Source organism: Coturnix japonica, chromosome 5 (assembly GCF_054131305.1).
Source record: "Coturnix japonica strain WE chromosome 5, WE-NBRP24, whole genome shotgun sequence".
Taxonomy (NCBI): Eukaryota; Metazoa; Chordata; class Aves; order Galliformes; family Phasianidae; genus Coturnix; species Coturnix japonica.
Genome location: NC_140667.1, coordinates 48421451 through 48565629, shown reverse-complemented (window position 1 = coordinate 48565629; position 144179 = coordinate 48421451). Strand labels below are relative to the sequence as shown.

At 40.9% G+C, this 144179-nt stretch overlaps 1 protein-coding gene across 3 annotated transcripts; it reads right to left on the bottom strand.

Moving 5' to 3' along the window:
* Positions 1-49097: 49097 nt before the first annotated feature.
* KIF26A (kinesin family member 26A) lies at positions 49098-143675 on the bottom strand. 3 transcript variants are annotated; one of them, XM_085547763.1, is made up of 15 exons: positions 143526-143675; positions 141542-141805; positions 112041-112541; positions 94957-95123; positions 76412-76595; positions 64624-64833; positions 62716-62809; positions 61971-62233; positions 61528-61711; positions 61104-61263; positions 59397-59559; positions 55459-58831; positions 52044-52234; positions 51028-51178; positions 49098-50572 (listed from the first exon to the last, which is right to left on the bottom strand). In XM_085547763.1, exons 1-15 carry the CDS (start codon positions 143658-143660, stop codon positions 50397-50399), a joined length of 6216 nt encoding a protein of 2071 aa, XP_085403889.1. In that variant the 5' UTR covers positions 143661-143675; the 3' UTR covers positions 49098-50396. The 3 variants fall into 3 exon arrangements, with proteins under 3 accessions (XP_085403889.1, XP_085403891.1, XP_085403892.1); XM_085547765.1 differs by lacking the exon at positions 143526-143675 and adding an exon at positions 142001-142238; XM_085547766.1 differs by lacking the exons at positions 141542-141805; positions 143526-143675 and adding an exon at positions 116784-117155.
* Positions 143676-144179: the final 504 nt, after the last annotated feature.

Genomic DNA, 144179 nt, shown 5'->3' with positions numbered 1-144179 from the left:
TTTATTTGTTAATGAAAAAACATAGCTGAATTTCCTGTAGAAACAGGTCCATTTTTCATTCTGTAGATCACATTTGCCCTCGAAAATGGACTTCAAAAACAAAAGCTCTTACTTGAGCTCAGAGGCCCACAGTTTACATTTACATACTTTTTATCACAAATACTCCCTCGAACTGACTTTTCCTGCTGTGTATAGCAAAAGTACACTTTTCAAATCCTCCTCATCCCCTGAAATAAGCCCCCCTAACCACAGTCACTAGAGACAGGATGTATATTGTCATGTTTTTACAGATGTAAGATACCTGTGGTTGAGCTGCAGATAACCCATTTAAAAAACATAAGCTGTCTTCATTCCTCAAACCGCAACACAATGCTGATTACAATTAACTATGCCTCCATTCCCAGAAAGTAGCAGCCAGCACTGCTGCAAACCAGGACTGAAGGTGATGATGAGCCAACTAACACTTTGGACCTCGACCTGAATACATTCCTAAATCAATTAATGAAACTCACTACAGTCATTGTGCAAACACTTCTTAAGATTAATTCCAGCTAGCATTTAATATTCACAATAACTTATAATAATTCAGCTTGATATAAAATAATGAATCTAAGGGGATCTGTTAGCCTTCCAGACAATCATAGCCAACATAAGACTGCGGTGTGTAAAAAGATCTGTGATTCCTTTGAACACCAACACAGTTCTGCTATCCCCACAGTTTTAACAAATTCGGGGCAGATGGAATTAGAAACAACACAGTTCTGCTTAAAGTCAGCTTCAGCAAGAATCTGTTCACAAGACATAAATTAAAGACAAGAATAACCTTCTTTCTCCAGACTTGCCAAGGCCAACAACACCACAAACATCTGGACAATAATGACTGAAAGACAGCAAAATCATTACTGACCTTGCCAGAGGCTCACCGCCAGTTTGGAACCATAACATCTATTCTTTGTAGCTTTCAGGTACCACACAAATATCACTCATCATCCTATAGTTACCATATTTATCTCTCAGTCACATTTTAATGACTTTAGAGACACCAGCATTTGACACTAAATATAAAACACTGCAGCAAAGGAGAGGACAGTTGAATAACTGCACTATCACTCCCCACTGAACAAATATCTGGGAGCGATTACTGTCTTCATGTAAGGTAAGGCAAAATTTCTGTACAGCTTACTGCCTTTGGCAATGACCATGTAGCCTAGAAAACAGAATTAGGAAACACTGCTAAAAAAAAAAATGACAAAAGAAGCATATGGCAAACCTTTAAACAAAACTCACAAATCCTGTCAGGAAAAGCAAAGAGTGAAGATTGAAATGGACATGGTTAGACAAAGTCAACATCTTGGGAAGCAGTTGGTAAAGCGAGAGACAGATTTCATCATAGTAAACAAGCTATAAAGTTCTCCCCAGGAAAACCAGGTTGCATTACTCAAATGTCTAGGACACTTCTCTTTTGTTATGACTTAATATATACATATATCTTGTTTTTCTGCCTATCTGTTTACAGGGAAACATGTATGTGGGCTGTCTGTGTGGAATGATACTTTCAAGTTGAATGCTGGAACTTGGCCTAGACACATTTTCTGTGATGAACAAACTTCCCACATGAGGAAGGAAAACAAGGGTTTCCTAACAAACAAAGTATTTGTTTTGCTCATTGTTTTTCTTTAAAAGACAATTTTCTGTTTTGAACGATGCATCTCATTCACTATTAAATGTGCAAAACTGTACATGAACTTGGTAGCAAATACCTGTTAGAACTGCAGGAATAGGATGGCTTCGTCAGCATATTTGCAGTAATTCTGAGGTATAATGGCAGGCACATGATCTCACAAAGCTGTTCTTTTATGCTTCACATTAACAGTGTTTCATTAAGCACTAGGTTTGTTGAATGAGGAATTTGGAGCTGAAGGTAGCAGTGTTGAGTTCTCCATCCCCACAGCTCTCATCTAAGTAGTATATCTGTGAAGACATTAAACTTGTATGCAATAAGCCAAACAAGTAAATTTGTATGGAAATTACAGGGAGGAAAACCATCTATCTGCCATCCTAGGCACTATAGGAGGTCTACAACAGCAGCGTCAGTGTTGGTTGATTGTACAAACAGCAAGATTGCCGTTCACAGGCTTGGACAAAAATGCTTCTTGATACCACTACCTTTGATCTAATACCTCACAGATCTTCTCTCCAGCCTTCTCACTGGCAGCAAATACATCAGCTGGCTACGCAACAGGCAGGCAACTATCCGAAAAAGACAGCAGGAAGAAACTACCATGGAATCCTAGAACAGCCCTAAGTTGGAAGGGACACATAAGGATCACTGAATCCAACTCCTGTGAAAACAACCTCAAGAGAAATATACCTTCTCAGAAATCTCCCTGGCAGAAAGAACCAATCCATGAACCCAGACCCTAATTCTTAGTTTTGGAGTCCTAGATGTAAGCCTTATGCCTACAATTCATCTTATTTCAGTTCTGAAATAGTCCTTGCAGACCCAAGGCAGTTGGTGTAGATAGCAACATCAACTTTCATATCTTGCTGACAGCCCTCTTTCATTTCAAAATCAACAGTTTTGGAATGGTTTTTGTACCTCACCTATGTCTGAACCTATTCAAACCTCATACAGAGAGCTTTTACTGTAGAGATAATTACTGTCGCTACATGGATGGAATTTTGCAAATTCAACATCCACAAAGTAACTGCAGGCTGTGTGGGTATGCCAAAACCCTCATTTATCTTCCAGAAATCAAAGCGTTTGCTTAACAAAAAATAATTTTATCCTCAGAAGTTTAGCCTTACAGAAGATACATCATCCACAGAGGCATTGCAGTAGTAGGGAAATCAGTGAGAGGGGGGGGAAATACCCCTTCTCCACCACAGGGTAGTTGTTCAAGGCCATGCTGAATGGGGCCCTGAGCCGTCTGACCTGGTGGGTGGCAACCAGCCCATAGCAGAGGGCTTGAAACTGGATGACCTTTAAAGGTCCCTTCCAACCCAAACCATTATCAACCACATAGAGAGACAAACCTACTTAGATGTACTGGCTCAGACAGAAAACTTCCAATTGACAAGGGGGGAAAAAAACAAAAAAAAACAGGTCTTTAAATGTGAAGCTCACTAAAAAGCTCTTACCGAGTAGTGTGAATGTTTGCTGATTGTAAATATTTACTGAATGGAGTAGGAGTAATAAATTTTATATGCCTACCAAGGGCAGTATATTTTCAGCTGATTTTATTCTTTCTGGAAGGCTTTATGATGCATTTATGAAGACATGCTTACAGGCAGGATTAAATCTCTCCTGTTTGCACAGCTATAACACGAAATATGCAAATGTTGTGTGTGGTAAATTAAAGCAGTTTTGGTGGCTTTTCTCTTACGAGGAAACTTGATTGCAAAAGAGTTTTCCCTTCTCCTATGTAGCATATTAAACTAAAAATAAAAATAAAAATCCTTATCCCATAATTCCAAGAACCTGAGCCTTTTTTTTCTTTTTTTTTTTTGCCTTATGCCCCTCCTTCCAAAGAAACTACTGTGTATTTTGTCCAGGAAAAGAGTGCAGGACTTGCTCGACTTTGGAGTGATGAGCAAGACAGGACTTGTACTTAGACAACAAGAAATAACTTAGACATTTCGCACAGATACTGATCACCAGAAAGGAACATTTACCGTATTAAATTGAAATCCATGAATAATTCACCAGCTTCAGCTGATGACAAACCCAGAAGTGGCAGAGTACTTGATGATCAATAATTATTTCTGAGATTTTTAGGAAGCCTGGCATCTTATAACTGAACAATTTAATTAACCATTGGATTTGATTGTTTAATTGCACACACTATATCAATCTCTCCTTTTGAATTTTGTGCAGGTGCTAAAAATAGTTCCTCGCTTCTTGAACAAATGCATTTCTCATGAATTATAAAATCTGTTCTCTAATAAGGTTTTCTAATAGTGCATTCTGCGTTACACTTCCGCACTCAGTGAACTGCTAATAGCCTTCACATAATAAGTTTACTGGAAATTGTAGCTCTAAGTTTACTGAAATTACATTTGAATCGCATCTGTTGCTGAGGTTTGTAATAAGTGACAGTACTAAGACTGAATCTGATTTTGTTCTGACCTTATGTCCAGCACCACAGTACTCCAGCAATAGATAACATTTCCAGCAGTAAGAGCCAGAACACATCTGGGGTGTTAATCCATTCTTCAGACTGGAAAGAAAGACTTATTTTCTTTCTTTGAAAATCTCAGAGATGCAGATTTATTCATCAGTTGGGTTTTTTTTCCTGGGTCTGCTGGCTTTGTGGCATCAGCTTGGGGATGCAGAAAGCCAGCTTGCTTTTTCCCATACCAGGTAAATTTCCACTGTGTATTCCAAAAACTTTGAGGGCTTAAATATCTTCTAGGAAAGGATTGCTGTTGTTTTTTTCTGAAACACAGGTCTTGCCATTACTCCTTTTCACAAGGAACTTCTGTGCTGAAGTAAAACATTCTTCTTCCTCCCAAAAACAACTCAGGTCTCTCTACATGGATATATTCTTCACCAGATTCTCCTCACATCTTTTTAAAACAACCTCCTGATCAGACACCAATGTATTAAATTGTTAAACCTTCTGTAACTCACTCTAACAGCTTTGCTTGTGCACTCTTATATCCTACTTTCATAGAACAGCCCAAGTTGGAATGCATCCATGAGGGTCATGAAGTCCAACCTTAGCTCCATGTAGGAAAACCCAAAACCCAAACCCTATATCTGAGAGCAGTGACTAAACACACCTCTAACTCCATCAGCTCGGGGCCGTGCCCACTGACCTGGGCAGGCTGTTCCATGCTAACAGCCCTCTGGTGCACACCCTTTCCCTGACCCCCAGCTGCCGCTCCCCCAATGCAGCTCCATGCCATTCACTCAAGCCCTGTTGCCATCACACAGAACAGAGCTCAGCGCTGCCCTGTGAGAAGCTGCAGGTCACTATGAGGCCTCCCCTCAGCCCCCTCTGCTTTGGGCTGAGCAAACCCAGAAGACCTCCAGAAATCATGGAAACCCATCAACACTGCACACAAATATTCCAGACTGGTTTCAGCTTCCCATGAGTACAGCAGCATCATTTTCTATACAGTTCATTTTCTATCTGCCATGAGACCTCAAATTACATCTCACACAATCCTGAAGCCAAGCTGATATACTGTAAGCCATTATTTCTATCCCAGAAAAAATAATTTCTTATAGTTTAAATGACAGATACTGTCCCCACTAGAAGAAAGGTGTGATGATTGAGAAAAAACCACCAGTTCACATCACTAGATGATTCACTAGATGTGAACTAGATGTGTAGTTCACTAGATGTGAACTTCAGCCTTATGCTGAAGCAGAGGACTGAGGATACAAAAAGAGAGCAGTCAGAATGGTTCTTATTATGTGCATTTTTTTTGCACTGCCTTTTAAACACCAAAAACTTCTAACAAGTTTTTTTTTTTTCCATTTAGTTTTCTTTGACCATTTTTCTGGCCATTCTTTATTCACTTCCTTCAAGCATTTTGCCTCTTTAACCTTTACTGTCAACAGCATTCACCAGAGCACAAGGTATGACAGAATAGTAATTAGGAAAGAATTATTAATGCACACAGTTGCCTCAAGAGCCTCCTGGGCTAAGAGTTCTTGCCCTGGTCTGGAGCCTGGAGCGCGTAGTCTATGCCAACTAGTAGTATAGGCACTTCATTCTCTTAGCTCCAGAGGAAAATCCAGCTTGCAGTCTGTATTATGTTCATATGGCAGACATTTGGTCTGTCTAATCAAAAGAATCAATTCTTGGCAACTCACTGAAGGGATAATGCAGTACACTCCAGAAAAGAAAAAAAAAACACAACTCAATAGTTCTATACAGTGTCAAATCATAATCATGATTTTGGCTCACATGGCACTTACTATTGAACAGAAAGTATGAATTCATTAAATTGACATGCCACTCCTCACATATAGAAATAAAAAGAAGCTGGCAATCCTGAAACATGAATATTTTTGTTAGATTCATTGTTCAATGCATATTTACAAATTATAACAACATAGTTAGGAATACCTTTTCATAAGTTTTAATGAGAACCTCTCATTTATATCTGATGGTTTCTGGATGCTGATCCATTTACTGCTACTCTGTAGGTGCAATCTCACAACTAGTTCTCCCATCAAACAGTCCACCAACCAAAGCCATATTTCCTCTTCTGAATGTCAAAGTCATTAACACTTTTCAAACAAAGATGGAACAGAAGTTTTTCCTGATGACAAGCCTTAGGAAAACTTAAATATGGTGATCATTATCTTTGATTTTAAGACCCTCCAACTTTTTGTCATTGATTTGCAGTTGCTTGTAGTTTGGCCTCTCTAGAAGAGTCACGTTGTAAGCATGTACTGGATGATCTGTGAAATCAACACAGTCGCGCCTCAGCTTAAGAAATGCTAACTCCTAAACATTTTATTTTTTTTTTTAATCCCATGAAACAGTATTATTTTTATCTGATCTAACCAACTTGGCTTTAGTTTCAGATATTCAGGTGGAAGGTAGATAATATACATTACTATATTTTAGAATTATAGACACTTAACTTTGCACCTCTGAATGAGCCAGCTCCTGCTATGCTGACTCCTGTAAAATTCTCCATAATTAACGCTACTGAAAACAGCATAGGTAGGCTTCCTTCCACAGCACAGCAAACAAACAAGAAGGACATGGCTCTAATAGAATTTACCCAGACCACTGAAAACAGCGTGTTCCTCTCAGCATCAATTCCTGCCATTCTGTTTCTACCCTGTTAATGTCTGGTCAGTCTGGCCCCAAAGGCTCTAAATCTGATACTACATCTGCTCTAGGATGTTAATGATTTGAACTATAAATATTATTACCATAAAAATCTACTGTATTACATTACATAGGGAAGTAAATTACTCACTAATTTACATTTTTTAATTTTATTTTTAATTTCAATGCCTTAAATTAACTTTTTTTGTTTTTTCTCCCCCCAACAGCTGCTGTAGAACAAGAAAAGCTTTTTCTTGGGGATTTTGGCTTTGCTTTTTGACTCTGTTTAAGTATCCCTTAAAAGTTAGCCACATAAGTATCAGCCTTTAAAAGACAGCAGTACTAAAGTCAGTGCATTCAATTCTGATGTAAAGCAATCATGGAAATGAACTTTGACACCAAGGGTGGATACAATGGGTGACAAAGGCATCCAGTTTAACTATAGAAGGCAACAATAAAGGCTCAGCATTGGATGTGGAACAGCAAACAACCTAAATTACCATCTAAGGTTCTCCAGCTCTAAACATTTTTGCTGATTTTGAGTATTTTGTGCCATGCAAGATAGAGACTCAGCAGTCTTCTTCCATTCTATACATAGTTAGATGCGTCACAAACATTTTAGAAGTCACACTGCACATTTTAACCAGAAGCTCCCATGCTGCTATTCATCAGATAAGTTACTAAAAACTCCACGTTTTGAAAACAATATTCTCTGCCTGCATTTTTACATGCTACTCACTGTGGGGCTTGATCAAAACCCTGACTGCATAACTTGGGCTATCAGCAGCAGCTCTGTGCACTGTGATGAAGCTTAGTGAACAGGAGGGCTCTGCCTTCCCACAGGGGAGCCAGGAGCCACTATGTCTCAGTAAAATAGCCAACTGGTGTGAAGGGAATAAATCTATTACTGCAGTCTGCTTCTTTCTTTGAAAAGAGTCTGGAGAAAAATATTTTAAAGAAAAAAAAAGACTGATAATAAACAAAGCTTCACATTCCAAAGCTTAGCCTATTAACCAGCAGAAGCTAGGTATGTCAGATTGTGACATTTTGCATGTATTTTTAATCCATCTGGTACTGTCCAATATTGAAAACAGGATATTGGCCTAAATGGGCAATTAATCTAATCTTCTACAGCAATTCCTATATGTTTCTTTTTCTCTAAACATATGCCAATACAGAATTATAAACAGTGTTGGAAACATCTGAATTTGATGTACTAGAGGTCACTGAAGAGCACACAACTCTCTCTTCCCTCCTTTCCATTCCACACAAAACTCAGTGTAGGCAGTTTTCCCAGAATTCCTATTTCACATAAGTAAATCAGTTTTTAGATAACTTTTATTTGCTTAGAAAATAATCAAATACTCACTTGAGCCTGTGAAATTTAATTGGCTTTTTCGTTGGTTAAAATCAGCATGGCAAATAATCTTGATATCACAAGCAAGATGCAACTGAGTTGAAATAGTAAAGCAATTCATCTTCAACAATGCAGCATATGGTAGCTCAGAAAACAGAGCTCTAAATTTTGACAATCATCCTAAAATATTTAACACCATTTCTTTGGAGATTTCTGTAGAAATCCAATAGAAAGGGGGAAAAAAAAAAAAAAAAAAAATCTATCTTCTGCTCACAAAATAAATGCTAATTCTTACAAGGCTGGATAAACCATATTATGCCTGCAGACATATCTTCGGTTCTTTCTTGCTATGCACTCCTGTGAGACCTCCATATTCCCTGATGCTCAGAGAAAGTAAATGGCTGCTTTCTCCAGGCTTCTGATACTTGTTTTTCAGGCATCATCTCTTTTTCCCTTTCACATCTAACAATTCCATTCATGGCTAATAAAAAAAAAATCCCCACAAACAGTTATTTTAGACTATTTATGTTTTGGAGCATTTAACAAATCAACTCACAGCTTACAACTTTCATGTTGCTCTGCAGTTTAAAAGCCCTAAAAAAGCTGAAAAAATAAGCTACCCCTGTGGATTGTCCAGTTAAACTCAGAACCTATTAACAGCCCATTCCTACAAAAGGATTAAGTTCACTTACTGTTGACACACTCCACATTTCTGTGTTCTCTTCACATCAAACACACACTCAAAGCAGCAGTACTCTTGACCCCCCAGGCATGCAATACACATTTGTGTGCCAAATTAACCTTTGGTTTGAAAATTGCCTTTAAAAGGCAACACAACACAAATGAGCAAATACAAATTTAGGTTTTCACTTGTTGATCTTCGTGGGTTCAAGTTACTTATTTAATATCATTGGGATCACCATGGAACAATCATTTCACTATGCAGATGCAATGATCAGCACAATCACTTTATTCCAGCTACTGACTTCCAACTAATAATATAAAATGTAGTTTCAGAACAAAAAAAAAAATAATAATAATAAAATGAAGAGATGAAGAAAAATGTGTTTTCTCATTCCAAATTCAAAACCAATTTTGAGCCCAAAATCATAATCAGATTACTTTGGTGAACCTTGCTAGTTGTTTTTTGTTTTGGCAGCTGAAACTAAGACATTAGTTTATATCTGCAGAGAAGTCACATTTTTGAGAACAGAAAAAAAGTACCTTGAATATGAAATAAATACTGCATTTAACTCTTATTTACATTACTTCACTACATAGCTTATCCCAACCAGACAGTCTAACAAAACACATCCCAGCATATTAAAGTTCATCTCAGTTTTGTCCTGAAATGAGAAAAAGAATCCTCAGGCTTCCATCATCATCCATGCTTTCTAGCTTTCTCACCTTTGTGTTGATCACCACCAACTCTTACTGCTTTTATCAAACCTTTTTCTACATCTCAACTTAATACAATGTGTGCTTCTTCAGTGGGTAACTTAGAAGCTATCTCTGCTGTGCCCAGTCAAAAAACAGGCACCAGCCTTCTTAGTTGCAGCTCCTGACAAGGAAGATGTGCAAATCATGTCTTTATTGTGAGTAAACTGACAATAAACTAACACTGATCAATAAGGCACTATCAGAGGAATTAAAGACTCATCAGGTTTTTACATCATTTGTATTTACATGAACATTTTTTTCTTAGCTTGTATATTCTTGTAGGAGTTTGAGAGCCAGACATCTTTACAGTAATAAAACAGCAGTTTCAGTCAATCACATACTACTGAAGCAAAAAACAAAAACTAATAGGAGAGCTGATAACAGGGAAAACACCAAAGAGCAAAGATCAGAACCTAACAGAAAAAGAAAAGAACTGAGAGCTTGACAAGCAATTCAGAAAGGAGTGTATGCAGTTATAAAACAGCTACTACTCTTCTCTGAGACTGCATCATAAGGTCACTTGCAAGGGCTCATTGGCCAATTGCTATCAAGAAGAGCAGTCCTGAAATTCAGAATAGCTGATTAATTTTAGCAGGCTAGAATCTTTGAAAACTCCAGACATGCAAATTTGATTATACACTATCTATCATGAGTTCAAGTTAATATTTCTCAGTCACTCTATTGTAAGAAAATTATCTGGTTCTTGTTAAAGCAATTCCCATTCAAGTGAATATCTGACAGTTAGGAAAACTCAGGCATAATTAGTTAATTACAAGAAGAGTAAAATATCCTAGATAGCAACAATGCTGGGTCAAGCTAAAAAACTATGTATTTGCTATTTCCCTTGCAGCTATTTAGGAAAACAATAAATGGTGCGAGGCACCTACAGATGGTGCTGGCTGGGGAATGTTGTTCTCAGGTGCTGGGAACAACTGCTTTAGAAGTTATTACTCATTAGACTTCTGCAAAAGAATTGCGTTGACAAAACTTTTTGAGAAGAGCTACACTGGAAGAGGCTCGAGTTGAAAATGTTATTATCAGATAATCTTTGGCAAAATAAGGATTGCTCGCTTCTTTTTTTTTTCCTTTCCATTATTTCCTAGCATCACTTCTGCAGATGACCTCTGGAATAAAACTCTGCCTCAAATGGTCTCCTTTCATTAATTGTCTCCAGACAAATCAATTTATGATGCGAGAGATGTTGACAGCATGTTTCAAGAGAAACTAATTGCATTTTCTAAGTTACAATGACAATTAGCCATGTTAAAATTAAGTGCTGTGAAAATATTTTAAAGTATTTCACTGTGAAGAATAGATGGTACTTCAAAATGCTAGTGGAGCAATAAGCTCTTGTTTGTCAACATAATATTTCCTTATGTAATTATGGAACAGTGTGCACACGATGGCCACTTTTCTTTGCTCCATTAGGGAAACTAACTGCCAGCATTAAGAACAGCATGACAAAAGATCCATTTTCAATTATGAAACAAACAAGAATTCCAGTCACAAAGCTACTTGCACTACTTTTATTTCTGACATATTTCATCCATGGCCTTTAACCAAACCCAAGTCTTTTCCCAAGACTTTCAAGAAAAAAAATGCATTAAGAACAAAGGGTCAATTATTCAATTATCCTTATGTACTTTCAGATGTTTTAAAAAAAAGAATTAGCTTAAATGCATCTAAAATATTCAATCTAAGGTTTAGGAAGAACTTTCAACTACTAAAGCTGGCGACAGATTAGAATACAGCTGCCCAGAGAGGTCATGCAATCTCCTACCCGGTCCATGAAGGTTTTTAACAGCTATATAGGAGATCCATCCTGTGTCAGCACAGAGCATTGGACTCTGCTTCCTCTTGAAGTCTTTTCCAGTTTGACATATCCATTATTCACTGTTTATGCACCCTGACTCAACGAGCACACTGCTGTACTGCTGCACTCTGATACAGCTGAAGCTGACAGGGCTTGTCATAAGCATAGGGCACTGCCAAAATACTAACAGCTGCAGAATGAGAGCTTTTCTTCAGCAGTCCATGGTTACACATTATAAAGGCCTCAACATGCTTCTGTTTCCTAGAAGATACTGCAGCACCTTTTGAGTTAACTCAATACAGCTTGTTTTGTCTTAAACACAAATAAAGACCCAAGTAATACCATATTCATTTCTCATCCATGGTGAATAAAGTTACCAGTAAGAATTAGTAATAGCTGTATGTGTTATGTATGTAACTTATATTACTATATATATATATATTACTATATATATATTACTATATTACTTATATTACTATTATTACTTATAACTTATATTACTATGCAACAAAAAATCAATAGGAACAAATCCTTGCTATAGTTAATAGAAATAAACCAGATTCTTAGCATAATCTAGCCTCAAAAGAGAGTCAAGACTAAGTACCACACTGATTATTTTTTCATTCCTTTAAAAAAAAAAAATCATTGTACTGTTCCAGAGCAAGAAGTGAGCCAATTTGAAGATAATACACAAAAACAGATACATTGTACTTGCTAGAGAAGTAATCACTTTCTTAGTGATTTTCAGGGTCTCCACAGATTGATTCCAGTATCCATTTGCCTGTTATTATATTTTTAACTACAGCCATAAACCCAACTGATGGCCTCAGGGAGGTTTCTATAGCTGCCCCACCAAATACTATTTCTGGTCAGTATTGCATGACTACTCCCTTCAATACATACTCCCTACTTTGCTCCATTACCCAAGAAACCACATTTTTCCACTAGCCTAAGATAAAAATCAGGTAGCAGTCATGAGATCTAATGGGAAAATATAGTTTATGTAACCAGTCTTTTATGTTCAACAATTAAATATACCATTTCTCTAGTGTGTACATTAAGTTTAAATGGTCATCGCAAGCAACTTAGGTCCCAAAGAACAATGAACTGGAAAAGCTCTTAAGAGTTTCAGAAGTTGCAGAGAAGATACGAAGTATTATCTTCCCATCTGAAACAAAAGCATTTTAAGCTTAGAAATTCCAAGTGCTCTCTTCTTTTTAAATCTCCTTTCTGTAGATATGTTTGTTGAGCATAGAAGCGTGTATATAATGGGTGCAGGAGAGATTAGTAACCCCATTCTGCTATCTCACATTACTACCAAAACACTGTTGTGCATTGAGCTCTTAAAACAACTGTTCTGAAGTTGTTTTGGTTTACCCCATTGACAGCTAACATAAGCAGGATTTCACCTGACTATCAGTCTTGCTTGTTTTAATTGTGTTGAAGGAATGAGGCGAGATTTTACAGACGGGTTAGCTTTCATAGACTAAGCCACAACATCCATGGAACCACCATGGTTTATTGAAATGCATTACTAGATGGTCCTCCTTCCTTCTTACTGCAGCTCATGGTATTTCTTACACTTACAGCATAATATATTAAACAAAGTGATCTGTAGTGTTGTACATTCACACAAAGGATCACAGAACCTGTTACACCAGCATCAGGCTGCTCAGGCTACACATCTGCACACAGAGGAATACACAGGATCACATGCTTTATTTTGCCCTGAATCGTGCAAGAGGAAAACAAAGTCTTGTCAAAGTTTTATCCCTACAGATAGAGGTCCACACAGACTCGTTAGCTTATATGGTGAACAGCTCAGGACCTCCCCTAGAGTGTCATTCCTTAGAAAAAGGAAAAGTATTTAATTCTTTCCTCTAAAGTGGAACAAAACACCCTGATTCTTATTCACTCAAGGGACAAAGTTCAATTTCTGCATGACATAAATGTAATATGTTGTTTCTCAAGCCCCAGATTAGACAAACTAACTTGCTCAGCTAAAGGGCTTCATCTGTTGCCTGGTCTTCCTTTACTGCTTAAAGTATTTATCTTCACCTCTCCCCAGCTCTGAAGAATATGCAATTTTTGTCCAGTATGTCCCCTGCTGGGTGAGTCACATGCTGTTCTTAATTTGCCCCTTCACATTTCAGCAAACAAATTCACCCCGTCCAAGACAGATCCACATTTCCTCCTCCTTCTCTCCAAAGGATAAAAACAAATAAACAATTTTCATTTGGCTTTTTCAAATAAAAACAAACATCAGCTGTTTTTTCATTCTCCATCCTCAGCTCCATCCCCAGCACCCCAGGGAGCCAGTCCTCCACATACCTACGCACCACTGTCAGTATATTTGGAAAACCCTTGACCCCAGGTTAGAATGTACTGTAAGTGACTGTTTGTGTTCAGTATTCATATTTACTCTTAATTGTCTCTAAAAGGGATTTATTTATACAGCCATTTGTACACTGCTCACTTATTACTCATATTCAGCATTGAGCTGTGCTGCCACAAGAGTATCTGATGCCCTTTTGCCCACCACTTACTCACTGCAGTTGGGATGAATGTCAGATCCAGTCCCTCCAATTGTCCCACCCCTTGCTATAAAACAAGGAGTTTTAATCAAAATACCTCAGGGCATTGTATATTCCCTCAAAGTCACTTGAGTTGCTTCATCTAGCACTCTCTCTTAACAAGTATTTGAAATTGGATGATAGCACTAGAAGGTTTTGCTCAAATATAAGCAGTGCCCATTTTCCAGCTTTATTAAATCATAAAGCACTTGATTCTCTTCCAAGGATTAGGTCCAAAATATCCTCTGGCTATACTGACCATTCAACAAATTGCATTATAAAAGTAGCACTACACTGAAGTACCTCTAAAAGCCTGCCTTCCTTGAATTTTGCATGGTTATTATTCCAGTCAATACTGGAATGATTCAAATCCCTTGTGAACAATCTCCAAGCCACCTCCTAGGTGCTCCTCTTATCTGTACAAACATTTCACAGAATTTCTGAACTGCTGTAGGGGTCTATAACAACAACTGGCCTTTTCATCATCAACTTCTTGCCACATCACCTCTTGTTTATGGGATAAAGTATACATTCCTGAGGAGATCTATTCCCATCCTTGAAAGTTCATGCTAAAGTCAGTTTTGTATTCCAGATCTCAAAATTCTAGACCTTTCCAAGTTGCTTGGCTACATACATACCACACTCCTTAAAAAAATTATTCATTATCAAATGATAATCTGTTGAAAACTAACAAGCCTCCTTAACACTCCCTGTCAGGTACAAAAGGGGTTATAACATGGAACAGAACTCCTTTTCAAAAACAAAAGGCAAGAAACTCACAAAACAGCACTACGTTTAATATTTCGGTTGGATCATTTTAGTTCTGGAAATAGGATGCTTTCTCTCCTCCACAAAAGGGATACTAAAAGTGTGTAGTCCAACTATTTTTAATTTTCCTTTATACTGGCAATTCAAACTTGTAATAGGATGAAAAACCTTCGGTGGTCACACTCCACAGTCAAAGAAAGAAAATGCCTGCTTTCTCCTTCACTTGTAGAAACACTTCTTTTAATGTGAGTTTCTAGAATACAATGCCATGAAATGCATATTGTCATTTCAATTTCTACACTGGATACATACTGTACCACCTCCACAGTATCACCTGAATGAAGTTTCATCATAACCCATCTACTGCAAGGGTTAAACCAGTTAAATTCCAATGGAATTTCTACTCCATGCTCTCAATAGTGTGACAAATTGAGAGAAAAGGCAGGGGCACATGAAGGGTGCGCTAATTTCAATCAACTCTGTTCCAAGCGTGTGAATGCTAGAGAATGATTGGATCTCAAATTTCATCCTGTGTGCAAGTATTGCTTTGTTGTGAGCATTTACATTAGCAGTTTAATCCCTTTAGGAAAAGAATACTAAAAATTGCTTTCAAAATGTTCCCTTCATTAGATCTGTTGCAATTTCTCTTGAAATAAAAGGCACAGTTTGAGTGAGTGAGAACCTTGCAGATGAACTGTTAGATACATTAGAAAAGGACCTCTCAACCCTTGAAAGGAAAGAAATTGTACTGTACATTTCCCTACTGAATTGTTGCAACATTTTAACATCATTTGGGGGAACAGAACTTTAAGTAAATGCTAGCAAATGTGTATCACATGTTTAGAGAAAATCGACCACAAAATAGAATTTAAAATGTGCAGGGAAGCCACATTCATATACAGCCACACATTTTTTCTAATCTTGCTTTTCTGCCCTTTATGGTAGCTTATTTACAGTATTTCGCTGTGTTGGAGATGGAATGATACAAGTACCACCATGGGAGATCTCAGTTTTGTGCTTCAGCAAGTTCCCATTTCAGAGAAGATTTCATAAGACTGTCTGAAGTCACAATTTCTAGCAGTTCATCAGTGCATCCTGCACTGGAAACAGAGATATACTGCATTTTTAACTGCTGCATAAATAAATAAAAAAAGACCCAGGCAAGCAGTACATGCACTGGTACTGGGTACAGAACCAGATATCACATGCATGGGTGCTTTGGAGGAATTTACTGTAGAAAGCAAAAGCTGGTCCAGTAGCATTTAGTATAGCTATATCAGTCCGTGCTTACTTCAGTCCTGAGATGTGTACAAGCAGTTTTTGTGGCCTGATACATGCTTTTGTCTATATTCTCAGTCTTCCCCAAATCACAAACAGATAACTGCTAGTTTCTAGAGACATATGATTTTAGCCTTTAAGACAGTCACCTCAAATCAGACCTGCACAAAGATATATATACAGAGACTGCTATAAATTAGTTGAGGCCCTTGTTGCCCTGTAGAAACTTGTGAGGATGGTCAGTTTCCAGCCCCTTCACTGAAATCACTGAATTCTTAACCTTGATTCTGCCCAGCACCAGAAATTTTTGGTTTTCTTCACACTCTCACCAGCTCTCACTAAAACTAAACCAAGAAAAGCATCACTGAGAAGTTAATATTTGATGAATTCACACTTTTCAGCGATAGAATACTTCATTTAAATATTCCAAAGTGCCTCTCTGCTACACAGAAGCTCGAATCCCGGGGGTTGGACTCGATCTCTAAGGTCCCTTCCAACCCGCACGAGACTATTACCTATTACCAAACACCCAAAGAGAAAAACATTTAAACTTCTTTTTAGAAAAGAGCTTTTTCCATAAGCAGAATTTACAGCTAAGCCTCTTAGAGAAATTCTTGGCTACTCTATGAAGGTTCCTAACATGTCAAATTAAAAACGATAATAGGAGATTAATGGCATTGGTAAAACAGATTTTGCTGATGATATTTGCTTGCATCACCTACATCACTCAAATTTCCAATAATCTGTTTTCCAACTATTTAGAAAATTAGATTTAAATATATACATATACACACAGACATTTATTAAAAAAAAATACTTTTCTGATCCCCACAGAAGAGTTACAGAAAATAACGAATAAGACTAAACTGGGTGACAGAAAATTAATCTACAGAAGCAACAATAAAAGCAACTGCAGACCACAGCACTTGCACTCCTCCAGGTTCACTGCTGCAATAATGCTTTGGAGATAGGCAAGTAGGAGTGTACTTACAAATGTAACTGCTGCCATAACAGTGGCTTGATTAACCCCACACAAGTTGGAATAAATAGCCTGCTGGAAACACTTAGCATTGTCTATCTCTGTTGTCTCGTCTGATAGCAAAAATGGCAACTTTATCTTTTCTCAGAACAGCCACCCATGACTTTAAATTTGAAAAGGTTAAAAACTTCTGCTGACCTGTTTTATTGTTTGACATGCATAATGATACTGGCAACAAAAGCAAGTAAGCAAACCACGGAGACTGAAAGTTTCCCCATAAGCTCACTCTTCATCTACTCTCTGACATCAATTGCTCAAACGGACAGCCAAGCAGAGAAGATCTGTTTGTTTGGGAAACTTACATGGAAAACAGACATGTGACATTACTTTCTCCTTGGCAGTTGATTTTTCATGTTTTACATTCAGTAAAATGAACTTTCTGCTTCCTGCAAAGATGCAATGGATGCAAGAATGACTAGAAAACATTCTTCAGGACCAAGCCCTTATTAAGAGAGGACTGCACAAAATAATACACATAAATCAAATTTGGCTTGGAAGAGCACGAAAGCTTCAAAAAGACCTAATTCTGGAAAGTACATAGCAAAGCATTTGAACATTTTCTTATGTCCTAGTGAAGCATGTGGTTAAAGTTAAGCATTTGGTTTTGTTCTTTCCTCAAGTACAAAGCAATGAACAAAACAGAAATAGTTATTTCCTTTAGCCTTCATATGCATTCTGTCTCAGTAAGGAACACCAAACCACACCCTCTGTACTACTGAAGCCATAGATATCCAAAGTAGCAGCACTTTAAAATGAAATCCTAGGCTCTGCAGAGTACCCTTTAGATGAAGAGCTACGTTAGTTCCAACGAGCAAGAAACCAACTTCCCCAAAAACTCTTACGCAAAACTTCACAACAAAGGAGGCACTATTGATAAACCACTTTGTATAAACTGATTGCATCGTATCTATCCTGCATTGCTTTTTAGTGCCAGAAGTTCAGCATTAGCTCAAAACTGCCTGGGTCTGTGCTTACACAGACACCCAGTCAAACAATTAGGAACCTAATCATTAAAGAGTTTAAGACGGAAAACAGATGTTCCAGCCAATTTTGTTATAGCTGGGAGCCTCTGAAGAAAGACGTCTGGATTGTTTAGCTTGCTGATTTCTGCAGCGCCAGAGATCACTTTCGTTACTGTGTTTTGAAGCGGTAATTTCTGAATGATGATGCTGGCAGAACTACAAACAAAGAATTACACTAATCCAATCTGGCTGTTACTAACACATCTAAGACTGCCTTCAAATTTTCACAGGTCAAGCAGGATTTAAACCTTAATCCACTAATAAAGCAGAAATACACCATCCTAGGACTTTTTAAAGTGTCTTTGCCTAAAAAGGTACAAGTCCACAGTGGGTTCTAGAATTTTGTCCTGCAACAGGAGCTCAATAAAGTTGTTTATGTAGATTGGACTGCCAACAATCAAATTGCTTTAAGCAGATAAAGCTCTTACTCTAAGCATTTGCCAAAGAAATATCCTGGCTAACACAGAACTGCCTCTCCAGTGCCTTTCCACATACATATACGTTCAGTGTGGCTGATAACCAACTGTTAAGAAACAAGAAGCATTCCATTAGCTATGAATTACAACTTCAGAAAAGAATCAACTTTCTTCTTCTGAGTTTTGGAGGAGAGACCAAGTGCTGATTCAAATCTTGGGATCCGAATCAGTCCCAGTTTTGTTATCATCAGTGGCATTTATAGGAACTACTCAAGGTTTTCCTTGGTTGTCTTCACAACCCACATAGAATATTAGTTCTCAAAACTATTTTTATTTTCTAACTGAACAGATGAATGACAGTGACTGAGATTCTACAGAGAAATGTGGCTGCCACCGTTCTGAGAGTCAGCCTAAATAGTGAGGAAAGGAGCATCAGTCTTTAAATAGACAAAACAAGGTTTGCAATTTTTTATTTGTGCCAAAGTTCCCCCAAACGTTGAGAAATGCCATAAGGGTAAAACTATTTTGTTCTCTTTAAACAAATAAAAGGATCAGAATTACATGAAAACCATCCTCTTGACAGAAGCAAGATGCTCATTTAGCTCTCTCAAATTTCCTTGTTTTTTTTAGTGAAGACAGGAAATAAGCATCTACATTTCTTGCCTGTGCTTTTGTTTATTAGATGAAAAACTAATCAACCACTGATAGTGCAGCTTTTTTTAGCTAAAACTAACCTACAAGTCACAAGGAAATGAGTGAGGTTTTTCCTTTCTATTGCTGCATATGCTTCTTGCTCATTAAAATGGTCACTGAGTACCAGCATGGTAAACTAATAGTGATATTAGCATGCAGACAAAGCACATTTCCAAGCACAGGTCTGAATTTTGAGTGAAATTTTATTTTCAGTTACCTAACACTGATTGCTCAAAGCAAGAACGAAGCTGGCTTTTGAGGCTGCATTTCTCAGTCTTTAAAATGTTCAGGATTCTGGATGTAGCATCACACTGTACAAGATGCAATTTAGAGTGAAAGCATTAAATGTTATCCAGTGAAATAATTAATAAAAAGGAAGCAATAGGAAGAGCAAGAAGGAAGTTGTCCCATTGACATTAACACCTTAATGCTTTTATCCAGTGAATAGCTATGGTTGAGAACTTCCAAGACAGAGACATCAAAAACTCCCACAGAAGGAAGGAAAACAAAAGAGCTCTTTTAAGAGCCCTTGATAAAGTCCTCAGATCTTACAATCCAGTGGAAAGAGCAATTACTGCTAAGATCACGTGTAAAACAAGAAAAATAATGGTTAAGATGGAAAGCCACGGGGAAGGCCCTCACAAAAATCACTCCCTGAACACAGTCATTCCTTGTTGCATTTTACATGTCCTTTGATGCAGTTAACTTGGTGTCTATCTGTAGGGCTACACCTAGGTAAACCTGCATGTCTTCTGCTCCCTTAGCCTCCAGCCTATGTCTAGCCAAAGTAAGTTGGTAGTGGTCAAGGTAAAAGGCTTAACAGCACTTCATCTTAGTAGAGACAGCCATACTCATTCACATCTGGCTCACATCTGCAAGAATTGTCATCTGTTCTTCTCCATAGGTATACAGACAGAACTTGCCAAAGGCAGTTCCATCTCTGCCTACTAATTAGGTTGTTAGCCATTTTAGACCTTGGGATGCAATGAATTACACAGGAAATCAGTGGCTTTAGCCATTTATGATTTTGCACCTATGTAGTGGCAAGGAAAACTATAAACCTTCAAAGGTACTTTAAAGAAACCTTTAAAAGTTCCTGATTTGCAGTCACTAGATTTCCCTGCACACACACTACAAGCCATGTAATTAGGAGTCTATTAAAGACCTGAAAAGAGACAGAGAAAGCAGGAAGCTAACTTCAGGATTCCCATTAGTCACAACCACCTCAAACAAACTGGAAAATAAGCAGTTCCATAACAGCAAAGCACTAAAATAGAATACAGTGGGCAACTAAGTAAAAACCACCAAAAAACCCTCTCCAGTAAAAGAGGCATAGTTCCCCCTTATCAGCAGGAAACTCTCCTTCAAGTTCAGCAGCAGCTGGATCAAATCCTATTCAGAGAAAGGAAATATACATGATGTGTCTAAGACGTGCAGTTACAATAAGCAGAAAGATTGATATTGCTTTTCACTAGACCAGAAAAGGTTGCTGTCAGATCCTGAAGAAGCATAGTGGTGCCTGACTTATGCCAAGTCTTCCAGAAAAAAGTTAATATGTGTAGCAAAACTCACAAAAGATCTCTACCAAGCACTCCATGCAGCCAGGCCCACAAGTTCTGAATTAACAGCCAAATAAAACCCATTAAATACAGTTAAGGCATATAGATGTTTCAACTAATACTACCATAGGATCCACAAGAAAAACAAAACAAAACACCACCAACCAAAATGCTTTAGAAGCTTCAAATGCTTATAACATCTTAACTAATACTAAGAAGGGGAAAAGGTGAAAGTTGTTCCCAGTTTGGTGAGGAACCCATATTGGGTGATGAAGAGCTGAGGCTTATAAAGAAATATTTAAGAAAGGCAAGGTAAAAAAACAAAACCCAAAAAAGCATTCAAGATACATTCCTGTAATAAGCATTAGAACATATGTACTGGCCAGAAAATACCCAATGTCCATACTGAAAACAAGCAGCTTCCATTATTTCCACCCTAGTCCTCCTTCATGGAAGTAAAAGCTCATATGTGCTGCAGACATACTGAAAGAGACTAGGAAAAATGTAAAGCAGAAACAAGACATCAAAGCCCTCCACTGCTCATGCCAGAGAATTGGTGGCCCATGGAACACATCAGATGTCTGTCTGAGGTACAGAGTGAGAATGGAATTCACATGCTCATGTTCAAAATGCTTTCAGCCAGACTACCCAGATGTTTGTGCACAGCTGCATATTAATAATGTTCTGTGGGCAGAATGCAATGGATGCAACAACCCTGTCTTGATGTGCCGAACAGCTGCAGGAAAATGGAAGGCACAATCATAATTCACAGAAGCTAAAATTAACTTCTTCTGCAAGCTGTTTAACTAAAGCTCAAATCATGTACACAAAAGCAAATAGAAAGGTAACCCAAATGAAGACGAGCAGAGAAAGAAGAAAAAATATCCTTGGAGTTTTACAAGTTTGGGTTGTGATTGCAGTTCTTTTTAGTATTCTTGTCAATAAATGTTCTGTATGTTACCAGCTGATGCTCCTCCATGGGGGAAGGAACTTAAGTATTTGGAAACCTTTAAACCACAAAAAAACTCTCTCTCTAAATAAAATAAAGGAATATGATGAAGTACACGGACTGCAATGAGAACAAGTTCTGGCCAAACAGTTTCTGTCAGAAAACATTATTCCATATAAAGTTATTGATATTAAATGGTAGATTTGACACAGCCCACAATAGCCTGCTCACTCCTTTTCAGTCTTAGTGTGAAAGTTGGGCTTTTTCAGGAAACTGAAGTTCTAATTCAGTTTGAGTTCACCCCCAAAAAATATTTTCAGACTTAAATATTTGTTAAAGGATACATTCAGATCTCCATTACGTAATCCAGGAATCTTCAGTACAAGTACTTACTCATGTAGATGCTCAAGTTGTAGACATTTAAATGTATTATAAGACCACCAGAAATCATGTATTTCACTATTTGAAGCAGTGAAATGAACAGAGTTAAATCCTTGCCTGATAATCCTTGCACACTGAATAACTGTGCAGTGCTGCACTCTGAAGATCTATTGAAAAGACCACATGTTCCTTTTTTTACCTTCCCTTCAGACCTTTCTTACAGTAAGAATCAGTAAGGATTCTTAGCACACACAACATATACTTGACCAGGCATTCTAGGCATATTTTGGGTAGAAATCAGCTCCATACACAGAAGTAACAAAGCAATTTGCTTCAGGAGAAAGAAAACTTACAGACTTACTCCAACATAATCAGAGCAAACATGAGCAAAGAATCCTCTGCTTTTTTTTTTTATTTTGATTCCTAATGTCTCCAAAAATTAACTGTCTAGATCGTATGAAGCAGAACTGGATAAGAATCAGTCCTCCTATACAATAAAGTTTCCTGATCTTTAATTGCTTTTTCTTATTTCTTCTCTTTCATGACCAGAAGCAAGGAATGCAGGGAAAGACCATAAACTGAGTATGTAGACAACTTATGAAGTTGGAATTATCCTAAAGGATGCTGCATTCTCACTGTTCCTGTCTCAACTCTAACCTGTTTCTTCTCCAAGAAATTTTGCAGTTCTCAGCTGGTTTAATTACCTTCCTAAGTGGATTAGTTTGACCGTATGCTGAGGACATATACAAAGCTTCATCACCCGTGACTAGTTTTATTTATCTTCTATTATACTGCTCCAGCTCCCTAACATCCCTCCTAGTTTTTAATTGACTATTACCATTAAGCGGTTCCCTTTAAGATGCAGCCAGCACAGTTTCTTTAGCAAAGTCTTTTGCCCTCAGAATAAGTACTACTGGCATAACATTTCTAATTCCAAATATTTTAGATTTTGTATCAATCATCAAGAACAGAAGGACTTCCAATATTCAGTTAAGAAACCAGCTAACAGCCTAAGAAAGCCTTTGTAAACACACTGAAGGTATTCTCAGATATTAAAAAAATGCTGCTGCCAAAGGAAATAAGTATGATTTCTAAAGCTGCTTTCTAAAACTGCTTTTAGAGATAGCAGGATAAGCTGTTGTAATCCTAGGTCTGGAAGCAGGGGATACCACAGCTTTCAAACTTCTGTAGGCAGTAACCAGGAGACCTTTTCCCCCCCCTCCCCTCTTTAAACCTGTTTCCAGTCCACTGAAGTGGCAAATGCAAGCAGTGATATCGTGGCCAGTTTCTGCCACCAAACAGATGGTGACTGCTGGAAGCCAGCAGCACAGCTCCCAGTCACTGAAACTTTATTGGGAGCGCCCACCAGCGTGAATAAATGTCTTTAGACGGACTAATTAAAAGGACTCTCTTCATTAGTTAGGACCATCTGTTAGGCCACAGACCTGGTGGAATTGCATACAGGTGGACATTCCTAGGTGGAAATCAGCAGAAGAGCAACTCATGGCTTGTAAAGCTACTGTGATCTGGTAACTAATGAGGTTTCATGCAGCACGTTCCTTCAGTCTGTATCCACAAAGAGTTTTACCCCTCTCCCTCAGCCAGATAGGTACCAATTAGCTCACCAAGTTCAAAAACAACTCAGCCCTCCTCATCTAATGTGCCAGGTATCTTTCTGGATGCATCACAAGGGCCTCTATCCTTTCAGTTCTCTTGCAGTTTCCATGCATAAGCAAGAGGAGAAGAAGAAAAATTTTTGATGACAAGAGATCAGCTAGTAAAAGCTCAAGCTTTCACTAACATGCCCAGTGTACAAAATGTGTCACGCAACAAACAGCCTATATAGATAACCAGAAAAATACTTGGCTTATTTTTTAATAATAAAACCTGCTCCTCTAAACACCAAGTTCTGATCTCTGCATTTAGACTCCAAGTCTTCAAACATGGTCTGACAACCATATTCATTAGTAACAGAACTCCCAAAGCCCACAAGATATTTTGATTGCTCAGAACTTTAAAACTAAAAACAAACAGCACCGCACTTTTAATAAAAATACATTTATTCCCAGGGAAGGGTTAAAAATCCCAGTCCAAACACATTAATACAAGTACCAGCCAATACAATTCACCACCACTATCCTAAATGCTACCAACTTTGCTATGAGTGACAGCAAGAAAAAGGAGACTTCACTGCTAGTAAAAGATAAAGGTCAGGGAGGAAACATTTTCAAGAAAAAGTTGTTTCAGGCCTTACTATACATAAAAGGTCATTTATTTTTTTCTGTAATACATCACCTTTAGACAGTTACACTGCTAAGGCACCACAGACATGCAGGAAGCTGGCTAGCCAACATACAAAGAGCTTTAAAAAGAGCATAAAGGCCAATATGTTCTTATTTACAATATTTTGTGACCCTAATCATCATGTTTTATTGTTTTCTAATTTTATAGCTCTGCTCTTTTAAGAGAGCCAGCCACCAGCATTTCATCTCCACTGGCCAAAGGAGCAGCCAAGTGTCAGCTCAACAGCCAACATCAGTCACTGAGCCATAAGCAGCTAAAATGAGATTGTAAATGCATGAAGTAGCAGCTGATGCCCTTCTACTGGAAAACTGGACTTAAGATTTAGACACCTATGGGTTCTCTTTTGACTTCACTTTTTGCTGGGACCCAATTTAATATTACTTGATCAAATTTGGACTTAAATTAGAGCAGCCTGTGGAACAATAGATTTATGCCAGCTGAGGAAAGAAGTACATTTTAAATATTACATTCTTGTGTTTTTGTAAAGGAATAAACAGGCAGGAATTCAAGCCTGAAGGAAGCAAAATGTCATTGCGCAATTTCAAGGCCAAACAGAAGCATGTATGCTGAAATCAGAAGACATCAACTTAAGAAGCAGAACTTGACAGAAAAAACATGATTTTCCCTGTGTTGGAAAACACATGTTTCAGAGTCATCACTTATATTCTAAAAGACATAAGATGATGTGTGCAAACTGTGTAAATAGCAGTCATGACCCTCAGATTTCCTTCACCTGATCTCTCCAAGTAGCCAAATCATTTGTAATCAAGCTGTAGAAAACAGTAATAGAGCATCCCCATTACTTAAGAATTACACGTTACTCCACAGAATCAGTTTCTTTACAAGATTTTCAGTTCTAACAATGACTGGACAGTCCAGAGAAACACCAAATTGAGTTCTTGTCAAAGGGTGTATTGTTATGACCATAATGACCAGCCAGTAATCTTTCCAGGAGAAGCAGATTCTGCAAGATCTTGTTAAAGTTTATGTTCATTGATTGCCTTCAAAGGCTGGATAGCACCCAGGTTCACTAAACTCACCCAGACCCTCACCTAAGGATTTGCACTGAACTTCATTTGGCCTTTACTGACATTTTGCAGAAGACCAAATACCTCCCTCGAAGTTAAAATCATTCTGAACTATTATTTTTATACAAATTAAATGAACACTTGCAAAGAAAAAGCAGGTATCCCAAACTCATACAGCTTTCATATTACCTGTCTCCTGTACAGATATAACTGAAACAGAGCCTGATACATAAGCAACACATACTTAAGTGGCAACAGTAGTAAATATGATTTCAAACTTCTGCTAGACCACAAAGTCAGCATCAGAGAGCTGTTAAAAATGCATGTGAAGCATGAAGCTAGCAGAGCTATATTCAATTGTTTTAATAAAATTCCTACAGCATGCCAACACCTAGAATTCTAAGTATATGTATGGGGAATTAATAACTAGGTGTGATCAGTAATGCAGTTTTCCCTTAAAGAGACTTTTTCCAGTACACATCTGAAATGCTAGTCAATGCATCTGATTTGCAAGCTCATATTCAAGTGCATTCCTTACAAATTGTTTTCTGACAAATACAAAAGAACTTCTGCCTAAGTTGATTACACAGTCATACCTCCACAAGTAAATACTTGTGATTTTAACTTTAACCAGTGCATTGCCTGTTGATGACACTGCCTTAGGTATAAGGTTTGGTTTTTCCTAGGTAGCAGTTCTATTGAGAAATTGAGGAATATGAAGATAATCCTTCAAGTAGAGCTGAGCCTTAAGCATTTTCAGGAAAAATACAGCTGAGCATTTGCAGAGATGCATCACAAACAGATTAATGTGTATAGAACTGATACAGGAAAAAAGGGGGGGAAAACAAGTTTAGAAGTTGAATAGGAGAATTTGAAGCAACCAGTCTTACATAGAATATCACAACTTGTCATTCCAACACGGTGGAAGTACTGGTAATGGAGATATGGGCCTAGAAGAAGGAATGATTCATGCATGGGCTAGTGTTTACTGAAATAGTATCCTGAAACCGCTGGCAATAGCTGAAGCACAAGGAAACAAGCAAGATTATTCAGTTAAATATGCCATTACAATGCAAGCACAGTTGTTTCAATACACACAGGCCAGTAGAAGATTGGTGCTCATCACCTAATGGCTTACGATTATGTTTGCCTCAGAAGCACATACAGACAGGCAATGCAGATGTCCACAGATGCTACACAAGCAATGAAAAGCTATATTCATGGGAAAACTGGAAAAACTTTGCCCTCTAGCAGATGATGTGCCTGGATAAAGGCAGCCTGATATTTTCCCTTGTCACATATCAGAGGATAAAGAGACAGTATAAAATCTTTCATTTCTTGATTGCATGCAGCCATAAATGCCAGCTTGTTTTAATTAAAAGGCTGGAATATCAGCATTTAACAGGGATTAGAGACATAGCTCAGAGAACTTCCCTTTCCCCTCTTGTGATATGCCACTTGGTATCACATTTTCCCCACACCACATTTGAAAACTCTCACTTCTCAGCAGCACTGTTTGGGATTCCCAGCATATTTCATAAATTCCACATAAAATACTGTGGAGATGATACAATGCTCATCTCAGTTACCTAGATACAGCTATGAACATACTCCATTTACCTCTACTGCACTACAGTCAGTGTGAGGAATTTTGTCTGAAATGATTCCTCTAAAGCAGAATAAAAGATAATTTCCTAATGTCTTAAGAAGGCTGTTGCAAGCCTCCAGCCTGGATGTAAGTATCACTGGCCATTTCATACTGTAATGTTTTTCATTACTTTAGCCTGTTTTCAAGACACAGTCTACCACTAACATTTACCTCTACCTTATATTTGACATACTTCTCCCTTGTTGTTTTGTTGTTTTTTTCGAAACCTCCTCTCTTCAAATCATGGCTTTAGAGGTTGGCAGTGGTAATCAACTTAAACTTTTACTTTACAACGTAGTTCTGTGCTAGTGCTGCTCGAAAGCTACTTGGATGTAAATCACTGAAGCAAGCAAAGACAACAAGAAATACCTATTTTAGTTTTTGGGGTTTTCTATTAAAACTAACTAAAGGCTGCTGGTCAGGTTTCCTGCAGCTGATAAATCCACCTTTACACAAAACCCCTCAGGTTTCCATCAAAACACAGTTTGTAGGGTCATAATTGTTCAGATGAATTTGGAGATTTGACTGGTTGGGTAGAACCACCTTACTAAAAAGGTAAGCCAAGAATCTCAGGGGCTAATTTGAAATAAGAAAACAAGGCTCTAAAATTAGAATCCAATATTAAGATGGAAAATGGAAGCTCAAGTAGCCCCAATTGCCTTTTCTGTTGTAATGAAACAACATGCTTTCATCCAATACCCTGAAGCTGCAATTAGAAGTAAAAACTTGAAATTTAACTCCTACTCTCTGTTTTATTTAAGGCAACTTACCTACCTGGACACATACAGCCAGAATAAAACATTGACAAAAATAGCCAAACTTGAAGGCCAGCAAGTAAGTGAGTGAACAGCCTCCATGACCTCAGTGTATGCACAGGTGAGACTTAACCACAAAAGTATAATGATTTCATGAACATCTAAAGCCCCTAACATCAGTGCTGGTGGCAGTGGGTTCCAAAAAATCAACAAGAACAAGATAAAAAATTACCTATCTCATATATTCAGTCTTGCTTACATGCATCTAAATGCACAAGTATATACAGAAATACAGTGGCACAGTACCAGCTGTAAGCAACAAATTAGGGATCTTACTGCAGAGAAATGAGAGTAACCATAATGCCGTAGTACATGAGAACATACACAATATTCCTGCAGCATGTCAAGTAAAATGGCACCTTTACATTACATCTTAGGCTAAATGCATTGGTAGAGAGCACACACTTCATTCCTCTGGCTCACGAGGTACAATCACTTCCCTGATGAGCCCAGGAAGCAGTTGTAGTTACACTCACTGACACCTGCTGCATTTTTCCCCCCTTTCATGGCAGAAGTCATCAGCTGCCGCTTAGCTCAGAAGTCCTTTTGCACAAATACGGTAGAATAAGCTGACCCCAATACATGACAGTATATAACCTTACAATGTAAGACATCATCCAACTCTTTTTTCCTGCACTCTTTCCCACTCCACAGCAGAGGCCAAGGATTTATTACATATTCCTATCGCTGTACTAAATTGAAATGCTTTATATTTCACTACAGTTTCTCAAGTAGAAAGACAGGAATATTTAAAGTTTTATGTATTTGAATAATGTTAAAATAACTTAATTGCCAGGAAGAGCTGCAGCAAATGGTGAAGTAAAAATTGTTTCTTTATTCTTTCTACAGCTCACACCAGCACTCTTTCCTATTCTTCCCTCTGAATCTGGTTATTTAAATACATTTACTTAATTTTATTAAGCTATGCACTGGATCCTTCCCTCTGCAGAGCAGATAAAAATCGAGCCAATAGTGATCAAAGTCTTTCAAAGATCACCAGTCACAAGGACATGGCTATTTTACCCTCCCTTTTCTCCCCTCACTCTAAAATAACTTGAAGAAGCTTACTGAGCTCCAAAGGGAACTGGGACTCTAAAGTTGCTTCTGACCCCTTAATTTGTGCAGCAGAGTAGAAATAAATCCTGACTTCTACCTTTTTGACCTTCAGTTTCTGACAGGGTTAGCCAGTCTAAAGAATACTTCAATAAAATCCCTCAGAAGGACAGAAAAAAGTCTGATCTCCTTCTGGTACAGTAGATTGGAGATGAGAATGTGACATTTTTATTCAACAAAAAAAAGTGATGATCCTTTTCACTTGAAATTGGTAGCATACTTAATATTAAACTCATTTTAGTTAAAAGGAATTAGTTCATAAGTTCCTCCTGGATGGTGAATTCACTGAACATGACCCAAATTTATGACAGTTAGGACAGTAGATTTGGTGTTACAAATCCCTCTTAACACAGCCCTTAAAGGGTGACTTGCAGATTCTGCTACAGCTTCCAACCAATTTTAATAATCTCTGTTCTGATTGCTTGAAAATTCTCTAACAATAATTAGAAGTTTGGGACAAATCCTCAAGCTGCTATAAACCAAAGCAGTTCTTCTGGCAGTTCTGCAAGGTTGAGGTTCTGGAGTTACTGCAGAAGGTATTGCTGGTTCTGAATTGTTAGAACACACATTCTGTAGGATAGTATACTTGTTTAAGGAATACAGATAAAATTATAGTGCCATTTTTCCAAGCGTACTAAGCCAGTCAATTCACATCAGCAAGCATGTGGTTTATGTTATATACCAGAGATTCGAGCACTAGAAATGACACATGGATAGGCCAGACCTATTACTAGAAGAAACACCAGCTACCTCGGGGCACCCCCCATCAATTTAGATCAGATGATCCTTCTTTTTTCTCTCTTCCTCCATGCAAATTTTCATCTTAAATTAACTTCTGAAAGTGTAACTTAAGAAAATTATTTAGGCATCTTCATTTGCAGTATACTAAATGAATGACACTAAAGCTTTACTTCTCACAGGGTCATCACACAAGAAATCTTTCTTTGCCTGTTTCCCCTTCCTGCCCCCCCTCACATTTTCCTATTTACATTTCCTTGGGCAAAGTTTTCTCACTTGCTAAAATGGAAACCTACTTGCCTCATGAGAAGATTTTCAGAGGTGGAAATAAGATGAATTCAAAAAGTTTCATATGTTATTGCAGCTTGCAGAAATAAACTCATTGTATCTTCATGTCTAAACTTTCATCTTACAAGAAAAGAAGGCATGAGAGTAAGGTTACTTTCATATGAAATACTAAAATGAAATGGAAGTCAAATCCTTTAATTTGCCTACAAATCAAATTCAAATCTAGGTCTGATGGGATTTATATTAGACAGCAGAAGAGAAAATGGAAAGCTCTCCAAACAAGCCAAAACAGGAAGCCATCTTGCATTTTTAGTTCAAGATGTCCTAGTTTTGTTCTTTTGTGAATTGACAAACCTCATGTTTCTTCTTATACACTATTTAAAAACATAGAAGCTATATGTGTATATAAACACACATTGATGGGATGAATGTCTGAACGAATCAACATTAAGTTTCTAACGCTCACCTTCACCCTTCCAACATTTACAAATAATTTTTTTCAGGGGAACTGGAAAATCTGAGAATTCTACAGAAGAAAGCAGACATCTGAAAGGCCACATCTACATGTAAGTGCTCTGAATTTAAGGTCATATCATACCGATAATCAGATCATGTTATTTTCAGTGGAAACAAAAGTCCCACATGAGAACAGGATCTTCAAAACAAGGTTTCTCATATCCTTTCATCAATTGCAAACTTTTACACTCAATATTCAAAAGCTACTGCTTGTAAAATTATCCTCCCAAGCCCAAAGCTTTCTGCTTAGCTACAGATTTGAAGCATCTGTGGCTCTCTTTCTGTTCATAGTGATAAATGCTTCCTTGCTACAGATTCCTATGTAGATAAAATCCACCACAATCCAAAACAGTGCAGAAGATTGGGGAAAAGAGGGAAGGCGTCACATCACAAAGCTATAGGCCTTCATATACTTTCAATGCAGAACTGAGCTGCCAAATCTATTCCAGTTTGACAGTTATTTTCTTCATCTGAGTCAAAAGGCAGGTGTCATCCAGACTCTCCATAGACCCAGCCCAGCTGGCACAGCTAAGCTCACATAAGCTCAGTGCACAAAGCTACCAACTCCAACATGAGCCACAGTCCTTGCCACACAGACCTGCTTTCTGCCAGAGCAGCAGGAAAACACAGAGAACCAATCTGCTCAATTTGAATATTTTTTCCACTCCTCAAAGAATTTAACTCAGCCATTTATTTACTGGGACAGTCACTGCCATCATGCTAAACTGATGGGAAACTATGAAACAAGATTGATTGCTGGTTTACACCAACAGCAGAAAGATTCAAAAGAAGCAAGCAGCGCAGCATAAATAACTTCCACAACCAAAGCTTTATGGGGAGAGTTGTCTGATCTCCTTTCCTCCCCAGCTGTCATTCTCTCCTCCAAAGGCAGAGGTGAGCTCCTGAGCACACACTCCCCTCTGCTCCAGCCTGCATGACACTTGGAAGTCAGCCCCAGACAAACACATCTCACAAGGATCACTTCCAAACAGTTTAGTATTTTACAGCTGCTCGTTAGAATCTATCCATAACTTAAATGATTCATCAGAGATGCTTTGCCAGCTCCTGCATGAGCAGCATGGCAGTAGCAATTAAAAAAACAGTCATGACTATCACTGTTCAACATGCACATTTTCCTGTTCACAGGAGTTAGCACAGATAGAAAACAATTCCTTTCTCCAGTATGTAGGCAAAGAAACTCATCCCCCTCAACAAAGATGATGGCAAGAGAGCTTGCATGTTGGTGCTTTCAGGTTAGAAGCAGTTTTCCTTGCATCAGAATGCTGGCCAGCACAACACTTAAAAACCATATTAAAGCCAATATCCCAACAAGAGTAGAACCCCATATCATTAAGCTCCAGAGCTCTCCAGAAAGTATAGGAGTAGTAAAGGTATGACACCATAACCCAGCTATCATCCTTCAGGTATCTGTATTAAAGGCTATATGAACAGCACTCTTATTTCTTCAGGAGGGTGAACTCAGAGCCTAGTGCACTCGGCTGCAGCTATAGCCTGGACCGTGGGCTCATTGTCCACATTGCAAAGATAGTGTCATATGATGCAGAACAATCTCCGGGGTTACTTTGTCTCCAAGGATTCTTAGAGCCCTCTTGAATGTCCATGGCCTTGAAGCTTTAAAACCTTCCTACTTATTTTGCTCCAAGAGAAAGAAATAGTTAAACATATTTAAAGCCAAGAGACTATTTTTTAAGCTGTATGAAATGAATTCAACTGAACACAGCAACTCAGTGGAATCCCTAGATTTCTTTAAATGAGCCCCTGCAGCAGATAATCTCCTCTTAATCAGTTTGATGCTCTGATAAATCAGCTCCTATTTCCTAGCATGGGGAGAAAAAGAGCAACTGAGTCAGTGCTCATTTGAAACAGAATATGTTGATAGAAGCTATTTGTACATGTAAATGCCAGAAAGCCTCTAATTTATAAACACAGGAAATTCATTTCTATTTTAAGTCCATGTTCATCTAATCCTAGGATATTTTGAGGGATTTTGTGTTAGCCCACATGCATATCATTCCACTTGTCTGCAGTACAAAATTTGCTCAAGTATACAAAACAAACTTGTTGGGCCGAGTAATAGCAGTAATCCATCTAATCATAGTCAATTCAGCTGCTGGTTGCTTTTGGGCATCTTTTGCACATTAATTTCAAGACTGAATAAGCAACATCAGAGCAGCTATTAAACAAAAGCCTGTTCATAAAGCTATCAGCACTGAGCCTAATATTCAGAGGCGTATGATCTGGCAGAATGCTCTTAAAGTAAGTTTACCAGCTTTAACCTTTCCATCTGTCACTAGACAAACTACACCACAGTCAAGCCAGAGTATTAATTTATTACTAAATAACATTTCTGATCAGTAGTTTGGTTACTGATAAAGCAGACACTTCTTTAACAAAAACCCATGAAACACTTAATTCTGCTTTTTCCATCTCAATTTGTCTCTTTATCAGTGAGTCAAAATTATTCCATCGAAGTTTTGGGCATCACAAGATGCTCAAGTGGCACATGCAATATTTATGAAATATTTCTGAAATATGATTGAGAAGGGATACCATGCATTATCTGATGTTAAAAACAATTGTGTTCCCCCCTTGTTTCCAGCTCCTCCAGCAGGCAGGAAGCAGTGCTGACCAACACCAAGCAGTTCACAGCCTACTCATGTTCTGGTCGCCACTGCAAGCCACATTTGTTTAAACCTGATGATTCATGCCACCTTACACTCCCACACCAGAGCAGTAAGGAAGCCCAATAGCTTGTAGTTTTGAGGATGTATATAGTAGTAAGGATCAAGTTTGCCAAACTAAGTGGACATTCCCACCTAGAACAAGCACTTTCTGGTCTGGCTATTAGACCAGCTTCAGTCCATGGCACTGTATACAGGATCCAGTCACTTGAGCCATGATTGAGATGCCTGGAGATGACACCTCTGTATCACTCCCAAATACGCTGCACAAGCAGCTCGGACATCTGCAGCAACTGGTTCATCACAGGTTTATAAATATTTCCCACATAGGCCACAGGCAAAGGTATCAAAAAGATCAGTTAATTCCTCCAAGACAATAGCACAACACTTAGATGGCTGGAGAAGGTGCATTCATTGCATAAACCCAATACTAAAAGCATAGGAATTCAAGGAGACCCCTCTGCTTGTCCAATAGTACACCATACAGAGGGAACAAAAATCAGAAGGGCATTCTGTGAAGGTACAGTCAAGCATAAGAAGAAACAAGAAGCACTAGTTATCACTGAGGATTAAAACTCATACATGAAAATCAAGAAGAGTTCTTCCTGAGAAGTTCTTCATGGTGTTTTGCTTTTAAGTCTGAGATACAAAATGCATAGGAAAACTCCAAGGATGAAAAAAAAAATGGGTACATAGCATAAAAATAAGAAGCAACAGTGGCTACAGATATCCTTACCTCTGTATAGGGATAGTTTTTCCTAATGAGTGCCTGGAAGACCCTCAGCAAATGCCATTCAAGAATTCAACCTTTTTGTAACTGAACTGTACAGATAAGTTATATACTTCCCTGGAGGCCCCAGTACCATCACAGCAGGTAAATCAGGGAATGCATGGAGCAGTGGAAGTCCAATGGTGATAAAAATCTTGCAAAGCGTAAGTTTTAGTTCCTAAAGTTGAGCATTTGATATGCCAGGTGATGTCAGTAGATCGGGTCCAATATCATTCACAAAACTTAAGCTTGCAGCTAGAACTTAGAAATTGTAATTGCATGCTTTACTTCTACTCCTTCTAATTAAAAAATGTATTAAGATCCACAGCTTGATTTACAAGAATACCTTTCTTTAAAAGTGCTTGTTTACAAGTGAATAAAGGCATTTAAAGTCTCTTTATCCAGTTAATAGAAATTCAACTTGGTTGTTAATACAACTTTTGACTAGTTGATTTATGAAGCAGAAATGACTTCAATAATAAACTCTGCAGTCCATTCCATTTTAAGACTTCCTACATACAATGAGACCTGTAAAAGTATTCTTGATCATTAAAGATACCATTGTTACATCATTTAGGATATGGCATCCAGATTTCTCAATTAGGTTTACTAATCACCATTAATCTCCAAATATTCCAGTTAGATGTTTTTACTTCTGTAATACATGATACAGTAAACAGACTGAGAAGCTAAGTGTCTTACCCTCAGATCCCTTAAATAGCCTGAGGTGCATTCAGAGCACTCTTTATGTTAATGAAAAGGAAGTCTGCTTTATAGTTAAGTCACCAGATTGGTACTTGAGAGATCAGAATTCACTCCTTTCCCATACATGTTTTGTGTTATGGCTGGCATGCTTCCAAATAGCTCCAGGTTCATCCCTTAGTAGGTGAAACTAATGACAGGAGCAAGACTGGGGAGTTCCTAGATAAGGACAGAAAGTGCCAAAATAACCAATAACCCAGCCACAAAAAGCACAAGCAACCTCACAGAGTAACGTCTTCTATATCAAGGAAGATGAAAAGTAGCTCTTCTCTAAAATAACATCTTATCTAGTCTTAGACAAGAGGAGCTAAAGGTTAACCCAAGGAGCCTACTCTCTACTACCCTCATTGAAGATACATTTTAAATTAGGCAGCTAATTCCACCTTTCCTCCAAACTATAAATGCCATCACATCAAGGCAGTCATGAAGCCCCAAGAACATAGGCAAGTCAATGCTAGTACACTACTTTCATATCACTGACTTAGTCTCTATGTCTGTCCATGCTATATAGGTTACTCTGTGATAACTGCAACCTGCACAGCTTATTTTATGGAAGCTGCAGTCTCTGGACACAAGCTGAAGACTCTGGGGAAAAAAACTCTACAGGCACAGTTTTAACAACAGCAATTGTTTCTCTGAAAAACACTGCTCTGGGTCACAGGATCACCAACATGCAACTGAAAGTGAAGTCTACTGATGATGAGGTCTGCAGATTGAAAAGAACTAACAGATTTGAACTTGTTGAAACTTTCAAAGCATTTTTGAATGCCTATAATATGACGGTCTGAGGTGATGTAATAGCACTGGGAAGTTCTGAAGTATCTTTATATCTTGCAACCTCTCACTATGCCAGGTGTGTAGGAATACTCTACAAAAAGCCTTCAAAAATGATACTTTCAACAAATTTTTATGTATAACAATTTGGCAATTTCAAGTTCCTTCTGATAAATTCAAACACAAAAGCATCACAATGTGACCCAGTTACCAAAGAGTGACTCCGTATTTCTTTTTTTTTTTTTTTTTCCCCCAAAGTTTTCACAAACATGCTCAAACAATCCCATATTTATTTTCTTCATGCTTAATGCAATAGGCTTCAATAAGAAATAGGAAATTATTATTCAAAGGTGGCAAGTATCACAGAACATGTGAAAATGCACATAACATGCACTAAACTATACTGTACAGAGCTCACATTTCTACACCACTATGTAGGAAATGCTGTGCAATAATTTGCTGCTTAAGGCTACGCTGTGCATAGAGAATACATCTACATGCTGCAAACACCGCTGTTGCTTCATAGGATATTCATAGAATAGTGTGATAGCAACTATGAATTCCTTCAGTCTTGTGCTTCACACTTACTCAAAAACTTGCTTAGTAAGACCACATCTTATATGTGTATTCCCCTAAGACCCTGTGTTTATGCCAGGAATTCTTTGATATTTTCCTAAGGCCACTATCATATAATTCATATCACATTTTAACTTCAGCAATTTCATTCAATCAGTTGTCAACCGCTTACAACACATGAGATCTCTTCCCTTCTCTACAAGGAAGAAAAACTTAAAATTAACAGAAAAGACCCCCTGGGTCAGTCATAGAAAAAAAAAGATACAAAGATTTGGCATTTCAAGCTTTCCTCTATAGCCAATATGTTCTTCAATAGCTTTCCCAGTATCAGCAAGCCTGCTCATCTTAGGGGAATTACATTTGATAGCATATTTAGTTCACAGGACCAGCACAGCTACATTAAAGAGAGGCTGCTAATAAAACATTATATCTCTCTCCCCCCAGCACTCCATTTGCCATGATGTAAAAGGCAGACACCCCATAGAGAAATTAATCAGAAAGAAGGAGAATGAATCTAAGGAGTGAAAATTAAAAGACCCCATGACATCTATGTCGTTATACTACATCCAAATGAAACGGGCTCCCAAAACTCAAGGATGTATTAGGATCCTTCTGAGAGAAGGAAGTGGTTATAGAATTCAGCATATTAACATCATCAATATAAATTTCAGTTTTAAGTTGAAAGATTTCTCTTTGCTCATCACTGGAGCTCCAGAGAATGCAATGCTTTTTGTTTGGATTTTAGAAAAAAGCACACCTATTTTCCTCTGCAAGGGGATGAAATAGACAAAATTTAAAGAGATCTAAAAGAGTTCATGCCAGTCTTACACCAGTAAAGCTATCCTGTTTTGCCTCTACTGAAAATACACCTTAAGTATTTACACTTCTCCCACAGAATGAAACCTGGAAGAGGTGCCCATGTTCAAATAAAGTGACATAGTTGAGTTTTTCTCAAATACCAATAATTTCTTTGTTGATCTAATTATTCTCAAAGTGTTTCATAGCACCAGAACTGTGCTTACACTTTTTCCTTTAAACATTTCCTTTTAGCTCAAAAATCTTCTGTCCTAACCAACATGACACACAGATGATTCCATTGGGAACATTTCAGCAGAAAATGCATAATATCAGCCTTCCATGTCAGGGTGAATGCTAGAATCGAATCACAGAACTAAATTGGAATGGACCTTTAAAGGCCAGATGGCTCAGGTCTAGAAGACTAGCTGGAGCACTTCACAGAATTACATGGTTTGGAAGGAACATCTGGAGCTCAAATCCAATCCCTCCACCAAAGCAGGTTCCCTACAATAGTTTGCACAGGTAGCCATCCAGACAAGCCTCGAATATTTCCAAAGGAAAACCCCACAACCTCCCTGGATAGCCTGTTCCTGTGCTCCACCATCCTCACTGTAGGGTTATTTCACATATTTTTGTGGTACTTCTCATGTTCCATTTTTTTGCCATGGCTCTGTCCTATTACTACACACCACTGAAGAGTCTGGACTCATCCAGTCATCTCCCACACTTTAAATATTTATAAACATTTATTAGGTCCCCTGTTTTCTCAGCCCTGAAAGACCCAGGTCTCTCAGCCATTCCTTGTACAGAAGATGCTCCAGGCCCTTTATCATCTTTGCAGCTATCCACTGGATCTCTAGGAGAGATCCCTGGGGAACAATGTTAGTTACAGGTTGTCAAGAGCCCAGTTTGGGTTCTCCTGCTCTTTGAATTGCTTGGAGATGGCATCCAGAACAAGTTGCTCCATCTCCAGGCAGCCTGAGCTGTATCTTCCATAAATTGTATATAGAGATAAAAAACACCACATCTAGGAAAAAAGTTCAGGTCTTTTACCTCAGTTAGGCATAACAAATTCAGAAGCAGCATTTCACACTCCCCTCATCTGACTTCTGTTTTCAGGAGACTTGTTATTCTTTATTGATGTTGTCCAGAAAAACATAAATGCAGAAATTCTGAAGGACGGAACAGTCTTAAAGCATAAGAAAGCTATTTTCCACCCATTTTTATCCTCATATTTTGTTTGGCTAACAACACAGCTGCTGTAGGATTTAACTTCAGTAAACTGAAATCATGTTCAGCATTACTTATAAAAATATAAAAAGGAAAATTTAAAATGTTCCCAAGGTCAGGGAATTAAGAAAAGCCGAAGACCAAAAAATATCAGCTTTTCCAGCTGTACAACCTGCTTCTGAGAAACTTTGTGTTTAAGAACTAGCACAGTTACAAGGTGCTATTTTCCATTTATGACCTGCTAGAAGAATGGTTCCCAAACCTTTTGGGCCAGCACACCTGAAATTTTTAAAACTTCAGGTGGCTTACTTCACATATTTTTCATTATTCTTTCTGTTGAAAGCACTCAAAAGCAAAATCTATTTCCCACGCATACAGCAGTCTTGAAACCTTTAAACTAACAGAAGCCTGAAGCTACTCATCATGAGTTTCTACCATAGTGACCCTTCACAAATGCAAAATCTGATGCAGCCAAACAAGAACCAATGTGCAAGAAGTAAATAAGGGTTATCAGGACAAAGACAGGGACACAGAAATGGAGGACTAAGAAAAAGGAAGAGCAAACCACATCACAACACCATTGCCATGCCTAACTCTTTCCTGCTACATGGCATTTAAGTGATTAAATTTATCTTGGGCTTTGGTTGTCAGTACCTCCCCTGTGATAACATCACTGATGATTAGATACCTTGTTCCAGCGCTACAGCAACAGCAAGGTTCTATCCTATGATAAGAAAGAACAAGTACAAAGGGAGCGGTCAAGTTAAGTCACTTAATAAAGTTACTTATAGTGCACCTTTCTCAGAGTTAATAAACATCCCAAATACATCCAATAAACCTTACGGCACTATGTTTGCATACAACAGGAGTGGAAAGAGTAAGAACATTTGTTACAGCTGTTCCTTACAGATGAAGTCAAGATAGCTATCTATCCCTAAGCATTCTTTGGAGGATGTTTTATTTGCCTGGTAAAACAATTAGGTGGAATAAATCTTAGTACTGATCAGCACTACACATGCAAACACTCTGCAAAACTTTAACCAAGTGAAATAGAGTCCGCTTGTTGGAACTCAAACAGAGTTGGAATTTACCAGGTGTTTCTGACAAGGTAACACCAGATTTTTGTAAGTTAACACTTACTGGTTCGTTCTCACCATTTCCTTTTGTTATTTTTCACTCCAGCCCTACAGAACAAGGATTATTCCATCAATGTGTTTAGTTTTGTAGCTTCCCTTCTTATGATACAAGTAGAGAAACAGTAAAATGAGGGCTCTTCTTCACAACTTCTAAGAAATAGATCTATCCCTGTAGGCACTTGTTGAATAGAAATATAATTCTCTGCTTTTGGCACATAAGCTGTTCTCTAACACAGCAGGGAAATGATAACTAAGGTTACAGCTTAGTTATACAAATAACTTTCATTACATGACTGAATTCAAGGGTAACTTCACATACACAGGGGTTAATCTGCCCAGGGTTGAGGCTCGTGTAGAACATTAGAGTTTCAGAGAAGTTGTAAGAAAGAATTGTTTCAGCTTTCAACACAAGTAAAACAGCTATTTTAACAAATTCACAAAGCAAAGCAACCTTGTTTTGACCATAGTTTTCTGCATGAATACATAATAAAATGATTTAATTAGTCCACATCAGTTTTCCCCAGGAACATCATAACACCCAGCTGGAAAAATACCAGTGAACCCTACCTGAGATAAGTTCAGCAGAACTCAAACTTGATAGTTTTACAGGAGCAGGATAAGTATTTTTTCCTCAGAAGCACATAGCGGTCCTGAAAATAGTATTTTCACACTTGATTCAATATATTTGTGCAGGTCCAGGCAACATTACACTGGTAGCCCTGGGACACTGAGTGTCCTGCAGTAGCCAGAGCAAAGAGTCAAGCTCACTCCATCCTATGCTTTAGATTTCCCTCTGTTTATCCTCCTACACTACTCTGATATTAATAGCTTGCTTTAATGTTTGCAAAATATACTTAGCACAAGGCACTGAGTTCAGATACTAATATTTCTCTTCACAGCAGGATGAGCATCTCCAAAACCCAAACACTTTGGTATGCCACACAAAGCATAAGAAAATGCTTTTTGCACTCTGATGAGAACAAGAGAACTCCAGTAGGAATACACACATCAGCACTTTCTGCTTCCTTTAGCACAATACAGGCTTTGAAGTACGGATAGATGAGAAGAGGTTTATTTTGTAAACATGTTTCTACATCACCTTCCAAGATTACCACGTAAAGTGATTAAAGCCTCATCAACATCCTAACAAAGAGCAACAAACTTTTTTCCCCTTCTCAGAGAAACTAGGTTGAACAACTAAACCTGTTACAGAAAATCTTGAATAAATCTGATTAGTCTCACCCATATAAATTCAGAAAAAGATGCCTTGCTTTACAAGGCTATGATTAAAAGCTGCATTCACATAAAATTAAGTAGGATTAGGCACACTTAAGGCAATATCTGCTGTTTGCCAGCCCTTTTCCCATAGGAGATGACCAGAGCGATTTATGACTTCAGAAAATAATCACTACAAGGGTCTCCAAAGCTGAAACATGGCTACCTGATTTCTAGAGACAAAGCTACGCACAAACCAAGGCCACCTCAGTTAATTCTCCTCATATGATCATCCAGGCAAAGAAAAACATCCAACCCACTCACACAGGTTGAGCAAGTCAAAATATAGCACTTGTGCCTTCTCCAGAGAGTCTCATCCCTATAGCAGAAAAACAGATCAGAAAGCAAACAAAACCCATATCTTACCTCATGATGCTGCAGCCAACACAAGCAAGGAGAAATCAGAAGCTCAGAGCCAGAAAATGGCTCATTATCCATCCCAGAAGGTAATGTGTGGCCAACACTGCCTTTTATCAAGTCCTTAACAGGTGTAAAATTAGCACTTGTTATTAAAGACAATGGAGTTACATGGATTGCCAGCAGCTGAAGAAATGTGCTGGGATTGTTCTCACCTCCGGTTAATTTGCCACCATTCAATACAGTACATGAAGCCCGTAAATTAGGAGGGTACTCTCTGAAGCACAGCAGTAAGTTAAACCCTTTCCAAACACAGGTGCCCTCAGTTGAGGGCCTAACTATCAAATCCTGCTCTCAGTAGTGTTGGCTTAATTTCAGGCTAACCAAAATTACTTGTGTATACTCCCTCTTAGTCTGCTCTATTGTAATCTGTAAGAGATCCTCGTGTGCAAATTCTGGGACAGAGCAATTTTCAGCCTGTCTAACTCCACTGAGCAGAGAACATCCTCCCTCCTTGGCTGCTTACAATTCATTCCTGGAAGCAGAGAAAGGAGTTATTCATTGAGAGAGGCAGAACCAGTATCAGCTGTGTTTCATTACAGGAGATGACTTCAGGTTTAGGACGAGAAGTCCCTGAGCCACTAAGGAAGGTGCAGCTTCATTGCACATTTTTCTGTATTAATAGCAAGCTCAGCTTTGAAAGCAAGTTATTTGGATTTGTGCTGTACACAGGAACTCCTCTGGCTGCCCACCTGCTTTTATTCAATTGCAATGTACATCACACCACTCCCCCTTCTCCCCAGTAACTTGGAGGAGCTTTAGCCAACATCAAACACATCTGAAAAAGGGCAGAAATATCAATGATAATTACATTCCTATGAGGTTTCATGCAAATTGGCTGCACAACTGAAGAGGAGATTAACTCTTTCACCAAGGAAGGGCAGACATGAGGCAGGCATCATGCAGACCCCAAGCAGCCAGATTGCTCTGCATGAGCTGTAGTACATACTGCCTTTTGTCTACTGGGGCTGTCACAGGAGCCTGACTTCAGTGGGAGGGCATGGAGGGAAGTCCTCGTGAGTCCATAAAACCACACTTTGTTTCTGCTGCCAGATCCTGTGCACAGGCTGAAGCTCAGACCATCGGGCAGTGCTCCCTTTTATTAATACATTCTATTACTGATGTGTGTGTGGGAAAGGTCTGAGGGAGTGTGGTAAGCTTGGAGATAGTCACTCGTAGCCGCGGGTTCTCTCCTGTTAGAGCTGCTCTGCAATTTTCCTATCATTGTTTTATGATGTAGTCAGAACATGTCTGAAACACCCAATATAAAAGCAAACTGTTGCTGCGCTTCTATTGAAAGGCCCCTGGACAAGTTCAAGTTTGGACAACCCTTTTGCTTAGGCACGAAAACATGTTACTGCTGTCCTTGGTTCATTGCATATCTAAGAAAAGGCAAAAACAAGCATAAAGCAAATAAAGAGAGTAATTTGTCTCTGTGCAGAGCTCTAGTTGGGCTTCTGGGTGAGGTGAGTCACTAGCACTGCTGGGTTTGTCACTGTGGTGGCTGTAGCCCAAGGCAGAGCCCTTCCCCTGTGCTCCTGAGCCTTGTCACTCCTTGTGCCATACGTAAGCTGCTTTTATTTCATGGCTCTTACATGCCTCTGGGCAATGGGAGTGACTGCATTCTGACATAGGTTAATACCAACAAAACACCCATCTTGATGTTGTTAGGGAAAGGCTGTGTTCCAGATGGCAGTGGACATGGAACAGGCTGCCCAGGGCAGTGGGCACAGCCCTGAGTGCTGGAGCTCAGAGAGTACTGGGATACCACTCTCATACACTGGGTTTGGATTTGCGGTGGTGCTGTGTGGAACCAGGAGATGGACTCAGTGTTCCTTGTAGGTCTTTTCCAGCTCAGGATAGTCTGTGATTCTAGATATGTGCCAGTGTGCTGCAAGCTGGCAAAACACGTTGGTAATTCACTCTGATACGATAGCACAACAAAGGGAAGCCTTACGCAACACATTTGTAAACACACAGCCATGCCTTGTTGAAGTATTGCCACATCTTAAATACAAATAGAACAACTGTCTGTGCAGCTTGCTGCTGTGGGAGATTATGGCAAGATCAGCCCTTGCAAAGCATGGGGAGCTCCAAGAAAACAGCAGCACAGCTGGAGCCACTTGCTGTGCATGCAACAACTTGCGTGGGCCCTGGAGCACCAGCAGAACCCAACTTGTTCTCGGCTACCATCAGCTGGAAAATCACGATCTGTCTGTATGAGGGGCAGAGAGACCTTTCCCAGAGAAGGGCAGGAGTCTGTGTTTCCAGGGGCTCCCAGTTAGTTTGCACATGGTGCTGTCAGGCTGCAGTGCTTGCTTCCAACCTTATTATTAACACTGCTAACGAGGAAAGGCCTCAGAGGGCAAGGGCTGCACAGCTGCATGCTTGGTGCACTCAGAGCGGAAATTCCTGGCCACATTCCCAACATATATAGACCCATCTATTTTATTAACTGATCTTATAGCATCACTGCCTCAATGTCACGCCCATGCCATGAGAGCTATGGATGAGAAGGGGGAGATCTTATGAAGCATTTAGGCCTGCATTTACAATTTACACACCTGAAGGTGGATCTTTTAGTCTCTCTGAGAAACCAGTCAGTGCATCACCAGTGTATCTGAAAGTCTTTCCTAACAGGGTATGAAGATGAGGCCTCTGGCCACCTGATCTGGTGGGTTGCAACCAGCCCACAGATGGAGATTGGGGCTGGATGATGTTTGGTTTGTGTTGGACTGGCTGTCAAGGAACTTCAGCCTTTGGATTAGAGAAGGGAATTTTCTAAGGACACAAAAGTTCTGAAGAGGGTTCCAGGGAATCCTGAGATTATTGCAGACTTCTCATTTTAGTAGCTGCCTAAAAAATAATCTTGATAACAGTGCAGAGTTCTATCTTTTTAACTTGGATTTTGCAATGATTATGGCTTAATGACTACACCAATTTAACTACTTAATGATACAGTGCAATCCAAGCATGATGCAAAACTGTGCAGTTCTCAGTTGTTCAAGTGCCAACACAGCTTGGTGGGCTTCAAGCAGAAGAAACCCTGAACTGAAAGAAAATGACCAATAAATGTGACTGCTATGCTGCTAGCATCACTGGTCCAAGCCCAAACATAACAGCAGAGCATTTGGGTCCTAAAGATGAACAGAATTCCTGGCTTTTCTATTAGGAATTTCTTCTATCCCAGCACCTGCCCAGCACACAGCTTTGGAAAAGAAAAGCACAGTGCAGGCTCTGGTACTTCCTTTATTTATAAATGCGTTTTATAAATTGTTACGTTTTCCTCCTTATCTGTATCTCCCCAAAAGGTGAAGGGAAAAGCTGGAGGGAAAGCTTTGCTTTCTCTCCTTTCCTGTCATGAAAGCAAATAACATGCCTTCAGTGTGAAAACTGAGCAGCCTGGAAATGGGATCCCATTGGAGCTTGTCTGCAAGGCTTCAGCTGCCATGTCTGAATGCTTTGCTCAGGACCCTGCAAAGGTCAAAGCAAAAGACAAACGTTAAGAATTGAACATAGTCCTTTCAGAGGAGAGCACAGCAGTCCACTTGGTCCTTCTCAGTCATACCCTATTGGGGCTAAAAAATGGTGCTTGTACAGCACTCAGCCCCATGAGATAGAAGACTTTAGGTACAAATGTAACTCATTTAAATGGTAATATGCAATGAAATGAGTAGCATCCTTCAAAATCCAAGGCACCTGTAGGTATAACAGTGCTGAGTGCTGAAAAATGGACAGGCTCAGGGTGAGGTCTGGGTGAGCCTATATTTAAAATCAGGTTTTCCAGCCATGGGCCAAAACCCTGAAACATCCACATATTGCATTGTGCCCTGGAGCACCACATACACCTCCCAGAGAGCAGCTTTAGGGCTTTGCAGGCTTTTCCTAGACAAGGTCAGGCTAATTAAAATGTGCTTTAAATACAGTTGCATGAGCTGTGTCAAGTGCTCTGCAGACTTGATTACGGCCCTGGTACTCTGAAGGGAAGCACTGAAAGCAATATGGTAACCTCAGGCAGCAGAGCCTGTAACAGGGAGTCTGAGTCTACTTGGTCACTACCTGGGGACTGAGGGCTGTGCTTTCTGCCCATGCAGTGTACTCGCAATGATGCCAGGAGTTAAGTAATGACCTGGTAGTTCCCTGTGTAAGTCAGCAGCAAAGCTTCATTTAGTTTCAGTAACAAGCAGGCTCATACTTCCAGAAGTCTGGACATGCTTCTTCAGCCATGTCAAGGTGACCAGGAGCACCACATGAGCTGTTGCATTCCTTTGCCATACCTGAAAGGAAACTTTGATGGAAACATTTACATTAAAGGAAAAAAAAAGAAGCAACAAAATCTGCAGAACTCGAGGACCTGGCCTGTCTGTTTGAGATTATTCGATCAAACAAAAGATATCTCATAAAGACCTCACTAAGATTTCAATGAGGTCATAATCTCTATAGCACATATTGACAGAAATATACAGCAAATGAATTATAGAATCATGGAATAATTAAGGAAAACACCTCTGAGATCACCAAGTCTCCATCTCCAACCCACCCCCACCATGTCTGACTTCATCCCTCAGTGCTACATCTCCACAGCTCTTGAACACTTCAGCTTTTGGGAAGAGACTTAGGAAGGGAAACAGCAAGTGAAATAATTAACTCCTAAGTATGCTGCTGTAAGGCTACTGCAGTGCTAAGTGCACCCAATCCTCAGGTAGTTCCCCTGCAGCCCTGATAATAAATCTCTCTGAACACCTACACTGTCAAGAGTTATGTCTTACTCTCTGCATTTCACAAACAGATTTCTGCAAGTCAAATTCTGCATGAAGGCATGAGACGTGCAGGAACAGCCTGGGAGGCAATTTTTGCTTTCTAATTTGCACTCGTGATACCAGTGCACATCAACAGAATTATTCTTTCCATTCTCCCAAATACCACTGATAAGGAAAACACTTTGAGCGGGACCTACACAGCTCCACTGAAGAACTGCTAAGGCAGTTTACACCATCTGAAGCCCTGGAGCAAAAAATCCAAGTCAGTGGGACATAAGCCAAAACTGAAGTGTTTTGCTGGATAAAAACCAGATTTACTTGTTTGCTTAAGCAGGTGCCTAAGTGCTCTAGTGAACTAGGGCCCAAATACACTGCCATTTTTTATTCGTGTCCATTTCTGCCAGCCTGGACAGCTGATACAAAGGTCATCTTAGAGCCAACATTTTTGCCCTAAACCCTGCTTATAGCCTCAATATAGAACAGCTGATGGTGGAGTTATGTTCCACATGTGACTTTAAAAATAAAATGCAAGTGACTGGAAAACATGGGCTTATAACTAGAAACAAAATACATGAGTATCTTGAAATAGAAATAAATGAAACACTTACTGCATGCTGAGAAAAGAACAAATAATCTCATATTTCTACTACTGATGTTTCAATACTGCAATTAGGGTGTCCTAGAAAAGCCTTAGCTTAGATCAAAAGAACTATTTGGAAAAACAAAAGGTTTAACATATAGATTGAATTAGGTTTTGCTCACACAGCATTTGTAGGAAATCTGTTTGTGATAACTATATATACAAAAATGGTATGGCCCCTTAGATATACAGTTCTGAATACTTGGTCAGCAACAACAGAGCTTAAAGAAGTGACCACCACCTCATCCATCTAGCTTGCAAACTCTCACCAGAAAGTCAAAATCCCACTTCCCAGAATCAGTTTTAATTTATTGGCCCACATCCATGGGAAAATACAAAAGTAAGCTTGGAGGCCATCTCCAGGATCCAAGGTTCACCTCACCTTCCTGAGACCACAGTAACCAGACAAGAGCCTGGCTTTCTCACTTCATTTCTAAGGTTTTATTGAGTTACCATTACACTGATTTAAAAATACAGCAGCTGTCACTACATTTTGGGGGGCTGGGAGCAATCCTGTTGCCTGGAAATAAGCATAACATGAGCTGCTTGGTAGATTGGGCCACGAGGGGATGAGGAAAGGGTCCCCTGTGGAAGAAGGAGCTGAGGAATTTCATGGGAAGATCTGCAACCAAAAGAGAAATTATTGTTCTGCGACTGAAGCTTGCCAAGAGTAACTTATAGAGTTCTCCAGCACCACTGGGATTCTATGGTTTTATTTGATACTGTGACAAATTCAACAAGCTCGCTCCTTTAAGAGTGCAGTTTAATGGCTCTCTTAGATCATTAAATCTCAAAAGAAAATTGATGAAATAACGTGCCCCACTTCTTTTTGCAACTCTCATTTGTAACCTTTTACAATTAGGCCATTTACAATTTATTGTAAACTGAGCATTTGTTTGCATGAATCTTAAGTGGACAGGACTGAAAAAGAAGCCAAAAAGAAGGGAATTTTACAAGATGCAAGGACTTGTGATACAGAAGATACCTCACTATCCACAACCACCAGCAAAGAACACTGTCTGCATAAGTAAATGTCTGCTATTTCACCCATCAGTGCCTCACCTTATTTTACATCTCAGTCTTGCTTTGTGCCACCCAGCCAGAGGCTAAATGCATCTAATACGTACGTAATTGCCATGTTGACATGGAAGTAAGCAGCCCTGAAATGTCTCTTTCACTATTTTGAGGAAAACGTAACCAAAGTTAGAAATTAAGAAGAAAAAAGTATCAAAAGCTGCAAGACTTTGGGATAGATGATTAGTGGCTTGGTTTCTATCTCTGAGTACTACAGTATTGCTGGAGGTGGGGAGAAGCAACAAACACCTCACAGAGAAGGAAGGGAATGGCAAATAAAAGAACTCCTGTTGCAATTAATTAGGGACTTACAGGCTACCCTGAAAAGATGCGAACCCAGCCGTGTTATGCCCACTGCCCAGAGGCAATCACTGATCAACTCATCTTGCTGCAGCAGCCCTATTAAGATGCACATCTTTAGATGACAGTGTAATGGCAGCACTAACAAATCTAGCATTGCACTCCAGAGCTCCCATGGATGTATTCTCCTTCAGCCCTGTGGTTTGGAGGCCTTTCACTTTGCTAAGAGATACTCATTCCTCAGCACTTCACTACTTTCTTTGTTTTGATGGTATTCCTCTGATTCTTGCTTTGGAAAATCCACAGAGCATTGATTCATGGCTTGATTTCAATGCTGTGTTTGGAAGAACCGTGTAATTCTGCACACACGCACAAAAAAATTCATCTTAATAAATATATCTGATATTCAAGGATATCAGCAAGGGGATCCAACAGAAATTCTAGATGTCACATTCCTCTCTATACAACCCAATGCAGTACCAAATTCCAATACGCAAACATGGAGCAGCTTTTTCCAGGGATAAACCACAGGGACTTTGATAAGGGCAGGGCATCCTTTGCAATTTATCAGAAATCATACAGGTATTTAAGCAGCAGAGTCATCCACTCACTGTCCATCTCTTCCAGCTGTATAATGAGGAGAAAAGCATAGAATCATAGAATCACAAGGTTGGAAAGGACCTACAAGATCATCTAGCCCAACCATCCTCCCATTACCATAGCTACACCAACAGACCCCTTCTGGGAGCCAGAGAACGTGCTGTAAGGGCTTTGAAAAGAAAGAGGGAGGGAAAGAGGGACAGATGGGAAAATGTTACACGTTACAGGTTGTTTGGCCAAATTGCTTGAAAATACTTGAGATGGTGTCATTAGAAAGATTAGCTTACATTAAATCTGCTTGGAGCTACTACAGCTGGCATCAGTGAAAGATAAGGACCAGGCACAGCTACTGTCCAAAAGAGAGCAAATGCAGCAGTGTCAGAAATAAGAGTAGTGGTTTGCAATGATGGACCAATGGGGTGCAGGGCTCAATTCCAGTTCCTGAAGTTTTCATGTTTTTGTATACCCGATCTTAATTGCTTTGCCTCATCAGGAGAAACAAGTTATCTGAGCCACAGGTCTTTGTTCTTAAACTGTGAAGTACTAATAGTATTATCATTGCTCTTTATTTTACCCTTTGGTCTTTTGTCTCTTTTCTGATTGGTTTATAATGACTAATGTCAAGGCTTTCTTACATGTTCTCTCTTGGGAAAGGAAATAATATAATATGACATTTAGTGCTGCATGCCACAGGCCATCCCCTCTCTTCCTAACATCAGTATTACATACATAGCAAGGAGAAATCGTAACAATAGATGTATCTTTTATTCACAGATAAAAACCGAAGCAAGCTGTTATAATACATATTTGTACAAAGGATTTGAAAAAACCATAAAAAGGAAGATGATCAGAAAATATGATTCATTATGAAATGTGGTATTACATACATACTATTAAACCTTTTCAAAAGTATTTGTTTGGCAACAATTTATCAATAGTTTCCACACCTATGTGGCCTCCTTCAAAAAAGCACAAATCTCATGCAGCATGTATAAACTTGATCCTGAGGGTTTGCCTTCCTTAGAAAAACTGTAAAAAGATATACTATTTGTCTTAAAAGTTCAAAATGCAAATGCTATATTTATAGTCAAAACTATATAAAAATATGGACCTAACGTAACATTTACAAAAAGTTTTTGCTTCTTTTTTTTGTTGTTGTTGTTTGTTTTATGGTTTTGGTAATAAACGTGATTCTTAATTCCTGCATTCAGAGAGGAAAAAAGAAAACCAAAAACAAACCACAGTGCCCTTTGTAGACTTCCTCACATTAAAAAAGACCAGGTCTGTGAGAAGTGAGGTTATTAACCAAGGAAGTAGGTTAAGCAGTTAATATATATCTATATATGAATATATAAAATGGAAAACAAACATTTATTTTGATCTGAAAAAGTAATAATACAAAACCCGAAGGTAAAACAATCATCTCAAAATGCCATAATACACCTTTTCAATAGATAAATGTTCATAAAAATATCTTGAACCCTAACCAAGAAAACAATTATAATACAGTTTTAATTCTGCTACATAAAACAGCTTTTCTATGAAACAAGAAGGCAAGTTCAGGTATGAAAACATAATTTACTTATTGCTTTTGCTACAATGTTGTTTGTTTTTTACATATTGTCATAAATACACTATACAGTATAAAATACTTCGTAGGAATACATTTTGTGGTCTGCTTAGGTTTGCTGGCTTTAATTGTAGCACCAAATACAAAAATGAAAATCAAATGAACTTTAAAGGCACTTCCATTGTATGCTTGTTTGATTTTTTTTTAATGTCTTGGTTTGTACTAAATTTCTTCACTTCCCCCTGGTAGAAGCAATACTTGTTCCTACTTTTCTCTTTGTACAGCTCAGGTCATGTTGAGGCACCAAATGATTTATGAACATTCCCATCTCTCAGCCGTTTCTTTCTCCTACAACATTCATCGCTGCTTCTTTGTCTTCACTTTTTCTCCTTCACTTCCCAACTGCTTAATCTCTTTACTTCTTCATGTCGGACGATCCAGCTTCACTTCCTTCAGTCCCTTGAAAAGCCTCTCTTCAAACCTCCACTTCCCTTACTCCATCTTGTGCATCTGTTATTCCAATATCAAAACACGTCACTATCATGATATGCGACTTGCACAGATTAACACACTGCTCTAGTTCCTCTGTCACTTGTTCCAGTGCCTCCAGGTACTCCTGTGACTCCTTATCGAGATCAGGATCCACTTCAACTGTCAGGCAAAAAAAAATAAAGCATGTTAAGGTAAGAAGCTTATAAAAAAACATTATCATGAGGTAAAAAATAAATAAATAAATGGACCATTGTACTTCTCTTCAACTAAGAAATAGTTTCATTTTACACAGTTCACCTTGAGACTCACATCAGTCAGTCTGCAAACAAATCTCATACCTCAGTTTCCCATCTGTAACATGGATTTGAAAATACATTTTCTTCTTTGGAAAGAAGGACAATTAAGATTGTCTCTATTGTTTGTTTCTTCCATTTCTGGTACTATTCATCACTGAACAAAATCCTGTATCACAGAAATACTATTGGTGTCACAGAGCGCTTGGGTCCCTTTTCAGCACAGTATCTTAGCAAGTGCTTAACTTCGTCAGAGGGATTGTTCACATGCTGAAAATTTGTTACATGTCCATCATAAAACTATTTTGCAAAAATACTTACAGTCGTCTTTCCATTTATTCGGATCTATCATCAACCTGCATTTTGTCTCTTCCAACTCTTCCTTCAAAAACTCATGCTTTGCCTTTACTTCTCTGATTCGCTGCTGGCGCCTCTCTAGTATCTTCAGCTTTGTATGGAAATACATCAGACCCTTAAAAGACAAAGAAAAAAACATTTCATTAATTTGCCTGTTATGAGCTGACCTCTGACATCTGGACACAAATTGTTCCCAGTTCACTACCTACTAAAGTTGGCAGATGTTGTTTGGTTGGTTTTATTGTTTTGTTTAAACTATTATTATTATTTGAAGTTCATATCAATGGATTCTAGTCTAGAGCAACAGCATGCTATGTCACTCAAGCATTTGTTGCACTCTTCTCTATGAGCAAACACCTCCAATATGTTCTGAAATAACCACTGTTTGTAGAGGATTTCTTTTTTCAGTAGTGGAAAGCAAACAAAACCACCACAGCCTAATAATAATGAAGGAGTTACACTTAATCCTAAGAAATGTGAATTCTTATTTTCTTAAAAGTATTCCTACCTTCTCAACATCCTGGAAAGGCTATTACAAAAGAAATGGGAAAAAGGCATCAGAAGAATATAGAATTCTAGTCTCCAAAAAAGAATTAGGTGAAGTGTTTTCCAATTGCAAGTAAATTAAACTCAGTGTATCCCTGATTTAATAGAATCCTGTCATTTACATAAAAAGTTAATGACCCTACAGTTGAGAGAAGCTGTAAGGTTTCATCAGCTAGGCTAAGATTATGAAGTTTTCTCATAATGTATTCATTGGTAACTTCCATTTATACCATCAGTCATGTTAAACACAATTAATTTTAGATAGCAATCACTTTCATTTTCCGTGTTAAGGGTACCTCAACATATGAATTGTAAAATTAATAATTACAGTGCTTTAATTGCAATCAATTTCTCAAACACTGTTCCAGCATTCAAGCAAGGATTCTGCTTGTGTACTGTAATTTGTCTACAGTTGTTGTAAAATATGTGCTGACCTCTGTTTCCTCTTGTCTGTGTCGATGTAATCGTTCCACATCATCAATCTCATAAACTTTAATTTCAAATGGCTCCTTTAAAGTGCCTGGCAAAGGTGGTAGATCAACCCATTGGCCAGTGACACTGGGTTTTCTTCCTAGGGAGGCAGCATCTGGCAGTGGAGCAGGAATCAGTCTGCGACGCTGGAGACCTATAATGACAAAGACAAGTGATCCTCAGATTCCAAGGGGACTAACAGACAGCAGAACATAATTGCAGCAAACTGAATGTGGGTTCTCTGGAAACTTAGGAAGAAATGCTTTTCTTGATCTTTTCCTTTTAGCAAATCCCCTCAGGCCGCCGAATGAGTTACTGCCTTGACAAAATATGTTCCTGTTAGTTTGTCAATGGGAGTAGCATCAGTTCATTCCCAAAGCAGATGTCTGAGCACTGGCTTTTTATTCTCTCCTTGGAAAAATATTTTTCCTGGATTCATTTCTCTTTGGTGGGTTTTAGTGGTATTCATTACCTTGTAATGGAAATGAGATAGAGTAACTCTCCACCAATACTGGTAATGGTTGACAAGTCTGAGTATCTCCAGTTAAAGCCAAGCAAGGCTAAGATCCCTACAGTTCTATTACTTCTTTGCCAGGAGCACCCAGCCCCCTCCAGAACAACTGCCCGTACTAAAGGAGGTAAATGTCAGGGTTTTTAGTGACACTGTGGGATTAGAAGATGTTTGACACTTCAGAAGGAAGCAATCAATCAAGTTGCAATTTGTCACTGCTACGCCTATCACTGCCCATTTACACTCAGGACAGATTATGACAAACCTCACCAATTCCTCAACAGCAAGGATCTGTTTTTTCCACAAGTAAAGAGCAAACCACTACACTGATATAACTCCCAGGACAAGTTTCCTATGGCAAAAACTGACTGGTGCACTTCAGAAATGTTAGTACTTTAGTATACAAAAGCTGACACTTTGGTGTCCAGCAGTTTTCACAGCCATAAGTGTCTCTCTCTTCATTCTCTCAAAGGCAGAACTTTACACTACATATGTCATGAGTGAGTACCTACATATAGGGCTGGTTAAAACAAGGCTGCAATCCGGTCCCTACGTAAACAGAAGAGCTGAAAGCCACCACAAACAAGCTAAAACATCACATTAGCAGTAAGTACAAGCAGTTTTGGCTGAGTGGTGCCAATAAATTCATTGCTGACAAATCACACTCCTTTTATTGAACTGCTCTCAGAGTTGAGTTTTATTACTTTTGGTCTTCTTGCTTAAGAGAACATATCAAAAAGACAAGGCTGCTCAGTGGAAAGTGCACCTAAGATATCAACCAGGGTCGAGACCTCTGCTAGAAAAATTCAAGTTAGGGCAGACAGGTGAGCCCTGTCACAAAACTCCAGATGAAATAGAGACAAAACCCCAGCAGACACTTTATGAGACCAATACACCTCTACAGATACCTGATGAGTTACCTGGTTTACATGTTCTTAAGAAAAACATCCCTTACTCTTAATTGCACCCTTGCTAAATTCTAAGTAACAATAATCACAAGGGGAACATTTTTGGAAAGGGTAAGACTTGATTCTACTTCTCCAACACTTGTTTATCGTTCTCCCATTCTCAGTTTATTTCACTTGAATCAACACTATTTGCCCACTGAAACCACCCACTGTTAACTCTGATCTTGTAACTACATTGGTGAGAGCTAGATGCCCTCTGAAGAGGGCACTGAATAGAAGTAGTAAAACACATACTAAGCAGAAAAACTTCATATCCTTCCACTGAACCAGCCAATGTCAACGTCATTTCTCTGCAGACAAAGTTAAAGGATGAGGGAACAAGGTTTCCAGTGACACCTAAGGGAGTAGGTTCTGTCTACAGAGTGGGTTTCCCTTCCAGGGGTTTTGTAAACCCAGAGACCTGTCACATGCCTATGACATAGTTGGGAGCAATGTAACCATCAAGAATCTCCCACTTTGCAAAGATTACCATATGGTTTAGGGCAATAATGGGAGTGCATTAGACATTTTGTCTAAGAAATATTTCATTAAGTTCCCAAGAAACTTCGTTTCATGTATATAATACATTATGGTCTCAAAGTCTAAAGCACTCCAAAAATAATTTACTGATACAGAGAAATTTCAATTGAAAAAATAAATAGTTTGTCATTTTTGGAGACATTAGAAGCATTTCCTGGGGCAAAAACAAATAGAAATCCATCATTGGGTAATGCCTTCTCAAAATGTGCACAACTTATACAGCTGCTAATATTGATTTGTAGGAAAGGTTTAAGAGGTTGCTATGCTATGGAAAGAGAACTGCAGCAAATGATGCACTAAGTTTCCAAACTGATTTATCCCCCACTGAACCAACTCAGTTTCTTTGACCAGAAAGTACCATAGATCCACATCACTTTAACTCATTTGACTTTACTGCCAGAACTGTGCATCGTGAGTGTCTCTACAGATTACAAAAATTACCCCTTGCCAACCAAAAACTCAAGATTCAGTGCATCACTGATATACATTCCCATTGTATTGCTACCAGTCAGTACACTTAGATTTCTGAATGAGCATTTTAGTCTTTAGCTACGCATGGCACTGATTGTCACTGATTCTTTATTGTATGTCTTCAAGCTAGATGGATAAAAATGACTACTGTAATAGCAGTCACACCAGCCTGATTTTGAAGCTGGCTACAACCAAGGACCCTTAGATGAGCACCACCATCAAGACCAACAAGGAAAGGCACCGGAGAGCAGAAAAGGGGACCTGGCACTCATATGCCCACCTCTGCATGGTGCAGTCAGATGCATCTGCCTTGCTACAGCATACAAGTGAGAACCATCGCTTGTCCAGCAATCTTCATTAATTCACAAATGCGGTTCTCCACTCCAAACCTATTTCCTTGTTTCCAAACAAGTCCCAGCCTACTCCACAGCAATTTCCCATCAGCAGAGCTCCTCCTCTCCTCACTGCTCCCTTCTTGCCCTTCTTCCCAAACACTCTCCATTCTCACAAAAATGCTTTCAGTATCTTCACTCTTCCCAAACCATCTGTAACACCCTCTTCACCTGGGCTGTGCTTGCTGCTGACCCTGCTAAAGAAGGAAGGTCCCAGTCTGCCGGCAGCCACCTGCTGCCTCCTCCCTCACAAGGAGGCTGCCAGCGCCCCAGGGCACCCAGCACCTTCTCTTGCCCTCTCTGCCGCAGCACCTGTGTCGCACCTGCAGCTTTGAAGTGAAATAAATGACAAGTAGCTGCTGTCACAGCAATACACGTGCACACACAAGTACAATGCAGGCAGACCCCACTTCAAGCTTGCCCCAGCCCACTTCTGTTGGAGGTGCTATTAAAATTCCACACCCTCCAGGATGCGGCAGTGTGCTGGTGGCCTGGCCACCTTCCCTTTACTCCTTACCTGTCGATCGTTTCTTGGGGGACTTGAGGCTCCTCATCCGGCCTGGAGAGGACATCCCACTTTCACTCATGGAGTCGTGCGCAGAAGAGGCACTGCCAGTGGCCTCGCTGTCCCGAATCATACTCTCATAGCCGCTGCTGCCACCACTGTGATAAAAGAGAGCCGTCCTCCCCATGGCCGGTGGCAGTTCCCCACTTAAGACACTGCTGTTGTCACTACCGTGCCCGCTGCTGTACCGCTGAGGCCGCCGGGGTGCCGTTATCTTGCTGTACGGAGATGGCAGCACTGGGATTGGTGACTTCTCATCACTGAGATTAATGCCACTGTCGTTGCCACTATCAGAGTCGGTAGAGCCTCGGAAGTGGCCCACCTTGGCAGAGCCACCAGACACCAGCTCATTCACACGGCTGTTGGCTGCCCTCATGGCCTGCTTGGTCCCCATGATGGTCCCTCGGCCAGGTTTGCCACCAACAGGTTGCATGGAGCGAGGTGCGGCCTTTCCTCCAGGAGCCACACCAGAGCTCTTCCCCACCGGCTGTGCCAGGGACTTCACGGAGGAACTGAGAGACTTTGACCCGCTGGCAGAGAGGCCCCGGTTTTTATTCCCGCTAGCCTGGACCTTCTGGTTAGCTGTGGGTTTTGCCTGGCTGTTTTTACCAGGCGTGGGGTTGTTGAAGGACAATGGTAAAGCTCCACCAGAGGCAACAGGGGGAACACCCAGCCTAGGGACAGAGCGTCCTGCCCGGACGTTACCAGTGCTCACATTTTCCCTCACCAAGTTTGCTTTGGATCCGACTGACGTCAGGCTGTCACACCTCTCCAGAGACATGTGGCTCCCATAACGGTGCACAACCTCACTCTTTGATGCCTTTGCCTTCAAGCTTGATGTCATCTTAGGCAAAGAGTGATCACCTTTCAGGTTCATTCTACTGCTGGCGCTTTCACTGAAGTAAGACCCAGCTTTCAACCGCAAATCCAGTTCATCTTCAGCCTTTGTTGTGGAAGCTCTGGCAAACTCTAGGCTGGAGGCTTTTCCCCCACCACTTCCCAGAGCAACAGGTTTCTGCTCCAGGCTTGATTTGCGCACAGGAGGTGTTGGAGGCATTGGCCCACCTGGCCTGGGCAACATATTTGACTTCTGCGGCACACTCTTCTTTCCCAGTGAAGATTTCAAGCTACCAGTAGCCATAGGAACATCTGAATTCCCTCTGGTGATGGCCTCTGACAAAGTACTGTTATTAGCATGCGATACTGGCATCACTCCCAATGTAGTAGCCCCTCTCTTCAGCTGTGGCATCTTCATCACAGCTTCTGACTTCTTTGCAGCTCCGCTGGAGGATTTGCAGGCCATTTCACAACCATCCACAACCCTCTGCGAACAGGCAAGCATAGTTTGTGACTTCATTGGCCCAGATGATGTGCCAAAATACTGGGCAGCTTTTCCTGGCTGCTTGTCAGTACCAAATGCATGAGATTTTGGAGACAGCAATGCATCTGTGGGTTTTGTTTCCAGCTGATTATCTGTGCGCAGCAGCCAGGGATCTTCAAATACACCATGTGGATTCTGCAGGTCTTTATAGCTGATGACAGTATTATTGTGGATTGGAGACGAGGTAGTTTTTGTTTTCCTAGGAAGACTAGAGTGTATTGTTTCTATTACAGGCGTATTACGAGAATTACATTTTATTTTTACAGGCTGATCAGAAACACAAAAAGCACTTTTAATCAGAGATGCTTTGGTAGTTTCAGAGGTTTGAGGGCTTTTTCCAAATCCTGAGGACAGCTTGCTAGAACTCATGCTCTCACTGTCCAGTTCAGAGAAGCAAAATCCACTGTCATTCAGAGCGCTTTTCAAAGGGACAGATAAATTGGGTGAATCCAAGTTGAAGGGATCCTCAGACTTATTACAGCTGTAAGATGTCTGAGCTACAAAACTGTCACTTGACTGAGCTCCATCACTCTCAATTGTACAAATGCTGACTTCACTGAGCCACGAACTGATGGAGGAACGTCTGCTGCTGGTAAAGGGATCTTTAGCGAAGGGCACAACAATATCAATATTTACACCAGTAGAAGTTTCCTGTGAGGTATAAGCATCAAACTCATCATTTATGCTGCTGATAATACTAACTGGCCTTGAACCCGATGCAAGAGCCTGAAGGGAGCAGTCGCTGTTAAAGCTAATGATACTGGAAGGTCTTCCATTATCCATAATCCCACTGATAGACAGTTCTTCCACCACAGTGAAAACAAGCTCGTCCTCTCCATTCAACTCAACAGGCTGCTGTAAAGTCACCGTAGTAGTTAGTATATCTCGATCAAAACATTTACCTCTGAACGCTGATCGGAAGCTGTGAACCTCTATAGCGCCCGACTGACTCTGGCCATTACCACCAACCAGAAATGTGCTTCCTACAGAGTTTTGCTCAGGTTTGTTTGCCATCTGCTTGCTCATTCCCACAGGAGGAGTCCGAACTGCATTGCTATTGTCTAGCTCTGAACTCTGAGCTTTGGAACTTGGCACCTGCTCTTTCTGCTGTGGAGGTGGGGGTGCTGGGCTTGGCAAGGGCCTCTTCACGTACGAAGACTTTTCTTTAATGACACATTCAGCTGTGACTTTATTCTGCTCTGGGTTCTTTGAAGGGCTACACCTCGACAACTGCACGGAATCAGTGATTGTCTCTCTCTCCCCCTCCATTACTTTGCTGTCAGTGCTGCTCTGCGGCACAGAAAGCTCTGTTCTCAAGTGAGGTGTGCTCTTTTCATGACAATTACCATTGCCACCCCTTGGTGCAACAGCCTGGAAAGGAATATTATGCCCTTTTTTTGGAGATGTGGTTTCTTGGGAAACTGGTTTCTTAAATCCTCCAGAAGGAGAAGACAGTTTTTCTTTTATCAGTTTAGACTGCGTGTTTTCTGTACCTCCGGGCACTGGACTGCAATTGGATGTAACAGAGGTCTCCCCACAAGCGTATCTGATAGGTTCCTCACTTCCATCAATGCACTCTAATCTTTCTTGCAGTTCAGCAAAAGTGTTGCATTTAAAATGGTCCTTGTCAGAACTCCTACCGCTAGCAGAATTGTCTTTACTTCTCTTCTTGTTCAGGGATGGGATTATGGGAACAAACTCCGGAGGACCTTCATTATCCGTCAATTCCCTGTCAGACAAAGCCGCACCATTGGGACCAACATAGATGACAGTATCACAAGACTGTTCGCTGCTAGACGAATAATCGGGATCACTAGATATACTCAGGACAGGAAGGTCAGGGTCAAGGGCAACAGTTCGTGGGTGGAATGGTCGAAGATGGGGAGGTCTTCGGACATGTCCTTCTTCACATGAACTCTCTCCTCCAGATGAGCTGGATGCATACTGCAAATGATCAACAGGGGAAGAGTTACTAAAATGAATTGATACATGTGTACATAGATGTGCATGTAATTGATAAAAAGAGCAGGTTTTGCAATATACTCTGCACAGTATGTACTACCACATCTACATCTAGTGCAAAAATATTACTGTGTGAATTAAAGTAACAAGGTCATGCTACGCAAATTTTACTGCAGTCATAAATAACACCTTCTCAGACAGTTTACATTAAATACTACATATTTTCTTCATTCTCAACAGTTTTCTAGTTCTTTCTTATTGGTTTTTAATTAACACAAATTGAAGCCTGAAATAGTTCCACATACAAGCAAATAAAGGATTCATGTTTAGAACAAAAAGAAAAGGAATTTCAGGATTAAGGATTGGAGGCGGGATGATGGCTTTATGCCAAGTCATTTGTCAGTTCCCTTCCTGAGCTTTTATGCATTTTGTATTATTTCTTAAGGCTGAGAAATCCCATATTCCCCCACCAAGAGGTTAGAAAGACTCATTATCAAATGGCTTTTTGATAACAAGCCATTATCAAGTGGCTTGTTTGTGTACCAACCTTGGATTTCTTCTTTCTCATTCGGTGGATCCGTGATGAAAGCTGAATGGTGGTGAGGGTTTCTGCATAATTTGCTGGGGAGTCAGAAATATGTGCAATCATAGTAGTTCTGCAGTTGATGTTCCCAAGTGATTCCCTCAACAACATTGTCAACTTGTTGTCTCTGTGTAACAAATGAGAATGTTAATATGGTTTAAAGAAATGGCAATTTTTTTGCAGATTATTACACCACAAGTTTTCTTTTATTCTCAAAGGATATACACAGTTATGGTACATATCAATCACAAACTATTCCTAATATTTGCCTATATTCAAAATGTGTCAAATTGTACAGATACAAATATGCCAAGATTTGGACAATTTATCAGTGTTTTTTGCAGTATAATTCATTTTGTTTGTTATGTAGCACAGCTGTAAAATGATTGATAACTAGTTTAGTTACCTCATACTTAGTTCATACTGCTCAAGCATCTCATGATCACTTTATTTTTTATCCACACAGACTTTGCATCTCAATCTAACCTTTGTGGTCTATGGGCATATAATTTTGATAGGAAAAAGTCAACAGAAATAGTAAGAAAGTCCTAGAAAAATAACTACATTAGGTATCTGAAATGCATTATTAGTGTTACTGTAGCTAATCTAGTTCTCATTCTGCTTTGCTATGACATGGCAAATGGGAAGCTATAACTCTCTCTGAATGTATTCCTTCAGAAGGAATCACTGGCTATGGAGAGCAAAGCTGACAAGATAGCTAACATTCTGTCCCTCCACAGGTCTCCAACACATCTACCCAAGGCTCTTTGGTGGCTGTTTCCTATCATCACTCTAAGCTGGCCCAAAGCATAGGAATTACTATCATGTCTATGCTCACAAAATCGTAGTAGGTGCCCTTCCCTATTCTAACCCATTCATCCTTTACTCCATCCCCAAACCCAGCAACCAGCCTGAAGAAATTACCTACTTTCAGCCTAATACAGAAAGAAGGAACACCTGTTTGAGACACAGCACTAGGTAAGTGAAATGACATGATTGATAATAAAGACATGGAAGTATAAAGACAAGGAGAAATTAAACTTAAGGGCAGAAGGCCAACTTCTGGCAGGGGTGTTTACCATGTGAATGTTGTCTTTAGGCTGGGCTCCCCACAGATGTGTTTGGCATAACATTATTAACAAGCATACTTTACAAAGCAGTATACCTGCATGTTCCCTTCTGATAGACAAACACGCAACATGGACACTTTCTTGTTACTTGTTTGTTTTTTTAATTGAATAAATTGGAATGTACCACTAAAAATAGTATAGTGAAATAAAAACCCCAAATGACCATATTTTATAAATATTCCAGTATTTTCTGAAATTTCTAAACAGTTTCTAAATTTTAAAAAGTAAACAGAAGAGGAAAAAAAAAATAAGATCCCTGCTATTCCTCCTGCATTCTTCAACAACCAAACTCTCTTCAACATACACATTTCACCCAAATTAAGCACATGCCAATATCTATACAATTACTGGTCACTTAAGTAAGAATCTTGTGTTGATAGATAAATGCATATACGTATCTAATTTGTAATTGATATTAAGACATCCCTCTCTGACAGAACTTCCTTTACTTTCATCTCCGGCAGAGTAAATTGTTTTGCAATTCATTGTTCAGGTAACACCAGCCACAAATTTAAGCTAATGCATGCAATAATTGACTTACTTATATGGCACGTGTTTAGCACCATTAATTAAGGCCAAAATTACATTGCCCAAGGCAGAGAGAGACAAACACAGAGAGCCTCCTCCATCTCGGCTCTTGCTCAGCACTTTTTCACAGCTCCCTAGATCAATGAGATGCAAACGGCTGCGTCCTCCAGACACTAAAACAAAAAGGGAAAAACAGTTGTATGTCACCTGCTTGTATGGGCTCCAGCCAGACTGGGTATTGAAAACTTATTCAAATGAAGAAAATAATGAATACAGCATGGGCTAATGACCAAATTAAATATTAATAGCAAGGAAAACCATATATTAGCCACAGCTACTGAAGTTGTAGGTGGACTGGCTTGAGGATTCACTCAATTATTGTTAAGCTAACCCAAACCCAAGTCGTTTAAAAGTTAAGAATATGTGAAGATTCATACTTCCTCCTTTGCCACTCTTCTCCATGCGATACTGATATATGTGAAGAGTAAAGAGCATGTGTGAATTCCTCCTATCTTCTTCCTCACATTCAGGTCTGCTTGTACTTCTGGCAGCAATTGCAGCATCAAGGAAAAAGGCAGCTTTCTCTGCTGTTGGAGCTCTTAGCTCACTTTGGTTTTGAAGCTGGAATACAAACAATAAAATGTCTAATTTGCACAGGAGCTTGTATTTTTTCTTTCTGAACTAGCTAAATCTCTTGATAACTAAAAGAAACAAGTAGGTACATCACAGGAGCAGGACTTAACAGATTAAAAGCAATATTTTTTTTATTTATTATTTTTTACCATCTTGAAAGTTGTCATAATTGCCATCAGATAAAAGAAAAAAAAAAAAGTGGAAGAAACTCAGACTCAGAAAATCTACATTGTGATATCCATTATACCTGGGTTCCACATATTGGATCTTCTCTTAGATAAACCCCGGGAGACTGGCCATCCTGAAGGCTGCCAGTGGCTACTTCAGCTAACAAATCCTTAAGGTTTTCATCTTTGCCGCTGATCTCCACAGCAGATACTCTAATAGAAAAACGAGTCCCAGTTTTTTCTTTACGTTCGTTGATTAATTTGAAGAGCCATGAGATTGCACAGGGGATGATACCAAGGCTTTGTGTGGAACTATCTTTCCCAATCATCGTAAAAGACTTTCCTAGAATGAAATGACAAATGTGAACTTAGTTCACCTTTCTTGTAAAAGACAGTTTCTCTATGTATCACCACTACACATTATGTGCAATGCTATGCTCTGCAAAGATAATGGAAAATAACAGATGCAAAAAATGCCAAGTATCTAATTATTAATCCATTACTATTTATTCAATTAATTTTGCCATTTTTGCAACTCTGACCTTCAGCAAATTAGATTTTAAAAACATCTCTGGTCCTTTGATTTTCATGACAATGCACCTATATATAAACGTGCACTTGAATAAGCTAATCTGATGTTACGTTTTACCTTTTCAAATTAAAACTTACAATCCCAGTGTAGAAATAAACCATGATAAGTTTGCAAAGCTAATTAAAAAGAAATTCTAATCTATTCATATACTCCAGGTTTATTGTTCCAGGAGCTGACAGCATGTAATTACCAGACTGACATAGTAATTAACTGTAACGAATTTGGGAGCTCACCAAGCTTGACATGACCAAAGCAAAATATGCAACCATCTGCACCATTCACAACAGACTGGATTACTTCTGCTACTGTTCCAGAGCATACCTCCGCCTGAAAGAAAGATTGGAGACAAATAAGTAGAAGAGAATACACTGCTATGTTTTGCCACTACTCTTCTGTATGAAATGACTTAATGTTTTTATATTCTTCCCATTTTTATGGCATCAGTCCTATTATTTCAGTAACTACGCTATCTTTAAAAAAAAAAAAAAAAAGAAAAAAGAAAAAAAGAAAAAAAAAGAAAACAAAAAAACCTGCTACTACAGCCTAAAATAGTTTTCAATTCTATTAAACCAATTTTCTTGGAATATTGATTCTATGACTAATGTACCAAACTGAATGCTATCCAACCAGGCTTCCTGCTGGTATAATAGCTTTGCCAAGGCTATTCAGCAATAGAAGCAACTCTGCTGAAATTAAGCTACTCAGGAGCGCTCACAGGAATTAAAAAGACATTCATACTGGAGAAAATGCATTAAGATCCCTGAATAAGATTTCATAGCATCACATTTTCCTTTTCCAGGGAAAACAGTATCAATAACTTGCTAAAATACCTGAGTGTACTAAAACCTGTTTATCCACATCAGTGAAGGCTTCAAATATACAACATGATGATATATTAGGTACAGCAACTGTGTGGGGCAGTGGAGGCAGGGAAAGGTTTAAACATGTAACTACAGTGAAACGGTAAAGCTGTTTGTAGGTTCTTGGCAGTGAAGAATGATGCCTGCACAGAAGGGGGAGGGCTGCCCAACAGAACCACCACAAATGGTCCACTATGAGCTCTGAAAGTGCCTGGCCCAAACAAGGGGGCGGTGATCCACAGGGCTTGTGTCAAAGCCAGCACAGCTGTGATCAACCACCTTGCAGAAGGGCTGGCCATGGGAGTTTCAGTATCTGTAAGACAAAGCCACTTCCAGTTCTAGACCAATGCTGACATCATGGTTGCAAATCTCTGCACAAAGACATTGCTTGGGTTTATGCAGAATCTCAGTACCAGACTACTGTTGTCGTTATCATTGCATTAGGAATGGATCTGTGTGGGACGTGTTCTCCATCTTCAGGGCTGGCTAGAACTTAAATTTCATGCATATTTTTGTATTTTTTCTTTGGAACCCGAAAAGTAAATAAAATCCTATAAGATGCGAGCTTGGGATTCTGAACTACATCTCGACATCTTTTCTCAATATTAATATATCTTTATCACCTTTAATACTTCGTGTTTCAGTAAAATCTAAGTTTAATAATAACTCCCTGAAAACAAAAGTCCTGTCAAATACCCACCATGTCCTCTGCATATCAGATTTAATGCCTGGGGCTACTGCTGTAGAAATACAGCCTTTTGCAGAGCATGGGAGGCACACACCATCAGCACCACCATGAAGATAAAAGATTCGGTCAAAAATGTAGAATAAGCAAACCGGAAAAGGTGATGAAAACATAAAAGCTCCCTAACTACTTCAGTATAGCAGTACCATGGGGTTAGCTGTATCTCTTCTCCTAACAGCAGCATTTAGCACTTAACATTAAGTATACGCTCATTACCCACTGAAAGCAGTGGGGAAGGAGATTCTTTGTGACATCAAATGGGTTAAAACTTAAATGGATGGAAAAGCCAACTTCAAATTGGCTGTCTTTCACTAACAAGAGAAAACACACAAAGATAATTCAGTCAGCAAATCCATTTCCTTGTACTTTATGTCTTGGCTAAACTGAAAACGTCTGTCTAGTAATTACTGTTGAGCGTGGCTTCTTTTCCAAGCGTTAGGCAACTCATTCAAATACAATTCCCCAGAAACAGAAAGTACTCTAAAGGCAAATCAAATGCAAAAGACGCAGGAGATTTACGCAAGTGACTTGAGTACCTGCGAAGCATCCTGTGGGAAAACTGCATCAAAGGCAAACATCTTCGGGACAGCAACAACACCTCTTCTGTGACCTCCATTGGAAGACCCACTTGCCGCTGGATCATAAAGCGTGATTTGTTTTTTTCGAGGATCTACCTTTAGGAAGGACATGGATTCGGATGTTTCATGCGTTCCTTGAGAGGGACAAATCCTTACCATCACTTTCACCTGCAAATATACAGAAGAAAGTGACAACTTTATTCCCAAGCTAAACACATGCATAGCATTCCTCCTTAATATGCTCCCCCTCCCAAGACATGATCATTTGTATTACTTAGGTGTGTCAGGACAACCGTGGGACAAAACCAGAGCCAGATTTTTCAGGCTATTTTCCACCTGGGGGTTTTCACTAAATTAGCTTTCAAAGGTGCACTTTGTCCCTTCTGTTGTTTCACTGTTTCTATTTCCAAACTTCTGATCTGCAGGTATAATCCACTGTAGGTGTAATACCACGCCTAAAGAAAACAAAACTCTGGTCTCCTACCTTTAATGTGCTTAATGTGACCTAAAGTACAACCTGAGCCATTCCAAAAATCCATGTGAATAATGTAAAGCTGAGAGAGCTAGTGCGTTCAAGCTGAACTAAATCTGGAAAGTTTCAATGTCTTTTTCACATTGCTGTAATAAACAGGTGCCTCTCTTATAGCTTTCCCAGGCAGACACCTTTAAGCTGTTATTCCTAGGCAGCTTGGTGGTTAGCTGAAGATTTAATGGCAGTCTCAAAGAAGGGAAGTAAAAAAAACCAAAAACATTAGAAGCCTGAAAAGAAACTACTCATGAAGTACTTTTTTACTCCTACACATGGCTTTTTAAGGCAACGCTTTCAGACATGCTGGCTATGATTTTCCAATTAGTTCATGGGAGCCAAATGACCTGGTCTCACTGAAATTCAGCAAAGGCTGCACACCTGCTTCTTCTAGGTTTCCTGGAAGTCCTACCCTTATTTTGAAAAGCTGTGAAATACTGCCTCATACCTATTTACAACCATTTATCCTTACAATATGCTCCCAGGTCAGAACCATTGTATTTTACACACCTGGCACTGCAGTAAATGACTATTACAGGAGCAGTGTCACTCAGCTGATAATCAATTCTGCACTGCCAGCATGGAAAGCCATTCCTGGCAAGAGTAACTCTCCCTGGCCAATATAAAAAAGCTTCAAAAACAAGCTGAACAACAGTATTACCTACTCTTCTAGCTAACAAATGATATTCCCAGCAGCAGTGGGACACCTAGTTTTGTTGGGTGAAGAGCCTCCACAGCTGTAATGCAGAACAGCCAGCAGAGCTGGAACAACCCACATCTGTGCTCTCCAAAGCACCCATCGGGACCTGCATGACGTTCCATAATGCAACTGCTGATCCTAACTAAATACTCACTCCACCTTCTATAGCACTTGCATTCAATTTGAGACAGCAACCTCTCTACTGCAAATCTACCAGATGACCCCTCCAAACAGAGAGCACAGAGTCATTTGCTCTGATTCCATATTCAGCTCTAGCCCCATGTTGGATGTTGCACTGGAAGATAGGCTGGAAAACATACATCTCTAATAAAGAAAGAGCCTCCTTTCCAGTAACTCCCTTTTGCTAAATTTAATCTCAAAACTGTCAGAGCAATTTGGGTCTAAGAGCCTGAAAATATTCAGCACACAGCACTGCAAGGAACAGACCCCAGCGCAGTCTGAGCCATCCTCTAGGACTGCCCTTTATCCATGACAAGGTGAGAAAGGTAACGGCATATACCCCTGGTGCACAGAAGTGAAATGCAGTGCCCAGACAAGGATGAGTCACAATGGACAAGTGAGTGCAGCACTAAGCACTACACAAAACATCCCTGCCTTTATCAAGGACAGCTATTTTATTTTCATCTCATTCCTTAACTGTTTCATTTCTCCAGCTCCTCAGTTCAGTGGGTTCTGAGGTGCACGCAAGCATCACCTGCCCAGCCATGCAGGGTTATGACTGAGTGTCATCACAAAGTATTCTCAGAAAGCAGCTATAAAAGCTTCTTCCCCCAACATTTTTTTTTCCTAACAAAGAGTTTAAGAAACAATTGACCCCTCCAGTAAGCACTGCCAGAGGCTCCACCAAAGGCAGCAGCAAAGTCTTCCACCTATTCACTCAAGCAAACCCCTCTTCTTTTCCTTCCACTTTTACACTGTTGTGAATATGAAAATATTGTCCCTTTTATACTGATATAAATATAAAAATGCAGTGCAGGAAAATAATTGAACCTCAGAACAAATGAAACAGCTGTTTCAAAAGCAAAGTGCATCAGGAGTGACAGACTCAAGGCTGATTCCTTATAAAAGCTCCATGGAGGCAGTTCTGTGTATTAGCCTCTTAGCTCAACCTTGACATGCAACTGAAACATCCAGAAAATAACCACCCTAAGGAAAATGAGAAATGCATATGTATGGGTGTGCATACATATATATTTAAAGAAAACACAAATCCTCACCTCAGGGTCACTTGATTAAAAATAATTTTAAAATATACGCTATTTTCAAATAACTTCCCTAAACAGTGCTTTCTTTTCTCTCTCACACTTACTATTAGATTATAGCAGCCAGAGATTGGATAAGAGGAAAACTGGTTTCCTCCTAACCCAAACAGCAAGTTTCCTCTATCAGCGTGTTCTTCCCTCTAATAAAAAGATGGCTTCAGTCCCAGAAAAACTATGCGTGTCAAATCAGCTTTTTGAGACCAGCAGAAAGATACCAAAATCTGTTCCTATAATGATCAGATTCCAACTCCTAACAACCTTCAATGCTCATATTCATCTTTACAGTGAAAAGTTTCCAAGAGAAATGTAACTAGAGAGCACAGGCAGTATTTGCACTGCACTCAAATCTAGGGGGGTGGTTGGGGATGGCTTATGAAATTAATGACAAGAATTAAATGCAATAGCATTAATTTCAGGCCCACTCAGGATTACATCCTCTGTTGGCAGATGTTCAGCAGTATGGCCACTTCTGATGCAGAGATCCAACTGCAGCAGTACCAGCTGCTGGTAACACTTGCATGAAGCAAAGAAACTACATGAGGAGGAATAAAATAAATAACAGGTAAAAGTTTATAATCATAAACGATGCAAGAATTTCTTACATATGCATTCAGTGAGATATCGAATGCTGTTAAGAGACTCAGTAACTACCTAATCCTGTGGGTTTTGTAAACTGGGGTTAACACCCAATTGGAATTTCCAAATTTATGTTTCCACAGGAACTAGGAGGTCAGCAGAAGTGCTGAAGGAAATTCTATTAAAATCAAAAGCATTTGGGAAGATGGCAAACATCGTGAATACGCTACTAAAGGATAAATAAATAAATGAGCACAGAACTTGGAAAAGCCCTGGGAATGGGTGGCATAAGGTCACAAGTCCATCTACTCAAGACAACAGTGATATAACATAAACTGTCACTAGCAATAATAGGAGAAAGATTGATAACAAGCAAGGCCTTTATTAAGTTCTTTATTTTCATACTTTGGGAGTTACTGTTCTGAAAACACACACCTGCAAACCAGAATTCCCTTTCTCCAGCCATGGGGAAAAACCCAGTAGATGGATACTGAAGCATAAAAACAAACATCGTAACACTGTTTTACGCATATATAAATAATTTTAAGTGAGACAAGCTGACAAAAGACAGATTTATGAAGAAGAAACAAAAATTTGTAGTGACGTAGGGAGGGAAAAAAGCCCTTATGTGAGGTACAATGGCTATGGGTAAGACCCATATAGTTTTAGAAACATCTGATGAGACCACTAGACAACCACAGATCCTGTTAAACACACAAATATCAGTAATCTGCCGAAGCCCTAAGCCGAAGTTCTAGACTTTGACATTTTTGACCATTTTGAAAGTTAAAGATAGATGCATATTTAACAGTTCTGCATTGTTAAATACAACACTGAATCTCCTCAGAAATGAAACATATATTCTGGCTGGCATCACCCTTTCTCCTCTAAAGGCCATCACTACTGTCTACCCCATTTCACACCTAATGGTCACCAGGAGAGACCTTTTCCCTCCTCCTCACATTGGTCCCATGCTGAGACCTCCAGGAGCACCAACACCACATATCCTCCTCATGTGGGCTGGTGACCTCCAGACTTCCCTTCATACAATGTAACAGATGCTGTTAAGAGAGCAGGATGAGGAAGTGACAGCAACCTAAGTAACAGGCTGGGTGCAGGACAGGTCAAGATAACACAAAACATCAAGGATATGTCAGTGTCAAAAAGCAAGTTTGGGAAAAGCAAAAGACAGGCCAAAAAACTGTGAAAACCAAATTTCAAGGCAACTCTCTGACAGTAAGACATGAATGTGGGACTGATGACCAGAGGCAAGCTAGCAGTCTTTTTTAATATATCCTAGGTATTTTGGGTATGCTGAACTGAATGGAAATACAGCAAAGCCACGCATCAGGGAACATGTAACTCCTCAAAGACCAGTGAGGCAACCGTCATCTCAGAAGACATCACATCCAAGGCTGATTTTTTAAGAGAAAAGAGCCAGTGATAGCAGAGAGAATGACACAAACCTACACAGTTTTAGACAGGAACAGCCAAGAGACTGAGACAGCCAGGTTCACATTGATTATTACCCTGTAATCAAGGAAGATGGAAGGACTATCAACATTGAGACCAGAGAAAAGGGAAGGATTATCACACTTGAAACAAAGAAATATAGTATTTGGATTCCATCCCCAATAATACCAGACTTCTACAATATTGTCTCAGAGGATGTTTACAAAAAAAACCACCATATATAATAGAGTTGATCATCTTTCAATGAAGGAAAGGATGCCAAATAATCTACAGAGCTTAATTTAGGGCAGACATGTAGGCAGAAAAAGCTCTACTAATTCACCAAGTAATTACCATACTCCATGGCATTTTGAATGCTGAGGAAATTAAGACCCTGACCCAGCCAAGTATGTTAACAGAGGCATAACTGTAACATATGGTGCTTCCTTTGAAATCAATGGATGTGCAGCATTCATGTGTTTATGGTGATGCTTTGTTAGCATTTGATGCTTATACAGTTAAGTTTCAAATCAAACCAAACAAGAAGGAATGTATTAAAAGCATGTCAGATTTTAAAATACATGGGCTCAAGCCTTTTCTTCTTCTTCTTCTTTTTTTTGCTAAAATAAGCTCTCTGACTTTATCTCTCTGTAATCTGGGAAAGTGCTGGCACTATACTGGAATTCCATTCTAAGAATGCCAATTGTATTCTACACTGCGACAGTATCGTAATCCCTAAATGAACAAGCAATTTGGTCTTTAGCAATAAATGTCATTACATCAGATTTGAATGGACACTAAATATTCCCTGGAAACACACATCTTTGACAGGCATCATGCAGCCAGGAAGACAATCTCATCCAATGCTCACAAAATGACGTATAACGGCAGGTTAATTAAATAACTATGTTTAGACTTCATCCACCATTCTGAATTAAGATTTCTCAGCAAGAAATTACAAAGAATTCACATTCCGTTGAATAAAGGCCATTTCCAATGAAATCACTTGTTTCTCCACTACAGTCTAAATCAAATTAGAAAAGTCTTAGTTCAGAGCCAATATTTTTCATGGATTTAATTGTAACTGACAGATATATAACCCTTGCTAAATTGGTAGTTCTTACAAGCCTTTCACATACTGCCACTACCAATGGATGGTAAATTTATATGCAAAATTGCTATGCTAGCATAGACCCTTTAGCTCCCCTGGGAGAACCTTTAAAGAAAGAAAAAAAATCACATCTGTATTGTTCTCTATTAAAGAAAAATTGATTCTCCACTCCCAGGAGACATGAAGAAAATTATTTTATTTTTAAAAGGTAAAAACAAAATGGAAGAAATTGTATATTTTAATCTAAACTTTGACATTTTTGTTGAAGTAGTTCAGTGCATTTCAGCAGGGAGGTAAGTACTTTTTACTATAGAGGGCTACATGTGTGGATTGAAGAGTACTTAGTATGATATGTGATTTATATCAGAAATAACACTCTAGTCATTAGGAAACAAGCAGCAATAAAGATGACAAAATTAAGTACCTATTTGTTATCCATCATCAAACCATCGTAAGAACTAGTGAATGGGACATACAGCACACTTAAGAAAACCCTGCATGATCAGTAAATCATATTAGCAGTACATAAGCTTTGGCTTGGTAAAGCATAAAAGAAAGTAGATGTCTAAAACACATAAATGGAGACCGATAAGTCAGACATGTCTGTTGGACAGGTATATACAATTCAGGTTCTCTATAAATGCTCCCCGTCTATTGTCTCTCATAGAAGGCTCCTGTCATTCTAACATACAAAAAGAGAAAGGATCCTTGAAAGAGACAAGCACTTACAGTTGCTGTTGTAAGTGATGCGGTATTATAAAGAATGAGTTGAATAGAACTCCGGAAAAAAAAAAACATTTTGCATGAAAAAGGCTTCCTACCATGCTGAAGAAAAATAGCAAATTAGAATGCTACGCAGCAGCCACTATAAAAAAGATGTCTTTTTTAATACCACAATATGATAAATTACCTTAAGTAGCACATTAATGTCAGAAATCGAGCACAATCTAACTTCTTTCCAGTGACAATATTAAATGGCTTTCAGACGTCTTTCCTCCTATTCTGACATTAAATTTAATAACACCCAGAGAGACCACAAAAATGATTCAGTTACAAGAATCATGGTGTATTGGATCATTGCCTTTTAAGCAGGATTTAGCTAAATGATTCGGACTCTGATGTTTTTGGCACATTCAAGTGAAAGGTATGAAATTTGTATTGTAACATCTATTGGTAGTGAGCAAAACTCCATTTACATTTAGCTTATATCGATAATGGGACTTCCCTTTGTGTATGGGAGTTTGATAATTGTTGATCATATAAAACACGTATTGGACAGATTTACAACTTTAGATTATTTTTATTTTATTTTTATTATTTTGTGTTCAAGTGCAAGAACAGGCCATACAGTCTTCTCACTTTCCCCTCTGACAGTTCTGACAGTACACAGTTACCTTCTTTGCTGAGCTGACGCTCAGTTCACTGAGTCCCTTAAGTTCAACCACCCTCCACTCCAGTTCAAAATAACTCTTACTAGTTTGTTTATCTTTGAAACCAAGTGAAAAGGACCTAATGCATAGGGAATATCTCCACTGAATTTGTGCTTTGGCTACAGCTAAGTTAAGCAAATATTCATGGTAGGGCAGCTCTGAAATTGAAAATCAAATAAGGAACTTAAAATTCCAAGTACAGATGCTAATGTTTGTTGATGCCTTTTATTTTCTCCAGAGGTTTAGGTCCAAGCCTGTGCTGTCATCAGTGCACACCGTTATTGTTTCTGCATACAGTGGTCTTAGATCCAGCAATAGGAACTGTTCACCTCTGAGAGGGTCCTTTAGAGATGCATACAGGGGGAGTAGGTAAAATCATTCTTTTCTTAGTTCTTACCATCCTTTATTACATTTCTTATAAGTTAATACATCAAGGAAGAAAGTTATTAAGGAAAAACAGTGACTGGCTGTTCAAACATGATGAGCATGAAGAGGATCATGTATTTATATCGCATTTTCAGAGACCCCCTTACAACTGAAGATGCTTATTCTTGCCTCCTGAACAGTCAATACAGCATTTCTTCAAAAGCTCAGATTCATGATAACAAAAATAACGCTGTAATTTCCATGATGGCTGGTTATGTCATGTTACAGTCATGTTACAGTCATGATTGATTTATTTACAATTTAGCATTTGTGCATCCAGAGTTAGAGTTGTTTTTTCCTATATATATTTCCTTGTGTTAGTTAATATTTAAAGTTCATCTGTCTCTTTAACCTCCCAGTAATCTCAGCATGACGAGATCCTTTCACAAGTTCTCACAGTCAGTGGCTTTGCCTAGCCTGAACAGGTAGCTTCACCACCTTACACAAATCATTTAAGAAGACAACAAATAGCATGGACCTCCATTTGACACTGTGCTTAACTTTGCTCCAGTGCTGAATCTAACCTTTTGTTTCCTATCAGCTATTACACCACTAGAGAATACACGATGGCATAGGGTTTCCTGAGAAATCTAGGTCAGGGCATTTGTCAAAAGCTTTTGCAAAACCAAAAGTCCACTCAATCAACCAGATCACCCCATTCAAATGCTTGCTGACTCTTCTGTACAGCTCTGACATCTGTATTCTACCCATAAAAGTCCCATCAACTGATCTCTACTGTATCATATTAATCCCTCTTTGCCAATTTTGATCTTTATTACTGTTTCAACAACTTTGCCTGGTTGCCTAGCCTGAGAATCAGGCTTGCTAAGCTTCCAGGCTCCCTTTGGAGCCCATTTTTCTCTTCTACCTCCAAAGTGACATTGTATTTTCTATGTTCTCTTCCTATATACTATCTAAATGCATTGCACTGAATATCTCATAATCTTGAACAGGGGTGGAGGGAGTAGTTAAAAATTACTACAGTTGGGGAATATAGAAAGCCAATCATAATGGACATTGTTAAATGTTTCAACATTGACTTAAACAAGTATTTTGCTGTAAGCTTTCAAGAGAATTACAACAAAAATGAAACTGACTAGCATGTGTCAGAACAGATTAACAGGTACTCTGTGCAGGATCCTGGTCTTGTTCAGTAACTCCCTCTTCACATAAATGGTATTCCCCCATAGCTGACCTATCATTCACCACTTCAACTTTTTATGGAGAACTATGCTGCTCCACTGATCGATCACTGACACTTGATGGGTTTCCAGTTTGTTTCTACATTTTTCATTCTCACATAACATACACATTTCTCCTTAAATGTTATCTCTTCAGCCCCTTCACAACACAAAAAGTTATATTGCTGTACCGTAACCTGTCAGTCTTGAAGAAGCCATGCGACAAGAGGGACATTAAAACTTGTCAAGGTATCTGTCCTCAAGAATCAGCCCCTTGCAAAGAGAAAGGACTGGTCCTAAAGGGGTCATTCTCAGGTTAGTAAGGTTAAGTAAGGCAGCCATCAATACTGCTGCATTCTCACCTACACAGCAGATACCAGCAAGAAAGCAGTACTCCACATCAAAAATAACCATGAAAGACAAAGCAGCAGCATGTGGGGAGATGAAAAAGGAAAAAAATTGCCTCAACAGCCGCCTACCCCACTGTAATTGCACAATAATAGGGCCAGGCGCACTGCTGACCTGGGAACAGTCACACAAACCGAAGAAAAAACCAGCCACAGAAACTGCAGTAGGAGAGACTGACTCCAGAATCCAACATTTCTTCTATCCACGTGTTATCTTGTACTTACTATTGGACAGGCTGCAAGAAAAGCATGAGGAAGGAGAGAACCAGGAGAAGTGCAAAGTGAAAAGCTGTTAGAAGAGGGGGGACCGAAAGGTAACAGGATCACAGTACATCTGCCAGCATTTGCCAATTGCTCTCTCAGTTGCAATGATACTTAAAGTGAGTCACCGTAAGGAGATGCTAGGATGGATAAATCTTGATTAGCAGATTAAGAGGAAAATACAACAGAGAATGTAACCACTACACCAATGAACTAAATGTTACCAAAAGTGACTTGGCATTGCTCAGAGAAGGTGAAACTCAGCCAAAATTTCATTTCTGCTGGGTTTTGGTTTGCTTTTAGAAAAAACAAACAAACAAAATTTAGTTATTATTTATAAAGTTGCAAAAACAATGAATAGGTGGTTTTAAGATGTATTGCACTTTTTAAACCATGGGTTAGAGAAGATGCCTTATCACCTTAGTTTTTGAGGAGAATTAAAACTAGGAAACAGCACACCCCATCACCACTTTGATACTCTTCAGTCTTAACTCACATGTGAATGATGCTATCAGCAGAGAGTTCTTATTCCCAGCACAGCACAAGGGCTTTCCAAATGTTGGTCAAGTACATGATGAAAAGTCCACAGCTGGAATCTTGGGCCCGAACAAACAGCACTTGCAATAATATTTTCAGCCAACAGCCTACACAGCTGAGATGACACCTGAGGGTCAAACACCAGCTTGTTGATCCATAAAATCTGAGAGTTCTTTGGTGCAACCTTCTAGACAAGACAGAAATACAAGCCACACTGCCAGCATGCTTTCTCTATCTATATATATATGCCCTGGATCATGTGGTCTATCTACCTTTTCCATCGGCAAAGAATATATATATATATTCCATGCTGGAGAAGCTCATGCAGTTTAGCAGGTGGGCACAGCCCTGGTCTGTGGGTCCCACTTTGATCTGCTGCATACTGCTAGCCCTTTGAAAGACATTTTCTCTGCTCCCTGATTAAAAAGGCTGGTAGACCACATAACCTAAGGCATGATTTCCTACCATCTGGGATCGTTCACTTGATGTTTAGACTTTGCTGATCTGTTTGAAGACGTCAGCTAAACCAGAGTTTTCTGCAAGGCACAAGTCATGCTGATAAGCTCCACTGACCACCCTCAAAGTGTAAGAGAAAGGCTACACACAGCTGTAGGCGTGTAAGTGTGGTGAGGTACAGAGACAGTTCTTTGAGCTGTCAGCACAGGGAGATGTAAGCACACTTTAAAGGTCTTCCTACACCCAAGAGCCTCAGAAATGCAATGCTACACATCACTCCTCATGCCACAGCTAAGTGCTCAGCCTCAGGGAAAATAGGAAGGCTCTAATGGGCTCTGCTAAAACATAAGCACAGAATGGATGTTCCTTGACCAAACTCTTCTTCCACCTCAGAATCTCTACTGTGTCACATTTGCTGCATTCCACCACTTCATACCATATCATTTTTATAACACATTTTAAAAATAGGAGCAGAAATCACATTTTCATGTACACATTTCCACCTGCTTGAAGATAAATAGAAAACAAAGCAGTAATTGGGGTTATCACAAACTTACCAGCTTAAGAGAATACAGAGTATTCTGAGAGTAACAGTACATCAATTATAAGAATTTAGGCTGAATCTCTTTATGTTAATGCTGATTTCTATGGTTAGTCAAGGTGGATATCTGTGCTTTCTTATGCACATTAAGTATTTCAATTCTATCTTCAAACACCAATTGCTTGTAACTTATGTAAATAATCGTTCAGATTGTCATGTAGGTGATTAAACTGTTACAAATATGAATAAAGCTCTAAGTAATTAGGTTGCATTTTAATTAATTTCAAATAAAATTAGGACAGAATTTACAGTTTGAAAGGTGATAGATTTCCCAAGCAGGAGACACATCTATTTCTCTCTAGCTATTTGATCTCAACAAAATTGCTCCTGGTTTATACTGACATGTGAAGCAGAAGAAAACCAATTGTCTATCTCCTTTACTCACTGCAAACAACATCAGCAGCTGAGCCTGAGCCTTGCTGGTAACAAAGAGACTGCTGCTGCCAAAGGTGACACCTGTATGTTGCACTGGTTTTGGACCAAAGAAGTCAAAGGAAATTCTGTCCCTTGCTTTAAGAGAGGAAAGAACAAAATAACCTCTGTCAGTATTGTCATCAGAGATGTTAACTGGTTTCAGCATAGCCAAAATTTATGCACTGAGTCTGCTCTGAGGATGCACACATTTTCCAAAGTCAACAAATGATAACAGCTCTCAGGCATATTCAGACAGATGCGTGTACCTCTCTCACCCAAAACCATTCCCTTGAGCCTATCCAACCATATCCTAGGCTGAAAGCTTCCAGCCCCATTAAAGCTCATCTGGACAACTATTTAAAACAAAACTGAAATCCAAAGTTACCTTTCCAATGCCAGGGTTGTCCTTGATTTTGGACACAGCTCTCAGAAGGCATGGTGGTGCTGGGGGAGGACAGAGCTGTAGGATGCCACTAAAGTTAGTAGCATAGACAGAGTAGTCGTGTGTGTGTGGCAGGGGTGGATGATATTTCTTTCTCTTCGAAGACAGGTTAAGCTTCTGTGCTGCTCTGTATAAAAGTAATAGTAAGAAATGACAATGTTACTAGGTGTTAATGGCAGTCTTGACCAGACAAACAGATGTTCATTGTCATCACTGTGTGTTTTAACAAATCAAATCATTGCTTTCTAATCTGATTCAACAAGGACAAAACATCGGGGGACTAATAAAAGGAAACATGGATAGAAAAATTAAGAGTGAAGTATTCAGTTAATTTCTCCCTTAGTAGAGTTTCAGTTATAACCTAACTTTCCTCTCCTCCCCCCGACAGCTTGACAGGTGAACCCTAAAACGCTTAAAATTTCATTGATGTAATAAAAAGTTGAAATAATCCCCTTGTCACCGTAAGAACCAGATGGACTTTTCTGGTGATAACATTATGGAAGCAATGCTTTGTACACTAGAAGTTACTCAAGACACAGAATGACACTTCAAGTCAGCTAAGCCTAGATCCTATCTTGTTGGCTGCACTGAAAATCCTCAGATAACAGAAAATTTCCTTCAAGAAAGATTGGTTTCTTCCTCCTCAATTCCATTCTTCCATTTTAAAACGGAAAGCTATTATAGAAACATTCTTTAATGTTTAAAATGATAATGATCCTGCTTTTGAAATGCAGAATTTCAAAACATAAAAGACGGAGGAAAAATTAAAACATAAAATTAAAACTGTAACATTCTTCCTTGTGATTAAGAATAGCAACAATATCAGTTTTTATGCTATTCCCCACCAGCAACACCAAACAGTATAGCAAAAAAAAACCAGAAACTCAATTCTACATCAAAACCTGCATGGGAAAAAACAGCCTATAGAGTTATGTAGAACATGTATCTGCATAAGTGAGTACACAGCAGATAACTGGCTGTGGCTGTGAGGGTGAAATCTCAGCTCTGCCAAAGCCAAGAAGCGTTTCGCCACTTGAATATGTGTGATGAACCTTAAGACTGCCTGCAGATAGACAGCCTTCAGATGCCTATCATAAAAGAATCCAACATGCTATCTTTTATTACAACTTTGAATGACTGCTAAGCCTGCAAAGGCACAAAGTGTTACACTAAAAGTATGTGTGAGTGATCCGAGCCCACGCTACTGACAGTACTTCTGTTGCTACTTCTGTTGGTAGTGGTCGGTACTGATACCAACAGTATCAGTACAGGGGTAGCAAAGCACTATTCTGGTGCATGCTTGTGATATAAAGGCCTGTCACTTTGGTTTACGAGCATATGTTTACAAGCATATGACCACAAGAAGTCTCTTTATACAACAGCTACTTTATACTTTCATCGTGACTTTCAGGCCAGGATCTCAAAGTGCTCTCCAGCGAGAATGAGCTGGCATCAGTATCTCTGAAGTATTATAAGCAACATACATAGAAAAACTAAGGCAGTGCTATGCTCAACTCAGGGTAAAATGAGACCTCTGACTTTTCCATGAATCTAGGGACGATTCAGCCCCAGGTTCCATCATCTTAGTAAGCTGACTTGTGAAGGAAATTCTTCCTTTGCTTCTGTTTACAGTAGGTCAGGAGTGAAACAGAACACTGAGAGCAGGAGGGCTGCACAGTCTCTTCCAGCAACGCTACCATTAGCATCAAGCAAGTTGCATGGCAAACACCCAGCTGTGCCCAAGCATCAAAATTACTCACTTGGGACAGGATTATGCATCTAAGAACAAGACTTACACATCTCCAGACTTCCCAATTCAATGTTCTACATTGCCCAACATCTGAGTTGAAGACACCCTGTGTGCTTTCTCCATCTAAAAACACTGTAATATTTAGAAGAAAACAAAGAGTCATGTGATGAAAAGACCATAGTTCCAAACTCACAGGGAGTCAAAATCCACCGTCTTGTGAGAAACAAGCTGGATTCTTGAGCAAAGAAACAGCTTTTGACTCCCACTGCACCCTGAGACCAGCAGGAACTGCATCCCATGGTGAAGGAAAACACTGCAAGCATGAGTTTACATAGAACTTCAGGTTTTCAGTGGCAATGAGAACTGATTTAACTGCCTAAACCCCAAAACTCTTGGTAATATCTCTTTCAGTGTGGAAACATATGCCTGAAACAGGACACCAGGCAAACAGTTGCACAACTTCACTGAGGTTGCAGCTGCACACTAAAACTGTAATGCCTCCTAAATACACAGCTTTATTGTGCAGAAAAGTCTATCTACCCATTTGTGCTCTCAGGTGGAAGTCAAGATAGTAATTACCCTCCCTCTCCAAGTACCAATTAACAGTTCTGGTTATTATTTAATCATCTTGTTGATTAATATGAAAGGTAGCATTTATTTCCTTGTTTACATGCTATGATCCCTTGTTAAAATGATAAAACCTCCTCAAGAGAATGTCTTCAAAGTGGAATCAAGATATGCATTACATCCTGATGAAATAATTATTCCTTCAGTATAGCTGGCTGAAGGAGCTCCTCTGGGAAAAATACGTGAAAGAGAATGGGATACAAAGAACAAATTTGCTCAGTAGTTGTTTATTCAGGCACCTAACAAAGTACTAATGACCAGTAAATGCACCCAAAAAGGCCACGCTAAGCAGCACATAAACATATAAATGAAAAAATCAGCCTTATTTAAGTATAACATCTCTCAACATTGTCCAGTAACACAGTTTTGGACCATTACAAGAAGCAGTAGAAGACACCAAACCCACTAAAATTTATCTTAACTTCCCCAAGACAGACATCCTTTCAAACTGATTTACTCCTTGCCGTATCCAGACTTCACGCACTTTCACAGTTCCAAGTATGGCGCCATATGCTAGCTAAAGCAATTAACTGCTAGATTGCTGATAACTCCTTTTCCTATGAGTTTGAAGGATCGCGATGTGCTGAGAAATTTGGCAAAGGGACTGCAGATGTCCATGTAGGATAACAGGAAACTGAGAAAGCAGAGGAACTGGAGTAGTTGTTGAAGAAAATAATCGGTGCTTTGACAGGCAACAGGCCAACCACACTAATAATGATATATCCAAGCTTATCTCATCTCAGGTAGCAGTGCACAAAGTTTAATTGTAACCTCTCTGTGTTTACTTGACATCAAAATGAGGTTATTTCTGGAATAGGAACATCACAGACATCTTGCACAAGCAGTATCAAAGTTTGTTGGGTCGGTTTGTTTTCTTTTCTCTCTAAAGGGGAATATGTAAGGAGTTAAGAATTGAGCAATTGGGAAAACAAAATATAACCAATTCTAGACTTTGAATACAAATGTAAGTAGCTGTCAGCCTCAGCTCTTACAAACAGCACAGTTCTTTAACGGCTAAAAAAATCCAGCTGGGCAGCAGCCTTCATATGAAGGGCTTGAGCCCCTGGACTGGTCCAGGCAAGGAGAACCACAAAAGGGCTCATCAATCCTTCTGCACTTCTTACAACACCGAAACATACTTGGTGGTAACCAAGCCAAGTACTCATTAGACCAAAACACAGGCCGCGTTGGTTTGGATGCGGGCCCAATCAAATGAAACAAAATCCAACTACACAAAACTCCTCACTTCAGTAAAATTCATGAGAACATGTACTCACAGACCACTTCCAAGATGCATGAAAATACTGGATTTCCTGAAGTCCTTATTCAATAACCCATTACTAAATTTACACCTGAGCTTCCAGTCCTGTTTTTCTTCCAGCATTCTCTTTCTCCGGTAGAATTTGCCCTGTGACAACAGACAAGGCCAGCCTCTAAAACTGTGCCCTTTTTGTCCACCACCACAAAGGCTGAAGCTGGGTTCATACCAAACCACTTTCTGTACGTGCTGTGCCTATTTCCTCTCAATCTGCACCTTTTCCTCAATTTTAATCTCTCAGACAAGGCTCTTAAATTCATCTTCATTGCCATGGTAGACTGCCTGGTCTTCTACAGTATCAAATACTTTTTTTGCCATAGGAAAAATTATAACTTCTAAAGAATACAGTGCAAAACTTAAGTGTTAGACTAATTTGTTTTTTCAGGGTATTTTCCAAGTATTTCTTTGCAACTTTGACACTCACATACACTCACCTACCTTTGGTTTTCCCCATTCTATTTCAATAGCTCATCTACAGAGCATTCTTTCAAGGGAAGCTAAGCTCCACTATTATGCCTCTGTTCCAATTAATGCTTCAGAGACCCATGCATATATTATTTTTACTTCTAGCTGTGAGATCTATTGTTTGCATTTTGCTTAACTCTTTCCATCGCTAATAGAAGATGTCTTTTAAGATGCTCTGGAGAGTTCTTTTCTCATAGCTAGGTGTCACAGTAGAAAATAAAACTAATATATGGCACATGCAGGAGCATTCAAATATTAAATGACAAGGGACAGTCTCTAACCTGTTCTTTCCCCTCCAACACAATTTACAGATTACTGGATTTTTCTGCCATGCATGGATGAGACCAGTGAGGAAAAGCACAGCCAGATCAATTACAAAATTCTCAGCATCTAGGGAATATGTATGTGTGCAGCAATGGCAGCTACAAAGCCTGCCCAGTAAAATAAATACAATTTTTTTAAATTTTATATTCTTTTTATGTAGTTAGCATGACATTTCAGATACTCTAATGCACTGCAAGCTGCTCCTACATTACATTCACTATACACGTTCTGCACATTATAGCTGTGAAAGTAAACAGCACAATTTAAATCCCTAAAGAACAGTGTTCCATCTAGGTATAATTTCTCCATGAAACTGAAAGCTAGAATTTAAGCTTTTATAATGATGCAAAATTACAAAATTCTACAAAGTGTTATCCTAACATTTACTAAGCTTCACAAGGAAAAGTGATGCAAAATATAGTCTGGGACACATACTAGAAATGAGTCAAGTGAGACAGATGCAGAGGACTTAATTTGACAAGCTGGTTTTGCAGACAAACCCACACAAGTCAGATTAAGCTCCACTGATAAAATAATAAAAGAAAACTTCTTCACATTCATTTCAGCAGGAGCCATTATGTATTAATACAATTTTAGCATCTTTAGCCAGCCTTATCACTGTCATTCAGATTGTGAAATTTCTTAGGGTTTTACCAAGCAAGTCATGGCCAAAGAAGTGCATGGTCCATGTCTCAAATATCCTGAGCTTTGGAATTTACTTAAAAGTCCACTCAGCAGACCTTGACAGATATCTCAAGTCTCAGCTTTATCCAGATTGTGAACCTTCTGCAAAGGTTGCAGAATTCTGAATGCAGCTTTACCCTGGGTATCAGTCTTTACCCTTAAGAAGGATCCTTCTGAACTTTCTTAGCTCCCAGCCAAGCACAGTCATCACCTCGCATCACATAACCCAAGCCTTTCCCACTGCAAACCAACTCAAATGGAAGCAGTGGGAAAGTCCCAGTCTGTCATTGTATCTGCAGTTCCAGTTATTGTTTCCTTAATTACTCGTCAACAGAGACAACAAATAGACGGATGTCCTACAATACACCCTCCAGCATTATGTCCTGAGCTTTCCGCAATTACCAGAACAAACTTGGTTGGCATTATCACTTTTATTATTTCTATTGCTGTTTGATTTGTGGTTCTAAAATTAGAAAGACAGCACAATGAAACAATATACAGTTGCTGCCCAAAACGCCATACAGAACAAGCAGAAATAAGCAAGGTATCAGGTTCCACCAGCACCATTTAATGAGGAAAATAAAACTGGTTCAGAAAGAGCCAATTTTGAACAGAAAGCTGGGAATGCCTAAATCTGTCAACCGAGGTTTGGGAGGGAAAAAAAAAAAGTCACCATCTGTATTTTTGCAATAAATTTTGCCCAAGGCATCTCTTATGAAGTATGAATTACATTCTGAGATTATGTCCTGTTCTTCCCCATGGAACAACATTCACGGGTTTCTGTGATGCATACTTAGTTTCAGGAGCATATGCTAACTTTCCTCACTGCAGCATCATTATACACGTACAGCACCAAACCTTTGTTTGCTTAGCCATCCCAGCAGCGCTGTCCAGACACACTGCCAGGAGGAACAATAAATGTTCCTTATTTCACTGGCTCACCTTCCTCAACAAATAAATAATTTGGATCACAATGCACAACCTCAAACAATGGCATTTTTATAATGGGTGACAGAAATAAATTTCAATAGAAAAAACATAATTCTAAAACATTCCAAAATGAAGGCTGAGCATCCCTCAACCTTCTCCTTTCCACACAAAAACAGTCCCAGTTCTTTCAACCTCTTCTTAAAGACCAAGTTTCCTTGATTTCTGATCACCCTTGTTGCCCTCCTCCTACTCAGTTCACATCTTCACTGAGTACAGAATGAAGGCCTGGTGGACAGGTGTACAATAGGCGAGATACACCTGAATTCAGACACCTTGCAAGAAGAGCAGACAGAGCCACTCTGTGCCAAACTCAGAAAGACCTCTCCGAGATGACAGGTTAAAATAAACCTGCAGAGTACAGCTGACACCAGAAGAGCTTTCCCACAGTGTACAGACCCAAGAGCTGATACGTCTGCTTAACCGTACATTACTACTTAAACATTACTCCCAAAACAGCGGTTTCTGAAGCGACTGCTACAAAATTGTTATGAGTGATGTCAGATCAACATTCTTCTCAGTACGCAGATTTAAGACACTTTTCTGGCCAAGGAATGTTGCTTCAGCAGCCAGGACTGAGGATCTGGAACTGACTTATTTATACACACACCAGGGTAGCAGCTAGGCACCGCAGCCTGCCACGTCCCATTTCCAGCTCTGCTCACTAATGATGTTAAACAAAGTGGGAACAGTTGCACACACTGCTGTACTTCTGTGCTCACTGTTTATAGTTGTGCCATATGACAAACTGCTGAAAACCCGTGTAGGTTAATCTTTATGTAAGCAATACTGTCAACACCTAATATAGAAATATGCCAGTTTCTGGGTCGCACACAACATAGATAGCTCCATATTGAAAACACGGCTACCTGACTGCCAGCGGTGTTGTCTCGCTCTGTTTCATGAACTAACTGAGCTAAAGCAGGCAGAACCACATCAATCTAAGCACACACCTTAGGCAAAAACAGTTGGATTTATTTGTCAGCATGACACAGACTCTTAAAAGAGGTTGAGAAAAACTAAATTTTAGTCTCATTTGTATTCCATCAAGAAAAAGTAACAAAGCCACTTTTAAAACTAAAAAGTAATGAAACAGAAACAGCTGTGCTAACTAGCCATTCATTATTAAAGTAATTACTTCAATAGATCATCTAACATTTTGCTCTGTGATTCCAGCTCCCAACATACAGAAGGAAGCCAGCATCAAAATGACTTATCAGGCAATACATTATTTTTGTTACAAAGACTATTGCACACCATGATATTCATCAAAAACAGTCTGGTATGAAAAGCAAAAACATTCTGCTCATTCAGGCTGCTCCCAGGAAGGAACAGGCACATCTGTGATTGCAAAGGATGAGAGAGAAAATGCAGGGCATGGCTAACATGGGGGATATCTGAAGCACAGGGTTAGGCAAACATATATTACAAAGTCTTGTGCCTACACAATGAGTATTTTTAAACAAAGGAGAAACATACAAGATTCTTAAAGCCAGTGTACCTGTGGTTTGTTTAAAAGCAATACTCCTCACAGCTATGGCAGACTAAAGTTGCAGCACCATTTAAAACAGCATTTAGCAGGAAAATGTCTGACTCATGTTTTCACATTGTTGCAGATAAATCTGACTTTTACTGACTGAAAGACACCAACTTCAAACTTCAGGAGAAATAAGGAACTCCTGATTCATTATCAAGGAATATTTTAAACCATGTCCTGGACTTCAACTAGCTTCCCTAATAACTTTTAGATAAGATTCATTTTATGCTGATTAACTTCCACTGATTCATTACCTTATATTCAAAACTCCACAGGGCACTGCTTCTTAATAAGTGAAGCAAACCAAGAGTGATGGGCAGAGAAGCACTAACTAATGCTGAGAAAGGTAATGGGTTAAGCTTGGAAGGGTCATGACAAAAGAATCATTACAAAATCATCACAGAATTGTTTGAGTTGGAAGGAACATTTAAAGGGCATTTACTCCAACCCCCCTGCACTGAGCAGGGACACCCACAGCTCCATCAGATGCTCAGAGCCCTGCACAGCCTGACCTTGGCTGTCTCCAGGGATGGGACATGCACTACCTCTCTGGGCAACTTGTACCAGTGCATCACCACCCTTATCATAAAAATATTTTCCTTATATCTGGTCTAAATTTCCCCTCTTTTAGTTTGAAACCATTTTCCTCATCGTATCAGAATAGACCCTGCTAAACAGTCTATCCCCTTCTTTCTTACAGCCCATCTTTAGATACTGAAAAGCTCTCAGCTCTCCCCAGAGCCTTCTCCACAACGAACAGCCCCAGCTTTTCCAGCCTGTCCTTGCAGGGGAGATGTTTCATCCCCTGGATCATTTTTGCATCCCCCCTCAAGGCCAGCTCCAACAGGTCCATATCTCTCCAGTACTGAGAACTCCACAACAGGACACAGGACTCCAGGCAAAGTCTCACAGTACAGAGCAGAGGGCAGGATCCGCTCCCCCACCCTGCTGGCCATGCTTCCGATGCAGCCCAGGATACAGATGGCTTTTTGGGCTGCAAGGGCACGCTTCCAGCTCATGTCCAGCTTGCCACCCCCCATCATCCCCAAGTCCTTTGCAATAGGGCTGTGCTTTAACCTTTCATCCCTCGAGCTGCATTGATAGTAGGGGTTATCATGATGCAGTTGCAAAATCTTATGCTTGGAAATACCCTCCATCATCCAACAGGAAGGATGAGGGAGTTTTGCAATCTTGCAGTAGGTCAAGCTCTGCAATTGTAGTGCTGGTGCTTTATTTTGCCATGACATTTCATTTTTGTTATAAATGATAATGTGAAGCATCTCATTTTGCCAGTAGCACAAGCAAGCAAAGCAGTCAAGCTCAGAACACAGCCAGTGTCAGCTGAAAATGCTCACACCCTGCAAACTGCATGCAACTCTCAGTAAACTGAGTGTCAGAGTGACTGCAAATCACCCATGAGAGCCAAGTGCTCTATTATCAGTCTGATTTGACTATTTCAATTGCTTTGTCTGTCATGCCTTAATATAAAGCATTAAAATAGTTAAGTATGTTATTGAAAGAGCCTGAAAGACAGCAATAAAGTTGTGAGACAGGTGCAAACTGTCAAATTACAGCCCCGCAGGAAAGTTGCCGTTATCATTTTACCAATGGAATGCCTCATTCCTCCTGCAACGAAACTACCAGTGCAGCTGCCACAGCCTCCAAGCTGAGAAGTCCCAATTAATGGGGTCAGAACAGACACTGATGTTCAGGAGCCAAGGAGGCAAAAAAGCAGGCAGAGGGAAAGGGCTGGGGTGGGTGAGGTGGGAGATATGTTCCTCTTGACAAGGGGCATGTTCAGGTGAACTGCATAAGGAGGTACATGCAGCTATGGATGAATGAGGAAATACAGATAGGATCATGTGAAAAAAACCCTAAATTAGAGGATAAAATATTAAATTCAGGAAAGCAGAGGGTCAGAGAGAGAAGAAAATAAGAAATATCTGTATGACTCCAGCCAGATCATCTATAAATGCTTCAGGCTTTTCACTAGTTTATAACCGTTCACCATTTACCCCACACACATTCACATTCCATCAATCACTTGTGTCTCTATAAATTCGAACTTTGGCAGTTCTGAAGGCACCAATTCTGTCTTATCATAGTGAACACATCTGTTTCAAGTTATTCTGCTTTGTTCTTCCTCCTGGGCATCACGAACATCTCAGAACACAGAGCAAATCCAATACCACAATACTGCCTGCACAGAGTCACCTGAAGCAGCTCAGAAAGTCACTTCATCTCCTAAGGAGGCTGCCCCTGGTGTTCCAAAACCTCCTGTATTATCTATCCATCAAGGTACTCGGGGGCTCACAAATAAAAAAATCAGCCTTTTCCAAGGACAGCCTCACATGAAGAAGATCATTAAAGGCAATTAGCCAGCACAAAGCACTACAAGTATTCTGTTGTGCCTTCATTCAGCTTCTGCTATGAAAGAGTAAAGACCTAGAACATCTTTCTCCCTTATAATGTATTCACCCCACTAAATTCATTCTTCCCCTCTTTCACTTTGTCTCTTCCTTCGTATATATCCTGCCATTCTAGCTGGCACCAGACTCCCTCTTTGCTTTATTCTCCTCCTCCTGCAAAGCTTACCCTCCTCCCTTGTGGCCCATCCTCCCAAACATTTCCCTGATACTGATGTCTTGCACAATCCCTCCCTGGTCTGAATCATGAACACTTGTTTCCCAAACCGAGGAGCTTCATTTGCCAAGGCAATGGACCTTTAGGTGCCCAGCACTACTTCATCTAGTCAACACAATCCCAGTTTCTCAGCCAGTTCCCTGCTGACCTCTGGGACGTTCTTCACGCTTTCAGTACTGATAAACTCTGAAGTGCCGATATCCAAAACTCCATTGTTCCCTTTCTTCTCAACTACTTTGGCTTCTTTACCTCCTCTTTTTGCTGAACCACAGCTCTGTGTCCCCAGCTGTCTTCCCATCAGTCTCACAGTCTTCACAGACGAGCTCTTCATAGCAGGGAACCTGGCTTAATTTACATAGTGCTTTATCAGCGTATGGTATGATGCAGTATTAGTAATGATACCAGTAATGATGTCTCACTCTTAAACACACTGCTCTGCACAAAGCCTACTAAATTCAGTCTTATCTTCTCATTTATCCTCCTTATGTGCAAAAGCTAAACAGGATATACCTAAGGCATGCACTACTTTGTTTGTCCTTAATTATAGGCACTATTATGCTGCCACAGCAACTAGGAAAGCTTAAACTGCCTAAAGATGATACAAGATACTACACAATGCTACACACCCTGCCTCATCTCCTGCATAGCACAGGGCTATATGCAGGTCACATTTACACACCAGGGACTGCTAGCAACCACATTCCAGCAGTCGTGGCATAGCACCAGCAGGACCAGGCAAGCCATCCAGTGTCACTCACTCCATCTCCATCTGCACATCTTCCTAGAATCATACAATCATTAAGGATGGAAAAGAACTCTAAGATCATCTAGTCCAACTGTTCATCTACCACCAATATTTCCTATTAAACCGTGTCCCTAAGTATCACATCCACATCCATTATCTGCCACCACCACCTCCCTGGGCATCCTGTGCCAGTGCCTGACCACTCTCCTGGAGAGTGAATTTTTCCTAATATCCAACCTGAAACCATACAGCATCAAACAGGCATCCAGGAAGGTTTTCACACTTCCAGTATCCAGTGGTGGACAACACTGCAGAGATCAGGCTGCTCCAGCCCACCAGATTCTGAAGAGAGATTCATTTAGGGAAAAAATGGGAATTACGCATTTGGCACCCCCTGAAACATCTGGATGCTTCAGCCATCAGAATGCTCAGCCACCATTCCTGACAGTCTGGTAGCAAGAGGAAGTGGGGCACCGGGGGGATTTAATGAAGAAGGGCTGATGCTCTGAGCGGCTGTTGAGCTGCATTAATGTCAGCCAGTCGCTGTGTCCCTGGAAGAGCCTCAGAGCTCCCATGATACTGCCACAACCCCACAAATAGGAGACAAACCACATACAGCTCTTTGTCTACCTCTGTCAGCAAGGCCAGGAAAAGCCAGGATCCCCCTTCCCAGGCAATTAATTCCAATTTAATTTTCTGACACTTCAACATACCATTTCTTGGATGTGGACTAGCCTTAATGAGGATGCAACTAACTGCTTCTTCCACTGACTTGTGATTCACCAAAGATTTGCTATAGTTACCTGTAATCATCACAAGCACTTCTGCTGCAGCATCACAAACTGGCCTTGCTACTGCATTTCAGCACTAAAAGGTTTGGCTCAGGATCCAACGCGTCACAAGTTTTCTTCACCTTCCGGTGAACTACTACTTATTCGTAACCCAGTTATCTACTTTAACTGTCAAAGAGATTTAAATTGTGCCAGCTCTGCACAAAGCCAGGATACCAGCACATCCCAGCAGGGTACAGGGCAAAAGTTTACAGCTATTAAATACAGAGAATTGGTGAACTACATTATGAGCTTAACAGAAATATAATTCTTGCTTTTAGAAGGACAGAGAATGGCAGGATGAAGTGATTTAGCTGGAAACATCTCAAACATGGCAAGTTAAAGAAAAAAAGTAGGGTTTTTTTGTTTTGGTTTGGTTTTTGTTCTTTTTCTTCCCTGTATTAAATTCTGAAAGTACTGACAGACAAGGAATAATCAGGTTTAACAGGTTAGCAGTAATATATGCCTCAAGTGTTCCTAATACATCATAATCTTCTTTCACAGAATTTGCATCACTGTCAAACCCAACTACTGATTTTCGGTTGATGCTTTTAACGTGTTTCTATGGTTACTTTCCAAGGTCGCATCACAGACGCCTCAACAGCAGTTCAGACAGACATTTTGCATCCTTCACTGTATTAAATAATTTATGAAAGTTAAGGCATCCTCATGGAACAAAAAAAAATATATAATCATAAAAGAATGGTTCTGAGGTTATTTTCTCAGCAACAGTTTGAAGCACAGTAAAATCAATATCCGTTCAAAAGCCCTCAAGAGGTAGACTATTTGAGTAATGTTCCACATGGTACTAAACGCTAAGGAACACATTCTAAGTTTAGATCTATATGCACAAGCCTACATGAACTGCATGAGTGAATCTTAAAGCAGAACATGCAGACATCTAATTTGCTACTGTCAGCTTCATCTTTTAAACCAGGCGGCAGCTATTGTCTCCGTAAGCATTCTGAATTTTAAAAATGCAAAAATAAAACTGGAAAAAGTGAAGTAAAAACGGTAATGACAGCCTTTATTATTTCCATCATTTTTCATTCAAAGCCACACAGATTTCACCTGTCCCCGAAACGTTACAAATTTTGACTAGTGTAATGAAAGCATGTACACAAAATATCTGAATCCTCTGCCTACCACTACGCTAGATCAGAGTTTATTGGAACTAATTGAAGTGTCTGAAGCTTGGAACAAAAACACATTAGTCATTTAGTGGTTGTGCTAATATTGCTATGCCTTTCGTGCAGTCTCATTAGATACAGACTGCTTCAATACCCTAATCATATGCTCAGTCACAGCACAATCAGTACACAGAGTACTGACAAGCTGTCCCACCATGCCGAGTGCTGATAAGGTGCCTGCTCTATGACTAACCTCAATTATTGACTATATTTTATGGTCAATCTAATGGCCAAATGCTTATCAGTGAACCATCAGGTGCCTGTAATAGGATAGTGACCCTTAGTTTATATGTACCATTACTGCTCATTAGTGAATAATTAGATTCTGTAATCCACAACTCACAGGCATTACAATATGATGGAATATCCTGAATCTAGGAAAAGACTATGTTTATTTTAACTCATAAGATGTTCAATTGCATTACTCAGAGATTGTGTGTTATGCCTTGCTAAGAAAGCTGCTTGTAAAAAGCACATCGTGTAGTGCTTTATGTCATGTCTAAATTGACACAGCTTTCCTAAACATGCAGAAATACGATGAGTGGAAAGATAATGGGTGTGATTCACCATTGTGATTCTCCAGATTTATTAACTTAACTGATTTCAATCTAGTGAAGCCCAGCAACACTGCAAATAATTTAGAGACTTAGAAACCAGGGAGTGCACAGAGAGTGCTGTGTTTGGAAAAGTAATTCATCACTGCTTCAAAGGCAATGGTCTCACAGCAGCAAGTGCAACCCTGTGCCCAAACAAGCCCGAAAAGACACAAAAACAATCCAATATCAAAGAATATTAATATTTAAGATGCAATACAGCTTGTTTTCTGTTCAATCTTGCTCAGAGTTGGCTTTGTACATAGTTTCCTCCAAACAGCTTCAGTTTCTCTTAGCTGCTCCATCACTGCTTGAACCCCCCACCTTTGGATAACAAGGCCAGAAACTCAAAAGAACCAATCTTCAGATGATGGTACAGGCAGCACTGCCATGACTGTCACCAGCCACCAACAGGCAAATAAATAAATAAATAAATCACACATTAACAGCAACAGCTTCATTTTCAGGGGAACTTAATAATTCTCTCAAGGGACTGGTATTTTCTTTTTAGACAATTAACCTCTTCCCAAGTTCATTCTCCTCCTCGCTGTCTTTCTGCCTGCTCTTGAATACAACACCTCCACCCTTTCCCAGGTGTCCAGCTGACAAAAATCTAACGCTTATTACAGCTTTCCACCAAAATCAGTCAATATTTACTTAGTTGAAAGCATAAGAGAATTCAGCTCACAGAAGGGTCCTACAACTTTCTCACATATTTTCACTCGTTAATTTCAAGTTTGTTCAGGTTGCTTATACAAAAAATAAATATATAAATAAATAAGGGAAGAAAAAAGGAAAAAAGGCTGTGGAAACACATACAAAGTATGGAGTACTACAGCAAGGCATGGCTCAGGCCACACCAATGGGCAAAGCCTACTTGCATTTTTCTTAAACTTGAGGTATGCCCACTTAAAACTTCACCTGCACTATAAAGGTCAACTGGGAGCCTCTTCGCAGCCACCAGAGCTGCACTTTTTACTCCAACATTCTTATTCTGACAGTGACATACTGAGAAACTGCATTTTCTCCTAAATCCTCCAACCCTTCAGTAACACGACCATAGAGCAATGTCTGGCAATTTGCTTGTGTGGCACAGTCAGCTCTTAATCAAAGCTTTTTCTCCTTCTATGACAGATCAGAGTGAGGGAAAAAGGCTTAAAACTGATTTAATTTCTTAATACGCTTCTGTCTGCTGGTTCTAATATTTGGCTTTGATTTTGAATATTCAGTACTTCCACACCAGACTCTGCATTTCTAGGTAATGAATAAAATCTTTTTCTTTTTTCTTTATTTTGAAAAGCAGAGCATAATTAAGCTTAAAGAAATTAAATATGACATTCAAATGAAAAGGAGCCTTGGATGATACATGAACTTAGGCTGCACATTATGCATTACAGAATCAATACATTCACTGCGAAGACCATCTTAAGATAAATTCATTTTAACTCCATGTACCTCTTGTCAGCAGGTAAAGGCTCTGCCGCAGCTATTAAGTTTTTTCCACACGAGGATATGAATACTGCTGTACTGAGTTCTGAATTTGTGACCTTACAAACTATGACTATCATTGAGGAATAAACTGGAGTGGAAAAAAAAACAAGTGAACCAAAAAGGTTGCACAGACTTGACTTCACAGGTACAAGCCAGCCCACAAGCAAGAGTCAAAGGGTGCCATTCCACTGAATAGAGATTCTAGTTTTAATTTGAAAGACATTTATGTGCTGCCAGCAAACCACGCCACAACCCAAAAGCTAATTGTGCTCAGACCTGTACAAACACAGTTAATGCTGCTTCATGAAGAACAAGACTGGAAGCCTTTATTCATGATCTACTGTTGCCACTGCTAAGTAAATCACAGGCGCAGTTTCCACAAGCAACCTACAAAGGCTTTGTCTTCTGAAGTAACTAACCCTGCACCCTCATACACTGAAAGTTAATATACATGCATATTTTTGCCTGGCTACTTTATTCCTGTGACAAAACAACCCTCTTCCCAAGAAAAAGGCCCATCCACAGCCGCTTTTTAAAAAGGACTCCTGTAAAGATGGAAGCACTCAGTAGAAAGATGAAAAGAGGGGAATGTTTTTTTGGGGGGGAAAAAAAAGATTACTTGTAAAATCTTCAATATATTAACTGTATTTGTCCAGAAGCAAATAAGGGAAAAAGTGTCCCAGGCTCAGTGTAACTCAAACAACAGTCTGGCCCTGCTATTAAGTTTACAGCTTAAGTGACTGCAGAAAGAAAGATCATAAGGAAATAATCAGAAAATACAATATGGGATTGCAGCACGTTGCCGTTGCCTGTGACTACTCTTTTATCTGAAGGTGCTTGCTGAGAGAAGGTTAGCTGAGTAAGAGATGAAGGGCAGAGAAGAAGATGCTGCTATAAAGGATTCAAGGCAGAGATGACCTCCTACCACTCGCTCAAAGTTGGGTGGTGCAAAGGGACAAAGACATAGGGGTGGAAAGGCTAGATCAAACAATTCGGATACCCCATCACCACTGAAGGAAAACTGCTGAAACTGTTAATTCTAATACTTCTGCTCCCAGGATAAGCTGCTACTTCTACCCCCAGATTCTGCTAGCAGATGTCTCTCTCATCCCTGAAGATTTCCTCTTCTTCCTCGCAAGGGCTACATACTTCAGCAAGGAGAGGAGGGGACAGCATTGGAAGTTTGATCCATAGGGTGTCACATGTCACATATTAGAAGCAAAGAAGGAATGGGGAAGGGGAAGATTAATGCTGACAGGGATGGATCTGCCTAGCCAGGATTAGGCCATAGTATCCACCTGAGGATGATCAATGTATATATGACTGCCAGGGATCAAATTGGAACTCACTCCACCTACCTTCATAAGACTGCCTGCGTTTCTATCTATATGTTCAATCACAGCAGTAGCTGAACTTGTTTCCTGAACTCTTGCTTTTAGGAATAGAAAAAAACAACAACAACAACAAAAAAACCTCCTCTGGACTCTGAGAAGACCAAGAAATAAATACTGAAATGCATTTATCAGCAATATGATAAAAGATAATGAAAATACTAATTCAGAAAACTGTTGAAACAAGTGCTTTTGTGGAGGAAAAAAAAAAATGAAGGAAAAAAAAATCAAAGCAGCCCTATTATTTGGTTAAAAAAAAAAAAAGAGAGAGAATTTTTGAACACAGAAAATGTGTAGGGAATAAGCAAGGTACTAATGGATTTTAAAACATTTTAGCTAGCACATGACTGCTAAAGCTATAAAACTGCTATTCACTCAGGGCAAAGACAGATTCATGTGAAGCAATTAGGGCCTGATCCAACAGACACTGACGTCATTTTCAGTCTTGTTTCAAGACTGAGGACTTTAAGTATCTTTCAGTCAAGCCAATGATAATCATTAGCAAGAACCTGTCTCTTTACAATAAATCCAGTACTGTGTTTTGCTGACCAGTGACAGAATCACCACTGGGAGGAAAAGATTTGGGATCTTTTTTTTTTTCAGATTATTAGGCACTGATTTCTTTCTCTCAGTTCTAAATGGGTTGTTTTATTTTCTGGATTCTCCAGTGAAAGCATAAAGCTTAATCTACTCCAGTAGATTGAATCAGACTGTTCGCACCCCCAGTACTACAATAAAAGTTGTGCAACTGGCCGCTCTAGCTACTATGGAAAGGATTTACCTAACTTTATCTAGGTAACCAAAAGAAAAAATGTTTGAGCTTTTCCCCTGACTTTCCTCTCCACTCACACCAACTTCAAATAACTACCTTAAAACAAAACACTTTGTCCTCTGTCAGCAACATTTCTCTATGCTGACTTTAAACCTGCAGCAGGCCCACAACATGAGCTTCCACACATAACGCTTGGCACAGACCTTTCCCTACCTCTTGCATACAGGGACATGGTGGTAGATAGGTACCTGATGCTTCAGACTCACCATACCACATTCATCTACCCAAGTGCTGTTTTCTGAAGAGCTCTTTTTTGTTTTAGATTACAATTTAAAATTCATTTTGTCAAATCTTGCAAGAAATAATTAAGGAAAAGGAAACAATACAATTTTAACAAGAATAAAAAGGTTCCTCAGTGCATAAATTCTACTTTAATGCCATTCACAGACATATGCTTTTTCAATATTGTCTCTAAACATGTTCAGTTCTGAATTTAAAAAGGAGTTTGGAATGCAAGTACAAAGCCCTGAATTTTGTTGTTTTAAATACCATCTGCTTGACAGCGTATTGCATTTAGTCAACAGTGCTAATTACAACAAACGCTTCACAAACAAAACTAACAGCTTATTTTCATAAGACCCAAGAACAGGGAAAAAAGAAGACTGCTCCATGCTAGCGCTATAGAAGTCTTAGACTGTTTTAACTGTTGTTACCAATAAGGGGGGGAAAAAAACAAAACACAAAATAACAGTTGTACGTATACATGTGGCCATGCTGCTGAATGAAAATCTAAATAAAAACCTCTTTTACTTTTGATCCAAGTGTAAAAACTTTGCTGCTTCTGCTCCAAAGAAACCTACTGAAAACCAGAGTTGCTACAGGTAGAAATGTCTATTCAGGACTAAAGACCAAGAGGTACGTGATAGGGTTTTGGTCCTGCTCAAGTCTGCAGAGAGAGAAATGGGATGTCAGTGTCACATCCCTGCTCCCCAGTGGCAGTGGAAAGCCATAGGTGACCAACTCTACCTCTCAGCAACCAACACCAAGCACTTCACCCTCTACCTATCAAAAAAGATTCAAGGATATTTCACAACCATTTGAAAATCCACAAGCAGTTTCTGAAAACAGAAAGGTGACAAACCTGATGAAGAATGAAGCTGCAGCCGAGGCACCTGCTGAGACCCCAGATGGAGCCACCAAGCTCTGGGAAGCTGCTGAGCCACCAGGTCCTGTGGGGTCGGAATTGTTCTGCCCTGAGCTGACCTGAACGCTGGGACCATCCCAGACACTTTCTGGTGCTGTTTCTGCCTGGAAAAGAAATAAAAGGAAATATATAGGTTAGTACTCTTTGCTGAATGGCCATGATGGGGAACAGTTATTTCCAAAGAGTGTGAGGATGAACACGAAGATGAGCTGAGAAGCAATACAACAGGACAAGTGTACCACAAAAGGTCCTGCAACAGAGAAGGTAAAAGCCATGACCGCAGCAGACAAGCAGAAAAACACAGAGACCTTTTGTGATGGGTAATGCACAGTTAAATGGTATGACAGGCATGAAGAAATGGAAAATGATAAGCAGAACCCTTTTGTTTTACGGTGTTATTTGGGAGCTGGCAGAACTGTTTATCTGGTTCAGTTATAACTGTCAGAAATTATTTCTCAGTGGCACATCATCTACAAGACCGATCTGTTTAAGAGGAACTAACTAAAGAGTCACATTCGTAACAGGTTTCCACAAGAATAACTCCAGTAACTAAACAAAACCAAACGAATTGATTTTGTAAGATGTGTATACAGCCCTGCTTTTCTGCATTACCCATCTTAACTGCACAAGTATGTGGCAGTTTTGTCTCCAATACACTCGCAGTTCCAGCAGAAGAACAAGAGGAGCCACATCTTCTTCAGCATAACACATCCACAACATCACAGACTGAGTTTGGAGGGAGGTGGTTGTTTTGGAATTCTAACAAAGTGACAGACATTGGTATTGTTAAACTGTGCCATGTCCATACATCCTCCCGAGGCAATTAACTCTTTGAGAGCCAAGTTCAATTAAATCCCGCAGTCAAACTCTCATTGACAGTGCTGGGAAGGACTCCTTTTAGGAAGAACCCGCTCTCTGTCTAGGAGTACTGAAGATTTAATTAAAGACGACACCACAATAAATATTTGTCAAAAGAGGTAATTGCTTCACATATGATAATATATGATATTTCTGACATCTGAAATGCTACTTCGACATTTCCAACTAATTAGCTAAAATAAATTCCAGAAAAAGGAGACAGTCTTGTAATGAAGCACAAATGCAATTAAATACTTCCTGGGATGCCACCAAATTTTAAATTTTGTGCTGCCATAGATCGTGTTTTACAACTAAAGACACATTAATATGGTAATAGGGCTCTCCCAGCTACATACAGACAATAAACTTTCTCATGCACTTGAAAAAAGAGAGTTGCTCTCGTAAGAAGTGAGGCAACCCTGTTGTTAGGTATCAAGCACAGGAAAACTGCCAACCTCGCAGCGCTTGGCTGAGTGTCTGGAGGTTCATTTGGACTCATTCCCATAGGTTCTGTCTGTTGAATTCCGAGTTCCCAGAAAAGTCAACAAGAAGGAAGTGCATTCAGCTCTTCAGAACGTCTGCACTTCAAAGGCTTATGCTGTTATCATAACAGGAGAAGTGACAAATGCTTCACCTTACGATGCTGCAACAAAAAACTCCTTTTATAGACCAGACTTCAGAGATCTGAGGCTGAGACAGAGGAATATTCAAACAAACAAGGTAATCCTAGTGAAGTTACTTGTACTGAGAGCCTAACTTGAAGATTTAAATAACCTTTCACAAAAATCCTTCACTTGGTAACACACATGTCCCAGAAGATTATATTTCTTAGCAATGCAGGAGACCAAGCACTGCTGGAGATCAAGAATGACACAAAAAAGTGGTACACTAGCAATACGCACACACACATAGAAAATGAAGCCTGTCTACAACAGCCATGAGCTACTGACACTGAACCATCACACACGGACAGTGAGATGACTGGAAAATAATGAAATCTTCTCACGCAGTTACCTGCTTGAAACTAAATGATGGGGTAAAGAGGATTATGGGGTGGTGGATAAAGCAGGTACCTGAGTATGAACAAATTGAAAGGGAAAGTGTGTGGTCTTGACCTAAGCGAGCCATGAAAAATATGAGATACCCAGAGAAAAATATACAGACTAGGAAAGATCCAAATGTTCTGTCTTCTGAGTTACTGGAATTGATGCAAAATGCTGCCAATTAAAAGAGCTTCTCGGATACGTAATCACTGGATACGTAAGAGAATAACCAAAAGAAGACCACATGACACAACATCACAGAAACAATCAAATGCCAATGAGGAAAAGGTGGATTCGGGATCTTTGACCTAAGCTGCTGCATCAGCTGTAACACCAAGCTGCCCTGTGTGGTGACTGGTTCATAGCACCACATTTCACCCTAAGCTTCACCTAATTAAGCAATCTGAGTGATGAAAGTAGAGTTACACAGCAAAGTGATGAAGCAAGGTGGAGCAAGACTGGTTTCTAGAGAGAAGGGATGAGAAACTCCAGAGCTGGTACACTGAGGGACTGGCATGCTCAGAGGCCAGCACAAGAGAGAAGGAAACCCCACCAGCTGCCACTCCTTAGCATTAGTGTTTGAATATTCCCTTATGTTCTGCCAGGAAGACAGCCGCAGTGCTCCGTCATGTGCACTGTCTCAGATTAAAAAGCTGAAGAAGCTGAATTCCCAAAACTTATACATATTTTTCCATTCACTTTTAACAGGACAAGATTAGACAGCGGGATTTTAAAACAAAGAAATCACATTTAAGCAAACTATTGAAAAAAAAGAATACTGAAGAAGCAACGTGATTCTAACCTTTAATGTATGCATAACCTAAAGCTGAAGATAAAAACTGTATTTATCAGAAAACTTTGGGGGATTTTATAGGAAAGTATGCCAGATTTATAAGAACTCACTGGAATCTGTTAACCAGATCAGGTTTTGCTTCTTTGTAAGCACTCATCTTCTGACAGGTCAATTCCCATCAAAGCAATTCACATTTAACAAAAACATGAGCAACAGATAACACATGTGCTTTCTTCATCACTTATTCATTTCTATGAGAACTTAAAAGCCTAAGTTTCTAAAAGAGACCAATGACTGTGGACATATCAGGCACCTCAACTCAAAACACCCAGGCCTAAACTCATTTTTCAGATAGCAGATGGTTTATACTTTTCAAACACCCATTTCCTAGCCAACATATCTAAGCTGGATCACAGACTTCATAGAACAGCCCAGGAAGCCTAATTGCCATTCCCAGAATTATTACACACTTTTAAAAACTCAAACTGCAATTTCTGGGTAAATCTGACAGTACTTTTCCTCAGCTCTTTGCATGAAATTTACATTGAATGAGGACAGTGAGAAGCCATTAACTCTTGTAAAGGAGAGAAAGTGAAATAATTCAAGCAAGATAAGTTCATTAGAAGCCTAGTGCTGAAGACAAACCATACCTTTTTCATTAAGCTTTCAATTACTCAATTAGCATTCTTAAACATTGCAGGAAGACTGATGTTAATTCTTACCAAGAAGCTGTGGAAAAAAAGCCAAACCAGCTCTTCCAAGTTTAGGATTAATTTCAAGGATTTTTTGCACTGTATGAAGAGAATGCATTTTCCAGCACAATCAATTTCAGCTCTCCAAGATACAGCTACATCTCAGCTGATGAGGAGAAAAGGGTCAGTCTTCCTACAGGCACATCCAGTATCTCTAGCTAAAATAACATTTCAGCACAGATCAGGAACACACATGAGCTTCCCAAAAGGAAGATGGCTACATTGTCAAACAGTGATGGCCATGTTCTCCTTCTGCCCTTTTTCACCTCTGCACACCACATGTACGCACTGTCCGCGTGTTTGGTGGATATTGGGGGACCCTCAAAGGAAAGAGAAGATGGATCATGGGGAAGAAATGAAGACAAGACTACTAGAGGACAACAGCAAACCAAGGAGGACTTCAAAGCTTTAGGAGAAACAGCTCCATGGGTACACATTCCTCCTTGTAGTCACACACTAAGACTGTTACCAGTTCAAGAAAAGCCAGTTCAGGTATGAGGAAACATTTCAGGTCCAAGTCATTTGCCCTGAGGCAGGAAAACTAAGTAGAGATTGTGGGACTCTGTTACACACTCCTGATTCAGACTGAGTCGCCTACAGATGCTGAAGGGTACAACTAAGATAAGTGGGCTTTGTTTTTAAATTAAGCATGGGAATTACCTCATGCCTCACCCTCATCTCAGTCTGTTCTCTTTTGAGGACTACATACGGAAAGCATTTCTCTAAAGGAACAGGAGCAACTCTGCAATGTTCTCATAAATCACTCATGACCAAGTGCAGAAATCACAAACTTGTCACTATAAAGCGTTGCTGAATATTTTAAATGTCACAGGCCTCCATCCAGAGATTAATGTGTTGGGTTTGGCTTTTTGTTTTGGTTGGGTTTTTTGGTGTGTTTTTGTTGTTGTTGTTTTAATTTTCTAAGAAAAATCTGGAGATGATAAAAACCATTAACTCTCTGCAAAACTGCCAGTCCCCAAAGGAAGGATTTCCAAAACTGCTCTATAGTGCTGCTTCCCTTTCTTTACTTTCTCTCTGAAGCCATACATGAACTGGTGGCAGTAAGAGCATAGCAAAGGCAAGGGCTGAAAACATCACACCAGGTGTTCTGCAGGTCTGAGTGCATCAGTGATGAAAGGGTTTTGGTTTGGGGTCCCAGTGCCCATCCTGAGGAATTTGGAACAGCGCTGGATGTGCTGCAGCATTTTGGATGACAGAGTCCACACGTACAACCAAGGTTGACAGGGCCACAACAACAACTGTAGCACAGGTTGCTCTCAGTCCAAGTTCCTGAAAGCTCAGGGTGAGGACAGAGACAGCGGTGACCTGACATCCTCAGGCTGCAGAGACGTGCTGGGTATAGCAAGGGCATCCCCTGTCCCATCCCCAGTTCCCAGCACACAGGTTCCCTGCTGTGACCAGATGGCAGGAAACATCTGTCTATGTTTAAACAAGTCAGACTTGTCTAAAATCACACTATAGAAAAGCTGGACATAGATTAAATTTCCAGGTACAGCATGCTGTCAAGTCATTACCATCTAAAGGACAATTACAGCCCTAGCAAGCTCTTAACAAGTTTGAGGTACATAGCCAAAAGCTAAGCTGAATTTTTTTCAATTTACTGAGTATTTTTATTCTCTGGACATTGACCTTTGTCCACAGATCAAAAAAAGCCAAGCTAGGTGCTGCTACTTTATCTCTGCAACTTGTGCAAAACATGAGCCTGTTGACAGGCAAGAAGCAAACATGGGAATATGAAAATCTGCATAGAGAAAAATGGATCAATCCCTGGACAGCACTATGAAGGTAAAAGAAACACAGAAGACTAAAGGGAATGTAAAAGAAAGTAATCAGATTCAACATCTAAACGTGAGCATTAAGGACAGACTCATGGAAGTGGGAAGGAAGAAAAATTACAGAAACATCACCCCATATCTGGTAGATACCTGTGCAATCAAAACCCAATATATTATCTGGCCAAAAACTGGTCCCATAGTGAATGCATTCAGCAGGACTTCACTAGTAAACTGCAGTTGAAGCTCTAGCAACATCAATCCTGATGCTGCACTGGGACTGTTCTTTTCCTCCCATCAAGCTGTTTTTACCCCTTTCTGACTTGCAGGCCAAAAGGCAGAATTTAAGTAGTTGCTTTAACTTGCTATTCTCCACTTTTAGACTACAACATCACAGCAAATTGAACTGTAAAAATTGTTTGATCTAATCATTTTTGCAGTCTATTAAGGCTCTTGTTTGTATGACAAAACAATAATCCCCCCAAATGTTTTATACCAAAGTTCTATGACCCACTAACTGGAAGAAACATGACATAAATCTCCACCTGGGTAATGCTTACACTTTAAACCCTCCTTCCCCCCAAGCATATCCCTCCCATGTGAAATGTCTCCCTCTCAAGTTGACTAGTATGATGTAAAGTTAACCATGCAGTATATACCACTTGAAATGAAACATACTCCAAAGAAACTTCATACTCCCTTTTGATAATGTTTCTGTTGGGGCTCATTATAAAATAACTAGGGTAGTTTACAACCACAATACACTGCTGTAGTAGTAGTTCCATAACCTGCAGCTGCAAAGTGATAACAAGAATGCCTAAACCTGTACATTCAGACTTTTATGAGCATTGTGTGTGTTCAGGGTGAATCAAACACAGAGCGAAATATCCCTTCCCTGAAATAGGTTTTCAGCTACAAGAGTTGCTAATGCCTGACTTATTGTTTTATCTTTAAAGATGAGGCAGAAGGGAAAATCAAAGAAAAGTAGAATTAAATAGAAATAGGAAGGCCTGTCAGACAGGAAAACACTGTAGGAAATCCAAAGGCAACCTCAGGGCTCTTACTTTTTGGTTTAATATCTGAATTGCTATCACAGGCTGAGGATTTGTGTCTTCACTATCAAAAATCATGCACAGAGTATATTTCATGGACTGTCCTCACTCTTCAAATGATGCATGGGCATGGAAAACCAATGTGCTTCCAGTGCTGATATCTTTTGCAGTAAAGTGATGGAGAAGAAATTCCCCCTATGGCTCCTGATCTCACCTAAACCATGCTCCTCAGTCCCAGAGATTTAGTAAAGTTGTGGACAGATCTTCGGCTGGTGTCCTTGGTCTCTGAAGTGTCCATTCCTTCCTTCAGTCTGCTTGTGTTCCCATGATAGAAAGAGCAAAGCCAATGGTCTGAAAGCACAAAGGTGCCAGGGGGCACCGATGAACCTGCTGCTTCCCTGCTCCCATTCACACCTTTGCAATGACAGCATTCTCTCTCATTCTGACTCAGGTTTCCACAGCCAAACTTCAGTACCCACACAGGTGACTTCACACCTCAGATGCATGGAATGAAGCAGCAAACAATACTCTTTTTTTTCCTCCTTCACAGCTCTCTGATCGCCAAACATACAAATGTTACCCTCCCATTTATACACATAAGCTCACCACTTGGAAAGCTGAGGGGACATGAAAGGGTCAGGAAGGGCACAGACCCTACTGCACATCCGCACTATGAAAGTCAGGACCCTCCATGTATGGTCAGTTTAAAACAGCCAGACCAGAGGAACTGTTTCTCCTACTGCCTCCAGGGAAGCATCAGAAAATGCTGCTTGGAACCATCCCTGCTGACATTGCAATAGTTACAGCTTCTAAAGCCAAAAAAATATTGCTGTTTACTGCTCAGGATGCTTTAATTTGCCACTGTGGTCAAAATTAAAAATGAACTGTTTATTCGAATGGACAAATATATAGTTGAATCCCTGCTTTTTGTCAGAGGCTGATATGAGCAAGCAAAGGAATTCATTAACAAGCTCATAATAATGCAAATTTCTGTTAGCTTAGGATTTGTTTTCCTACTAGAAGACAAATGCTTTTCCATTAGGACTGACTTCCACAGGCCAGATGTGTCTCTAGCAACAAAACACAGGGCACACACAAATCTTTGAAGCAGAACTTGCAGTGCCTTCCTGAGGCTGCAAAAATCACCCAGTGACTTCAGGCAACTCAGCCCAAGTTCCACTGTGTCTTGCTTTTCCCTATTTTGTAAAATGGAATCATCACATTTCCAAGAATTGCATCTCCTTTTTATTACATTATTTTGCAATTATTATGTTGTGACATTTACTGACATACAGTGTCAGCAAATAAAAGACAAAGTGGCCAGCGACTGCCATATCTACTTTCTTTTTCAATCATGCTTGAACTGCTTATATATTACACATAATTTCTTTAAAAGAGAACATCCTTCAGGACTAATTTGCCTGACAGCTACCAAGCGCAAGGCACCCACTGAAGAACGTGTCTCACTTGAAGAGATACAAGCCCCAGTTACATGCAGTGAAAGCTGCATCTTCAGTACACCAAAATCTAGAGTATATGGCCTCATCTCCAGTAAGCTTATTAAGCAGCATTAAGTTTCCAAGGGAGAGTAGTAGTAGGAGTAAGAGACTATGTGATAATTGGTGAAGGACAACAACCTTTCAAATTAGGGAAGGAGATGTGCAGGTGCTGCTGTTTCTACCTTGCAGCTGTTCAGTGCTTACCCTCCCATGCTGAAACTCTGCAACTCAGATGCACAGACAGTCATGATTCTTTTGGTGTCCCAAAGCTCCTCCATGTAGCTAAGCTAAATGCCAGGACAGATTCAAGGAACTCCAGAAGAACTTCCCAAACACGAGTGGGCAAAGAAGGGTAAAGTGAGGTGTGACACACATAACATTAAGACACACCTAAACAGCACATACTAAGTAAATTTGCAGATGATACCAAATTAGGAGGAGCTGTTGACTCCCTCAAGGGTGGAGGGACCCTGCAGAGAGATCTTGACAAACTAGAGAGTTAGGCAGACAGCAATTAGGGGAGCTTAGGGAACATCTGGACGCTGCTTTCAGACATAGGGTTTAGATTTTGGGTAGTCCTATGTGGAACCAAGGGTTGGACTTGATGACCTTTGTGGGTCCTTTCCAACTCCAGATATTCTATGCAGTCTGAACTCAGAACTGGCAGTTACAACTCAGGGAATAAGAGAATCACCAAGGCTGGAAAAGACCTACAACCATCCAGCATTTCAAGATGCAACAGCAGCCAAAACCACCAGATTTTGAGCATCACAAAACAGGGTACTGAGAACAAGGAGGAGTCTGTCCACATACTGAGTGCAGTCCTAGTCCTGCATCTGAAGACAGAGGTAGCAGAGTTAGGGAAATGACAGAAACAAGCAAGCCTTTCTCAGATGATCAAGAGAATGATGCAGCAGTCTTAGGAAGAGAGATAACATAGGCTGGGACTATTGTTTACCGAGATGAAGACTGAGAGGCATCTGACTGAGGGCTACCGAGTCAAAAAGGTAGTGAATATGCTGAACGAAGAATTACGGCGCACCCATCTCTGTGTTATGAGGTACAAGTAATGGTCAATGAAACTGATGGGGTTTAACTTTAAAAGTGATGACAGAGAGTACTTATTTGCACAGGGGTAATGAACTCTTGCAACCTGTTGACATAGGAGGATCTGGAGGCAGAAACTGTCAGCAGGGTCAGGCATTAGATAAATTCTGGGACGTCAGGCATATAAACAGATACTAAAGGAAACAGACAGAGATGTGCCCCGAGACATCCTCAGCTATACATGCTGAGGACTCTGAGCAGACTGCACAAAGCAGCCAGGCTCCATAGCTCTCCCTAAACACCATTAATAGCACCACTGCTAGAGACAACCCTAAGCATGATGTGCCACAGCTCAGACAGAGTAGGATATTTCTAACATTCTCATCACTTACATCTATCCTTTCACTTGTCTTTTTTATCTTAACTAGTAATGGGAGGTTGCACTACTCCCATAGGTCCCCATAAGAACTTCAGAGTCATTCAAAGAGGCTGCTGAGAATGGAGGCACTATCTGCACAGCTAGTCTGCAGACACCAACTAAACTCAGACCATTCCCTAAGCCAATCATCCTAAGGGTACTTTCTCCTATTCATTTTCCACTACCTTCCTTTAACAGCCATAACCACCTTGACCAGCTCTACCACCCTTACTTTTGAGAAGCAGGAGTGGGAAGTTCTGAGTAGCAGATCATTATCTTTGCCCAACATTATCAAAAATGCAGCAACAGGTTCCTTTCAAATGCTTCCTCCAGATTAAATACCAGGAAAGAACAAACTTGTCCAATTTTGAGAGATCACCAGCTGCGCAAACCCAGAGGAATTAACTCATAAGCACTTGGACACCAAAATAAAATAATAGGCCAACTTCACACAATGTCCAACCACAACATCAATTTGTGTAATGATTTATATGGACTCACTTCCCTAAAGTGTTTCATGCCAGAATCTCACAAGTGCTGCTTTAAGACTCAAAACGAACGTCTAATTATTGATCCTTCGTTACACTGGGAAATTACCTCATCGCAGTTTTAAAGTTCTATTTATAAGTCTAATAATCTCATCATTGATTATGGTGACTGTATTCTAATTATAAATCCATTATCTACCCAGCAATGAAATAAAATCAATAATGCACATAAATGGAAAAGAAGGAATTTAAATGCGTACATTAATGTCATTCCAAGTAGCACTATTTTATACATCATCTCTAACAAAACTGTGTCACATCATTAGCAATAATGTGAAAAATCTACTTCAATTAACAAAGCTGATTTGATACTTTGTCCAGCAAAGTGGCAATCCATTCCATTAAACACACACATATGAAATGCTTGAAACATCTATGAACTCTCTATCTATCATAAATTTTTTCCCAAGTGCTCAAACAGAAACATAAGATACATTTTATATTGGTGCTTTTAAAAACTCCTTTCAGAAGCTGCCTGTTATGGTCTTTCACTTGTATCCAGCCATGTAGATCAGCTCCTTTCATGGGGTACAGAGACCTCTGCAAAATACTTGTCCTCCATCTGTCTTAGGCTGACTAAAGTCTGAGCTCATTTGGAATTTATCTGGTTCCTCAGCTTTTCAGCTCTGAAATGATGAAGCATCATTCAGTTGGAGCCCACCCTTAACCAACACAGTGCAGAACAATGGCAGCCTCGTTTAAGCCCTTCTAGATTAGATATATAGTCTTAGTCTATTGGATGGTATTTCTGAGCTCCAGCAAAAAATTAAGAGCCTTTCTTATAAGGTGATTTCTAATGTTGTGAGGAGCAGGACACATGAATTAACAAATCAGATAATAGACATGGTTTAAATGTACTAAGCAAAAGACACTAAAGTAAAATGGGTGAACAGAAAAGGCCAACTCAAAGAAATTAAATCACAGTGGAGAGTATAAAATTTAAACACCTGGAGTAAAAAAACTAGGAGATATTTTTCACTTGAAGTGTAGTTTATAATACATTTTCCAGATTAGAGTCCTATGAACCCTTATTACATTGAAAAAAGGCATTGCATAAACTCAGGATTTTCTCAGAGAGTTTCTCAGAAGTTACAGAATAGAATTTCTTAGAGTTTGAAGGCAGCTGACCTCAGCAACAGGCCTTGAGATGACCTGAGACCCAGTAAAGGTAAATTCCGTGGATTATCATCTGCAAATAATCTCTGAAGTCTGCTTGTTTTAAATCTACCCACTGATTAGTACAGGTGAAGTCTGGGCCAACATTCTTTATTATTGCTTGTTGACTGCAATTGTCAACAAAGGCCAGGATGGATTTGTTTCCCTGTGAGAGCTGTAATAATAACTGCTTAGCCTAGAGGGGCAAAGGATCAAAAGAACTGTGCTTTCAGGTGGTAATCTGAGCCCCAAGAGTGTCTGAGTCCTGAGGACAGTTACTCTGTCCCATGACTATAAAACCAACAATATGGCAGAAGTTTCAAATACACAATATAAAGGGATGCAAACCACACCTTCCCCTACGAAAATGCTTATTTTCATCTTGGAGCCAATACCTCTTTCACCAACTCTCCCTATTTTTCATGAGACACTCTAATATCTGAGCTATACTTTAAAAAGCAAGCTCATTTTCATACTGGGAGCAATCTAAAAATTAAAAAAAAAATAAAATCTTTTTTTAATTTAAAATGGGCATGAAGTCCTTAGCAATCACACAGAACACTGTGCTAACTACCACATTTCTATGCGCTCTGTGTGGGTGCAACACTAGATTTCTAATCCACAGTTTCTAAGCTGATCTGCTACTTGGCTGCTGAGGTAAGATCAACCTTGCAACTCTAGATGTAAGTGAATGTAAGGTATTGCTGATAGTGTCGCCCTCTCACATCACATCTCTCCCTCCACACAGGAACTATAAAATTAGGTTAATATGAAAGAGCACTTCGTAACTTGGATCAGAAAGTTTCTTTTTACTGCTTGGACTTGTTAAGGAGAACAACCAACTCTAGTTTTCTTTGCTATTCTCCTTCCTTGATTTACCTCCTCTGAAGAACAGTAACACCAGCACCTCTAAAACTAAAGAGAAAACATTAAAGTCTCTATGCAGTCCTAGCGCCACTATTAGTCTGAGGTTTGCTATTGCCTTCTGCAGACCCAGGTTGTTATCCATCTCGTCTGAGAAACATCCCAAAGCTCAAAGTCATCCAAATGACTTATAGACAAGATTTATAGTCAAAGCACCATATTTTAATTGTTTTGTTACAAAATATATTTCACACATAGTATTAATAAAAGGTCACCGAGAAAGCTATCAATAAAGATTTTAGAAATCCACTTGGCGTGACATTTATCAATGTAAAAAAGTAGGTGCTGAAAAGTAAATCTTCTCATTCTTCTGTTTTCCACAGTCAGTTTCTATTACATCTTATAAGCAAAGCATAAGTCAGCCTCACTATAAAGAAAGGAAAAGGATTTCAGGAAAGTCAACAGGGGCTGAGCAACCCTCAGATGAATTCATCTGGTTACCATTAGGAATATGTCATCTTCTTTTCCTAAGAACTCCAGGAAAGCTTAAATTTTGGCTAAAATAGCCTTTAGAAATTTTTCAAATTATGAAAATTAACAGAACTCCTTGAACTTATGAAGACATGCACCCATTCTCACCCATACCGGCTTTTGACCCACAGTCAAAGAGCCTCACTCAACCTATACATAAACATAGCTTTGAACATCGGACTATTTATAAATTCACAATTTTATATACCTGTGCCTTAAAGTCTTTTTAAATCATTCACTTCTCCAGCACCTCAGGTTTCCTAGTATGGTAATGGAGTAGGTTTCTTCTTAAATACATTTCTAAAGCAACTTAGATACTAGTAAACAGGCAACAAAGTCACAGTACTTTGCCTTCTAACCAGTCCCATTCGTGAATATTCAAATTAGAAATAAAGTGTGGCAAAGATTTCATTTTGCATAAGATGAAAGAAAAAGCAATTTGCAAAACAAGCTCTATTTCACGGTGATGTTTTTACATTGCATGGCTACATTACCACTTTTATTCAGCACATAATGCTGCATACTAATAACAGTCAATTCAAAGCACGCAGTTGAACCTCTTTTTCCTACAGTAAGCAATATATGCAGGTATTTCTAATTGAGCTACAATGAATTTTTAGTAGTCTTCATTTTCTCCATCTCAGGTAGGATCTTGGTTCTAGGAAAACTAAATTCCCCTTGTTTCTCTGTGTTTAACAGTGTGTTTGGTGCCAATGCTGAGCACTGCTTACATGCTTTTTCATTTGAGTAGTAACCTTGTATTCATTTGTCAGGTTTAGAATTGAAAACATCAATATAAAACTATGTACTAATTACAGCTGTCAGTCGTCCACTGCAAATCAGCTGTCTTACATGGAGTTATGTCAGCTCCCTCCCCTTCACAGTGTTCACTGCCTGGTCAAACTACTTATCACTGCTACTGGTGATTATTTTGTGTAATTTTTCACAACAGGCCACTTGGGTAAAGCCACTGATTACATCTTCACCTCTTGCACTCTCATTGCAATCCTCATCCTCCCCTCCCTGGACCCTCCTCCAGATCCTTAATTATGGCTCCTTTTCAAAGCTCCTGAAGACCACGGTTATTATTTCAGTTCGAGCAGCACTCACACTATGCTTTGAAGACATGCTCCTGTTCAAAAAATTTATAATCTATATAATGGATTTTCACACTTGAACTCCAAACATTTATTAAAAATTTACGATGTACTGCACTTCTGACCCCAAACATTCGGCTCTGAGATGCTTTTGTAACTAAGTGACATTATAAGGCAATACATGCAAGTTCAGGGAGGGAGATGAGAGGAGCAGAAATCAAATCATCCTCTTATCTCTGCAGACAACTGCAGTACCACCACTGTTAAAATTGACCATAATAGAATTATATATATATACACACACAAACACGTATGTGTATGTATGTATGTATGTATGTATATATATATATATATATATATATATATATATATATATATATATATCTACACACACACACACATATATATATGGAACCTAAAGAACAGTCTGTAGATACAAGGTCTCCTAAAGTTTGACAGCGATGTGTTGTTAAGCATTTTCAAGACACCCATCTGGTTTCTACCGGCACCAGCAGAAAGCAACAGACACCTTCAACAGTTGAGGAGAGCAAAGATAGATGTCAAGGATGAGCCAGGACAAGCAACCAACATGAGAAGAATAAAGCACATCTTAGAGGTGCCTGGTACTCTCCCACTGCTATAAAGGAAGGCTCTGTAATTAGCTTGGAATAAACACCTGTCTTTTTGGCAGTTGAAAACAGTTGAGATGAATCCCAGCCTTCATCTGCATCTGTCATCCAGTCTTTAGAAAATGAGTTATGCTCACTTCAAGTGCAGCACTGAGTTATATCACTGAGCTGTAAAGCACTTAGAGAACAGTTTCCTAGCAAGGAGTGTAGCACTGTTTGATGAAATGCCCTCCATTGATGGGGGAGGGAAAACTGAAGGTTCCAAGTGAAGTTCCAAGTGAATCGGGGGTATTTACAGAGTGGTCAAAATAACATCACAAGAGCGTGAAGTCCTCAGGGCAGGAGCTATCTTTTCTTCTGCATTTATGCAGTATCATGAGGGTCCAAGATGCATTCATGTTACACATAATAAATAATTCAATGCTATCCTTTTCACTGCATTCGTTTTCCTTGCTCTAAAATTCCTCTAACCAGACCAGTTCACATCTTACATGGGCTCCATATTTGGAGGTTTGCTCCACAGCTGCAACACTCTTGATTCTGGTGAAACTGAGGATGTAACCCAAACCCGAACTATCCATTCTACAGTTCATTTCAACGACACCTCAGCTAGAACAATATATCCTGCAAGAGCGCTGATATTTAGACTGACACGGGACAAAAAGTTGCCATTTAGAGAGAGATGCAAGTGTCATCAAGAGTCTAGAAATCATTATTAACAAGAAAAGGCTGAATGCACAGGATTTACCTTCTGGTAAAGATTGGAAGTGTGACAACAAGCCTCAAATACATCAGGAAAAGAAGAAGCTATGCAGAACAGAATAAATTCTTCTCCAGCTACACTAACTGGCAGCTGGAATAATGGGTTTAACATGCAGCAGTGGAGATTAATTTTTGCTTGTTTATTTCAAAAGACAAGAGAATCTTTCTAATGGAAAAGGAGGTTGAGAGCTGACAATCAGTAGAACTCGTGAAATCTCTCAATCATGACATTTGTAGGATGAAGTAAGACAAGCACTGGACAAGAATGCCCTGCAGTGAATGCTATCCTAGATCAGCTAGTTCCTGAAATCCCTCCAACCTTATATCCAGCCTATGGGGAAAAGCAATGTGCAGGCACTTTCCCACCTTTCCCACCCAAACAGATTAATCAGACACAAAGCTCTTAATAAAACAAAAGCCAGCAGGGGAATTCAGACACAGAAAGGATACTGCAGACAGAGATGAACAAAGTTGGGCTTAAATCAAAAATAAAAGAAAAAAAAATAGCCTTTCTCCAAAAGCTGCATCTAAAACTAAACTGCTCTTGCAGATGACTGGATCACATCCAAGCAACCTCCAACACCCAGTCTAACACTGTCTGTCCTTTCATTTAAAGGTCACATTTTCCAGGCTATTGAGCTTTTTTGCACATTTCTAGATTGCACTTCAGGTCTGTTGCATTACACACAGCTTTACTTCACAGGGGTTAAATGAGGTAGCTCAGTTTTATTGTAGGGTAATGCAGTGGTTAGGGGAAACCACATCTATCAGTAAACATGGTTAAGCAGAAAGAAATTTGGAGCTGGCAGTTAGTGAATTATTTAGAACGTGAAAAGGGCAGGAAGGGAATGAGCAGAAAAACTGAAATACTTGTGCTTCCACAGACTGTAGGCCTCTTAAGCCAAAAGCTTTCTAATTTTCCTATGTTTCTGTGATATACATAGAATTAAATAGACACTACAACACCACATGCCCTAACACTGGCCATAACGACCCCAAACAAAGTAGCATTTTAGAGAACAGGACGCACAGAAGCAGTTCCTCATAATAGCTGAATAGAATGTTTCTCGTCCCTTTTTCTAAAGGCAATATCATTAGAGATCAACACATCAATAAAGATACACCAGATATAAATGGGCGCCCCCTCAATAGTGGGACATGCAAGCATTCAGATTTCCATATGAGAAAAAAAGTATGGGAAGGAACAATCATGTCTCTGAAGAGTCTTCTGGAAGGAAATACAGCAGCCTCCCTGTAAAGGTAACGTTATACAATGGCACTCTTAAAATGTTCATCAATGATGATCTTGAAGCTCAACCAGCTGATGCTAGTAGTGTTTATATATACCAGCACATAAGGCATTATGTTACACTCAAAGCTGTCTGGCACCAGCATCCCTGGTCTTGAAAGATCTGTTGCAATTTCTCTAAGTGAAAAGCATGACTTCTGCTCACTCTCATGGAAAAAAGGCTTATAACTTAGTCAGAATCAATCCGCGTATCATTTTGTACACAGCAGTATTCTATAGATAGTCACAAATGTTTAATGAACTTGGTTGTCAATGTGATGTTTACCTCTATTAAGATTTTTCCTTTCTCACAAGAATTCTTACCATATATATCAAATACAGGAATCCAAGTGCAGTAGTATTTACAGAAGTGTGTCACAGAGGCTACCTTCTGAACACCCTCCTGCAAAGCAAACTGTTTTGCAGCACACCTAACCTGAAGATTAATCCTCCCCATAGCATTCTATCAACATCTGCTGAATTGAACACAGTCGTAGAAGTTCAGCGCTAGACTTGAGGGTCAAGTTAGTCTTTGATATAGCTCCCATGAAGCCCCCAGAGTTTTCTGTGACAAACCTGGCCTTTCATGTTTTTCTGAAGAGGTCACCAGGTATCTGACAGACAAATAACATCAACCTGCATCCATAAAGCCACAACAGTTGCAAAAAACTTCTGAGGAAAGGATGTCACCATCCAGAACAAGAAAGCAAATTCCTTGTGACATCTGACAGAACATCGTTCAAAGCTCTTTTTAAGACATTCAGTTCCTGAAACATGGCTTAGAATACCATTAGCTAACCCTCTCTAACGTAAATACGCACACATATCACATTTCTTCTTTATCCATGCACACGTAAACAAAAGTTGTGCATCTACAATTATCATGACTTACTAGACAAGCCTGAGGCAGGAAGCTGTTCACCCTGGAGATACTCCACATGCCCTCGAGGTACTGCTGAGCCTGGATGGTGACTGAACTCAGTGCACCGCTGAGACCACTGGGAGCTACTGTGACTTGAACGCTGGAGTTTGGAAAACTGCCCATGCCTTGAGACCACCCAAGTCCCTTCTTCCTCTCTGTCCCGGAGAAGAGATTTGGTGATTTTCCAGGTTGCCTGCCCACCTGCCCAGTAATCAGTGGCAGGTCCCGCTGGGAAGAGACTGTCACCACCCTGGGTACCATGCTGGTCACTGCTGTGGCACCAGGTTGGAGGTCAGGCATTTCTGAGTAGCTGGCTTGGTTGAGGGTGTGCATCATCTGGATGGCTTCCTGTTTCAGCTGGTTCAAGTGAGTGGCACAAGTTTCGCATCTGCTCTCTCCTTCATTCCTGTTTTTCTGTAGATAGTCAGGCACTTGAAGCTTGTCAAAAATTAAAGCTGATAATCGTGGGTCCTACAGAAGGGGGGAAGAAGTAAAAAAACAAAAAACCACATTGAGTCAAAACACAAACAGAGAAAAAGACAAAGTTCCACTCATGGAAACACTTTAAATCTCTACTGGTATTTATCAAGGCTTTTTTTTTTTAATCTGAATACCCCAAAAGGCTTGCAGGTCACAGCTGACTAATAAACCATAAGTGACTTCATTCGTATGAGACCCAGCACGAAAATTTTCATCAAATTAAACAGTAGAGCTGTGGGTGCACTTGATAACTACTCATTCTTCTAATTAACTCTCCTTTGGACACATCCTACATGCTTGTATTTTTCATGCTCAGAAGTAACATTACTAGAGAACACTGACCCTACAGTTATTGTAATGCATTTCAAAGACATTACCACCACCTTTAAACCAGGAAAATAAAATTTCATATTATTAAAAAAAATTAGCGCATGACCCTCAGAAATGAGTAATCAAGTGGCATAAAAACAGCTTAGATGGTAGTGCTAAAAAACTGGCTCCTCTGCTGGCTAGGCCTGTTATTTCTGACCCTTGCAACCCAGATGGTAGCAATATTCCCTTACACTACACTTGCTTTGATGAGAAATAGATTTGGAAGTACAGCCATGTGTGAAGGTGCGACAATGTGCACACTAAGAAGCTGATTTAAAAGCAACACCTACTTTACTCCCCACTCCTCCACCTTGCTGGTTCATTTTAAGGCTGCCCAGAAATCTTATAAGCCTGCTCTGTGCTTCCATTTCAGAGACAGAGTTACCTATCTCCTGGAACACACCAACACCTTCCCATCTCCAGCATGCTACCGTAAAGATCAGCCAGGAGATTAAATCCAGCCCTGCTGTAAATCTGCTATCAAGATGAATGCCATGCAGTAAAACCAACCCAACTTCACACGCTCTCCTCCAGCTCTCTAAACAATTAAAATTTTAATGAAATCACAGCCAAAGGTTTATTCGTATAATTATTTTAAGTGAAAATATTTAATTTGCGTGTTCATAATGAGGGCATGCAAAGCTAGTACGTCAGACACCCTGCATACGCTGGGGTATCCCTAGATCAGTACTCCTTTTAAAATCGCATTATTTGATGCCAAATTGCAATTGCTCTCTAGGAAATGAATGCCCTATTAGAAAACTAACTCATTTTGGTTTTAATTACAACACACATCAATAAAACTCTTTAGAAGTCTAGGGACCGGTACTTTGGCTTTGCTCATTATTCTCTTTCAACTGTGCCATTTCCCTTTGCTCTGAGTTTATAAAATCCTCAAACGCTGCTCAACTTCTCCACCAGCAGCAGGGAATCCAGCTTGTTTTTAGCTGCTGGATAACTCCTGCAGTAGTTTTTGATCTATCTCATAAAATGCCAGTATTGTGTTAATATAAACCATTGTGTATAGCATCACATCAGTCCACAGCCAAAAGCCATTAACAAAAGTTACTTTTTCCACAGTAATTTAAATTACTGTTTATTTACTGGAAGAAAAAAAAAAAAGAAAAAAAAAAAAACAGAAAAATTACCTCTCAGGCTAAGGAAAGCTGCTCCTGCTGTTGACTGAACAATACATTGCATTCACACTAGCGAGCGAATTTACAAACTCAGGTCAAAGACAGTGTTTCATCTTTGTCTCTTTTCTCCTTATTAAGGCTTAAAATGCGTTTGAAGTTGCTCACTTTGCCTATCCTCCTGAGCAAGAAAATTCTTCCCCTTCATGCCTCCCAGAAGTCAGAAACACTAAATTAACAGATAACAGTCAGGAAACAATAAAATATTTCAGACACTTTTTTCTAAGCCAGTGGCACGTCAGCAGAAAGGTGCTGTTGGTTAGACTGGAAGGTATCACAACACAGCCCTGCAGGCACCATTATGCTTCAGGCAAGCCAAAGACCAAAGAATCTCCCAAGAAAAAACAAACAGCCCACATTCTGCAGAAACCCTTCCAAATGAGAGCCTTCTGAGCACACTCTTGCAGTCAACAACCTAGCACTGATTGCACAGCCACCAAAAACACCAGTGCACAGTGCTGCGCCACCAGGTCGTGGCCTGGCACTCAAGGAAGCTCTAACCAGCAACAGGACTAGAAGGAATGGCCTTAAGTAGGGGAGGTTCAGGTTGGATATTAGGAAATGTTTCTTCCCCAAAAGTGCAATCAGGTGCAGGAGTTGGATGCCCAGGGTGGTGGTTGACTCATTTAGATGTTGTACTAAGAGACATGGTTTAGTGAGGAAATTGGTGGCAGGAGGACAGCTGGTCTAGATGTTCTTGAAGGCCTTTTCCAATCTTGGTGATTCTATAAAGCACCTGTGGCTCTTGCTGGCATGGGCCTCATCTGGCAACACTTATATTGCTATCAGATGTCAAAAGTTTCAAATGAGCAATTAAAGTAAATGACTAGGTGAAGCAGGCTTCTCATTTGAAAGAAACAACTTTCTTTTGATGTAAAGAAAATTAATGAGCCCCCAGTTCCAGCTCCATATACAGAGTTCACAGCACAAGGCAGATCAGAGTCAGGCAGTAGTGCAGTTACAAGGAAACTAAGTGGACGGCATATTAAAAAGGAGAGGAAATAGATCTATTTAGATTACACAAAACACAGAATCATAGAATCATTAAGGCTGGAAAATGCCTCTAAGATCATTTAGTCCAGATGTCCATCTAACACCAATATTGCACCAATATTACAGCCTTGTAAGCCCACTACCCACTGATGCTGGTAGTCAACCTCCCTCCTCCAGCTCCCTCTCAGAGGGCCCAGCTGTGAGCTTAGATTACTTTTATTTTTCCACTGCCTGTGACAAAAACACCTGGCTAATGATTGGGCGTGAAGGGCAGAGGAAGTGCAAGTTACTGTTAAAAACATTAAGCGGAACTTAAAAGTTAAGTCAGTCCCATTAAAGGGGTTTTACTACCTGGTGACAACGCCTGGACCTGGGGAGCCCCTGTTTCAGCAACTTGTGACCTAATGAGTCTGGGTGGAAGTTGCCTTCTCATGTTTTGCAGAGGAAGAAAATGAAGCGGAGCAACCAAATGTGTTAAGGGCACAGATGGGGCACAGTTAAAGTCATCCTCATCACAGCTCTGCCGGCATGGAGGGGAGCAAACAAAGCAGGCGTGCAAGCTGGGGGTACTGACACAATACCCTCACACACAAACTACAAACCCATCCAAACAGAGCTCCAAATCCACTTCTGCCTGCTGTGCTACAAAAATGACTCACCCAGTTAACTTCTGCTTACAAATTCTGGAGTTCCAAACGCTCCAGACAATTAGATGAATAAATGGTTCTACTACAGACCACTGCACTTGAGAGCCCAGCAAACCCGCAGTGAGATAATTGCACATATCTGTGTGAGCAAAAGTTTTCTGAAGCACCTGAATTTGTCTGTGTTTTCCAGCAAGTGGCTCTTACAAACACAAGTGACCTTACAAGCTCCTGGGAGACTAATAACACATGTGCAACTTGCCCCAAGGATAAGAATGCACCCCCAAGGATGCATGCCTGGTCTCAAAGTGCTTTCTAGCTGAATTGGGGAAGATAATAAGTGTGGAAAACCAGGACTGTGATCCAGCTAGAAATAACAGAGAAATACCCACGTAGTTCAATACTGTTGCATTTAGCCTGGAGTTTGCCTTCAGGCTTTGTAAGTAGAGTGCAAGTACAGAAAACATGCTCAGATCTGAAAACACATCCAGTAATTTGTAACAGAAGGAAAATAGAAACAGTAATTTTAATTCACACAACCCTGTCCAATGCAAAATTTAACCGCTGCAGTTCCTCCCTGTGAAATCCAGCACACACCAAACTGGCTTCCAGCAATGCAGTTAACACCAAAGCATGTGGGGCACAAACAAAGGCCAGTGTCTCACAACCATAAATTACTACAGCCTGAGACCACAGTCCTTGAAACGACAGACATACTCTAAGCAACTGTGATGTGTCCAAAGGCCAGTATCTCTGAAAATCCCCACTGCAGCTTAGGCACAAAAATAATATGCAGGTTTTCAAAAGCATGCAACATCAAATGACCTTGCTGGAGCTCAACTCTTTGAAGCCTGAGACCATTTGAGTGACATGCAGTTAAAAAATAAACTCAAATTCTCTTGAAATTTTACTGTAATCTGCAATTTGTCAGTAATTTCCAAAGTATTGAAAGTCTGTATTTAAATTTTGCTAACAAAGAGTGACAGAAAGCTCTGAAAAAGAGAAACAAGAATACAAACTTTAAATCTTACCTGCAGCCACTGACTTCTACCTCCCAAACTAAGCAACAGGAGAGGATGTAGAAAAGCATCTGGATTCTCACTTAAGAAGTCACTGAAGTAATACCCACCCATCTGTAACCTAATCCTTGCAGTGAGGAACTATCCACAGAGCGCGAACAAACGATGACGAACAAATGATGAAAAGTCAAATTGCCAACAACCACCCTCAGTAATTAGCTGTAATTCTGCCTGCTGCTGGTTTCTGCAGTGCAAGTTTACCTGCAGCAGCATTCAAAATTAAAGGAAATCTTGATATAATAAAAAAAAGAAAGAAGCACTGAATGGTACACTGAAATGCATCCTTAAATATAGACCAAGGCAAACCACATGTTTAAAAATGCTTTGGGAGAATCAAATGTACTTTCCCAGTGCAAATGGATCAATGATAATGATTTTTTGTCTTAATTGTCTTTGCCAATTTCTGCTATGCTGCTTACAAATTAGTTTTTATCTTACATGACATTGTGGAATATCCACTAATATGCTCTATATTGACACATAACGTTGAAGGTTGGGGCTTGCTTTCCACTATATAATCATTGACAAAAAAAAAAAAAAAAAAAAAAGGAGAAAAAAAAAAGAACACACTATAGATACCATTTAGTGTAATCAAATTAAAAAACAACTATGCTAATAGCTTTTTGTTTTTAAAAAGTTTCCGCATGGCTAATTATCTCAAGGGACTGAAAATATGAGCTCTAATTCTTCAAGTAACCCATGCTATAAGATCACTCGGTTACTGGGCTATGTTTTATCAGAGTGTAAACAATCAAGGAAAAATAAACACACAAAGCTTTTGCAAGATGGGAATTCACTGCAAATCCCTTCTTCCAGAGGGACGTGGGACTTGCAGTGTAACTTAGCTGTCTATGAAAGCAGCTAGCCCTCTGAATAAGCAGAACGTTTCCAAAGCAAAATACACATGAATTAAGAAACAGACAGATGCATTTAAAGGCTGAATTCCATTTCATCTCCCTACCTGAACGCCTCACTACCTTGAAGCAGATTAATTTAAGTGAATGGATTGTGGTCCTTGCCCTACGCTGTCTGTCAGCACGACTTCTTCCAATCTCCAGTCCCATTATTCTGCTTCTAACCCCAACCTGAGGCAGTGCACACAGACGTATCCTCTATTGACTCTGGCCAGCTGAGTCTCAACCCAATTTATTTTCATCTTTGGCAACCCAGAGAGTTTGGGGGAAAATACATGTATTAGAGCACGTTTTATTTCTTACTTTACAAGTATGCTGCATCTCTTTCAAACATCTTCATAACAAAGGTCAGGCAGCACGCTAAAATGTGCTAAAAAACATATGACCCCACACTAAAAATGACTTCAGTGTGCTTAGTTATTCTGAAGCCTCCACTGAACTCTATTTATTTCCATTTCCTGCCCACTTTAATGTACTTCAGTGGCCCGCAGTAAAGTTAAAGCAATAGGTGTCTGTCATAAAGATGAATAGTGCTATTGGAATGCATAATACAGTGGAAAGAGGAAATGAGAGCAATCTGGTTTATTTACATCTCAGACTCCCATCAGCACCTCAACCCAGTTCCCAGTGGTTTCAGGGGCCTTTCCTGTTATCTTCTGTATTGTCCCCTGCAATGATTCGTCTTTTAACCTCCCAGAACCAGAAGGTATGGGCTGTTCTCGGAGATTTGTGTTTGAGAGCCAGAGGAGTATGGGAGCAAACAGCCAGGCAGCGCGTTCAGTGCAAAGGAAACAAAATAAAGGTAGCACTCGTGATTTAAAACAATTAAAGATGCGCACAAAACAAAAGATCCCAAAGAGATCTGCTATCATATTGAAATTTAGATCAACACACAGGAACACGACTACTTCTGAAAAACAGTAATTACCGTATTACAAAATATTACTTTTAATCTCCTTTCTTTACGATCTAATTAAACAGATATTTTACTTGCCTTTGGAAAAAATGTTTTTCTTAATTTGATTCAATTTTAACATTCCACGTATTGTATAAACTACACATTCAAACCAGTATGTAATTTTGTGCTTATTTTTAACAGTGTATGACTTCATTTAAAAATGATGCGTTTTAATTTGCATGTTTATTGTTGGTTTTAAGTAATCCTTTAATTTTCCCTCTCGGATCTGTGGCTTACTGTAACTTCACAATGCAAATTCAGAACTGATTTTGTTCACATGATAAGAGGGTATTCCAACATCCTCTGCGTTCTTCTTTCCCCCTTTTACTTTTTTGTTTTTAAACCTTCATTATTATCATTTTGCACAGCAACAGTTGTTTGAAGAAATAGTTGCACATCCCATCCCTACACTGCCCTTTGGTGTCCTCAAAACATCTGTTTTCACTATTACTTTCACAGAAACACATATAGAGAATATTTAAGAACTTAAATAATAATAATAATAGAAATCATAGTTTTTCATCATATTTCATTTTTTGAAACTGGAGAGTAAAAGTGCTTATATAAAAGTCAAAACTTTTCTCTTTAAAAGGAAAAAAAGAAGAGTTTATGTGCTTATGAGAAGTGTTAGAATGACCGTTCTGGAAACTGATGCCCTCTGCCACTACCTACCCTACATGCTGTTTAAGTTCAATCAGGCCACTCCAATCATACAGTACCTCTGAATTCCAGCACAGGGCTGAAAATCTGAGCAGCGCTCACCACAAAGGAAACATGCCGCGTTGTCAGAATGCCTCAGAAACATGATCCTTTGGTATCATTTTACTCTAAACAAAAGGCTGTTTGCACTATCTCATTTACTCAGGCAACAACCCATATTTTCAGAATCAGATCACAAGGGCAAGCCTTGTGAGATAGACTTCTCCAATGAGCTGGCCAGAGACCAGCAACCCAGCCCACACAGCTCAATGAACTGGGAGAGGAGTAACACTCTAGATGAGATCTTCAACACATTTAAGTTATTATAATGACATTTATCTCAGGAGAAGCATGCCCGTTTGCATCAGGCAAACCTTCAGTGGGGGATTTTAGGAACATCTGGACTCCAGCCTCAATGACCACAACATTGGCTTTGAAAAACCAAAGAGAGAAAAAATGCTTGGAGCACTCAGGACATCCGCATATGAACCCTACAACTGTTGCAGTCCAACCATCTGAATCCAATTAAAAGCATGCTCAGCAGCAGAAGTTAGGGAGTGGACACATCTTCCAAATGAACATCATTAGCATAATGTAGATTTAAAATCAACTATGAAAACCAGTGCTTGGCATTGGATCACACCCTCTTTGTGTCTCTCTCACTTGCTCATTTTATCAATTATTTGTTTGGTAAATGAATACTTGAGAACCATAAAGAAACGATTTTGCTTACAGAATGGAAGGGCTGCCCATTGTGTATTCCTCCTGAAAGCTACAAATTACTGCACACAGTGCATAGTTAGCACACTATGTAGTCTGTCTGCAGAAATAAAGTAATAAAGTGGATTACACTTTATCTTCATTAAAGTGCTTCTGTTAATTTTTTTTTTGCCAAAAACTGATTTGTTGGCTGAAAAAAAATTGAGTTCGCAACTGAGTTTAAGCAACTCTGTAGTAAGTCAGAATTTTCCCTTTTTCTTCTGGTTTGGGCTTAAGAAAAACAAAAGAAAAGGAACTTCCAAACAGAGAAAATTAACAACTAAGTGTACTTCTAGCTCCTCAGCCTCAAGCAGGCCACACTCTGCTCTGAAGAGCCTCCTCTTGTTTCTTTGCTTATTTGGTGGCACATGTAGAAGAGTTGCTGTGGGGCAAATAGACTGGGGAGGTAGGTGGTAGCTTCACGTTTATTTTATACAACTTTTAGCAAGAAACTTTAGCAAGTTCACAAACTTGCCATCAGCTCTGTTGGAAAGCAGCACCCTCCCACATCTCTGGACTTGGAGAGAACCAAGGTCCTTGGTTCTTGTTTGGTTTCAGTTAAGATGCTAATGCACTGAAGTAGCTGATTCCATTCTGCTGAACTAGCATGTTATACAGTTATATTTTACTTATACAGTTCCCCTATTTCAATGGTTTCTTTAGATGAAAAGTTCAGCACTTAACACCTTGGAACATGAGCCTGTAGCAGCATCACACCAAAACGCTATGTAAAAGAAATGCAGTAAAATGGGTAGTACTAAGACACTGTTGTTGCTCATTTTGTTGATCCTACTGTTTTCCAAAAGCTCTTACCTGAACATTACCAGATAACCTTTGTCCACAAAATGACCTATTTTCTAATACAAGACTTACAATTGCTATGCCATAGTGTGAACAAGAAAGGAAGTATCCTGCCTTGTACCTTAAAACACCTAACAGGACCACTAAAAGGCACTGTACATTTTCCTGGCAACCTAAATGACAAGTCAGAAATTGACTTTTTTTAAACTGCTCTCCCCTGTCAGCCCAGCAAATGATGTGAGCAGGAAAACAGTGCAGTGATTAATGTCCACCTGTAATCCTTATGGCAGCAAGGCTGGGCGGCCCCACAGTGGTCCTGCAAAACCCACACGTTGTACAACCTCTCTCCATCCAGAGAGCTTGTGTAATCAAAGAAGACTAACTCCCTTTGCCCAAGGTCTCTCTACTGCAAACATAGATCAACACAGCCATGTCCACAGGCAGACAAACAAAATCACTCTGCCTATGCTCAGGGCATCTTGAAAACCACGTTGGTATGGTTTATAAGCTCTGTTTCAACACAGGATATGAGCATAGTAAACATGTGGGCAGAGCGAGCTATAACACACATAGATGTAGACATTCCCACAGATGGATAGCTAAAATACCTCTGCAAACTCTTTCAGGCTCCTCAAGAAAAAAAAATAAAGTAAAAAAGCCTTATCTCCTGAGACACAGCAGCAATCAGACACCTGGCAACAACTTTCAACACCCTTCAAGCCAGATCCTATTAAAACCAGCAAGTAAGAGATGAAAGGCTGTAGTTCACCCTACCAGTCACACTTAACCAGGGCTCTTAAACATTTATGGTATCTAATGTCGCTTCTATAGAAATTCCGCAAGCTTAGACAATGCTTAACATCACAGGATACATTTATACTTCCATTCAATTGTTAGTACTACATAAGAGGATGTTTTTACTTTAATTTCTGTTCTGAGACCTTGAAAGATAAGCTTTCTCATCACCTGTTGGAAAAGGCCAAGTACAGAGGAAGATGGGCTTCCTTTAAGAAGAGAAATTACAGCCCCAGAGTGAAATCTGGGCCCTGTGAAAAGCCACGGTAATGTTCATATCGAATACAAAGTCGGTATTTCCCTCTCTCTAAGTTCATGCATCCCCATTCCTGACTACAAATCAGCAATGAAGACTGTTTCATCAATCCACTTCTCCATTTATCATAAAGCACCCATGAAATGCACATTTGCTGGGAGAAAAGTTAAATTAACGTGCAAAGATTCCCCTCATTTGAAAATTAAGTTTTGTGGCAACAGATAGCGTTGTATCAAATTTGCAGTAAATCACCAGAAAAACACCATACATGCTTCCCAGGGTGATTTATTATTATTATTACAGATGTAAATACACATTTAAAATCAGAAAATTGTGGGTAATCATGCCTTGCCAACATCCTCATAAGATCTGACAGCTAGTCAAACAGCTCTAATTGTGGACAGTGTTGAAGCAGTTCTACAGATCCTTAGAGCTTGAGGCCGTTGAAGATAACCATCTCGTCTGGCATCCTGCACCTCAGAGCCCTGCTAATTTCAACCAGGAGGTGCAATGACCCCGACAGGCCTATTTAATGAAGATAGGGACTTTAGGATTTTTAGAAACATTCACTTTTACTTCGACCCACAGGTCTTTCAAATCCACAGTGCCTCTGAACGAATCCTATTTTTAAAGTGCTATGAATAAAATATACAATCAAGCAGACAGCAGCAGCACTTGAGGTGATGTAAATCCCAAGCTGACACACGCTGTTCTTTGTTGTTGTGCTAGCTTGTATCAGTGAGGCCAAAAACCTTATTCCATGTGACCAACTTGAGAAATCCTGGTGGCTGACTCAAGGACTCCCAGCTTATGAGGCAGCGCCATCCCAAACACTGGCTGTGTACTGGTAATCCTTGATTTATCCCTGCAGCTCTGGTCTCAAAGCAACTCGTTCATTATGCAGGATATGCTCAAAAATGTGTGTTTTACTTCACAAGGCTGATGCTGTGATTCACAGGAAAAACCATTGCAGAAGGCACAGATTGGGATGTTACTGCTCCAGTTTCAATCAGCAAACACTCACTGAAATAAATTAACATCAGCATCTCGTGGAAGTCCCTGCACGAGGATGTTAGGCAAGATTTGTTCAAGAACGCAGTCTCGGGAGCAATTCATCAGGAATCGGAGGTAAGCCAAAAAATAAATACAATTAAAACGGGACCAGCTAGAATAACAAAGCAGCACAGCCAAGGCAGCATCCACATGACAACCAGAGGCATCTCCAGAGCAATCAGAACAACTGTCCACAGATCTTGCCAATGAGCCAGATGCTGCTGCTGGAAGAAGGCTTGTGTTGACATAAACTCAGAGATGTGAGATGCTTAACACTGAGAGCAATCAATCTTCACAACTACTATCTGGCTGCCAAGATTCACTATTATGCTACAGACAGATGAAAACAAACATCATAAAACACATGCAGATTCTACATGACATCAAACTTCCCCCCCCCTCCTCCTCACTCCTCTGAAACAAACCGGCAGTCTGGGTGTAGCCACAAATGACCTGATGCTTTTCCTGAGTTAACAACAGAACCAGGAAAGAATATCATCGGCTAACAGCTCGCTGTGCACACCCTGCCAAAAAGCCAATGAACTTATCATACTGTATAGGAAATTCCTATCTTCCACACCAATTAGTGACCCAACAGTGATTGATTTTATAATCCCAAACTTTATCTACAAAGTAACTTCCTCTGGGACCAACTTTCCATTACCCAGCATGTGGAAAATTGCATACAGCCAATGCACTATGAAAAATCAAGGAAAAATAAGTGCTATTTAAACCCCAACTGTACCATACCTCCACATTCTTGCTTTCCTAAGGGAGATGCACTTTTGACAGTTACTTCCTTTCCCTGCCCTAACATCCTATCTCCACCATACGCCGGCTGGGCTCTCAATCAAAACAGAAACAACAACAGGAACTAGCAGTTATTCATTACAATAGGATCAAAACATTTCTAGGCACTAGCGCTGTGCCAAGTCACTGTCCTTGAAGACCCTGCTGCAATCCACTTCTTCCCTCCCATATTGGACACTGTTATTGAAAGTGGCTCCACACCAACGTGAGACACCATGTATTAAAAATTCCAGCTTTTTAATCTGAATCCACTCAGGAGCAGGCGGCCACATCTCAGAACTGCAGGAGGCAATGAAACCGGCCCACAGAAAGGTGAGAAGATTAGCTAGCTAACAACAGAGGCTGATATTTATCCTTAATTTTAATCAAGCTAGCATTAGCTCCAGTCTATAAAACCAGAATTGCACTGCACGCTAACTACCGGCTTAATCACAGCTACAGCACCACAATATGATTACTGGACACTAATTATATCTTATAAAGAGTTAAAGACAATCAACTACACATAATTGAGATTTATATGCAGTTTTCCCCTGACCTAAAAACAGCTTCATACATTAATAAGTTAACGTTATTGCCAGAAACAAAGCAAACAGTTCCATCTACATGACAAAATACATGAAGCACACGAGCCAGATGTTGGGTCCTTTCATCAAGGAAGCAATTATTTAATTCCTGGGAAAAGATTTTCTCTCTCTTCATTCCATTGATACATAATAGTGCTCATAAAAGATCCAGTTCTAGCTCCAGAGCCTGGCCTGGGTCCAAATCTGCAGTGCTGTGCAGGGTTAAGAACCAAGGGTCTCCTCTTCCTACCACGCAGACACTTCTGGGCACTAAGAACAGGGCAGTAGGAAGCATCCTTGGAACACATCCACACCTGCTCTTTTCCATGCACTGCATCGCAGCCCCCACAGTGGCTATTAACAGAGACTGTGGCTGCCCCTTGTTTCTCTCCAGAAAGGCTAATCCTCCACAGATGAGCATTACAGGGATCACTGAGAAGCTGCCACCTCTCTCCATCACAGCTGCTGACCTCCAGCTCCATGAGGTCCCCTTGGCCAACCCAACAACTCCTCATTAGAAGCACTGCTGAGAACAGCTTGTCGTCCTTCCCTCGGTCTTTTTTGCCAAACCCTTCTTACCCACTGTCCTCCCAGCTAACAGCAGCCATTGTCTCTAACAATCAGACACCCAACAGCCACCATCAGCAGACACCCAGAAACGTTCAGCTCTGACACTGGAGTAAAGGCAGAGCTATCTTGTCTGTCACCAGCCTCCACGCTTGGCTTTACACCAGAGTGCTTACAGAGGCAACAAGGATAAATATTTACACAGTGGTTGCATTTGGAGGCCCAGCTGGATATAGCCCCCCCTCAGTCAAACTTGCAATTCTAAAACATTTAATGAGTTTACCAAAATCACAAGTTACACAGAGCTCTGCATGACAAGCCAGCCGGCAGTTCTGCAGACTACACTCCAGATAGTGAAGAAGCGTGTCCCTCTACAAGGTTATTTCGAGTCTGTTGCTAAAAAAAAAATAAAAATATCCAGATTCGATGCAAAAAAAAGCAAAACAGACGCAAGGTCAGGCACAACAGATAGAACCAGTTACTAAACAGATCCATTAGCTAAAAAACTTGACTAGGAAACATCCTTGCAGCATTTAAAACTTAGCAAAATAGTCCAACATACACCTGGTTATTGCTGTGACATCTGCTTCAGTTTTATGTATTTGTGAGTTGGACCACAGAGAAAGATAACCAAGTTTACAGATATAATAAGACAAAGAATGACAACATGTTACCGTTAACTGCTCATGAAAAATGGCATAAAGAACTCAAATAAAGCAAGTGCGCTGCTTGCAATGTTTAAAAAATTATCACATTTTGTAATGAACCATATACAACCAAATGGTGCTTTTCCTTGTGCTGAAGAAGAGTAATTTTATTCTGAACTAAGGATCCCATCATAAAATGAGAGGAAATTCACAGCCTGAACAATCACAGTTGTGCTGAGAACATTTTTAGGCATATGGCAAATTTATAATGGTCATTGGGGATGAAGAGCTAAAATTCTGTTGCAGGCTCTGAATTCAAGACATTTCACATAAAACTGTACCTCAGGAAACAATAAGTTGTTAACGGTGCAGCATCACAACATTATAGACAGCATCCAGCATATGTAAATCTGACTGCCTCAAATATGAATTCTATTTTCATTCCAAGGACTGGTTATTTTATAAAGGATTCAAATAAGACAAAACAATTGTCTGTAGGCATCACTAAGAGAAAACAAGATGAGCTCCTTCTGAACTTTATACAAGCTGAGTTACCTCAGCATCACACAGCTACAATATGCAATGCAACGTTCCCAAGTAAATGCCCTGATTACTATTGTAAGTCTGCCATTTAAATAGTTCCTTCCTGCTTAAAATGCAGAAAGCCAAATGTGTTTTCCCACCACTAAGCATTGTGTAAGACTCCTTTCTGTGCCAGCAAGCTGGCTGAAGATGGATGAGCTTCCAAACTGATATCATTTTTAATTATGCGTTTTTCTCTCATTACTAATTTCCTAAACATGTCTCTAATCTTGCAGTGAAATCTGAGTGCAGTAGGTGTATCCACATACATCACGCTCTAGAAAATTAATACGAGATAATGATCAGGACTGCCATCATAACATAACCTGAAACAAGCAAGATACACTAGAGGTGATATACACTCAGACTCTGATCTCAAGTGCTTCTGGAAAGCAGCTGTTCATGGATAGCTTCCCTCCCTCCCACATCTTGAACCCAGAAATGGATTTATTTGGGTATGGGGCAGGGAGATGCTTCCAGCACACATTACAAAGCAGCTTCTCCTACACACTTTCTACCAGGTAGCTACAAGCTTGGGGTGCTCAATGCATATTCACTCCTTCACTCTCTTACCCTAAATACTCTATCCAGAACTACCATTCCCATAAGGGATCAATAATTGCTTGCTCCTCTACAGGTGATAAATACAGGTGGCCCAGCTCCCTCTCACCATCAGGGAGGAGCTCCCTCCACCTGGGACAAGGTTTCTGGCAAGATATCCTTTCCAAAAGCATAAGACAGCAGAAAGCATTGAAGGTAGCCCATGCACCAATCACAGGGGTGGGAAAGCACATGACCCCAAAAGGGTCTTGCATGCATCTGCATCAGATGCTCTTTCAAGCAAGCAATCAAGACTGTGTCCAACGCTATCAGCCTAAGTCAGCCAAGAGCCATTCTGTTCACACACAGGCTTGCTCTCATTCCTCAGTTATCTCTCACTGCCTGGAAGGCACAGCACTGGTTAACATGTTGCAGCATTATCACCATTAAACCAACAGAGCAAGATGGCAACTTTAGGAATGGGGGGTGGGGAGGAAACAAAAAAGAATGCAGAAGCCAAGGGTAACTATCAATGAGTTTTTTCTTAGCCAAGCAAATTGCACACCAAATTCTTACAAGAGCAATGCTTTCAGCACACCAGCTGCCTTCTCTTCAGCTGATGTATCCCAAATAAAAGGGGCCAATCCTAAGGGCTGTTCACAGTGGCTAACATTTAAGAAATCAAATAAAGCAAAGCATGATGAATCACAAGCGTTTAAATAAGCTTATAACTTCCAAGTGGTCTTAAAATATGCCACAAGTACAACTCTGCCTACTTACTCAAAGAAAAGGCAATCACTGCTGTCTCATTCAAAAAAAAATATAAAGGTGCAGAGAGATCAGTGCTATAGCTGAAGTGTATGCACCAGAGCAATGCACATAAAAAATGATGCATATATAAGGAGCACCAGCTGGAGAGACCTGGTATACACACAGCAACTCACCAGCCCATAATCGCATGCTGAGAAAAATGCATATGCTAAATGGGTAAGTGCATCTAAAACTGTAATGCTAGTTGACTTGCCCTAGCCCCTAGGGAAGTCCATAGCACAGACAGCGCCAGTAGGCTGGAGGCAGGATGTTTCACTGTATTCATGATGCTACAAAATCTGGCTCGAGAAGAAAAACAACAACAAATATATATACACGATCTAATGATTTAAGAATAAACAATTTTAAAAGGTCGCATCACCAGAGCCTGGTTGAATATCACCCACCCATCACTGGAACTGAGGGCCTGTGTTGGACTCATGAGGACACACAGTGCTGAGCAGCACAACGTAGCCCTCCACCTCCCACAGAAATCAACTGACCACTGAAGGCAAGCCTTTAAAGAGGCTTCACTGGGTTATGACTGGGCTCCCACTTCTTTTTCATTCTCATTTGCATTTGCTGACAACTCCTTTACAACCAGAGGGACGGGTTCTTCATAAGAAGCTGTTCCAGTCTCTGCAGCTCACGTCTTAATCCACAGACTGCAGCAGGTCAGATTATCTACACGTATCAAAGACAACATTGTGCTTTATAAGCTATTTTTCTGCCTCAGCAAGGAGTAAGCACGTTTTTATTTCTTACTATGTTTACCCATTACCTCACCAAGCGGCATTATTGTTAGTCTTTGTGAGGCTCTCCTAGAATAGGAACATATAAAACAGGATTTCCTCCAGCTCTGCATACCTACTTACTCCAGAGTCATTAATGACATAGGACTGGTTTGAACAAAGACTTAACATGAAATGAACATTCAAAACAGCTGGGAACAAAAATATATCTGCCTAGAACACTGCATCTCTGCTTTGTCTTCAAAATAAAGCCAAGGAGGCACAAATTTGCTTTAAAGACCAGTTTTACAGTAAAGTTCTCATGAGAAAAATGGAAGAATTAAATATTTGCACGTGGGATATGTTTATGTACCCCAGTGGGTCACAAATTAAATTTAATGCAGTCTTTACCAAGCAGTCTTTTCTTTTGTACTGGAGATTAGAAGCAACTTCACTGCCATCAGAAGGGATTCTGAAGATGGAAAGACAGAAAAGATCCAAGTCCTGCACAAGTGGCCTCCAGAAACCTAAACCAACCACATATTGTCTTCCATATGATTACAAGTGACAGCTGGAATACCTGAAGCTCTGAGATTTTAAAATATTTCTGACCAGTATTTTAAAGAAAACTTCTGGATGTATGTTTACAAGAAAAATACATGTAATATTGCACAAACATCAGCAGAAATTGATTCCTCAGCTCATTACCATGCCAGGGTTTTGGAAAGGGATGTTTATCACCACGATCGTTCCCCTGATAGAATGCGATTCCCAGCAGAGCCAGTGACACACTGTGACACATCCAGCATCCATCACACCACGGGACGTGCCACTGATAGCCCCATGCTGAGAAGCAGCACACCCAGCTCCCTTCTGCATTGCCCCATCATTCCTCAGACAACTGTCCTGTGGCTACTCAGGGATACGCTTTCAGAAGGCGCCCTGCAAGCACATCTGCCCTAAAAATTAACAGAAAGCTAGAAGAACATTACAGGCAAACAAACAAACAAGCAAGCCAAAGGCTAAAAGCTAACCAATTATATGTGGCCGTGTAAAAGGCCAGGGATGGTAGGATGCAGAAAGAAGTAATCCAAAAGCTGCAAAAATACTGCTTGGATTCAGTGCTGAGCATCCAAAACTACCTTGGCAATCTCTTGAAGACCTCCATACCAACGGCGCACTTGAGAGCGCAGGCAGGCAGCCAAGCAGGCTGGGAGAAGCACATGTGATGCAAGGATGCAGGAGAAACACTCCTGCTCACTTCAATGCTATCAGCGCCTCTCTGCCTGAGGATATTTCCTACCTCTACCTACAAACAGTGCTTCCAACCATTAAGTAAACATTCTTTGAAGATAATGAAGCTTATTCTAATCTCACAGTGGTGACACTCCTGCATTGTATTCAGCTGAGCTACAAGACTCCTGGGTAACTCCTCTGTAAAAATCAAGATTACCTTAACTCTTTGCTCTTACACAGACTTAAAGGATCTTGTCAAAGCATAGAAAGAGGCAGCTTTTTCACTCAGCAGATCTACTTTTGTTGCTGTTGAATAATCAGAGACATTTTCAGCTCGCTCCTTTAGATGTGGATAAGCTGCTTCTGTACCCTTAAGCTTAATGAGACAACCTTCTGTACCAGACCTCTCACTGCTTCCACAGGAAGCCAGACCACAGCCGTTAGAAAGGAATCACAGAATGGCTTGAGTTAGAAGGGACTCCAAGGATCACCAAGTTCCAATCCTCCTGCTACAGGCAGGGCCACCAACCTCCAATCTGGTACTAGACCGGGCTGCCCAGGGCTCCATCCAACCTGGTCTTGAACACCTCCAGGGATGGGGCATCCACAATGTCTCTGAGCAGCTGTTCCAGCACCTCACCACTCCCTGTGTGAAGAACTTCCCCCTGATTTCTAATCTAAACCGTCTCTCCCTGAGCTTAAAACTATTCCCCCTTGTCCTATCACTATCTACCCTTGTAAAAAGTTGAATTCCTTCCTGTTTATAATGTCCTTTTAAATACTGGAAGAACAGATGCCCAATACTGACAAACAGGGCTGTTGTTCAAGTGGCAAGGAAAAAGAAAATCAGATCAAACTTGGACTAACGAGAGGAACTGAAATGAAAACTACAAGAACAAAACACAGAAAAGTAACAATCTTCCAAAGTGTCATCTCACTGCTTTTGCATTCTCACTTGTGTTCTCTTCCCAGGGTCAAGTGTTTACCACTATTCTGCATTGCAGTTCTTTGCCTGTCTACGTTTCATTGCACCCAATCCTACAAGTGTCAAGTCCTATCACAGTAATGAAAAGTTGAGTGAAGAAGCTGGGGTGGGTCAGAAAAGCCAGCGCTGCATGTAACACATCTTCCATGTTATCAAGAGACTTGGCAGAAGGATGCTGCAATCCAACTAAAATCTTATAGTACAAATCAGAACTATTTTGCTCTTGGGCTACATCACTTAAGAGAGGTCATGACCAGAATAATAAGGACATATAATACAAGCCTGAGAAAAGGGCCTCAGATACTGTAGTGCTGGTGCAGCATAAACTCTGTTCTTCAGGTGCCCTTGCTTTCCCAAAGGCAAGACTGTTACCCTCTTCTTTCAGTCGCTTTCAAATGCCAGAGGTTGGGTGGAATATTCATGTTCAGAGTCAGTCCACAGGCAAATATCTTTTGCAGCCTTTGAGTATTATCAGTCAGAGTTGTTTGTCTCTTAGGTAAACAGCTGTTAGATTTGGATAAGCTATGTTTGAGTTGCACCAAACAGATCCTGGCACTGTTCCACCCCGCTCCTCAACACAGGTAGTCATATTCCCACTGAATGGAAAAATAGACATAGAGAAATGAATCTGAAATACACACACTGATCCAACACTGTTTTGCTGGTGTAAACCAACAGAAAACACACAGAGCCAATAGGTTTCATTTTCCACCTGTCAACACAGGCTTCCAATTCCATTTCCAATAAATGAACCATGCTGCAAAACTGTTGTGAGATGAGAATCCACTGCTGTATTTACCCAAAGACGGAAGAGATCTGCTGCCAGATGCATGATTACATGTTGTTGAAGATGCTATTCCTCAAACCCAGCCATGGCTCCTCAAAGGGTTGTTAGCAAAGACGGGACTGCTTTTCACTGCCAAACAGCCACAATAGAGACAAGAAGTCCATAAGCTGGGGCCAGGGTGCTGCTGCTCCTCAACAAACCAGCAAATGAGCACAAAGCCCATTCTTCCACACAGAAAAAGAGAGAAAAAGAGAAACCCATTCATAGGCTGAGATTCATAAGTACAACATATTGGCTTGAGAAAGTCTAAATCACACGAACATTTTTTTTGCTCTTTGTTTGGGTCTGAAATTTTAAACTGGAATAAAAAGGAACTTCACCAGAGGTCAGTCGAGCAGCAGTAGGAATGCACAAGGCAGCAGGTTAAAGCATCTCACAGTTACAAGAGTGCAAGCATAAAATTCAGAGAGGGCCCTCAGGGATCCCAATGTAAGACATGAAGATGTAATTAAAAACCATAAATCCATCAAAAGCAAAATATGTAAACTTTCATGCTTTAACTCATATTTTTCTTCCCCAACCACACTTGGGTTACTCTGCGCTCCTTTGGAGCCTACAAATAAAAAATTAACAATACCAGAAGAAATATTTCTTAATATGTAATTATCAATAATAAATGATTTTTCTTTTATTCTTACAGGTAATTGCTTAAGGAAGCTCTCTTAGCAGGCTGCTGAGATTCTGCGTATTATAAATTACTTCAACTGTATCTCCTCTTTACAAAACCCACAAAAGGACAATATCTCACAGCGTTTCCACGCCTCTCAATCATCCACACAAAATTACCCCTGTGAGAGCTCGTTGGAGGAACGTCAAATATACTCTCTTTTCTTTGCAACAAAATCTTCAAGCAGAAGACGGCAGAACGGCTCACTTCTGCATTCAGTTACACAAGCTACACTAACACACAAACACTTTAATTGGGGATTCTGAGTTTAGCTTTATATTTAATTACAAGCTACAGGCAAAATAGTTACAGGCCAAATCCTGGCCCATGTTTCACCCACAGCATAGTTTTCAAGACAGCTTACAAAAGCTCTGCAATGCCCGTAGTCCATATTAAGGCTAAGAAACTTTCAAAGGTATTACCTGGGACAAACCAGCCCTCCCATCTGCACACCTACTGGAAAAAGGAGCACTGATGTTGCCCTGAAATGACTGTCGAACACACCTTTGCCTCACCTCATCTTTCAAAGGCCATTACGGATCCCTACTACAGTTCTTATACATTTTGTAGTTTTTCATCACCAGTGACTGCTTCATAAGGACTGGATGGTCCAGGCCAAGCAGGTATGGGAACATCTCTCTTCTTCACAATGCCCCCAGCAATAGGACATACACCTGGGTATATGTGATGTCTACATCACAGATTCAGCTTGGTTTCCTCTCCGATTCATAAAGCTAAGTCTCAACAACACACACGCGTGTTCAGCACAAAACTGATCCATTATCACAACACAGCCAACACTTCTCAAATAACACCTCAGAGTCCATTCAATTTTACTAAATCCAGGCCAAAACACCAACACAACTCTGCTGCTCTAACAATGCAACAAGAGCACAGCATTGGAAGAGGTTAGTGTTCTCTTCCCATTTATTCTAAGAACACTGCACATGGAAATCAACATCCCTCTCACCCTGGCTGCCAGGGATTAGCTTACTCAACTATTTCCCTACCATTGCTTCAGTCATTTGGATGCTATGAGCTCTGGCATCACTAGTGAAGCTTTATCTGCTGAACACACACCAAATCCATCCGACTTTTACTATTTATGGCAGCTGAAAATCATTTACTTTCACAAAACAGGCCATAAGGGGATGTGCCCAGTCTGGGCCAGTGCTGGGTTGCCCAGGCCTCTCAGCAGTCTTGGCTTCTGGAGCCACTTCCACACCAGCATCTACTAAGGACTCCACAGACAAAGCACATTTATAAGGCTTGGCTCTTAGCCACTCTTCCTCCTGGGAAGCATGCCATTGTTTGCTGTAGCCTGGCCGCAGCTGGGCAGTAGATACAAGCAGTTGCTTTTACACCACACACTCCAGACTGTACGGTATTAAAGAGAGGGTGAGTATTAACACCAGCATGTTTCATGCAGAGGCACTCAAAGAGAACCCAAATGCTACTGAGGGAAGAGCTGAATGCTCCAAGCAGGGGAGCTTAGTCCTTCTACAACTGACCAAAAAGCAGTAAAGGAACTGAAACAAGGATGGCCAGATTTCCTGATCATAGGAGCAACTTATATGTTTTCATATTCTAGACAGTTCTTAAGTCTTCCACATCCTTTTGTGGCCTTTCAGTATTTAAAGGGAGCTTATAAACAAGACAGAGACCAGCTGCAACAAAAGCTGTAGGAAACTGTTGTACTCTGAGAATGACAGCAATGCTAAAAGGAATAAATACACGCTACCACAAACAATACGGTAAAAACAACACAAGGCAATAAAGAATGTACAGTGCAGACTGAGGACATCTAACTTCCCAAATGACTTAAAGCACACAGCCAAACGCTGCCCATTTGCAACGTAATCAGCCCTGATCAATCTACACACACTGACAGCAACAGAAACCACGCTGTAACAAGTTGCCTGTTGTGGTAATAGTAGGAAATACATTTAAACATTATCTTTTGAAAGCTGTGAGAACTAGGACTAATACTTCACCGTAGCTGTTAGTGCTGAAAGCCAGTCAATGCCAAGCCTAGCCAGAAGTATCACATTTCAGAGCTGTACAGAACATTTCCCATCCTATTCACCCAGCAGTGCAAAATCCCTCAGCAATAGCCGGGGAAGATTTGCTAAGAGCTAAATGAAAATTGATCATTTTCCCACAGCTGCCCAACATTTCAATCAATGCTGCACAGGTATTGACATACGGGAACGCTGGCCCAACCCCAGCAGAAGCTGAGAGCAGTCTGCCAAATTCCAGGAATGCTGATCAAAGACTGATTTTAAGGCCTGACTCAGAAAGAAGGATAATTGTGTGCACCTAAGCCTTTTTTTGTGTGTGTTTGTGTGATCAAGTGCTGAGATTCCGCTGATTCACCCTACATTTGAGTGATGCATCCAACAGTCAGACTGGTAGTGATGAAACAAACTTGCAACAATGGCATTACGCTGCCTAAAATAGGTGGGTTTATTTATACCAGCTAAACATTCTTTCTCCAGCATGAAAATGAACATCTGCCAGTTACGCCCTCAAAGTTCACGCAGCTTCAAAGCAAAGCGGTCAGTGCAAAGAACCATACAGCAGAAGCTTGCATTCACTTAAACTTATCCTACAGAATACGTTGCTTCTGCAAAGAAACATTAGCCCCACCCTTGGCTTGGGATAATCATTTGAAGCCTTGCTCTTGGATTTCTGTATAAACTTATCTTTTTATTTTCCATTTCAAACCAAAACATTTCAAATGAAAGCTAATAAGTAACACACTTTGGCACGAACTTCAACAGCGGAAAGGGGGACTGAAGCCACTGAAGCACTCCTGACGTACTGCAGGGGCACACCCCATTTCCTCAAGGCAGCTTTCTGGTTTCATCACAGGGATCACAGCACAGCCTGAAGATAAGCCCCTTTTAGATGCCATTGGTACTGCTTTAATCCACGCTCCCCGAGCTGATCTGATACCCTCTACTTAAGCAGGCTCCACTTAGCCCAGACATCCTCTGCAGCACTTTCCACAGCCTTACCACCCCTCTCCATGAGAACTGGCAATTTTCTTCACAGATTATCACGACTCACATCCCTACCCAGTGCCCGAACATTCCTCCAATGGCAAAGGCAGCAGCAGAAGACTTGATTCCCATGAAAGTTATGTCCAAGTTACCTCCTTCAAGTACCCATTTGAAACACTACCCAGAGCCAGAAGACACTTGTATAAGAAGTCAGCCTGATTCTGATCGAGTGCATGGCCAGTAACACAGACAGAACTCATGCCTTCCTGAAGGTGTTTTCCATCAGTGGCTATACTAGAAACGTAAGTACAAAACAGTTATTCCAGTGCTGCAGGTCTGAGGTCAGAGGCAAACTCAGACAAATCAAGTTTCATAGATTTCCAGTAAGAAAATACATAAATACATACATAAAAAGGGGATGTGATACTCTCAGTTTTACAGCTGCTTGCCACACTTGCTGTGTATAATATCCAAACGGACGTAGCTCATGAAAGCAATCCAACTTTGACAAATGTAACAGCATCATCAGAGAAAAGTTCCCCACAGCACAAACGTGCAATTTCATATAGATTTTCCTTCTCTACACAGAGTGGAGCTGGTTCTTCCCTACATCAGCATCTTCACAGTGGGAAACAGGATTTGGACCCACATAGTGAAGGCCAGCAGAATGGCTGAGGTTGGAAGGAGCCTCTGGTTCCATCTGGTCCAACCCCTGTTCAAGGAGGAACACCTAGAGGAGGTTGCCCCAGACCACATCCAGACCTTCATCACCACTAGGGAGGGAGACTCAGCTGTGAAGTACCCAGGCAGCAGGAAACCCAAACAGCCATGTACACTTAGCAGACAGTTCTGCTGTTGAGAAAGCCAAATCCCGTTTGCTCCAGACGTTCCCTGGCACTGTCAGGCCCAGAAGAGCAGCCGCTATCAGCTGCTGTGGGCCATGGGAGAGGAGGATGACTGCTGCCTCCTATAACCTCCCTGCAAACAAGCCAGAGGCTGGGATCACTGTAGGTGGAAACTCTTGGCAAAAACAATAAAGCAGCAACTACATATTTCAACAGGTTCAAAGTAACCTCAGATGTTAGCAGCAGATGCTCTTTTCCACCCCCTGGGATTTTGAAATGGTTTATGTGTTTCCTCCCTTTCCCCTAATAGGGCAGGGTGCTGAAGGCATTAGCCACAGCAATACTAATTACCCCCAGCTAGCTGGAGACCGCAGCACCTCCAGCTAATTGCGCAACCCCTGCTCCCCCCCTCTGCAGATCCCCCAGCGAGAAGGTCTGTGGCCTCAGGCATCCTGACTGCAGGATAATCCTACTCACCTGCATTTTAAAAGGGCATGCTTGAAAATCCTAAATGTCTAAAGCAAACACATTACAGTTAGGTTCCTCGGCCTGCCCTACAGCATGAGGGCTGCTGCACAGACTGAAACAAGTGAGCGGCTCGTGTCAACATATCTGACATGGTGTTGTCACTAACCCTGTTATTAGACAGTACCTGCAATCTGTATCTGAGCTTATAGCCCCAAGCACTCTACAGCCAAGTCCCTGCAAGAGCCTCTCTTGCAAAATTAAATATTAAAAGTGCACCTCAAAAAACGCCCCGTAGTTTCATATTTATTAACTGAGACTTTACTTTTCCACTTATGTACTTTTTGAAATGTTAAATACAGAACATTCTAAGGTGCACTCAGTGCTTGTAAAGAGCCTTGAACACTCAATTACTCCGCAGAGGTATAAGACAGTTCTGCTGCTCAGCATCCCTTATCCATGTCAGCCTGGTTACATAAGGCCTCCTATGGAAAGAAAAACAGCCCTTTGGTCAGGGAGCACACTGAGATTGGCCAAGACTCAGGTCTTTCATTCTTCTCCTACAGCTTTGGAACCTGTCATATGATCTGTAATTGAGGTTGGACACTCAGAGCAAGTGCCCATAACTCCCAGAGTGAGAGGAGCTATGCAGACACAGCCTGGTACTGGTTCAACAGCAGACAAGTTGCCAGGTAATATTAGCTCACTGTCAGCATGTGTGCATCTCCAAAAGGCACGGCTCCCTCTTTTCAAGTCACCAGCAACACAAACACCTGGGATCAGTACAGAGGCACAAGGAGAGCCAAGGAGGTGATCGACACACTCATCCAACTAAACCATCCTTCCTGAGCTCTGCTGCTGGTGGAAATACATTGGGTTATTTAGCATGAATGAGAAACCCACAGGGAAGTGCATGCTGTTCCCAAAACTTTGTTCTTTGTTTCCTGTTTGAGTAATGCCATCAGCATCACACAGGTGTACCCATGGATGTGGGAAGCAGCAGGTGTGGTGGGAGGCTCCTGGGACTCCCCTTCCTCAACAGAGCAGGTTCCTCCAGCTCAACCCAAGTAATACAAACACCATGGGATGGAACATCTCTCCTCCAAGAACAAGCTAAGAGAGATGGGGCTGCTCACCCTGGAGAAGAGAAGGCTCTGGGAAGAGCTGAGTGTGTTTCAGTGTCTAAAGGGCAGGCTGTAAGAAGGAAGGAGGAAGACTAGCAGGGTCTGTTGTGACATGACAAGGGGTTTAAAGCTAAAAAAGGAGGGGATTTAGACTGGAAGTAAGGAAGAAATTTTTTACAATAAGATTAGTGAGGCACTGGCACAGGTTGCCCTGAGAGATGGTGGATGCCCCATCTCTGCAGACAGCCAAGGTCAGGCTGCATGGAGCTCTGAGCACCTGATATGCAGGTGTCCCTGATCACTGCAGGGAGTTGGACTGGATGGCCTTTAAGTGTCTCCTCCAACTCCAATAAGTCCAAGTATTATTCTACGAACACAGAGAATGCTGATTGCATGGTGAGCCAGAATCAGATGATTCATGGTTCATTAGCGGTTGAGGGCATGAACCATCCCGGTCACCAGCACTCCAGAGCAGGACTGGTAAAACACCTCTGTATCCAGCCATGGCATACCGGGTTGGCTGGGAATACAGGCGACACAAGGCTTTATGTATCAGGAAAAGTACTCTCCATCCCAAGGGCACAACACCGCTCCTTCAGCTCCCAAACACTCCTGGAGCATTTCAGTGGCGTGCCCCATAAAGCACACAGTGAAGGTAATGCAACAGGGATCCCAGCACAGAAAAACAGCAGCTCCCAGAAAGTAGGACAGTGAGAACTCAGCTGAACTCATGATAATGCAGAACTCATGTCTTCCCATCACATAGTGCCCGCACTGCACAGCACAAACTGCACGGGATGGGGACAGATGAAACGGTGTCATTCTTGGGCTGGGAGGGACACACAGTTGTCTGCTGACTGCTTCCAAAGAAAACTTCCTCTCATCTTGGCCTCCTGACAACGTCCCGACGACAAACTCCTGTTTCAGTAGAACTGGGTACGGCTGTTACTCAGCTTGTCGTACACCACGCGCTGTCCTTGTCCGTCCCTTCCCTAGGGGGGCACACCTCATTCCTACACACACCTCTCTGGACACGACAGCTCGATCAGGTTTACTGAGCAGGGGCACCGTGCAAATTAATTAATTAGCACTTGGTGAAGGACTGGGAAGATGATTTTAGGTGCTAAGTATTATTATTACTAATTTAATCCACAGCTCCATTCAGTCCTCAGCCTCTCTTGTGAAACTGCCAACCATGATGCCAATTAGCGGTAATTGTCGGGGTGGCTTTCGGGGCTCCTTGCCAGCCAGGCAGGGACCACCAACCCACCTCTTCAGGCTGCCAACAGCAGCAGCTTCCAGGCACTCAGGAGCCTCAGGAGCCCATTACAGCTCCCCAGGGACAAGGCCTGCAAGGCACATGCAAAACTTTTAATTAAGGATAAAATGAGGCACTTTTTTCTTTCTTTTTTTTCCCTCCTCCTCCTCTACTTGTTCAGTGCACGACCCACAACTGATGCTGCAACACCCAAACGCCAATTTGTGGTACTTTCAGATTGAACTTTGTTGTTTTTCTTCCCCCCCACCCCCCTCATCTGTGCTGATTCTGATTCGCTCACAGCCTCACTGTGGCAGCAAACCGTAAAGACAACAGCAGCAAAAAGAAGGGAATCGGCAGCGTGGGGGAGCAATAAATCCTATATTTAAGAGAACTGCAAAGGAGTTGTAACATAAGCAAAGAGATCTATCTCTATATCATTTGTCAACAGAGATTCGGAGAACTTGAAAAAAGCCCCAAACAACGAACAGCATTCTGTAATCAATGCACATCATCTGAGCACCGAAACTTTACGTTATTTATATATTTTAAATAAGTCTAATTGAAAGGACAGCAACACACAAACGATGAATCACCGCCCTCCCAAGCAATTAGATCTGTTATCCCCGCAGACTGCAAACAGTGCCTTGGTTTTTTATTCTAATGTGAATTCAATCCCCTGTCAGCTGCCCCACGCAGAAGAATACAACTGCTCCCTTTCATCAGCACAGATATCAACAGCAGGAAACTGGCCCTTCTTTCATCTCCCAGGCTCCCACCCACCTTTCCAAAGGGCTTTAAACCAGGTGTGGAAATCTTTCTCAACCTGTGCTGAAAGATCCCTTCACTGCCACAGCAAAGGACAGGGCTGTGAGAGCAGTGTGCTCCCAACAGCAGCCTCCTGCATTCACTCACCAGGGAGCTGCTTCTTCCTCTGACAGTGCATTAAAAGAAACTCTTTGGACCTTTACTGCACAGGCACAAAACTCAGGGGGAAGAGCTGCGTTTTCAGATGTCTTGTTATATAATTAAACAAGAAAGAAAGAAAGGGGGAAAAAAAATGCAAGCTGCCTTTCTGGCACAAACATTACAGTGTGCTCAGCCTGCCAGCTTATTGCATCAGATTCCCACTGCATGGCCAACAAGCTGCAGCTGAGCACCCCAAACTCTGCTGGGTATCTCCTGCTATCTGCAGGGCAGAAGGTAGCAAGTGGGGTTGCTTGCTGCATCTTCCTACCCTAGGAGCAGCTCACTGCCTGGGTGAAGGGCCTCTGAGCTTTCAAGTTAAGGCCAAAGGTCTCATGCATGCTGGAAAACTTAGTTTCAAAAGACCCCAAGTATCAGTATGCTGCTCACCCAGTAACCCCCCAGGTACCCGTGACTCCGTGACTAAGCCTGTCAAGGTTCCAGCACTGTGATGATGGCTCTGTTATTGCTTTCCTAGGCGCGCTGCAGAAAAGCAGGATTCACTCATTCATTCACCCGTCATCGAGTGCTTATGAAGGACCGGAGGGAAAGGACCACACAGACACAGCCCTTTGCTCCCCACACACCTGGCCTGGTCCTTCCCCACACAACTCATCCCATCAGGGATGGGTCCCACTGCAGTGATGGGAACTGGGTTGCACGCACCCTGCTCCATCCCTATCAAACGGATCTCACAATGGGAATTAAACCATCCATGAAACAAAAGGTCTGACCATCCCAATCCGAGACCTTTATGCTGCAGAAGAAGAGCTCAAAATTGATCCAATTGGTCAGCACAGGGACTCCCTGTAAATTTCAAAGGGTTTGGGGCCAGGCTTGAGAACACAAACCTTGCTGACACTGCTCCACAATGCACTTCCAAACAAAACTATATTTAGATTCAATGGGAATGCTGTAGATCATACAGGAACTCTTTGAATGAAAATGAAGGTCAATAGGGTTTGGCTTCCTCTCCAGACCCTTCCCCCCTACCCCCCCCCCACAGACCAATTCTTGCAGCCATCCAGATAAGCATTGTTTAGAAAACAATGCCTCTCTGCCAAACGTTATCAAAAACCCAACACGGGTTTTTGGTGCCCTGAAACAGAACCTCGGGGTCTTCTACTGCGTTTGGCCCCATCTCTGAACTCCAAGGGTCTCCCCAGGTCCCAAAGCTCAGTGTTTTTCCACCTGTATCACCTTTGTTTCACACAGTCACTTAAGGAAGACAGCCTAGAAGCAATGATAAAGATCTCTGATAGACAACAACATAGAAAGAAGAACAGTGCACATCTGGGCACCTCAGGAGCACTTTATGCACTCACTGCCAGAGTCACCACGAGGCACAGACTCGAGGGAAACCACCCTGAGTGACCCCAAGACCTCAGGAACCTGAAGAGCACCGCCCGACCACCACCACGGGGGGATGTGTATGGGGGGCATAGGGAGGGGAGGGAGGAAGGTCAGCCGCGTTTCACGTCCCCCTCTGGAGGAGGAGCCGAGCTGAACCCCCGGCAGCCTCAGTGCGCTCCCACAAACGGGGCAGTGCGGAGAAAGCCAGGTCCCGCAGCTCGACGCGCAGCCCCGCTGCCCCCATCAAAGTCAGTTCTTATTTCAGTTTCTTTATCCCGGCAGCAGACAGCGGTACCCGAACAGAAGAGCACGGAGCGGCACTTTCCGATAAACCAGCGCCTGCAAACCCTGAAACTTTCGCAGCGCCCTCCCGCTTCGCAAAGCACCGGGGGTGCCTTATCCGCGGGGCACACACCTGCACGCCCCGGGACCGAGTTTGCCCCCCTCCCGTAGCCGGCAGCCCCCACTTACCGGCGGGGCGTTGGGCGGGCAGCCGCCTGCAGCCAACCTGGCCGCCTGCCTCCTCAGCTCGGCCAGCTGCGCCTGGCAGCTCCGGCACCAGCCCCCGGCCGCCGCCCGCTCCAGCGGCCGCGTTTCGCTCCCGACGGCGGCGGACCCCGCTCCTTCGGGCGGCGGGCGGCGGGCGCAGCGCTCCTCCTCGGGGGCGGCGGAGGAGGCGACGGACGGAGGTTTTTTCCGAGGGGAGAGCTCCCGCCCCGCGCTCCCCTCCGCCACCTGCGGAGAGAGCAAAGAGAGCTTCAACGCCGAGCATCGCGGAAAGCTCGGCACCACTCCCACCCACCTCAGCCACCCGCCCCGCGGGGGGGGGGGGGGGTGAAATAAATAAATAAAGACGCGGCAAAATGAAATAAATAAATGAAGTTATCCAACAATAACCCACGCGCGGGCAGCAGCGCTCCCACAACTCACCCCCTCTGCTCGGGGTTCCAGCCCCGGCCCCCTCCGCCCGGTCACCGCGCTCATGTTGGAGGGTGGGGACGCGCCCCCGCTCCGCTATCACGGGCGGCACAGTGCCCGGCGGTGCAAGGAGCCCATGGTGGGCAGAGGGAAAGGCGGGGGTCGGCGCTAGGTGATGCTGCCTCCCATGCTGCGGATGGAGCGAAGTTTGGGTCGGGAGAGAGAGGCGAAGTGAGCTCAGCACGGCAGCACGGAGAAGGAGCCGGAGCACGTCGGAAAAAAAGCTGCAAAAGTGCTCTCCGGGCAGGGGAGGAGGGGCCGGGCGGGGTGGGGTAAGCGGGGCGGGCTGGGGTTGGGTTTGGAAGGTGAGGGGGGTGATGTTTTCATAGCGGCCCTACGGGACAGTCCCAAACCGCTGTGCTCGGGGCGTTGTGCACTGACAACCCCTAATTCTGCAGTAGCGGGGCGAAACGGACGGGGTGCCGTTCGGCTGCAGTATCGGGGAGCCCTGCAGGCGTCGGGGCAATCGGGGGGGAGGGGGGGAGGGAATGTCCCGTCGCTCCTCTGCAGGTGTCGGGGCTCCCCCACCCTCTACCGCATCCGCCCTCCCTGAGCCGGCTCCGCAGCCGCTCGATGGGGGCGCCGCGGTGTTTCTACCCGCGACTGTTGACCCGACAGATGGGGAAATTAACGCTCCCAGCTAATTGTCTACTTGGCTGTCGCTCCGGTTCGCGTATTTCGCTTTTTTTCCTTCTTAAAGTTTTTCTCCCCCAGAGAGAGCCACAGGCGCCTCTGTCTCCCACTCCCACTCCCCCCCCCCCTCCCGCAGCCCGGTCCCTCTGCCCCATGGCGGCGGCGCATTGCTCGGACAGCCGGGCCGGGCGGGCGCTCTGCGGGGCTCGGTCCCTCCCCGGCTCCGCCGTTGCTGTGGCTATGGTGCCACCTTCCGGCCGCATTGCGGCACCGCATTGCTGAGCTCGGCTCCCGGTTCGACCCCGGTGACGCGCGGTGGGACCGGAGCACAGCATTGCGCTGCGGGGAGCAGCGCCCAGCACGGGGAACATTGGGGTTGAAATGTACAGGGCTACGCATTAATTCCCCCCTCCCCAAGAGACATCTTCAACCCCTCCCCATCAGGCATCTTCTTCGCCGCTTAAACTTTCCTGACCACGTGTTTGAAGAGCCCCCCCCCTCCAAAAAATAGAAACGGGTGCCTGTCCCCTGGGGGTTGGGGCTGCCGCGTTCTCTCCCGGCCCAGCTCTGCGATACCCGCGTACCGCTGTCCGGAGCCGGAACAAAGTTTAAGGGTATTTCTGGTGTCCGAGCGGCTCCCGCACAACGCTCCATCCGAGACGTTCTCGGGTTGGATGGAGGCGATGCCCCCGCGCTCCTCCGCGCCGCTCCGCGGAGCCGCCCGCACTGTTCGTGGTGCTGAAAGCCCGCAGAGCCGCCAACTTCCATCCGCTGCAAGTTTGCCGTCGCCTCAACCTCCCCTCCCCGCCCCTCATCCGCCCCCAGCCGGGCGAGGTGCCCTTACCTTGGTTTTGCGCCTCAGAAGGTGGCTGGTGAAGCCGAAGATGATGTCCGAATCCAAGCACAGAGCGCCGATCTCCAGCAGCCCGGGGCTTCTCCTCGGGGCGGTTGACGCGTCGGGAGGTTTGGGAAAAGCCATAGTTTGAGGGTGGGAAATATCCGGCTCCTGGGGAGGAGGCGATGTGTTTGGATGCAGAAACTGTGTGTGTGTGTTGGGGGGGGGGAGGGAGGGCGGGGAGGAAGGAGGAAAAAAAAAAAAAAAAAAAAAAGAAAAGAAGAAAGAAAGAAAAAGAAAAGAAAAGAAGAAAGAAAAGCAGCCAACACCCCTCACCCCTTAAAAAAGGGGGTAGGGGGAGGGGGGGGGGAAGCCAAACACGCGGGTGCGTTACTCCTTCATCCGAGAGAGAGGATGCGCACCGCCGGGCTGAGGGAGCGCAGCCGGGCACCTCCCTGCCTCTCCCCGCCGCTCTCCCCGCTCTGTACAACCCTCCTCCTCCCCCCGGCCCACCTTTGCCTTGACGAGCGCGGAGCTGCGACCTGCTCAGCGACCCGCCGGCACCGCGCTGGGTGCGCGGAGCGGGCAGCGAGCGGCTCCGCCGCCGGCCGCCATCAGCTCCCCGCGCCCGCTGGCCCCGAGCCCTCGCTGAGAGCCGCCTGC

Coding starts and splice junctions, on each gene's coding strand:
- KIF26A (XM_085547763.1), bottom strand. CDS start 143,660: ATGGCTTTTCCCAAACCTCCCGACGCGTCAACCGCCCCGAGGAGAAGC. Junction 52,235..55,458: donor CCCCAAGAAACGATCGACAG/GTAAGGAGTAAA, acceptor TTGTCATTATAG/GTCTCCAGCGTCGCAGACTG. Junction 50,573..51,027: donor GAATAAATGGAAAGACGACT/GTAAGTATTTTT, acceptor TTTGCCTGACAG/TTGAAGTGGATCCTGATCTC.